The 135,796-nt window shown below is 49.5% G+C and overlaps 3 protein-coding genes across 7 annotated transcripts; 1 reads left to right on the top strand and 2 right to left on the bottom strand.

Annotated features, from left to right (window-relative positions):
- The first annotated feature begins 25,508 nt into the window (after nucleotides 1-25,508).
- LOC142833776 (small ribosomal subunit protein uS13-like) lies at nucleotides 25,509-26,019 on the top strand. Its single transcript, XM_075945509.1, has one exon. It carries the CDS (start codon nucleotides 25,526-25,528, stop codon nucleotides 25,982-25,984), a length of 459 nt encoding a protein of 152 aa, XP_075801624.1. The 5' UTR covers nucleotides 25,509-25,525; the 3' UTR covers nucleotides 25,985-26,019.
- A 24,057-nt stretch (nucleotides 26,020-50,076) lies between these two features.
- Smim12 (small integral membrane protein 12) lies at nucleotides 50,077-50,976 on the bottom strand. Its single transcript, XM_075947166.1, has one exon. It carries the CDS (start codon nucleotides 50,974-50,976, stop codon nucleotides 50,698-50,700), a length of 279 nt encoding a protein of 92 aa, XP_075803281.1. The 3' UTR covers nucleotides 50,077-50,697.
- On the bottom strand, nucleotides 50,077-126,531 carry Dlgap3 (DLG associated protein 3). Of its 5 annotated transcripts, XR_012907585.1 has the most exons (14): nucleotides 125,477-125,632; nucleotides 100,866-100,948; nucleotides 98,332-99,486; nucleotides 94,303-94,508; nucleotides 93,907-93,979; nucleotides 82,586-82,799; nucleotides 82,099-82,412; nucleotides 81,620-81,705; nucleotides 63,955-64,439; nucleotides 63,005-63,096; nucleotides 62,507-62,650; nucleotides 61,015-61,936; nucleotides 53,820-54,096; nucleotides 50,077-50,981 (listed from the first exon to the last, which is right to left on the bottom strand). XR_012907585.1 is itself a non-coding variant. In XM_075947161.1 (13 exons), exons 4-13 carry the CDS (start codon nucleotides 99,433-99,435, stop codon nucleotides 61,718-61,720), a joined length of 2,937 nt encoding a protein of 978 aa, XP_075803276.1. In that variant the 5' UTR covers nucleotides 99,436-99,486; nucleotides 100,866-100,948; nucleotides 123,067-123,155; nucleotides 123,607-123,681; the 3' UTR covers nucleotides 61,056-61,717. The 5 variants fall into 5 exon arrangements, 4 of the variants coding, with proteins under 4 accessions (XP_075803276.1, XP_075803280.1, XP_075803279.1 ...); XM_075947161.1 differs by lacking the exons at nucleotides 50,077-50,981; nucleotides 53,820-54,096; nucleotides 125,477-125,632 and adding exons at nucleotides 123,067-123,155; nucleotides 123,607-123,681 and having other exon boundaries at nucleotides 61,056-61,936; XM_075947165.1 differs by lacking the exons at nucleotides 50,077-50,981; nucleotides 53,820-54,096; nucleotides 125,477-125,632 and adding an exon at nucleotides 126,370-126,531 and having other exon boundaries at nucleotides 61,056-61,936.
- Between the last annotated feature and the right edge of the window lie 9,265 nt (nucleotides 126,532-135,796).

Raw genomic sequence — 135,796 nt, 5'->3', positions numbered from 1 at the left:
AAGGTAGCCAAGGATGACCTTGAACTTCTGATCCTACTGCCTCTACCTCAAAAGTGCTGGGGTGATAGGTATTGTTATCACGCCTGGTTTAACATGTATGATTTTTAGAAGCATTCAGGAGCTAGAAGGATAACTCAGTGGATAAGAGAGAACCCAAGTTTTATTACTAGCCTGCACATCGGAGAGCTCACAACTTTTTGTAGTTTTAACTTTAGTTCCATAGGATCTGAACTCCTCCTGGCCTCTTTGGGCACCTCACTCTTATGTATGCACACATGTACACACACACACACACTGCACTCATATGCATGTGCACATACACACACATGCACACATTAACACACTCCACTCATGTGCATGTGAGCATGTGCACATACACACAGTGCACTAACATGCATGTGCACATGTACAAACACATACACACATTAATACACTGCACTCATATGCATGTGCACATACACACAAGCACACATTAACACACTCCACTCATGTGCATGTGAGCATGTGCACATACACACAGTGCACTAACATGCATGTGCACATGTACAAACACATACACACATTAATACACTGCACTCATATGCATGTGCACATACACACACAAGCACACATTAACACACTCCACTCATGTGCATGTGAGCATGTGCACATACACACAGTGCACTAACATGCATGTGCACATGTACAAACACATACACACATTAATACACTGCACTCATGTGCATGTGCACATACACACATAAGCACACTACACTCATATTGCACATGTACATGTATACACACATAATTTTAAAATGAAATCAAATGCTTTAAAAAAAAAACCGTTCTGTGGGGTAAGAGACAGAGCTTAGTGATAGAGCTCTTGCCTAGCACGTGCAAGGCCTAGGTTTGTTCCCCACCACACACACCAGTAAGCATTGTAAACAAAGCTTTTTTTTTTTGCCATTCTACAGATTCATTACTATTTACTGTGCCACAAGCCTCAAACACTGCAAGCAACTCTGGTTTCTCAGCAGCTGAAAGTCTTTGAAAGAAGTCTGCAAACGGGACACCAATCCTGGTGTCGTAGGTGCTCAGGCCTTGTTCTCCACTCCAGGAATTCCCTGAAGACCCCACCACGAATCTCAAATGCCTAAAATCAATCCCTACAAAAGCAACATTTTCTGGACCAAGAACCTGGGTCCATTAAAGTGAGTGGAATTTAAGTGAACTGGGTCAGAGCTTCTGACAGAGCCCAGGGGAAATCCCTGCAAAAGAACGAAGCCTGTAGGCCTGGAGTTGCAGAACATAGAGAAGGAAAGGTCGAGAGAGCTATTCCATCTCCAACCAGTACGGACTAGAACTTCAAAGCATGGCAGGAAGCACAGACCAGGGACACCGAAAGAAAAATAGGATGGGTAGAGGCAGGAAGGGGTGACAGACAAGGAGCCATCCCATACAAGAGAATCATCTCTGGATTGGCAGATGTCACTAAGCCATCTGAGCCCCTTCCTGTTGGAGTGGTGGTCTTAAAATAAAGTCGGAGGCAGAGCAGACCCCCTACGACAAAAACCAAGGATGATACCTTTTTCCAGGAACCTAGCAACTAGATGTGACCATGACACCCGTTCGACCAATCAGCCCTACTATGTAGACTATCTGGGAAGGGCAAAGGCACAGAGTGGGGAGAGAGAGGTCGGGAATATGATGGTGGCTGTGCAGGGACTACAGACTCCAGGAACACAGCAGGACGGGAGCAGCCATAGCCATCTCTCCAGCCCCGAAAAGAACATTTCATAGAAGACAAAAACAGGGTTATCGGATGAAATGAAGACTGATATATAAGGAGTACTAAGGAAGGAAAAAGAGATCCAGAAAAAAAGGAGCAGAACAGAAGCTGGTGAGAGAATCCCCAAATCCTCCTTCTGTTAGTAAACCAGTGTAGACTAAGCTGACCTTGAACTCACAGAGATAGCCAGCCAGTACCTCCCACTGCCTTCCGAGGGCAGGGATAGAAGGCAAATGACACCACACCAGGTCCAAAATCCCCCTTCTACCAGAACTGTTGGGCATACATCTGCAAACAACTTTTCACTTGCGTAGCTGAACGTAAAAGAAAGCACGAAACTAAAGAGGGGACTCAGGCTGAGGAAATGGCTCAGGGCTGATGGCGCTTTTGTGAAACCCTGGGTCCCATCCTCAGCACCAGAAAACCAGGTATGGTGGTGCACGCCTGCAATCCCAGCCCTTGGGAGGTAGAAGCCAAGAATAAATAAGACAAAATAAGTAAAAAGCACTGCCGTATCTGAACAGATAAGTCACAAGAAGGAAACAGGAGAGCAAACTGGAATGTGCAAAGGGTATTTTTGCTTTTCTCTTTTAGTTGTTGTTTCTCAACAAGGTCTCGTGTAGCCAAGACTTACTGGGGGGAACTCTATAATGTGGGGGGGTGGCCTAGATTTCCTGATACTTCTGCCTCCACCTCCAAAGGACTAGGGTACCGACTGTGTACACCACTCTCTGTGCATCTGCTTAACTGTTCTGTCATGCTCTTTGTATGTGTGTGTGTGTGTGAGAGAGAGAGGGGGGGGGTCTCACTGTGTAACCCTGGATATCTCAGAACTCCCCGAGTAGCCCAGGTTTTCCTCAAATTCCCTCTGCCCCTGATCAGAGTGTTGGGATTAAAGTAGTGTGCCACCACACCTGGCCTGTTACACTCTTGAATTCTGATGCAGGAACACCAAGGCCAATGACATGGGGAGAGAGTGACCAAGAATCACACCTAGACTAAGCCGTAAGAAGCCTCAAGGGCAGTGGTTCTCACTCTTCCTAATGCTTAGACCCTTTAATACAGTTCTTCATGTTGTGGTGACCCCCAGCCATAAAATTAATCCATTGCTACTTTGTAACTGTATTTTTGCTACTGTTAGGAATCCGATTTGCAGTCTCTGTGGGGGGCTGAGACCCACAGGTTGAGAACTGCTGCTCTTGGTGAGCATGTAACACTCACCTGTAATCCCAGCACTGAGGAGGCTGACATGGTAATGTCATGAGGCTGTATATCAAGACACTGTTTCAAAAAAAAAAGGGGGAGGAGCCACCTCAGGTGCCTCAGTTTGTCCTTTTGTGCCCCTGCAATCCTGCAGACTCCTCCAGAAGCAGAGCTGCCACACTGACTGCAGCCCTGCAGGGAGACAGAGCCATGCTCACAGACACGGTGTTAGCAGCTGCTCCAGTCAATCCTCAGACCCAAAGAACAGCTGGTTCCTCTTCTAGGCCACTGGTTGTTTAGGGGGTGGGGCAGGGTGTCACACTGTTGCGAGAAAAGCCATAGCCATGAACAAACATGGTTAGGAGAATAAACTACAAAGGAGTGAAAACGGGGCTGGGGATACAGTTCAGTGGTAGAGCACCGACCTAGAAACTCCAAGGCCCTGGGTTCAAACCCCAGAACCACCCCTACCACCCCCCAAAAGAGGAAAAGTATACTGTTAAGAAAAAAAAGAATCATTCTTTTTACAGAGAGAACTAAATCGAATATAAAACTGATGGAGACTTGTGCTTTAACTCACAACAATGAACGACCGTGAAAAACGTCTCTCCAGATAAGATCTATAAAGTGTCTCCTTTCAGACACTGGACAGTGGGCAATGAGAGGCCTGGTCCTTGACATGCTCCCACCATCTTGCCATATGGAAATAGTCCCAGTCTGCAGAGCATGGCTCAGTGGTTAAGAGCACTGACTGCTCTTCCAGAGGTCCCAGGCTAAATTTAGCACCCATGTGGCAGATCAAAACTGACTGTAACCCCAGTTCCAGGGGATCCAGTGCCCTATGTTGACCTTTGTGGGCACCAGGCACACATAGGGTGCACAGATACACATGCAGGCAAAACACCTGTACACATGACAAAAAAAAAAAACTAAAAAAATTTTATGGCAGAAAAAAATTTTTAAAAAAAAGAGAGAAAGGAAGGAAGGAAGGAAGGAAGAAAGAAAGGAAGGGAGGGAGGGAGGAAGGAAGAAATGGCTAGATTTCATGGCACAGAAGATGGAGTTGCACACACATACAAATGCATGCACGCATGTGCACAGCTCCAGAGACAGTGGTGGCTAAATGGGGATGGCTCCCACTATGCTCATATGTTTTGGTACTTGGTCCCTAGCTGTAACTTTTTGGGAAGGATTAGGAGGTGTGGAGTTGTCACTGGGAGTGGGCTATGTCCAAAACCTATGACATTCCCAGTCCTCCCTCTCTCTCTCTCTCTCTCTCTCTCTCTCTCTCTCTCTCTCTCTCTCTCTCTCTCTCTCTCCATGCCTCATGGTTGTGAGCTAGGATATACGCTCTCAGCTACTGCTTCAGTGCCATGCCTTCTGCTGCCATGCTCTCCATCATGATGATCACAGACTCCAACCCTCTGGAACCATCAGTTGCCTTGGCCATTGTGTCTTATCACCAATAGAAAAGTAACTAAGATACCATTGTAAGGCTACCTGGGATCATGTAGCTAAATAATGATTATTACAAGTAGGGGATGAAACTCCATGAATAACTGGTAAAACTCACTAGGAAGATATAAACTGGACAAATTCTGGAACCCCAAGGGGTCAGACATAGTTCACATCCTCACCGTCCAGAATGGGAATCCCAATCATACCGGGGGCTTAGATGAATTCCCCATGAGAGCATCACATGGCCCCAAGCTGTTAGCCTTACTCCAAAGGATGCTCTAGACTCATGAAACAAAACCAAAATCAGCCACTAGTCAGGGATGGACTTCAGTTGGTAGAGTGGTCGCTGCGCAGGCAAGAGGCCTGAGGTCCAACCCCCAGCATGGTATAACGACCTTCGTGCCCCAGCACTCAGGAAATGGAGGCAAAAGAACAGAAGGTAAAGGTCATCCTCAGCTATATAGTGAGTTTGAAGTCAGCCTGTGTCCGGAGCACCCTTTGATGTGAGGCTAATAGCTCACGGTCCCAGGGGGCCTTCTAATAATATCTCAGCACATTTTTTACCCAGTCGAAGAGGAGGAGGGGGAGAGAGGAGAAGGAAGAGGAAGGTTTAGAAGACGCTGTCCAAAGTAAAAAATGATCCGGAAACAGGAAGGGAAGAGGATGCAGGAGGGATGGACTGTGGGAGAGGGTCCCCAAAGTCACAGTCTGTGTGAAAAGTGTTAAGGGAAGCCATGGAAAAATCAAAGTATGGTACAGGACTTAGTGATGTAACCACACAATACAGTGCCTCAGAAGCCTGATGACCTGAGTTCAATCCCCAGAACCCACATAAGAGGTGGAAAGAAAGACCCAGTTCCCCACAACTGTCCTCTGATCTCCACACTCACTGTGGTGCTTGAACACACACACACGAACACAGTAGTAATAGTGTTAATAATAATAATAACAATATATAAAGTTTTTAAATGCTATCAGAAACTATCTAAAATTAACTACACAAAGGCAAGCATTCAAAGAAATTGAGCATAGTGTCGGTGAGCTATGGGAACCATTGAGCTGTGCACACTGTGAGGGAGTGAATTGCGCGGTGCCTGGATTATACCTTAGACACTGTTATTTACACAGTGAGAAAACAACACAAAGCCATTTTCTTGCTTCCTTCCTTTCTTTTTAAATGGAGAATGAATCCAGGGCCTTACATAGTCAAACACTCTACCACTGAGCTATATTCCCAGCCCTCTTGTATTGTTTGCTTGTCTTATTTTAGTTTTTGTTTGTTTGAGACAGGGTCTCCGTGTGTAGCCCTGGCTGTCCAGAAACTCACTCTGTAGACCAGCATGGTACTAAACTCAAAGAGATCCTCTGCCTCTACCCCTGCCTCCTGAATACTTGGATTAAAAATGTGACCACCATGCCCAGCCCCCCTTTTTTTTTTTCAAATTAAGACAGTCTCACTAACTTTTGCAGGCTGGCTTTGAATACCATTCTGTATCCCAGACAGGCTCTGAACTTTTGATCCTTCTGCCTCAGCCTTCCAACAATTAAAGCTGGGTTTATAGTCCTGCCTTCCTGGGTACAGAAAAGCAAGGAAGGGTTGTTCTATTTTGTTTGCAGTACTGGGCTTCATGCATGCTGGACAAACACTCTAACGCTGAGTTATATTTAGCCCTAGTGCAAGATTGTAACTCACAAGGTCAGTGTCCACAAATTCTTACACAGAGCATAAACAATTGCAACTTAACATTTTTAAAACATAACTTGCAATAGCACTAAGGCTATTTTTTAAAAAGAAAACTAGGGATCCATTTAATAAAACGTATGCTATCTCTACTTGGAACTCTAAGCCATGGTAGAAAGAACATAAGTCCAGGCAGTGCTTGGGGATAACGGGATGCAACACAGTATGATATCGATTCCTCTGAAGTCAGTTTATAGATTAAAAGCATTTTCTTTGGGCTGCCAACAAGCTCCCAAATAAAGACATAAAGACTTATTATTAATTATGAATGCTCGGCCTTAGCTTAGGCTTGTCCCACCAGCTCTCTTAACTTAATTTAACCTGTTTCTATTCATCTACGTTTTGCCTCAGGGCTTGTTACCTTCCTCTCATTCTATACGTCCTGCTTTCCTGCTTCCTCTGTGGCTGACTGTCTGGCCAGCTCCTGACATCTCCCTGTTGTCTCCTTTTTCTTTCTTCCTCTCTTTCTCCCCTGAGCCTAAATTCCTCCTCCTACTTACAATCCCTGCACCCCAAGTTCCACTTTTACCTCCTCCCTTGCTATTGGTCATTCAGGTTTTTATTAGACCAATCAGGGGCCTTAGGCAGGCAAGGTAAAAATAACAACACATCGTTACATAATTAAACAAATGCAACACATCTTTCATAGTTAAACAAATATTCCACAACAACCTTGGGTTCAGAAAACACAAAAACATAAAGCATTAAATGGGGCTTAACAGAAGCAAATGGAAAGACATGACAAAATAGATGTTCTGTAATGCCAGCCATTGGAGAAATGCTAACTTTTTTTTTTTTTTTTTTTTTTTTTTTTTGGTTTTTCGAGACAGGGTTTCTCTGTAGCTTTGGAGCCTGCCCTGGAACTAGCTGTTATAGACCAGGCTGGCCTCGAACTCACAGAGATCCACCTGCCTCTGCCTCCCAAGTGCTGGGATTAAAGGCATGCGCCACCACCGCCTGGCGAGAAATGGTAACTTTACATTAGCATGAAGAAGGTTCTCCACGAAATCTTCTAGAGGTACCAAGAGGAGTCATCTTAGCAACTGCCAGCCTGCACCTCAAAGGCATGCAAAGTGGAAAAAGAGCCGGGCACAAAAGACTCTGTGATTACATTTCCGTAGGATTCTGAGAAGATAACACTTTAGTGAGAGGTGGAGGGGGCGCCACATCCCTGAGGACCAGTCTACCTCATGAGGTCGTTGCAGAACTAAGTGAGGGTTGAAGGGAATCACTTCCACGGAGCATGCTGTTTGCACATCTGAGCTCAGTAAGCACACGCTCTGTTCTTCAGTCACTGTTATGGTGGCAGAGTCTGGGAGGCCTCACTGATTTCATGCTGTTCCCATCCTCCTGGACACACAGTTGGGCCCGCTTCTATATGTCTTTCATCTAGTGTGACTGTAGAGTGAGCTCTCATAACGGGTGATAGGTGAGCATATGTGACCTCTGGAGAGGGCAGGTAAGTGAGTGTACTGACTTCTCCATGTTCTCTGTTTGCTGGAGGACGGAGAGGCCCTAGAAGATGATGGAGGAACCAGAGTCTCTGAATATCTGTGTGGAGCATGGATGTCACCATTGCCCTGCACAGAGAAATAAGGCATGCCGAACCTACATCATGTTAGGCCATGGGCATTTCAGAGGGCTTTTTAAGAATAATTTTTAAAAATTAATACAATTATATAATTTCCTCCCTCTAGCCCCTCCCATTGCTCTCTCAAATCTTTGGCCTCTTTTTCTTAAGCATTGAGCCATCTCTCCAGCCCAAGGCCTCTTTTCTCTTTCTCTCATCATTCTCTCTCTCTCTCTCTCTCTCTCTCTCTCTCTCTCACACACACACACACACACACACACACACACACACACACACACATAAATACAGCCTCAGTCCACATGAAACACGATGTCACTTGTATATATATGATTCCAGAGCTGGCCAATAGGGGCCTTCCGTAGGAAGACCCTCCCTCCTTTCAGCATTCCTTGCTTGCCTGTAGTTGTTAGTCTAAGGTTGAGGCCTTGCGAATTTTTCCCCTTCTATGTTAGCATGTCTGTTGGTATCATTCTTGTTCAGGTCTTGTTTAGGTAGAGGTATGAATGAGACATCGTGGGGATAGCTTCTCTGACATTTCTAGGAGACACAATCTCACAGCAAACTTCTTTCTGTCCCCTCTCCTCCATGATCCCTGAGCCTTCGGCACAAGAGTTGTGTGTAATGCTTCAGCTGGGACTGGGTAGCATGCAACCAGGTCTCTGTGTTTGAGCCGCTGTGCCAAGGGCTGAGGTTTGATTGCTGTTGCTGTTGCTGTTGTGTTGGTACAACTAGCCCAGTAGACCTAAGAGCATGCTCATCACACACAATACTGCTCTCTGTCTTTCTCCCTTCTTTGAGTACTATGCCCCAAAGCTCTAGTCCATGCTAGACCCATTTTCCAGCTCTTCTCTTTCCATTGTTGCCCTTGTGATTGGGCCTCCCTCTTTATTTTCTGCTACAATCTTGAGTTGAGACTCATCGATGGGACAAAAAGCCAAAGTTCAGTTCCCAATACCCTTGTCTGACAACTTAGAACAGACTAGAACTCCAACTCCAGGCAATCTGACACCCTCTTCTGGCCTCTGTGGGAATCCATATACTTGTGGCGTACGCACATGGAGACATGCTCACAGACATATAAATAAAAAAAATTAAAATTAATTTTAAAATAGAATAAAAGTCCCCAGGTCTTTCCCAGTGGTGGTGGCATGTGCCTATAATCCCAGCACTAAGGAGGTAGAGACAGGAGGATCTCTGTGAGTTCAAGGTCAGTCTGGTCTATGGAGTTAGTTCCAAGACAGCCAGGGCTATCCTGTCTTAAAACAAACAAACAAACAAGAAATATACTAGTTCTGTGGCATTGGCCATGTGACTCAGTCTCTTATAGTTCAATATCCTCACAGTATTCCTTGAAGACTGAGCGAGACAATAAGTATATAAGAGCACATATAGCCTCTGGGGCACACGAGTGTCTCAGCAGACCCCAAACTATCTTCTTATTCCCAAAGATTCGCAGAGCTGACAGCCACATGTCAGCTTGCTGTGCAGACGTGGGGATAAGCAGAAAGAGACACTTCCTAGCTGCAACACCACTGGCATCCACTCACCCTTCCTTCCTACACTCATAGATGTTAACTCTAGACCTCAAGAGGTAGAGGCAGGAGGATTAAAAAGTTCAAGGCCATCCTCCTCTCCACGTGAAGTTTGAGGCTAGCCTGGGCTACTTGAAACCCTGTCTCAAAGACAAGCAGCAACAGCAAATTTATAGAAAACTTTCTTGGAAATACTGTGGCCGCGTGATCCACAACATATATTGACAAGACATGAACATCAACAACCGTGTACTGACCCTAGTTTAAAACCTGTTGCGTTTATGGTGCCATCTGCTCCCCGAGACAAAGTCAAAATGTCCAATATCGCTTGCACAACAGGTTCTCTGAAGTGAAGTCTGTAGATGAGAAAGGTAAGGTTTAGACAGGTTAAGTGACCTGCTGAAAGTCACACAGTCGCCAGGCAGCAGAGCTGGGAGACGCACTTCTTAGGTCTGACCTATGTCTGATCCAGTGAACAGGTTGTTCCAGACACCTGTTCCAGGCTTGGCCCCATGCAAGGACTGAAGCCACAAAGACCCAGGGGGACAAAGTTCTCAAGGATTTCGAGGGGAAACAGATCACTGACTGCCGAACTACAGCCCTGTGCAGATTGGAGCCCCGCGGTAACAGGCCCTCTCTACTCCCCTCCCCCAGCTCTGCTACTGCTCAGGACGGCAGAACCCCAGACCAGACATGCTTCCTGAGGCCGCTATTTTCCTTGGCCCCCGAGATGGGAGACAGTGTGCCCAACGCGATAGAAAACAAGACATGGGATGGGGGAGGCAAGGGGAGAGCGCCCCCGCTCTCACCCCTACAACCTGTCTCTAGATGTGGAAACAGAGAGCAGAGGGGGCTAGCCTTCCATCCACCCATCGGTCCATCCAAGTCATTGTTCCCTTGTTGTGACAGAGGGTTTGTCTGAGGCCCCTGAACAGGACTGAGGGTTTCCTCCCCAGCTCTCCCTGCTTAGACAGCTGGAGGAAACAGGCGACCAGGGAGCCAGCTCTCCCATCCAACAATAACAGGCCGCCTGACCCACTGGTAGACCCACTGGGGGGGGGGTAGGTGCGAGCCTGGAGCCAAAGAGACCACCCCACTCCACCCTGCCACTGACAAAACATGTTTTGTTGTTTTCGGAGGGGGAGGAGGTGACTGGTACCCATCCTGAGCAAATATGGTGTTGATAAGCTCAAAGGACCAGGCTGGCAGGCTCGCAGCTAGGCCTGCATTCCTGGGCAGAGCCAGGTTGACCCTGGGGGTCACTCAAACCAGCCTGCCAGGTCTGGGAATCTGGGCAATGTAACAGAGAGTTCCTGACGTGAAACCCAAGTTCTTTTTCCCTGAAAAGAGAAGACCCAAAGCTTGATGAATAGAACCACAGACCTCAGCAACACAGGGAGCGTTAAGAACTGGGATCTCCACCGGCACCTGCTCCCCCACCCAGTTTCTGGGTCACCCCTCTGCCTCCAACTTACCGGCAACGCTACTCTCAATGCCCCTAGTGAACATGAGAAATAAAGATTGCTGCCCAGTGTCCCTGAAGACATGGGTCCAGAGAGTCACAGTCATGCAGCAATGAGACTATATATTCACTGTCCAGCATCCCTGTCAGTTCTGACCCTGTCCAGAAAGCACCCGTATCCTTTTGGTCCCCTCTGCCTTCCAACCCCATGCACAATTAGTTTTGTCTCCCTCTGGGAGGTGCTTTACTTATTTTTCTGAAACATGGTCTCATGTAGCCCAGGCTGGTCTCAAATTCCCTTTTCTGAGCTTACCTTGATCATTTGCAATCCTTCTGTCTCTACCTCCTCAGTGGTGGAATTGTAAGCATGCACCACTATGTTTAACAACGTATACAGTGAGCCGGGCGGTGGTGGCGCACGCCTTTAATCCCAGCACTCGGGAGGCAGAGGCAGGTGGATCTCTGTGAGTTCGAGACCAGCCTGGTCTACAAGAGCTAGTTCCAGGACAGGCCTCCAAAACCACAGAGAAACCCTGTCTCGAAAAACCAAAAAAAAAAAAAAAAAAAAACAACGTATACAGTGCTGGACCCAAGCCAAGGACCTCAGCATGTGAGGCAAGCACTGTACCAACTAAACTATGTCCCCAAGCCCCGAGGGACCGTCTTAATACAATGTCTAGAAGACAGGTATTCAGTGTGCAGGCCCCCTTTACCTTAGCTCCCTCTAAGTGGGGGACTGTGGGGTAAACCAGAGGCTGAGTGGCTGCCAGCTCAGTGCTTACCATGTCCCTGAATGCTGAGCATGCCCAAAGGAAGCCACTCCTGTGTCACCACACAGACTCAGGACAGCTCTAACAGCCAACTTCACAAATCAACTGTCCGTCGACTTCAAGTCTATGGGGACAAAGAGTACACATCCAGTCCCTGGGGGTTTCTAGCAGAAACTAGGCAGGGGCTCTGGTCTGACTGTGTCCCGCTTCTCACGGGTGTGCTGGAGAATAGAATATACTACAGTGAGCAGAGGAGTTGTGCAGCCCAGATGTGGGCAGTGGGGGGATGCAATGACGGGAAACCTTGGAAAGGATGAGAAGACCAGCTCGGTCTGCGTCTCACCACGTGCAAAGAGAACACCCGTGATGCAATGTGTGTCCCTAGTGGGCTGACCTACCCACCGTACCCCTCACTGAAGTCCTGCACCATCGTCCCACTCTCTAACTGCAGCAGGTATTAGGAACTCCCAAAGTGGGATTGTGCCTTCCACACGTTTTTCTAAGCACCCACATTCTGAGCTGGCATCAGAACCAATCCCCAGGGCTGACAAGATGGCTCAGTGGGTAAAGCACTGGCCACGCAAACCTGACGGCCTGAGTTTGATCCTCAGAACCCACCTAGAGAGAGGAGAGGACCTCACTTCACAAAGTTGTCCTCTGACTACCCGCCCCCAGCCATGCTGTGACACAAGCACACCTTCCCCCAACCCTTGACATCTTACACAAGAATACTAAACAAAATTAAATTGTAAAAGAAATTTGAGTAAAAAGAAAAAAAGCAACTTGAAAAGAACCGATTCTATGGCTGGGTCTGGCAGTGTAGGCCTGTGATTTCAGCTTCCTGGGAGGCTGAGACAGCAGGATTGTACGTTCAAGGCCTGACTGGGTTGTAGGCTAAGTTCAAGGCCAGTCTAGGAAACTTATGGGACCCTATTTCAAAGCAAAAAAAAAAAAAAAAAAAAAAAAAAAACCTGAGCTCGATCCTCAGTACTAAATACACACACACTAGTGATCCTAGAACCTAAGATACCAGGAACCACAAGCCTTATGCCATGGCCTGTTTGAGATCTATTCCATGGACCATTCTTTAGCTGGGCGTGTCTAGCCTGAACCCCATCCTTTCAAACTGAACGTACCTCCCACCCCAGCTCTCCGATTCCACGGCCCTCACTCATCTTCCCTCACTGTCCGAAGCTCTATTTTTGTTCGATCCTTATCCAACTACACACCTGCTTCCTGAATCCAGTCCAAAGAGGCCTGGCCTCCTACCAGTCTAGCTATGGGTTCATCTCTCTGTGTAGGCAGCCAACGCAGCCCCCAAGGGAGTCCTGGAAAGTGACTTCTCACCTGTGCTTCATGCCATCCAGCCAGCCTTGAACTTGTGAGGAAATCCCCAGCTAGGAGACCTGGCCTTTGGTGCTATAGCAATCTGAAGTTATTCCACGACCTGGCTTGTAGGTTTCGTGTCTGGCCCCTTCCGCTGGAAAGTCAATTTCAGATCAGCAGAAACCTGATCCAACTGACCCCTTCCCACACTGCCCTCCCCCTCCCCCTCCCTGGGACCCACAATAGAGTCTGGAGCCTGTGGCAGCTGACCCGTCCCCACCCTGCCATCCCCAGGACCCATAGCAGAGCTATAGCACGTGGGCCTTTGGAAGCTATCAGCTGGACAGAGAATAAATGAGCTTGGTCCCACAGGCACAGGCCCATGTGGGGCAGCTGTACAGAGATCCCAGAGGGAAACAAACAGAACTTGGGTCTGCACAGAGCTAAGCCTGAGAAAGGCTGTTCTAGTCACCATTCACCCCACATGGCAAGGACCCTAATTCCTTCCCCATCCGTGCACACTGCCTTTGTCAAGTGACTCTGGAGCTGCTCCCACTTACAAGGCGGCATCTCCACACCTTCCTCTTGCAGTCTGCTCATCACAGGACAGCAGAGATAACTAGGCACTAGCTCTGACTCAAGACCTTCAGAGGTCTCCATGCCTGTGTCTGCCCTGCTTCCCCTCCCACCATAGCCAAGACCACAAACTTGGGTCTGCCGGCAAGATGCAAGACAAATGGCCATACCATCATCCTGGCCAAAATAGTCTAGAGCAGTCAACTACCCAGAACCATCCAGACCTGTAAAAGTCCCCTCCAAAATCAACAGTGCAGTCTAGTCCATCTCAATTCACTCCAGGCCTGTGAGCCACACATCTTTTCTGATGTATACCACAGAGATTGTGTGCTTCTTACACAGCAGATGCTGACCCATACACTTTCCAGGCAACTCTTAAATTAATTCATTCTAGCCTCTTTTCTCAAAGCTGCCCAACACCTACTCATCCCACCTCCACCAACAGGAACCTTACTACCTCCACAGGCAGGTTAACTCTGTCCATATTTTGAGTTTAAAATCTTTGCCTGTGTCCTTCAATACCAGGGATGAACAGATTAGTCTGCCCAATCTGCCCAGGCCTGTCTTGGTGTTCATCTAAATTCTCACTGAGCCCTTCAGGTTAAAAAGTCCAGAAGAAAGAGCTGTTTCTCTCTTAGCCTGTACAAGACGAGAACCCCTTGGTTCTCTGCAGCCTCCCTCTCCCTTGGCCTCTATGCTAAAAAGCTGCCAAAAGGTGAAGACTGAATTTCCTCGGGGTCAGACCTCACTCTCTCCAGGACTGGCTCCACAGCTCTGGCGTGAATCCTTCTAACACCGGACTCCCGGCCAACAGTCACACCTCTCTATTCCTTCCTCCTCCACAGCTGCAGAACCGCATCCCGTTCAAAGTGGCACCTGACATATCCCCTGATCCAGGAAGCGGGTTGCGAAGGAGGACATAAAAGGCACGGTAGTCCCTGCTCTCCAGGAATTCAGCTAGCAAAGGGATTTTGAAGGGACTTTTGATGCTCTAGCCCAGGGAGCTCCCTCAGGACAACATGTCCTTCGTGGGATGCCTTGTACACAGCAGGGAGTTTATGTATATTTATCTGTTTAGCATGCGTGAAGAGGTCAAAACACAACTTGCAAAAGTCGATTGTCTCCTTCTACCTTGTGGATTCCGGGCAGGTTGGGACTTGGTGGTAAACAACTTTACCTGCTGAGCCCCCTCATCGGCCACACTAGCTCTTTATACAATTGCCTTAAATCCTTGAAACAAATTACTGGGTTTTATTATGCTCTCTTTGCTTCACTCCCCCCCCCCCCAGCGCACGTGTGTTGGGGGGGGGGGTGTAAGACTGATCAGGGCCTCTGTTCTACCACTGAGGCATGTTCTAGTCCTGTATCCATTTTTAAAGATGAAGAAATCAGGGCTCAGAAATTCACAGGACTCGCCCAAGCTGTAGCTTATACACAGCAACATCTGGATGTCAGTACAAAGCCCAGGGTCTCCCTATGCCCCGAACTGCCTTTGATCCTCCGCTATTCAAGATTTCTGTGACTCCCCACAGCAAATAGAATAAAAGTCATTCTCTTTGGCACAGCCTCTGGGGCTGCTCCAGTTACACTCACACCAAGCCAGCAGTATTCCCCGGCTCTCCTTTCCAGAGGCTGAGATAGCTGTCTATTCTAGGCTAGCTCACTCCATCCAGAGGCTGAGATAGCTGTCTATTCTAGGCTAGCTCACTCCATCCAGAGGCTGAGATAGCTGTCTATTCTAGGCTAGCTCACTCCATCCAGAGGCTGGGATAGCTGTCTATTCTAGGCTAGCTCACTCCATCCAGAGGCTGAGAGAGCTCTCTATTCTAGGCTAGCTCACTCCATCCAGAGGCTGGGATAGCTCTCTATTCTAGGCTAGCTCACTCCATTCAGACCTACTTCTTTCTAACTCGCAGCCCTGGATTCTTCTGCTGGGACTTGTCCTGTGTCCCGATAGTACTTTGACAGAACTTCCCCTGGCCCAGACCATTCTCTCCTACCAGACAAACAGGTGTGCCGAAACACAGATTGAGTTGGTACCCCGATGCACCCCACATGGGGCCAACATTCAGTTATCAGCAGAGTCAGACAACTCCAACACTACAACTCTAATACTGCTCCAATAGGGCAGTGGACACATTCTTGGTGCCAAAATTGGTTATTCAAACAGAAAAAAAAAAGAGAGAGAGGAGAGACAATTTCTTATAGCCCACGCTGATGCCAAACCTTGAACCTCTGTTGATATTTTTGTTTTGTTTTATTGTTCAAGACAGTTTCTCTGTAGGTTTGGAGCCTGTCTTGGAACTCATTCTGTAGACCAGGCTGGCCTCGAACTCGGAGATTCACCTGTCTGTGCCTCCTGAGTGCTGGCATTAAAGGTGCACACCACCACTACCTGGCTTGTTTTGTTTTTTCAGGACAAGATTTTTCTGTGTAACTTTGGCTATCCTGGAACTCACTGTTCAGAACAGACTGGTCTCAAACTCGTACAGAGATCTGCCTGTCTCTGCCTCCCAAGTGCTGGAACTAAAGGTATGTGCCACCGCCGCCACCACCTGGCTCAACCTTGCTCTTCTAATCCTCTTGTTCCCATCTCCTTAGTGCTAGGATTACAGGTGAGTACCACCAAGTCCAACTGCTTCAGTGCTGGGGGGAAAAAAAACAAAACAAAACAGGGCTTCATACTTGTGAGACAAGTACTCAACCAACTCAGCCACATCCCAGTACCATTCAATCAACATTTCTTGAGCACCTCTATCTGTCAGGATCCCCTTTATAAGCAATGGTAACAACTCAGCACAACCTGCATGGAAACCCCCTGAAGGGATGTGGCATATCCATGGGAAGAATCAAAGTGGTCTTAGAACACCCAGGTGCCCAGGAGCCCTCGGCAGCTAGAGCTGACACTGTAGGCAGGGAATCCACGGAGAATGTTATCACAGATGTCCATTCAAGCCTGTGAGCATGACTTCTCTAAATGACCCCTCTGCTGCCCCTGGAAGTCTGGCTGGGTCCACTTCTCTGGATTCAAAGTGCTAACCTAGGTCACGTGTCCTCAAGTAGCTCTCCAAGTAGGAGGAAGAAGAAACCTGCTTCCACCAACCTCTGAGGGAGTGGGAGACAGTTCTTCCCTCCAAGACTTGAAGGAGAGTCCATGGAAACGAGGAAGGAGCCTGGGTGCTGGGCAGCCAATATTACATGGCCAAGGTCAACAATAGTCTTCACTCTTACAGCTCACGTTTTTGCAGGGGGTGAGGAGCGACCTTAGCTAGAGATCACCTGTTAGAACAATTCCCAAACTGTAACCAGGGGAACGGTAAGGCAGCCGAGATAGGAGAAGGGTTTGGTGGTCAAAGGAGCCATTGCAGAAACACTGCCTTGAACGTTTTTCAAGACCCGCCAGAGTTTGTAGTGTACAATGTGCACTGTGGCCATCCAGGGATGGCTGACATTCTCGTCTCTCTTGGTCATGCAACTCTTTTCATGAAGAATGTTCTGTAGGACCTACATCCCGCAGGCCATGCTGAGGGAAACCCAAGTGACCAATCCTTCTCTTCATTAGACAGGGAAAGTGAGGGGCTTTCCTCCTCTCATGGCCTCTGACAGCAACCCAGGACTCGGGGAGAAGACCAGTTCCCAGCAGGAGGCAGCGCGATAGAGGTCAGGACCTGGGCCAAGAGAATGGATCAGACCCTCCCCAGCCTGGCGCCACTTTCCTATTTTGCCTGCTGACACAGGCACCCTCCAGGTGCAGTCGAACAATACACGCTCTGTGCCTGCGGGTCTCACTTCCATCCTCAGGGAAACCCCTACCAGGACAGAGGGACAACATCATGAGAAACCCTGGGAAAGTGGACCAGCTCCCCAGCTGCCCCAAGAGCCAGAAGGAAGGGGCAGGATGCCCAGCTGTCTGCAGGTGCTCAGTCCCCCAAATAAGGAGCTGATGCTGATGCCTGCCGTTAGATCTTCCACACATCTGCGTGGCCTTGGAAAAAGCTACGTTCTCTCAGCCTTGGTTTCTTCAGCTGGAAAAGAAATTAAAAGCTGTATCCTACCGGTTGATTCATTTCAAATAAATGTCCAATCAAGTATTAAGCATTCTTTAGATGTAAAGTGATGATTATATTGGACTTCAAATAAGAATCACCTCCTTTCCTACATAAAGCCTTGAAAGATTTTTCGTGGAGCTCACACACACCACACACCCACCACACACACACACACACACTCACACACGCGCGCGCGACATATTGTTCCTCCATCTCTAATCTCGCCCTGATGGTCCAGACTTCTTAGCATAGGCTTCCCTGTCTTTCCCTGGTGAATTTCTATTCCTTCTTCACAATCCCAAGAGCTGCCACCTCTTCAGAGAAGTCCCCCAGACTCCCCTCTCCCCAGGGTCAGTCAGGCACCTGCTTTGCACACTAGATCTTCATCATTGAGGTTTGATGTGGGAGTGTCATCTATCTGTTGCTTTCATTGGTTAATTAATAAAGAAACTACTTGGCCTTTGATAGGCCAGCCCTTAGGTGGATGGAGTAGACAGAACAGAATTCTGGGAAAGAAAGCCGAGTCAGTCAGTCGCCATAGCTCTCCTCTCCGAGATGGATGCAGGTTAAGAATATTCCCGGTGGCTGGGCGGTGGTGGTGCACGCCTTTAATCCCAGCACTCGGGAGGCAGAGGCAGGCGGATCTCTGTGAGTTCGAGGCCAGCCTGGTCTACAAGAGCTAGTTCCGGGACGGGCACCAAAGCTACAGAGAAACCCTGTCTCGAAAAATAAAAAAAAAAAAGAAAAGAAAAGAATATTCCCGGTAAGACACCACCTTGTGGTGCTACACTCATTAGAAATTAAGATGTAAGTTAGCCTGTAAGAGGCTAGAGCTAATGGGCCAAACAATGTTTAAAAGAATACAGTTTCCGTGTAATTATTTCGAGTAAAGCTAGCTGTGCAGGAGCCGGGTGTCGGGACGCAGCCCACCCACTCCATCAACAGAGGTTCCTAGGGCAAACATCTCTCTCTTGTTTGTACACTTATGACTTCCAACAGCCTGGGACTTAAGAGCTATCTATCACCTGTGAGCTGAGCCTGGCGTACACAATAGAGTGGATAGATAGAAAACGCAGTCCTCACCCCTCCCCGCTGAGGGCAATCTGGGGTTTTGTCTTCTGTCAACCTTAAAGCAAATGCCACAAATTCATCACATTTCCCCAAAAGTAAACACCACACACACAACATCTGAGCACTGAAGATTTTGTAAAGACAGAGGCAATGCCCACAGCAAGATTCCAAACACTCATGAGACATGTGTATTCGTTCTCACAACTAATCATCTTGAACTGAAAAACATGAGCTTTAGTAACTTTCTGCGGGGAGGCACATCATTAAGTTAGGGTAGCTAGCCAGGTGGTGGGGGCGCACACCTTTAATCCCGGAACTCGGGAAGCAGAGGCAGGTGGATCTCTATGAGTTCAAGACCAACCTGGTCTACAGGACAGCCAAGGTTTCAAGAGAAACCCTATCTAGAAAAACCAAGAAAAAAAAAGAGTTAGGGGAGCTGCCCTCAGCCTCACTGGGCAAGCAAGGCCACAGTTTACCCACAGCAGGGCAGTGCTCAGAGAAAGGAGTATGAAAAGGATAGGAAGGGTAGGAGAATGCTCGCTGAAGAGAAGACATTGCGCTGGACTTTGGAAGATATGGAGGCCACCATCGAAGGAATTGTCCTGATGCCTCAAAGAGACTTACAATGACAGGGGAGAAACACTGAGAGACCAAGTGACACCCACCACCAACTGTAGAGGCGACCATGTGAGGAGACAGAACAGCTGAGTATGTCAGTCCTGGCTGCTCCTGGCCCAACCTCCCGCCAGTCCCAGGACAGAAAATAGCCTGGCTGACCCAGAGCATACAAAGCATTTCCTGTGCAGCCCTGGGGACCCCTGAGCTGTACTTTCTCAGGGGTGGGGCTGCCTGAGTGTTGAGGGCAGAGGAGGAGGGGGATGAGCCATCTTGAACTCTCTCCAGCACCAAAGTGGCTAAAGACGGGAAGGAGCGGCATGCCTGTGCCTGGGGGGGGGGGGGGGGGGGTCACGTGTAGGTGTGTGTGCCCCTGCTTGTGCTGGGGTGGAGCAATCGTGCCTTTCTCTGTGGCTAATCTTGGATTCTACGTGCATTTTTCTGGGAGCTGAAGGCTGGACGGACACACAGCCCGGCGGGCTGGCCACATCCCTGTCTTAGGTCCTAGAGTACAGGGCAAGGAGTCTACTGCTGTCGCAAGCATCCATCCCTTGGAAGCCCTCCAGCCTTGGTGTTCCCGGAGCAACTTCCAATTGCTCTCCCATTGCCGTGCCTAGTTCCCCCAAAACACCACCCTGCGTGTCCCCTCAGGTGTCAGTAAATTGGTTCTGACTCTGCGGAAGACTGAAGGACCCGCCAGGACTTTCACTGGGGCCTTTCCCAGGAAACGGAGGAGGGTTCATGGACAGCTGGGTGTGACTTCTCCAGTCCAGAGTAGCTGAGTGAGAGGATGTCCCTTGGGAGGGTTCCAAACGTCCCCAAGTGATTTCTCCATGACGCAGCCAAGCCTTGCTCCCCTCCCCTTGTCCAGTCCTTGTCCTGTCTCCAAGGCTACCTGCTTAGAGAACTGGACTTTAAGCCTGGCCTCTCCATCTCATCACTAGACAGCTTGTGGTCCACCTCTGTCTCAGTTGTGGAGGGTCTCTTTTGTTATAGGCGTTTTTTTTATTTATTATTTTAATTTTATTTATATTTTATTTATTTAGGGGGGTTTCAAGACAGGATTTCTCTGCGTAACAGCTCTGGCTGTCCTGGAACTCTCTCTCTCTCTGTAGGCCAGGTTGGCTTCGAACTCACAGAGATGTACCTGCCTCTACCTCCCAAGTGCTGGGATCACAGGCTTGCGCCCACCACGCAGCTGTTTCTTTGTTTTTTTTTAATCAGCTCAAGCCGTACAGCACTATCCTCTGAGCAGAAGAGCTGCCAGCTGTAGCACCTTTCCAAAAACCATCACCCTGGGCTTGTTGCTGCTCCCTCATAGAAGAAGGGGCAGGAAGGGTCACTGGCTGTAGTAGCGATCCCACCTTGATTTGTCATTGGGACCTTAGAAGAAAGGGAAGATGTTACCTAGTTCTCCAACCCCCTGGGAAAATTTTCACATGATCCCAACATAGGGAGATGGACTTCCCTAGCTGACGGGCCTGATGGCAAGACGGATGGCAGCAACTGTAGCAGTGGCTGAGGGGTGCATCAGTCCTCTGAGAGGAAGCTGGGCTTTTGTGTTCATAGGGGTAGACACACACACACACACACACATACACACACACGTTGCTGTCAGAGTAAAACATTGCCTTTCAGGACACTCAAATTCATTAGCCTCAAATTTCTCTTCTAAGTCTGAGGTCTCAGCCAGGATGAACCTTCCTGACCCTGGTCTTCTGTCCACATGCAGGGTACCACCAGCCAGCACTTTTGACTCTGTAACCCTGGACCTGATGGAGCTTCCTGTCAAAGATTCAGAAAGGCTGATGGTCTCCACCTTCATACAGGTCACTAAGGAACTCGTGGTGGAGAAGGGGAATGCCTACCACATATCTCCTTTAGCCAACCCAGAAGCCTTCTCAGGGGAGCTGCAGTTCTGGTAAAGGGTTTTCTGGATGAAGCCACATCAGGATTCAGAGTGAGGCTGCATCAGATACGTTACTCCTCCCTGTGTCATGGGCAAGAGAAGGGCTTGAGGCAGCAGGAGTATGGATGAGAACAGGACCTTTCTCACTCCAGCTCCTGGGACTGGGTCAGAGCCTTTAGACAGGAAGGGAGGAGCTACTGGCAGGGTCCACGGGAGCAATCCTTCCTGAGGAATTTTTAGAGAGAAACTCATAAGTATGCTATTTTGAGGTTCAGGGACAAAGCATGACTTGGATTTGGTGAGCGGACTCAACACACACATTCACACACACACATACACACTCATGCACACACACTTCACGAAATTCCAAATGGCTTTGTAAGGACTAATGGAAACCTGGTGTAGCCGGCGTGGTAGCACATGTATTAATCCCAGCACTCAAAGCAGAGGCAAGCAGATCTTTGTGAGTTCAGCAGTCTGGTCTATATACTGAGTTCCAGGACAAACAGGGTTCTATAGAGAGACTTTGTCTCAAAAAAAAAAGCCAAAATAACAAAAGAAATAAAGAAATAATAAAAAAGAAAGCCATATATCAAAGCCGACCATCTGCTGTAATATCTAAGCCAGTGGTTCCCAACCTTCCTAATACTGTGACCTTTTAATACAGTTCCTCACACTGTGATGACCCCCAACCATAAAATTATTTTTGTTTCTACTTCATAACTGTAATTTTGCCAGTGTTATAAATCATAATGTGATTATCTGTGTTTCCCAATGGGTTTGGGGGTCGTGATCCACAGGTTGAAAACCACTGACTGAGCCATGAGTGCTACACGCTCATAAGTAGGTCTATGGTACGGGGCTGGTGGAAACATGGTGTCTTCTGGAACCCAGGCATGCTAATCAAGCTCAACAGGACAGCCTCTGGACACAAAATGAGGACTCTTCCAGGTGCCTGTAGCCCCTCTGTGGTTTACAGGGGAAGGTGGTGTTCGGTCACAAAATAGTAAGCGATGACCATGTGGGATATGACCGACCTCTGAGTGGACAAGAGTCAGGCGTCCATAGCTGTGCCTCTGAGACAGACACAGGGAACATTGGAGCCATGGAGACTTTGTTTGCAGCTGTAGGCTGGTATCTTTGGTGGGCATAAGAGGCAGAGAGAGAGGGTTGGTGGCTTACACGTTAGTCACAAGGGTAAGTTAGATTGTGGTCACTTGTGCATGCCCTTTCCGGTCCTCCCCAGAATAGGAAGGACAATGAACTACAGCGCCAGGGAAAAGAAAAGCACCCCCAGGGTGGGGGGAGCGCGGGTTCTCCCTTGGGCTTCTCTCAACAATGGCGTGGGTAGCAACATTGTTTGTTTCTGAAATTAAGACCCCTCCCTGGAAACCCCCACCCATCAGTGGCACAAGCAAGAATGGGTGGCAGGGGCAGTTGCTAGTGTATTGGGAAACCTCCTGGTGCCTGGGGTACCACCTCTGTGACCATGACTTTATATGGTCAGGAGTGGAAGAGGAAGTCAGAGAGGGATAGGAGAACGGACTGCTCTGTGTAAGAGAAGAGGCTTAGACGGAGAAAAGATGAACTGACTCTACTCAAGCCTCAGGATCACCTCTCAACTGCGAAACAAACAATAGGAGAAGATTCTCTGTGCCAGAGACCCAAGTTTGGAGAGAAGTCGGTCACACATCTGATTCCAGATCCCCTCCTAACCTTGACAACTGCCCAGTGCCCTTGAACTCAAATTACTGTGACTATATGTGGACCTGCCTGGGGCAGACGAGCCCACAAGGCCCTCCTAACCATGTCTAACACTAGAAACCTTAGTTCCAGGGGTGCTGGGACTTCACTGTGGGTGAAACACAAAGAGCTGGGACTTGGGCAGGAGAGTGAGCTAACTCCAAAGGTGGGGCTCAGCCCACCAGTGAGATCTTCAGGCTGGTTGATGTCACAATAGAGATCTGGGAGCTTCAGGAGATGTGAGCGATCAGAGCAGGAAGCCAGGCCACAGTTCAGGAACATGGAGGCCAAGCCCTGCTCCTTCAGGGAGACACAGAAATGGCTAAAGCAAGGCTAGTCATATGTCAGAAGTAATTCACACCCGGATGAGAGCCATGACACACAGGCAAACAACAGTTATCAGTAAGGAGGCGATCTATGTCAAAGCTTTCTTAGTCCAGCTACCGAGGACCTGACCGCCCCCAGACAAACCTCACCAATGGGGCAGGGTGCAGGGATGGAGACTACGAGCCCTAGAAACACTCAGAATGCACAGAGCGCAGTATGGCCCCAGCTCTCAGCTCCAAGTTCTCTGACCTAGCTAACATAGGTCTACTGCAATCAGGTACCACACACAGACCACCTGGTAGGATACGCCTCAGTTGTGGAATGTTCCATCTCTGCTGCCCACACTGCAGTCTCTAGGCCGTGTGGCAGTTGAGCCCTTAGAAAGTGACGAGCCACTCCTCATCTCGGTCACTGTTCTTTTAATGGTCACCAGTGGCTAGCGGCTTCAGTGCTGTGCACCCTGGTCCAGGCTTTTCTAAGTGGTGGGGCAGCAATGATGCCGCAACTCAGATGAAGCTGCTCTTAAACGGACTACAGCCCGGGGATGTCCCTCCCTGCTGCCCTTTCTGCAACCAACAAGGACCTCTGTTCTCTGCTGGTGAACATCTGTGGGACCCACCCATCTTCAGATCTGGCAAAATCCCATGCTAAGCCCCCAAGCTTGGCCCAGAACCAGCTCAGCTCAGAGAGTATCTGAGGATGCTCCATTTGATCTCTTGCCTGCAATATTTATCACAGCCCTAAGAAGAAGTCAAGAGGCCTGAGGAAGTCTGTCCCTCTTGCTCTTCCCTGCATCCTCGATTGGCCAGGCCTCATGGGTCCCTGGTCAGAGCTTCTCTCTTCTCTCAGGTGTCTTTTATATAATCTCAGAAACCTTTAGCCTCTAGAAGTCAGACCAAAACCTGATAGTTTCTGTCACAGAGCTGGCCACAGCGGCTCTCCGTGGCCTGAAAATGGTCCCTTTTTCACATCAAAATTTGTGTGGACTCAGAGAACTAGATCATCATAGCAGCAAATGGCCTGTTTCTATCTCATGCAGCCTGTTTTAAAAGCTTCAGCCCCGGGGCTGGAGAGATGGCTCAGAGGTTAAGAGCATTGCCTGCTCTTCCAAAGGTCCTGAGTTCAATTCCCAGCAACCACATGGTGGCTCACAACCATCTGTAATGGGGTCTGGTGCCCTCTTCTGGTCTGCAGGCATACACACACAGACAGAATATTGTATACATAATAAATAAATAAATAAATATTTTTTTTAAAAAAAGCTTCAGCCCCTCCTTTTAAAAGCATGCCTGTTTCCTTGGTCTCTGCCCAGCTCACTCACCCTCCTGTCTGCTGAGGCTGTGTGGTATGGTTTCCTCTTTAAAATGATTCTCTGAAAAATTTCACTGCCTCTCTGCTAGGGCACCTGCAAAGGCTGAGGGTCCCAAGAGGCAGCCTGGAGTTGTAAGTGCCCCTGTCCCCTCTGTCCTGCACCAGCCTGCCCTTAACTCCCAGCATACCCTTCTCCACAGGCGGCCTGTCTGGATCCCTGTGTCACACTCAGCCTCCATCTCACCCTCAGTCTTTCCGAGCTGGTAAGTTTTCACCCCACAAATCAGAGCAAAGCTCGTGTCCTCTTCCTCCTCCCCCTGCCCACAGCTCTCTCCTCTTCCTGCCCACAGCGCCTGCTTCCTGCAGCATTTGTAACCTGCCCTGTCAGTCACAGCTCAGTACCTAAAGAGTCCTCCAAAAATAAATAAATAAGCAAATAAATCAATAAAATGGGGTTTTAGTAAGCCAGCGCCCCCTAAAACAGTGGTTCTCAACCTGGGGATCGAGACCCCTTTAGGGTCACATATTGGATACCCTGAATATCAGATATTTACACTACAATTAATAACAGTAACAAAATTGCAGTTATGAAGCATCCACAAAGGTAATTTTATGGTTAGAGGGTCACCACAACACGAGGAACTGTAGTCAAGGCTCACAGCGTTAGGAAGGCTGAGAACCTCTACCCTACAACCTGGTCTGCTCAGACTGTATTCACAGGGGTGGAACTTCCGGCCACACTCACACCTCTCTCTTTGCTGCCACCCCCAGCAAGCCACTGCCACTCGATAAACTGCCTACCTCCCCCCCCCCCCACACACACACACACCCGCTTTGGCTAAAGGTCTGTCTCCGTGTTAACAGTTTCCAACCAGGTTCCACGAAACATTATGCTAAAGACTAAAAACACTTACGTGTTGCCGTGTGAATAACTTGGCTGTGTCAATTGTCTCCTGTTGGCCAGCGGTCGTCATGTCCGTCCAGACTTCTAGAGCACGTGTTAATTTTATCTTTAAAAGTTAATTTAGAGCTCTTCCACGGGAGGCCTAGACGCCGCCGATTGTGCCGCCGCCATGTCTCTCGTGATCCCTGAGAAGTTCCAGCACATCCTGCGAGTACTCTACACCAACATCGATGGGCGGCAGAAAATAGCCTTTGCCATCACTGCCATTAAGGGTGTGGGGCGGAGATACGCTCATGTGGTGTTGAGGAAAGCGGACATTGACCACACCAAGAGGGCTGGAGAGCTCACGGAGGACAAGGTGGAGCGTGTGATCACCATCATGCAGAATCCCCGGCAGTACAAGATCCCAAACTGGTTCTTGAACAGACAGAAGGATGTGAAGGACGGGAAGTACAGCCAGGTTCTGGCCAGCGGCCTGGACAACAAGCTGCGTGAGGACCTAGAGCGACTGAAGAAGATTCGGGCCCAGAGAGGGCTGCGCCACTTCTGGGGCCTTCGTGTCCAAGGCCAGCACACCAAGACCACTGGCCGCCGGGGCCGCACTGTGGGTGTATCCAAAAAGAAATGAGTCCCTGGGCCTTTGCTGTTAATAAATAGTTTATATGCCTGGGGGGAAAAAAGTTAATTTAGAAAACAAGGCCCATCACTCTTAAGCTCTTGAGACCTGCCTAAAATTAAGAGCAGCACATTTGGAGGCTGGAGAGACGGCTCAGCTGTTAAGAGCAGTAGCTGCTCTTGTGGAGAAACTGGGTTCAATTCCCAGCAATCACATGGTGGCTCACAGCTGTCTGTAACTCCAGTTCAAAGGGGATCCAACACCCCCTTCTGGCCTCTGCAAACACCAGACATGCAAGTGGTGCACAGACACACATGCGAGCTAAACACCCATACACATAAAATTAAATTAAAATCATAAAAAAGGTATACACATTTTTTTTGTTCAAACTAACTTCCTAAACTTTAATCTGACTTCTTAAGTTTTCACTTGCCTATTTTAAAATATATACATTTGGTATTTCAAAACTGATAAGTTTTTATTTTTTAAATCAAAAAGTTGTTTGAAAATTTTTTTTCTAACAATTACAAGGTTAACATACAAGGTTTTGTTTGGTTTCGGTTTTGGTTTTAGGGTTTTATTTTATTTTGTTTTGTTGCCTTTCTTGGTAACAAGGTAACCTACAGCTCTTGCTTCAGATACACTTTGGAATTTACTGTGTTACGTCTCATAAAATGCTGAAATGTTTTGAGAATTAGGAAATGCCTGACTGATTGTCGTCATGGCAACACTGTCTTGAGCTAAAATGACCAAGGCAGAGTTTAAAGACCTCAGCAGACTGTGAAGGTCCAGGTAACTTTCATGATGTAGAAAAGATAAAGCAATCCTAATATACGCTCAGGGGCTAGAGAGGTGACTTCACAGTTGAAAGTACCTGTTGCTCTTGCAAAGGACCCTGGTTCAATTCCCAGCATCCACATCACGACACACAACCGCCGGCAATTCCAGTTCGATAGGACCCAAAGCCTTCTCCTCATGCATATAACATAAAATAAGACTAAAAGTAATAATATTAACATATGTTCAATGATTAAGTTAATTATTTTTTGCTCATATAACTATTAGATTAGAACATAGGACCAATAGGACCCATTTCCCTGCTGTTTTCCAGAGTGCCTACAAGCTCCTACAGAGAGTATACCTGTAACCAGCTCCCTGGGGCCTCCTGGACTTCAGGAAATGCTAAATCCCCCAGGCACTGCAGCTTGCTATCTCTCGATCTTCCTCAGTAAGCTCTCATAACTGTTTCTGTGCTGACAGATTCTGCACAAAGAGTTGAATAGCCTGTCTGACTTCTGAATTCATAAAACAGCCTCTCTAAGCATCCAGGGAGAACGATGGGCCTCTAGGAAGTCAGAAACCTGGGTTAAAGTGCATCCATCCAATGCAAGCCCCTGAAATACCCCACAGTGCAAGACAAGCCCTCCCCTCCCCCCACCACACAATGGCCTTAAAACAGGCTCCCTTAGCCTTCCAGCCAGTCCGATATTCTCCCTCTCTCCTTCGGACCTGCCACATCTCTCTGGTGTTAGTTAGTCTTATGGACTCAAGGAACAACAATCTTTATTGTCTGGGCCTTCTACTGTATCAGAGACCAGGCAAGAACAAAAGCTGGCTTAAATGATTTTGTTGAAGATAATTACTTACTACACTGACAAACTAAGATTTAAACTATTTGGGGTTTTATCTGAGTGAACTATATCTGAATACACAAACATCACTGAATCTTGTAAGTATTAAAAGCAAGGCCCGATGACTGTTGGAGTTTCATCATATACATATTTATGACTGTAAGTATCAGTGGTTTTTGTTTTTTTGGTTTGGTTTGGTTTTTCAAGAAAGGGCTTCTTAGTGTAGCTCCAGCTGTCCTGGAACTCACTCTGTAGACCAGGCTGGCCTTGGACTCAGAGATCTGCCTGCCTCTGTCTCCTGAATGCTGGGATTAAAGGCGTGCACCACCACCACCCAGCTTATATATAATATTTTAAGGTAAGAAGGGTTTTTGCTCAAAGACATCTTCTGTTAGTTAATAAGGTTTAAATATAACTTCTTCCCCACTCCCTCTCTCTCCGAGATGGGATCCAACTGGGTCAACCAGATCTGCCTGCCTCCCTTCCGGCTAGAACCTCTGTTTTTACAAATGTGCTTTTGATAATAACTAATTTCCATAGTACAGGATGGTTTCCCGAGTTCTTACCCATTTATTAACGGACTTGAGAGTTACAGACATAAAGTGTAGATTTGGTAAAGGAGGTTTTTGTCAAAGACTTTTAGATAAGAAAAGATTTTGTGGGAAATTTATAAAGAATGGCTGGCTGTAGTGGCATTTCATTTGTATTTTAATAAATAAAGTTACCTGAAGATCAGAGAGTAAACCAGCCCTACTGGTCAGCCTTACAGACCAGGCAGTGGTGACACACATCTTTAATCCCAACAGCCCCACTAGTTGCCATAAAGACCGGGCAGTGCCTGCCTCTAATCCCAGTGGTGCACGCCTTTCATCCCAGAACTAGAGAGGATTATAAACCAGGAGAAGACAGCTCACAGACATAGTCTCATTCTGAGATTCCTGGAGGCATGATCACCATTTTGGACTAAGGTTGAGGTAAGAGCTAATGGCTGACTGCTTTGCTTTTTTGGTTTTCAGGTTGAATCCCAATATCTGTCTCTAAGTTTTTATTAATCATGCATCAGATGATTATAATATAGTCATCATTTAGTTATAATTCCCAAGGTCAAAATTCTGTTACACTTTGGTAGAATTAAAGTTCATTATCTGGCTTTTAAACGAAGATTTCTTTCTATTTTATGTGTATGAGTGGTTGCCTGCATGCATGTCTGCACCATGTGTGTGCCTGGTGCCTGCAAGCATCAGAAGAGGGTGTCAGATCCTCTGGAACTGGAGCTACAGATGGTTGTAAGCCTCCATGTGGGTCTGGGAACTGAATTCAGGTCTTCTGCATCATCAACAGGCGCTCTTAACCCACTGAGCCGTCTCTTCAGTCCCCTGGATACACTTTTATTTATTGAATGAAGCCTTAAATTGACTTAATTTACACCTTCCCAGAGGTAGGAACAATTCCATTAGAAAGAATTTTTCCTACTTGACATTCATACTAAATTATAGTCAACATCAGACTTACTTTGCTAAACCAACTGCTTAAACCTGTATAAATTTGATCTACTACGCCTATTCCGTGTCTGCATAAACCTGGCTATACAGCGTCTCGTTGTGCCCATGTCCTTTCATGCTTTGGGTTGACAATTAAGCACCTGCCATTAATTCTGAGTTCTCCACAGGAAACTCCTTAAGAGCAAAAACAGCCAGAGGATTTTATTAACCCAAAGACGAAGCCCTCGGAGCAGCTCAGGTAGTCCACAGCTGTGTCTTTCCCGGCTCTGTGCTCCCTTTCCTCTCAGAAGCATGACACGCTGGGTACTGCTACCTCCTCTTCGCTGGGCTTTTACTGTACTCCAGGCGCTGACCCCTCCTTTCGGAAGTCTGTCCTTCCCAGAATCTCCGCTCTTGCTTCCCTTCACCCTTCTGAGTTCTGTTCACTCTTCATTATGCCGATCTCTGAGTTCACCCATCTCCAAAAGGTAAACTGAGGCTCACAATGGGTGTCTGCCTGCCTTCTTCGGTTATACAGGAAAACAATTACATACATTATATTGGCCAGTTGTCGTGTGCTATTTAAGTTCACTCAGAGGTAGGTTTAACCCGCCTACTTCAGAGCCAAGTATATGTGTCTCAACGTGTCCTTCAAAACTCACCTGTCCTGGCTCAGTAACAGGAGAGAACTGGAGGGAGAGGACAGGAGGGAGAGGGCAGAGAGGGGGGAAAGGGACTGGAAGAGAGACTGGGAGGAGAGGGAACGGGACAGGGAGAGAAAGGAGAAGGGATGGACAGGGAGGAGAAGGAATAGGGAGAGGAAGAGAAGAGGGGGTGCTGGGAGAGGGACAGGGAGGAGAGGGAGAGGGACAGAGAGAGGGACAGGGGAAGGGAGAGAGAACGCGGGAACAGCACAGGGCAAAAACACTGTGCCTCAGAGAACAACTAAAAAGTGAATCACTTCCAGCGTCAGTTACTACTGCTCGTCCTGTGACATAAATGCCTTTCTGGGAACGACCAACAGGAAGTTCCCCCATGGAGAGGGCTCCCCGCCCCCAAAAACCCTCAGTCAGTGACTCCAGCATCAGAGTTTGAACAAGGCTCTTTTAGTTGACTTCTTCTATGCATGCGATGATGTTTTTCTAATTATCTGCTGTTTGTCTCAATTTACTCACTACCTACATTCGTGCAAATGTATAAAAGATACTGAAAATGAGGCTTGGCAACCCCTCGGTGACAGCAGTCACACCACAGACAAAGGTGGCATCGTGTATTTACTTTGACCAGCTTTTTAAAAAAGATTTTATTTTATTGATTTGTGTATGTGTGTCAGTATGTGGCTGCTGCACATGAGCAGAAGCGCCCGCAGATGCCAGAGGCACTGGATCCTGCAGAGCTGGAGTTACAGACGTGAACCACCTGATGCGGTGTTGGGAACTGAACCAGAGTCCTCTGGAAGCGCAGCTCCACACATACCTTTTGATGTAATTATTTCTCAGACACTCTACCTCTTTAAACCCAGTTTTCAAATGTTTTCACTAGATTAAGATTTAAATGCTTGGAGCTTGAAAGACGGTTCAACAGTTAAGAGCACTGGCTGTTCTTCCAGAGGACCTGAGTTCAATTCCCGGCAACCACATGACTCTGTAACTCCAGTTTCAGGGGATCTGACATATTGTTCTGACCCCCATGAGCACAAAGAACACACATGGTACATATTACACACATATAGAGAAAACACTCATACACGCACAATAAAATAATAAACCAGTAAATTAATGAATTGATTAAAATACATTCACTGCCATAAAAGTGAAATGCTTCACTGCCTTTGTGAAATAATTACGTCATTCAGTAAACTTTAAGGCTAAGTCTTTGAAATTTTTTCTATTTTTGCATATTACCTGGGTCCAACTGCCTAGATTGCTACTCTTTCTTAGACTAATAAAAAAAGAGAACTTGAAGATTCAAATCGCCTTCAGTTTAAAAAGCCTGCCTCCTTAACCTGCTATTCTTCCTCCTTTCAGAGTTGTGTTTTTAATTATTTAAACATTAACCATACTATTTCTGTTACATTTGTGTTATATCAACTATAGAGAACAAAAATAAGTACTTTAACCTGGAGTATAATATGACTGATAGATAATATAACCCCAAATCATTTCTTTTAAAAATATTTGTTTAACCAGGTGGTAGTGGCATTAATTCAGCACTTGGGAGGCAGAGACAGGTGGATCTCTTTGAGTTCAAGGCCAGCCTCATCTACAGAGCTAGTTCCAGGACAGCTAAGGCTGTTACAGAGAGGAAACCCTATCTCAAAACAAAACAAAAAAAAAAAAAAAAAACAGAAAGAGAGAGAGAGAGAGAGAGAGAGAGAGAGAGAGAGAGAGAGAGAGAAACTTTATGTGTGAGTGTTTTGCCTGTATATATGTCTGTGTACTAGGTGTGTGGTGCCTGGTAACTGTGGAGATCAACTGAGAACATCAGATTCCCTGAAGCTGAGATTGTGGATGCTTGTGAGCCACCATGCAGGTGCTGGGAACTGAGCCTGGATCCTCTACAAGTACAGCAAACGCTCTTACCTCATGAGCCATCTCTCCCAGCTCCCCAGAAATCTCTTTCTTGGTGACTTTCAGTAACCACTTCTGTCACTTGGGGATCCGCCTCCCTGGCATCCCAGACTGCTTGGATTCCAGAGTAAGTTCTGGGCTACACGGGGACATGAGAGGCCTTGTACCACAGATAGAACCTTCGGAAAAGAAGCCACAGCGCAGTCCTGCTGGACCTTCAACAAGCTGCACCTGTTTAGGATGCCGTGCGTCCAAAGCCAAAATGATATTGGGCTATGTCAGTCTTTTCAATATATGGCATGATATTTGGTAACTAATACTCAAAAACTTAATGGGATTAACTTTAAGGAGACCTAGAGCAACCCCCCAGAGACCCTGCCTTTTCTCTCGGCTTTCCCCACAACCTCTTCTGCTCCTTAAACTTCAGCTCTTTACAGCTCTCCCTCCTCTCACGCATGATCCATTATCAGTTCTTCACTCGGCCTCCACCCCTTTCTCTCAGGAATTCTTCATGGATTTCCTGATTCATGGTTGCAATTATTCCTCTGATGGCTGTCCTGACTCTTATGTCCAGAGGTAGGTCCCTCTTTTCTAAATTGATTTCTTTTGGATACATTAGTGTTTTGCCTGCATGTATTACATGCACGCAGTCTCTGCACGGGCCAGAAGAGAATATTGAGTCCTTGGCAGCTGGGGTGTTGACACTTGTGAACCACCATGTGGGTGCTAAAAACAGAACCCGGGTCCTCTGGAAGGACAGTCATGGCTCTTCAACACCGGGCCTTCTCTCCAGGTCAAGGTAGGCTGCTTGGACTCATTAGCGTTCTCACTCTGCCCTAGAGACCAACACTTGACTTCTTTCTCTACACGGGGAATCCCCACCCTCATCCCAGGACATCCAATCTCAGCCCAAAGGAAGTTAGATGATTCTGTCAGCTTCTGCCCCGTGGCTTTCCTCCTCTACCTGCCTGGCTTGTGAAATCTTCTATTTCTTTTTTTTATACACATAAGCAAAAGACTGGAATGTAAGGATATGATGCTAGAATCCAGCTCTGCACAGGCCTTCTCTCACAGACACTGACAGGTACCCTACTGAGACATTGTCTGTGAGCGCCCAGACTGGCTGGTGCCAAGTCATTTCACCTGGGAGTGCCGTATCCTGTTCTCCACCCCTTTCCTTGACTCTTGCCTGGGAATCAGAGAGCCTGACTGAACCTCTGGCTGTGAAACTGCCCAACCCCTTCCTCAAAAAAGTATAGAGACTCCAGGCCTTGCCTTGTAGGCTCTCATCCCCTCAGAGACTCCAGGCCTTGTCATGTAGGCTCTCATCCCCTCAGAGACTCCAGGCCTTGCCTTGTAGGCTCTCATCCCCTCAGAGACTCCAGGCCTTGCCTTGTAGGCTCTCATCCCCTCAGAGACTCCAGGCCTTGCCTTGTAGGCTCTCATCCCCTCAGAGACTCCAGGCCTTGCCTTGTAGGCTCTCATCCCCTCAGAGACTCCAGGCCTTGCCTTGTAGGCTCTCATCCCCTCAGAGACTCCAGGCCTTGCCTTGTAGGCTCTCATCCCCTCAGAGACTCCAGGCCTTGCCTTGTAGGCTCTCATCCCCTCAGAGACTCCTCCATGTAACTTGTTTCTGTTACTAGAGTCTGGTGTCTCCTTGAAGGCCCTGCCATGCTCTTTCCTCTGTTCATGGCATTAATGATTCTTCTAGTAATCTTCTAATAAACTCCTTAGTCTCTGGTAATTAATCTCAGTGTCCTCTTGAACCTCCATCCCATCCGTACAGGATCGCTTTATGTCAACTTGACAAAAGCTAAAGTCATCTGAGAGGAGGGAATCTCAATTGAGAAAACGCCTCTGTAATATTGGGCTGCAGGCAAGCCGATAAGGCATTTTCTTAATTAGTGGTTGATGGAAGAGGGCTCAGCCAATTGTGAGTGGTTCCATCCCCAGGTTGTGGTCCTGGGGTCTATAAGAAAGATGGCAAGCCAGTAAGCAGCACCCCTCCACGGCCCCTGCATCAGCTCCTGACTGCTTGAGTGCCTGTTCTGACTTCTCTCAATGACGGACTGCCGTGTGGAAGTCAAATAAGCCCTTTTCCTCCCCAGGCTGCTTTTGGTCGTGGTGTTTCATCATAGCAGTAGTAACCCTAACTAGGACACCATCCCAAACCTAGCAACATTCATCTGCTGGGACCACCAATTGCTCTCTACTCAGAGGAGGGCTGAGCGACAGGAATGAAGGAAGAGAAGGAAAACATAGCCAGGTGATGGGAGGCACGTTCTCCTATTTCAGCCTCACAGAAAGCCTGTGATGAAAATACCATTAATACTTAAAATACTGGATATGGTGGCTCACAACTGTAACCCCGACATGCAGCAGGAGGATTGCCACCAGTTCCAGGTCAGTACGGGTTTCATCATGAGTTCCAGGCTAGCACTGTCTACGCTATGAGAATCTGTCTCAAAACAACAAAATTTGGAGGTGCTGCCCTACTAGCAAAGGGACCAACAACGTGCCCCGTTAGCTACTCACACTGAAGCTAAGATTGGACCACAAGTGATTCCAAAGTACGCAGCCTTCTGCCTCGCAGAAGCTGAAACAGAAAGTGGCCTTTTCCCGACAGCTGACAGAGCTGAGGACGACAGAACCCCTGGCTGCCACCTAGCCCCCTAGGCTCATCCCCTCCTGGATGCATCTGTCCTGTTACAACTTCTAGAAACTGAACACACCCAGATTCACACATAAGACAAAAGGCACATGGCCAAAGACCAATTATCTGCTACTGCTCCCTCCACGCATTAGTGGATGATAACAGTTGATTTGATATTCTTGGCATGAAGGAAGGCAGAGAGATGCTTTGTTTGGGCCGACATGAAACCGCCAAACACGCCTGTCTGCACGCACTGGGGGACGGCTGGGGTCAGAAGTGAGCTGCGTGGGAAGATGCAGGTGGGGAAGGCACTGACATTTCTTAACTATCTAGTAAGTATCAGGAACCCAGGTGAAGTTCAACAGATTATCTTAAGTTATAGCTGCCCTGAAAGCCACCTATGACTCTCCTCATTTCACGAGACCCGACTGAATCCCAGAGGGTGAGGGGACTTGTCCAATGTTACAGTTAATAGCGATAGAAAATGGCCAGAAGACCCAGGTCTCCTGATGCCACAACTATTTTACATGGCCCGGGCCCCGGCAGAAGGCTAGGAAACCCACCAGCAGCAGCGAAAGTCTCCAGGACTAAGGAAGTCCTGGGGCACCTTTATCGCCGTCTGGTATGAAACTTGAGGTCTGATTCCTGTGCGGCCATTCCTTCTTCCTGAAGTTCAGGCTCCCACGAACAAGAAAGGACCCCAGCCCCCAGCCCCATTGTGCCACGGATGACAATGCAAGGCAGGCGTCCCCTTTGGTACCCACCACTTTCCTTCCCACCCTGTGTGGTGCTGCCAGTTCAGCACAATAGCACATTCTGTGTCCAGGGCCTCTGCTGGCGGCCCCCGGGCTTTTGCAGCCCTGTAGACAATGGTAGGGCCCGAAAAAGGCCTGATAGCCTGTGACAAATGTATGTGAATGAGCGGCTCACGGGAAGTGGCCTTCAATAGTCCGATAGCTTCCTGTATCCTGACATTGTGAAGGCCCACTTCCTGTTCTGTCTCCGAAAATACAGCCAGGCACCCGGGGTGGTGGGAGGGGGAGCAGGGGCAGAGGCTGAGCTCCCCATTATTCCTGGTCCAGGCTCCTACAGGTTTCTGAGGATCCAACCAGTGTCGCTTGCCTTGTGATTGAAGAGTGAATTCCTGCCGGCCTCCGACCAGTCAGCTCCTCCACCTTTGGCCAACCCCCTCCCAAGTCCAGTCAGAACAAAGCGACCTATTTTTAAAGATTTCACAAGCTCAGCTTTCCTCAGTTTCACCCGCCACACCCCATCTTTCCAGGATCTCAGGCCTTCTACTGCTGGGAAAGTCTTTCCCAGGTCTCCTCGAGCACGCCACGGCCCTCTAAACACATTTCCTGGTCAGAGCTGGTCACTCTACTCTGAATGATAACCTTCCTGGGCTCACAAAGGATTCACAATGCAACCTTATCTCCCCAGAGTGGATAATCGCCATTCTTTCAGCTTCCTCTAGATCCTGAAAAGCAAGGGCGAAGGCAAGGAAACCTAGCTAGGCAAGTGCAGGGTCTTCCTTTATCTCTGGCTCCAGATGGGCTGGGAAAAGGCTTCCCCAGGGCAGTTCAAGCCCATTGCACCTGAACCCCCAGCAGAGGCTACTCAAGAACCAACCAACAGAAAAAGGGCAAGAGGGCCATGGATGATGGGGGAAACCAGGGCGCCGCTCAGAGAGTTTTCCTCTCAATTAGTCGGTGAAGTAGCAAGAATGTGGTTCCTGCCTCTAATCCCAGAACTCAGAAGGCTGAAGCCAAAGGATGGCCAAGAGGCCAGTCATACAACCCACGACTCGCACCTCTACCCGGTGCAGGGATGCAGGTCTAGATACAGAGGATGGGGAAGCCACCACTTTGCTCCTCTTTTCACATCCACTCTTCGGACTACTACCCCATGTTCTAGACAGAAAGAAGGGCAGGTGACTACTCCCAACCTCCTGGCACCAATCTCTTTTCCACTTTCAACAAAGCAGGCCCTGAGTCAGCTGCGGGCCATTGTAGCTGCCAGGCTTGGGAGGATTGTTATGGGAAAGGGGACAGGTCAAAAGGTCACAACCCGTTCAATTCCTCTAGGCCACTGGAACCTGAGAACCCCTAGAGTCTAAGCAGGAATAGGTGGTGGGGGAACAAAGAGGTCTCTAGAGACAGGAAGGAGGCAGAGGAGAGCAGGCTGGCTCCAGCTTCTCACCCACCACCTTCTGCTGTCCGAGGGGAAGAGAAACAAAGGGCTCAGTGAAGTCGGAAGGGACAGGCAGCTTTGCCTGGGGACAATTCGTGCTATTTAGGCAGTCACTCGGCCTCTTAGGCTCAGTTTTCTTGGCAAGGCCAGGTAAGACCCTCCAGATATGAAGTGATGCTTGAAGAGCGTGGCCCGAAGAAGCTCAGTGAACAATTTCCCTGTTCCTCTTCTCTGGGATTCATCTGCCTCGACTTCCCGAGAAGGATAAGATCCATCACACAGAGTGACTGCCCTCTATCCCTTCTCAGAAAGCAAGAAACTGCTGGGATCTTGGGTTTCATGCACCGGGGAAGCAGAATCTTCAGGACCAGAAGTCACGAGAACCAGGGCTGCCGACCCCAGAGGGAGGAGGCATAGAGAGCCACCCCTGGAAGGACTTTGAGATTGCCTAGTAGGGCTGTATGAAAGGACCGTGGGGAACCCCAGTGAAGGAAGGCAAGGTGGTCATTGGTCACCCATGACTGACTTTGACCCTGGTATGCTTCTGCCTCACTTCCCCACCTGACCGCAGCTCTTACCAGAAAACACGTGAGCTGAGGCAACACATGTCTTTACTAGAATGCCAGCCTCAACCAACCCAGACCCGTCAGTTTGGAAAAAACAATAGAAGTGATGTTTGGATTCCTCAGCTGTTTCCACAGATCCTGTCCTACCTGGTAGAGTGCACAGAGAGTCACAGGGCTCGGCTACACAAAGATCAAAATTATTGAGTCTCTACTTGGGGAAGCCGGTGGTCCCTGCCTCAAAGCTAACGGAAGGGCGGCTAAGTTCTGATAAGGCCAGGGGAAGGACGAGCCAGTGGCCTGAAGCCTGTTGACTGTTCCTTCACCCCAGAGAACACAGGGATAACAAGTTCCAGAGCCTTCCGGCCCACCCGAAGGTCTCTTTTGGGCAGGAGGAGCCAGCGTAAGCAGACCTGCCCACAGAGGGCCAGCACCTTCCCAGGCAAGGCTCTCCTGTAGGGAGTATTCCCCAGACACTGCTATTTGTCCTTAAGACGTGGGCTCAATGAATCCCCCCAAAACTGCTGGACTCCAGGGCCTTCGGTGGTGACAACGGTGACAAGGCGGCTGCGGTGACAACCCGGCTGTTAACAGGGCCTAGTGTAATCTTCTGATGTCTTTTGTTGTTTTTATTGTTTGAAGAACAGGTGATTAAATCCTAAACCCTGATGTTTACTAGCGGAGTACTCTACCGCTGAGTTATAGTCCTTTGGTTTGTATTTTGCTTTGTTTATTTTGAGATGGAGTCTCACTCCATAGACTGAGCTAGCCTGGAAATCACTATGTAGAACAGGCTGATCTCCTACTCACAGTAATCCACCTGCCTCTGCCACTAGAGTGCTGGGACTAAAAGCATGTGTCACCACATCCAGCTCAATTTTTTAGTGGTGTGTGTGTGTGTGTGTGTGTGTGTGTGTGTGTGTGTGTGTGTGTAAAATGAGCATGGCAGTCAGAGGACAATTTGCTCAAGTCAGCTCTTTTTTCACCATGTTGAAAGATTTTTGGTGAAAGGTGTTAAAACTGGACACTGAGAGCCAGGCGGTGGTGGCGCACTCAGGAAGCAGAGGCAGGCAGATCTCTGTGAGTTCGAGGCCAGCCTGGTCTATAAGAACTAGTTCCAGGACAAGCCCTAAAGCTACAGAGAAACCCTGTCTCAAAAAACAAAAAAAAAAAAAAACAAAAGCAAACAAACAAACAAAAAAACTGGACACTGAGTGGGTTACCGGGGTGTATTAGAAACCACAGACAGCATGGCAGGGACTCTGGAGAGAGGAATCAGATGGGGAGCTCTCCTACCTTTCTGAAGATGGGGAAGGTTTCACATCAGAGCCTGCAGCCAGGCTCTCTGATCCCCAGGCAAGAAGGCAGGGAAAGGGGTGGGGAGCAGGATGTGTGACCATCAGAATACCTTTTGATGTAAACTCACTTCCCAGGTAGGAGAAGTCTGTTAGACTCACAGACAATGTGTCAGTAGGGTGCCAGGCAATTTGTCAAAGCCGACGGCTGCGAAGTTGCAAAGTCAGTGGCCTGACTCCATTCTTCCACACAGTCCTAAGGACTGAACCCAGACAGTCAGCTCCAGCTCAGGCCTTTGGACCTAATTAACCATCTCACCAGCCCCCCCATTAAACTTGTTTGTTTGTTGTTTGTTTTTGCTTTTGCTTTTCAAGACAAGGTTTCTCTGTGCACCTTTGGAGCCTGTCCTAGAACTCGCTTTGTAGACCAGGCTGGCCTCGAACCCACAGAGATCCGCCTGCCTCTGCCTCCCGAGTGCTAGGATTTAAGGCGCACACCACCACTGTAACTGGATTACAGACTTGTGCCAGTAGTTTCCTCCCTCTGTCTGTTGAATTTTTGCTTTGTTTTAACCAGGGCCTCTTGTTGCCCAGGAACCAACTATGCAGTAGACTCCCAGTCCTCCTACGGACACCTCCCAAGTGCTGGGATTACAGGCTTGTCCTCCCAAGCCCAGATCGTGACGTGATGTCTTCATATAAGGAATGTGAGCCAGGTTCGATGATTCATATCTATAACCCCAGCGTCTAGGAGGCCTCAAGTTAGGCGACACAGCGAGGTCTTGACTCAGAAACAAAACTAGGGGCTGAAGGGATTACTCAGGCATTAAGACCGCTTGCTGCTCTTGCAGAGGACCCAGGTTAGGGTCGCAGCACCCACGGGTGGTTCACAACCCGTTCCAGAGACTCCGATACCCTCTCCCACACACTCCTAAGTATATGATGCACATAAACCATGCAGATTCACACACATCCACATCAATAGAAAATAAATCAATCAGCAAATCCTTGAAACAAATAGCCCAGGAGGGGCTGATGCTGCCAGGATCTTGATCTTGGACTCCCAGGTCCCTGGAATGAGAAAAAAAATTCTGCTGTTTGGTCAACAACGTTTTGTTATGAAAGCCTAGCAAGCTAAGGAGCCTCTTCTGATTTGTCTGGGGCACCACAAGAAAGAGAGGTTGGAGCTTCCTGTGCGTGAACTCTCGGCTCAGCCCCACACTGGGTTACAGCTTCAGAGCCCCTTCAGTTCATCCTGTCCTACCTGCATCTTCCAGAAATCTCCCTATGTGCCAATGGGGAAGCCAGCTAGGGCGGGGCTGTGTGAGTACTGAGGCCTCAGCTGGAACTAGGAAGGGCTGGTGGCCTCTTACCACCCAAGGCAGAAGGGATGCAGGGGGAAGGGGCAGAGACACAAGTGTCCCACAGGCTTTAGGCTGAAAGTGGAGTCCTTGTCATTCCCCAGTCCACTCCCAGCAGTGCTGCTGGCTCTTTCCCTCTAGGCCTGGGCACCCCCTTTTAGAACTCAGGGGCAGACGAGGGTCTTGCAACGTGGCTAAATGCTGCTAAGTTCTGCAGATCACGCCGACCAATTTATCCTAACTGCAAACTATGAGTATGTGATCCAAAGGCCTTGGTGCATTTAGTTCTTTGATCTCTCCTCTGTGAGGTCAGCCCGGTATTTGCCCCCATTTAACGCAGAGGTTTAGATACTTAGACATGAAGTTGCTGGCCAAAGTGCACACTGCTCTAAGTGGTAGTTCTGGGCTTTGAGCAAAAGCTGTCTAACTCAGGAGTTGATTGATTGATGGATCGATTTTCTGGAAAGTTTAAGAGGAGGACTGGGAGTTGAGCCCCACCAAGGCCCCAGTATATGTCACACGGCATGAGAGGCAGCCAGGGCAGGGCTCTAGGGACAAGAACAAGCTGAAAAGTCAGCCCCCCATCATCGGTTGTCAAAATGATAAACACACAGGACTTCCATTTGTGGGAATGACCATAAGCCCCCTCCATCCAGCCTGCATGTGGAGAAACAGCTTGGAGAGCATCGAAGGGCCAGAGCTACCCCCAAGAGTTGATCTTTTGTGTGCAGACTGGGCAGGAAAGGCAGACAACACCCTACAGCGGGGGTAAGTCGGAGAGAGGCTGCCAGCCAAGGGGCCATGGCAGTGCCTGGCAGTTGGCAGGCACTCAGGGTGTCCCCTGGTCATGTCAAGCACTCTGCAGGCCAGAGCTGACCTTGGTTTGTGTGATGACAAGAGGCAAGCTGGGAAGGGGAGGGGGGTGAGACTTAAGGCCGGCTCTGCCAAGATTCCCGTGTTATCTTGGGTGAGCCGTTTCCTGTCCAGGCCTTGGTTCCTCTGTTAGCTTGAGGAGAACCAGTCGGTGCCCGCTGTTGTCTCTGCTCCTGGAATTCTTCAGGGACCAGGATGAATGGAAAGAGGGTTCTGGAGAAACACAACAATCATTACACCAGCTTGGCATGTTGAGCTGGGTTTTGTTGCTACTGCTGTGTGATTTCTTTTTGGGCCCGTGAATCAAGACCAGGACCTGGTGAGTGTTATCCACAGACACACTACTGTACCACTTGCCTGACGAAAAAGGAAGTTCCACGGCCTGGGCCACACTTGCTGAGTTGGAACCGCTAAGGGGGAAGCAGAAATCCCCCCTCCCCATTTTTTTCTGCCCATGCTGAGGATCTAACGTGGGACCTCATGCACGGGATGTGTTCTGTTTCCGTGCTACAGCCCAGGCTGGCTGAGAGCTCCTGATCTCCCTGCCTCCACTGCTAGAATTACAAGTATGTAGTCTTACCTCAGACTTAACTTTAGCTTACAGAAAACAGGAAAACCAAAGTCTACCCTTTTTGCTGAGAGTCCCCCTGCTTCCCAGCCTCACCTGCCAGCCTGCCCCTCCCCTGGGGGTCTCAGCTAGAGAAGGTACTAAAGGGGAGAGGAAAGAAAATCAAGGCCTTCCAGGCCAGCTCCCACAGGCTTTTCCAGATGACATTCCCATGCCTTTGCATCCTTAGCCTAGAGGCTGCTGGGAGCTGCTGAATCTGTGAGCTCCACCTGGCAAGAGCATTAGGTGGATCCCTGGGCTGCGACCCAGGTCCTTGCTGGATTCCTTGGAGTGTCCCCATCCACCCCGCGGAGCTGCTGGGGAGCTTTGATCACCACTACACCAAGGGCTTCCTGAATGCTTTCCTGAGGACATTGTTCCCCACTGCAGAGTCAGCAGGGTCAAATTCATCATTGGCCGGGCTGGGCTGGTCCAGGTTCTACCCAGTGGGGAAACACAGCCCTCTGCCCAAGCAGAACACTGCTTTTCCTGCCCTTGTGCCTCACTGGGGCCCCTCAGCACACAAACCACTGGCCCTGCTCCCTAGAGCTGTCTCTGCACTCAGGCCCAGTTCCTCTCCCTCCCAGAACTACTCAAGCCCCCCCCCCCACTTTCATTCAGCATTTATTGAGTGACAATATGTGAGATGTTCCTCCCGGGGCAGAGGGAAGCCTTGGTTCCTGCCCTCAAGGAACCTAAATTCCTTGGCAAATGCAGTGTCTGGTAATAAATACTGCCAGACAGTACGAACCACAGGGCCAGAGAGGCAGAGGGACCACAACCTCTATTTGGAGAAGTGCGGTTTGGGTCCACGTGCTAAGTCATGTATAACTAGAAGGAGTCCATCAGGCTGGCAAAGAGGAAAGCAAGAGCCAGGGAGGCCTGACTGAGAGCACAGTGCACACAAAGGTGCCCAGGTTCCAACAAGCGGAACACACACAGGAAATGCAAAAGCCAGGTTCCATGTCCAGGAGTGATAGATGCCAGGTGAAGGGTGTCAGGAGGTGGTGGTGCACGCCTTTAATCCCAGCACTTGGGAGGTAGTGGCAGGAGGAGCTCCGGGTGTTTGAGACCAGACTGGTTAGGCAGAATGTGATGAGGGCCTAAAGCAGGGTAGATGGGGTCCAGATGCAGACAGGGGTCACCAAAGGCTGGCAAGGGAATCCATGAAGGGGTCAGTGGGGGAAATGGCCTCAGATGTGAGCAAGGTGGGAACAAGGTGCCTGCCGTCCCAGTTGCCCAAGAAGCACAAATGAAGGTCTCTCTGGGCTATAGAATGTGGCTGAGGCCAGTCTAGGCAGCTTAGTGAGAACTTGTCTCCAAATAAAAGAATGGGTCATGGAGAAGAGCCTGTGGGTTAGGGTGTTTGCTGTGTACGCCTGGCAACCTGAGCTCAATTCCAGCTCACATAAGGATGGAAGGATTGAACTGGCTGCCAAAAGCTGGCCTCTGGCCACCACATGAGCAGTACGGCATGCGGTGCCCTCCCCACAAGAATCACAAGGGGGCGAGTTGTGTTGTACACTGGTAGGTTATGCTGAAGGGGAAGGAACAGGAGGATTACAAGTTTGAGACCAGCTTTTAATTCCAACACCGAAGAGGCAGAAGCCAGAAGATATCTGTGAATTTGAGGTCAGCCTAGTCTACATAGGGAGTCCCAGGCTAGCCAGGGCTGCATAGTGAGACCTTGTCTCGAAAAATCAAGACAAAATAAAATAATAATAAAACTAAAGCAATTTTTGATCAAAATAAAAAATATAGTGGTGGTGTGTTAGCCCAGCAGTTGAGGCCCTGGGTTCAAGTCTCAGTAGTGCAAGAAAGAGGGGGGAAGGAGAGAGAGAGAAAGAGAGAGAGAGAAGGAGGGAGGGACAGAGGGAGGGAAGGAAGGAAGGAAGGAAGGAAGGAAGGAAGGAAGGAAGGAAGGAAGGATGATAGTTCTCCAGTCCTGTGCTGGGAGTTTCTAAACATTATCTTGGGCTCACAGCTCTGGAGGTAACAATAATTAACTCCATTTACAGATGATGCTTTAAGAGCATAATCAGGCTACTAACTACTAACCTAGTTAGCTCTCACATCCAAATCAATGCATGTTTTCCTTTCCGTGACAGGGTCTCAAGTAGACTCAACTAGCCTCAAACTCACTATGCAGCCAAGGCTAACACTGAGATGACCCTCCTGCCTCCACCTCCTGAATGCTGGGATTATCGGTGTGCACCCCCACAAATGGTTCCATGCAGCGTCAAACCCCAGATCTGGGCAAGCGCTCTACCAAGTGAGCTCCAGCCCCAGCCTCAGAAGTCAACGCTCTTAACTGCCACACCAAACAGTAAGCCTAGCTTGAACAGTGCTCACGGGTGCCTTTCCATGGCTTGGCGGTTCTATTCAAAACTAGACATTCACATCCAGGGGTCATCAAGGGAGATGCTGGCGGTGGCTGAAACCACAGATAAGGCTAACACTGCTCAACGAGGAAGCTGAGGAAGAACATCCCCACCTTTGTGTGAGACAGGATCTGATGCTGTAGCCCAGGCTAGCCCAGGCTCCGTAAATTACTGCCCATCACAATTATCCAGCTTCAACTTCCAAAGGGCTGGGATTCCAGGCAGGAGCCACCATACCCAGCTCATTTAGCAGGACAGAAGGGTTCAGCGGCAGAGGAGAGCCAGAGCGGGACACGGAAGTGCCATCGACGTCAAAGGATAAGGCCACAGAGCCACTGCCACCCACCGAAAAGAGACGGAATATGACTGAGACGCAATTGAGGACACCAGGTGCGTCACTTCAAAAAGCTTTTAGCCCAAATAGCTTTAGGCCATGAAGTGTTCGAACAGCAAGCAAATGCTGTGAACAGGGAGGGACAGTGCTGGGGCCGTGAAGAGCCTTGTTTAAAGAGGCCCACCCCGCCTGCAAGTCTTTAGAGGATCTCACAGCTAGAAGGCACGGATGGACAGAGCTAGGCTAAAGGGCTCCAGCTGCACCTAGGCAGCTCAGGTTGAGAGGCAAATAGGAAGTGGGGAGGGGGGGTCTAGAGTTAGGCACAGGAGCAGTGGGGGAGGGGCACAAACACCTTTGGACTGCGCGCCCCCTGTGCCCTGAAAAAATTAGCTGCCCTTGCAGGGAAACTATGACCTTGTTTAAATCTCAGTAATTTGGAGGACCCAATTTGACTTTTTTTGAAAGCCATGGTTTACCTCTGTGTTCTATGAAAGGGATTTCAAAAACATATAAATAATGTTAGCAAGTGTAATTCATGATGAATAAACTCTTTCTAGGTAGACAGGAGCCACCGCTGGCACAGGATGAAAACCCACCTTCCAACAGCTAATTATTCTTCACTTTGTAGCTGATTTCCTCCAGCGACTGGTAGTTAGCAAACACTTTCAAAAGAGGCTGTGTGCGGCGAGGAATCAAAGACCACGTATTTATCTCGCATTGTTCAGACTGGCTGCCATCCCACTCAGACAGAAGGGGGGCTTTCCTGGGTCATTGCAACTAGCACTGGCTTGCGCATGCTCTGCCCCACCAGCAGGGGTCAAGTAACAGCACCCCGGGTGGGAGGAGGGGGGATGCAGGTAGGAAAAGCTTCCTGGTGTGCAGGTGGGGAAATGGAAAGCCGGGACACCGGAAGGCAAAACCAAGCCACCTAGTTCTCTTGCCTTCAAGTCTACGGCTGTCCTCCACCCATTCTCCAGATCTGTGAACTCTTGCTGGCGCCTCACTTCCCTAATCTGACTTTGCACCTTCTAGGTCTAAAGCCTGAGATCCCTGTCCCTCAGGCTAAGATGGAGTCAATAAAATAAGGTGTCCTTAGCCAAGAGGCCTGCTAGGGGCCTCTGTCGTCATCCAGCCAAGGCTGTTCTATCCTCTCCCCCCGCCCCCCAGGAAGCCGGTAGAGCAGTGGTTCTCAACCCGTGGGTCGAGACCCCTTTCACGGGGTCCTATGTCGGCGCATATCGGTGTCCTGCATATCAGATATTTACATTGATTCAAAACAGTAGCAAAATCACAGCTATGAAGTAGCAGTGAAATTAATTGTATGGTTGGGGTCGCCGCAGCATGAGGAACCGTATCAAAGGGTCGCAGCATGAGGAAGGTTGAGAACCACTGCCTCAGATGCTGACATTTTCATGTTATTTATCAAAACCTCTTAGCCCTTTTGTAGGCAAGACATCAGAGTTCAGAAATGCTCAATGACTTAGTCATTCGGGTAGATGCTCAGGGAGAAGATAAAACCCAAGTGTGTAGATGACTTTTGATCTTCCCTCTGCTACGCTGCCTAGATCAGCACTCCGGGAGCGCTAAAGGACCATGCCAGAATGAGAGAAACATCAAGACAGAGCCACTGGGGCCAAGGAGATGGAGCAGTCAAAGTAATTCCAGGGCTTGCTGGCCTGCCAGTCCAGCTCAACTGTCCAGCTCTGGGTTCCCTGTGAAACCTTGTCTTATAAAGTGGAGAGTGAACAAGGAAGGTACCCGATGCTGACCTCTGGCCTCCTCAAGTGAAAGCACGTGTTCATGCATCCATACACACATGTATACGCAGACACACAGCAAGCCTTTCCACCCTGACAGCCTGGTTCCCAAACCAGACGCTGTGGCGCTAATTCCTCCCTATCTCGGTCCCCGAACAGTCTCACCAACCCAGGGCCCCGAGAAGCTGACAAAAAGTCAGAGGACTCCCTGGCAGGCTTGTCCTGGCAGCTGCCCAGCCGACTTGTGCTAATGCAGCCAACAGACTCAGGAAGGGAGTCCAGAGAGTGGAAAAGCACCGGTGAGCCGCTCAGGGGACAGAAATCAGGCCCGCTATGCTCAGACAGGATAACCCTGCTCCAAAGTCACTGCATCACAAGGCTGGGGAAAGACCCAGGAGGGGTGGAGAACAAGCAAAGAGTTCCAAGAACATCCATTCAGTAAGGTCTCTCGGTGAACCTTGACTGTTGGGCCAATCGAAAGACACAATTCACATATCTCCAAGGTGAATCAGCAGCAAGCATGATTCACCAAGAAAACCAGCCCAAGTCTTGTTCGTCCCAGCAACCATGACAAAACAGCCACCTGCACAGGGCCTGGAGAGCAGGCACTGTCTTACCGCCATGACAGCAGCCACACACCTCAGCCGGTCCGTGGGAAAGGACAGTCTAGCTGAGAATATTAATAGACTCGCTGAAGGCAGAAGTTCAACAAGGACCTGCCCCAGGAAAGGAAATTATTTAAAAGGAGGCACAACCAAAGTTAGGCTGGGAGACAGGAGCAGTTGGATTTCCAAAGATAGGCCGTCCTCGGCCAGGCGTGGGCAGGAGGTGCACCCATGGGGGCAGGGTTATTCTAAAATATCTGAAAAATCCAGAACCGTCTATGGGAAAACCTTTTTGTTGTTTCGTGACTTTCTTTCCACCCTTCCATATTTAACCCAGGCTGTATTGAGCCTGCACACAGTCAGGCACTGGGACAGATACTCAATAAAAAAATTAAAAAAAAAAAAGTTGGGTTTTTTCCTTCCTTTTTCTTTGGGGGAGGGTGTTTTGCTTTGATTTTTGACACAGATCTCACATGTAGTCTGGCTAGACTCGAATTAGTTATGTGGCCACGGCTTTCCATCCGACCTCAGCTTCTCCACCACACCTGGCTCCAAACATGTTTTTGTAGAAATCCACTTCTGGGGAACAGTAAAAGTGCATCCTTGTGGTGTTAGCACTGGCATCTCCGGGACCACATGAACTATACCCTCATTTCACAAATTGGCAAGCTTTTTAAAGTATTTTAATTACATTTCTATTCACTGTGCATGAACACACACACACCCTTGCTACATTCTGCCCGTGGAAACCAGAGGACATGTAAAAGTCGATTCTTTCCTTCTACCTCATGGGTTTCAAGAATCAAACCCAGGTCATCAGGCCTGGTGGCAAGTGCCTTTTCCCACAGAACCATTTTACTGGCCCCTCACTTTTAATTTTTGGTTGTTTCTGTTGACGTAAGACAGTATCACATGTATTCCAGGTCTTGAACTTTACCATTTGTGTGAGGGTGTGTGTGTACGTGTGTGCACTGCATGTACGTGCCGCAGCACAACATAGGTGATAACTGGAGAACAACTCTGTAGGGCTGGTTCTTCCTGTTCACCGTTTTGGGTGTTCCTGGGATTGAATTCCGGCCACCGAACTGCACAGCAAGAGTCTTTACCCACAGTGTATCTCACTAACCTGACCCTGAACTTCTATCTGCCCCTACTTCCCAAGTGCTGGAATCACAGGCATGCCCCCCCCCAACCCCGTTTATATGGTGCTGAGGACAGAACCCAGGGCTTCATGCGTGGTCAAGCACTTTACCAACTGAACTAAATGCCCAGCCCCAGATTTTCTCTATTTGTAAAATAGGCTCTACAAACAGAAAGAATAAGGAAAACCTCATTCAGTTTCTAGCATCTTTGGAGGAGGATATATAGAAATTGGTGCCCCTGCGGGAGCAAATGGAAAGCTGGATCTTTACCGCCCCCTATTGACAGACCTGTGGTCTCCAGTTTTCAGCCTAGCCAGCCCCGTCACTCATTCGTCACCTGACTGCCCCCTGCAGGCGTGCATCAACATTGACTCAAGTTCTGCCTAGTGGGGCAGCCACAGGCCTGGTAATACTGAGAACAGCCACAGGGTGGCAGCACCGGGCTATTAGCGAGGCCCATCACTGGCCTAGCCAGGGCTGGCCAAAGCTCGGCTTAGCCGATGCCTTCAATATCAATCTTTTCATCCTTTCTTGGAGGGTACACAGTTGCTCCTAAAACTACCCATCAGACGTGTTCGAGCAACAACTCGAACAATCCCCTTAGGCACAGAGGGAGAGCTGCTGACTGCATTTGCTCTCCTCCAGGCCACCACTTGCCCCTCTTCCCAGAATGCCCACGCCATAGCTGGCTTCACCACCTGATGCCCTCCATCAGACCTCTGGGGACAAGCAGGGGAGGCACCTTCCTCATTAAGAGGCAGATTCATACTTTCTTTGCTCTCTTGGGCTAGTCATCTGCTTCTTCCAGCCCTCTGCTCTCACTCCCTTTTCAACCTCCCCAGCAACACCCCAGTGGTAACGCACACTACAGTCCCTTCGGAAGGACGTTTTGTATTATGCATGGAGACCCACTTCATCCAAGGTTGTTTGCTGGTGATCCAATGGGCATTTCCTACCACTGACTCCAAAATGGAAGGGAAACGTTACATTAGACGGTCACTGCAGAATTTAAACTCGTGAACAAGAACAATATCCACACTGAGCAATACGGAAACTTTACAGTCAGCTTTTGCAACAGCTTCCCTTGATGGGTACATAACTGCACAGCTACTAAAAACAGTAAAGGGGGCTGGAGAGATGGCTCAGGGCTTAAGAGCCGTATCTTCCAGAGAACCTGAGTTCAGTGCTCAGCACCAGAATCGGGTGGCTCACAAATCACATGTGACTCTAGCTCCAAACGGTCTGGTACCCTCTTTCGGCCTCAGTGGGCACCAGCACATTATACACATGCACGCCTGCGCAAACACACACACACAAATATTAAGACAAAGACAATGGTGAGGGCCTGGAAAATGGCACAGAATATAAAGGTACCCACTTGCCAACATTAATGACCTGCACTTAGTCCCTGGAACCGAAACGGTAGGAGAGAACCAAAAGTTGTCTTCTGACATGTGCACACACACACACGATCAATAATTTCCAGAATGTATTATTAACTCAGTGGTTAAGAACATCAGCCGCTCTCCCAGAGGACCTGGGTTTGAGTCTCAGCACCCACACGGTAGCTCACAACCATCCACAACTCCAGTTCCAAGGGATCTGACACCCTCTTCTGGCCTCGATGGGACACCAGGCAAGCCTAGTGCAGACTTACACAGTCAAAACACCCAAACACATAATGATAAAATAATTTGTTTTTTCAAAACAAGGTTTCTGTATAGCACTGGTTGTCCTGGAACTCAATCTACAGATCAGGGTGGCCTTGAACTCAGAGATCCACCTGCCTCTGCCTCCCGAGTGCTAGGATTAAAGGTGTGCGCCACCACTGCCTGGCAAAATAATTAAAAAAAAATATTTAAAAAAGCAAGCAAGCACTGATGAATCCATTTTAGCAGGGCAAGTCTATAATCCTAGGTACTCATGGGGACGAGGCAGGAGAGCCAAGAAGTCAAGAACTACATCCTGGCAACCTAATAGGACATCTCATAATAAATTGGAAAAAAAATAAAAATAAAAAAGAGGGCTGGGGATGTAACTTAGTGATTGTTTAGCACACGTGAGGCTCTGGGTTCCCATCTCAGCGATCTCTCCCCAAAACAATGCCGACCACCATATGGTAAAGATGAAAAATAATATAAAAGTATAGACATGAACTCTTTAAGGCTTATTCTAAAGCTAGGTGGGGAGGCACATGCCTTCCATCCTAGCTCTTAAGAGGCACAGGTAGGTAGATTTTTGTGAGTCTGAGGCTAGCCTGGTCTACATGAGTTCTAGGCAAGCCATGCTTACAAAGTGGTCCTGTTTCAAAACAAAGCAAAATTTACAAACCCACACAGACATTAGTGAAGACAACAAAATGTTGCCAGCATCTGCACTGGAGCACTGGGAGCGCGGGTGACCCCTTCTCATTCCTGCCCAATTTCTTTAATGTGTAAATATCTCTGAGTGTGTGCTTCCAATTTAGACTCTGGAGATGCTGCAGCCTCGTGCAGTCATGGTAAAAAGGACTCTTGGGAACTTGTGCCTCAGGGAGTCTCAGCTAGCACTTGGTGCAACAGAGCTTCCAGCTGTGTTCACAGTCTTGGGAAGTCTGCAGATACTACTGATACCCCCAAAGGCCTAGGAGAACCCAGACCCCATTCAGAAGACAGAATTCCATCAGTGTCTCAGGTACCACTTTAATTGAGGTTCTCCCTTCACCTTGAGGAAGGGTGGAAGACAGGGATTGTTTCCAGGCACACGCCCCTTCTGCCCCAAGGTAAACAGCCTGAGCTCCCCACAACAGAAGCATGCTCTCCTTCCCCTGAGAATCCACCCCTGAGCCGGTAAAGGGACAAATGTGTTGGGGCATGGGAAGAACTCCAAAGAGCCTGGGCGATTCTGAATTCTTTCCAGTGTAAAGACTAGAACTAGACATGGAGGTGTCCCTCCTTATGGCAACAACAAACCCCACCCATTCCCAGTTGAGGCCAAGCCCCTCCCCACGAAGCCTGAGAGCAGCGTTCATTCCCCAGGGTTCCTCCCTGCAGTGATCCCAGGGAAGACCAGAAGCCTGCACAGTCATAGAGACAGCCATTCAACAGACACGGTCTCCTCTTCGTGGGCCCCTACTGCTGCCGCTGTACAGCCATGAAGGACCAGCCAGTACGTGTGCAGCTGTGGGGTGCAGAAGGGGCCAGAGTGAGCAGCAAAGCAAATCAGATGTATGTTCTGAAGCTGGATCGACATGGTGGCAGGGCATGTCATAGCCCTGCGGACCACAGGGACCTGGGCCCTCCATTAATTCTTCTCCGGACGGTTTCTGTTCAGGACTGCTTTGGGGGCAAATTCCAGTTTGTCCTTAAGGCTCACCACCTGAGTGTGGTCCTTGCCTAGCAGCTCATCCAGCTTTCGGTCCTCTCGACGCTCCAAGATACTCTTCTCCTCTTCCACAGGCTGAGGGCCCTTTCCCCTGATGAACCATTCCAGGTGGTAGCCCACAGCCCCGACCACGAAGGCCACAGGAAAGGTGACATAGGGAGCGTAGGTGCGCACCACGGTCCAAAGCACAGGCCACATGACATCTGCAGAAGAACAGAGAGGTTACAGAGAAACAGGCACCCCCTCCCCCAGCAGATGTGGACAGCCCATGGGGCACTCTACTTACCAGGCGACCTGGCACTAATAACTGAACAGCCACCCCACAAACAGCAAGCGGCCACTGTGCTCTATGCAATGGCTGGGTCCCTGAAATACTCTAGGAAATTGTGCAAGATCTGACGGTTAAGGAAGGGGGTAAAATCTCCACAAACTCTGCTGTGCTCCTGTGTGCAGATGGTCCCCACAAGTGTGGGCTCACCTAACAGAATTTCAAACCTGGTGTGACCTCAGGTCCCCCCTCCAGCCTGTCAACATTTCTGGAAGGGAAAAAGAAGTCTTTTCTCTGCTCCGGGAAACTTCACACACACACAGCCCCATTCTGAATTTGGCTCTGATTATGAGAAGTAGTTCCTCTCCTTGGGTGAAGTACGAGGGGCTTATTTAACAGTCAAAAACTATGATCCATTACCTAACTACCCTGGATTGCAGATAGAGAAGGGTTTTAAGCCTATTCTGGACTTGGCTTTTCTAACAACGACAGCAACCTCTATTTAAAAAAACCTGGTCCAAAGCCGGGCGATGGTGGCGCACGCCTTTAATCCCAGCACTCGGGAGGCAGAGGCAGGCGGATCTCTGTGAGTTCGAGGCCAGCCTGGTCTACAAGAGCTAGTTCCAGGACAGGAACCAAAAAAGCTACGGAGAAATTCTGTCTCAAAAATCCAAAAAAAAAAAAATTAAAAATTAAAAAACCTGGTCCAAACACCCTCAAAATCTACTCCTGCCAACCATCCTCGCACGCACACAGTGAGCTCCTGAAGATCTCACAAATGAACACAGTACTCCAGATGCCCTAGAGCCCCAGTACTTCAAAGTCCCTGTGGAAATCGCTGTAAAATAAAGCTAACAAATATTGTGGAGCTGCCCCTAGGGCTTCTGCAACGAGATACCAAAGTAATACACAAACCCACTCACTCAAATGGCCCCTTAGTCACAAATGATCACCACTATTAAATTACTATTTATACCATTATTTAATTACTATCACACTCATAAAAGGCCATTGGTAATGAACTCATAATGCTAGCTGCCATCTACTGAGCCCTTATTCCAAGCTGGGCCCAGGGCTGAGCACCTCACACACACGCTGATCTCTGATCCTCCTACTCACGCCTTAACCGTCAGCATTTGTGGCTGAGGATCAGCACGTGTGTCGTCGACTTCCCCAACACTGCTGTCTCTCCGCCCCAGGGGGACATCCAAACCTCATGGAGGATTAGATGTCTCTCCCTTTCTCCCTCTGGTTCTCATTCTCTTTGGAAGGGCCTGAGACTACACGTGGACCACCAGGCCGAAGGACTGCAGCAGACTCACGCTTCTCTTCGTGGTCCTTTGACTTGACCCCAGGCCCTGTGCTCCCTGGTAGCTCCCTAGTCATCACCTGACCCTCACAATACCTCTGTGATGTAGGAATTACTCGCTCAGATTCCTGTCTAAGGCCACAGTGGGTCAAAGACACTATGCTAACAAAGTCACTCCAAGTGACCAGCCCACTGGTTTTGAGGCCAAGCCCGGGCTTTTTCTGGCAGAACACACTGCAGATGTGTGCACGGTGTCTGTTCAAACCGTAGACATGGGAAGGGCCTCCTGCGGCTCCTCATTAGCTCAGCTCTTCATCACACTTCCTTTCTCATGTGCTCTAGGGTGGCACCAAAAGATTCACAAAATCTTACAATGTACACATTAACAAAGAGGGATGTCCTGAAGAAGACCAAACCCAATACCTCTCCATCTTTTGAAGATTTTAAAATCTTTTTTAAATTTTCTGTCTTTTTAAGTTTTTGTTTATTCTTAAGACTGGTTCTCGAGTCGTCCGGCCTGGCCTGAAACCCTCAGTGTGGTTGAGGATGACTTTGAACTGCTGATCCTCCTGTTTCCACTTCTCAAGGGCTTACAATTACAGGTGCAAGTTCTTCATACTGTTGCTACATGGCGACTCTCCATTCGGTTTTCCGATGTGTCTTAAGTACCAGTCTACAACTATTATCCTCTTACATATAAAACACAAGTTCTGTATGGTCCTGCTCGTATTCCGGTCATCCACGTATGCAACACAGCCATTTTCTCTGTAACAGGTATTGTGTGGGTTTATCCTGTTTGTCTGCATCTCTCAAAACACCCTGAAGCTCCGTGAGGTTAAAGACCAAGGATGTCCGGATGGGACTATGCTGTACGCCTCTTACCCCCTGCTAACATCCCTCCCTGTTAAAGAGCTCCAAAAAAAGTTTGTTGAGCGAATGAATGACAAGCCGCATACTCAAGTGTCTAACGTGAGACTTAAGGCAGTCTCTCACCCACAATCACAAAGGGGCAGGAAGACGATCACAAGCAGCTAGCTTTCATGAAGTCGTCCCTAGGGGATCAAAACGTTAAGTAGCAGAAACGTCTCGCAAATACTGACGCCTATTCCCAGCCCAGCACGCCGGGGAGCCTGCCAAAGAGTCCAGGTACAGGTCAACTGGGCCGCCCGGAAACCTATCCTTGCGCCTGGTCCCACCGGAAGTTAACACTCCAAATTCGAGAACAGTCAGAAGAGGTCCGAGGAGGTGGAAGAAATCAGCCTTGACAGCTACCCCAGTCAAGTCTGGGGATGAGAGCGCCAGAGGTCAGGGTCATCAGCTCCCGGTCCCCTGTCCCGTTACACCAGAGGCGTGGCCTTGTCACCCTCTGGCGGACAAGTTCTGACTGCAGCCCACACTCGGCCACGGAGACCATCCCTCCCTCAACTAGGAGGGCACGGCCAGGAGCCGTCCCGCGGGACTCACCTGCGGCCCAGCCGGCACGCCCCGGACCGGCCCCGCGCTGCGCCCGCTAGCCCGGAGCCACACGCTCGGACGTCGCCTGTCCCAGTGGCCCGCGGGGCGTCGCCCGAGACCCGCCCACTGGCGTCCGGGCGCTCTCGGAGAGTAGCGATTGGCTGAGCTCGGGTCAAGCGACAAGAGGAAGGAAGCCAGGCATCCGCCTCTCTGGTGGGATGAACGGAGGTGGTATAGCGTCCCCTGGCGGCTAGGAGGCTCCCCAGCGATGTTGCTTCGAGCTTTTCTAGTGAAGGAAAGTGAAAAGTTACGCGTTCGTTGATCCATGTGATGTTAATTAGGCATCTTCTGAGACCTAGGTCGGGTGGTACCGAAACAGAAAACCCAACCCCTGATCTCCAGAAACTCCTATTAGCAAAGGAAAATCTACTGCTTTCAAACCTCTTTCAGGCTGTGTGTCTTTGGGAACGTTATTAATTAGTCTGTCTGAGCCTCATCTCTTCTGCATAGCGTTAACACCACCCGTTTTCGCTGGGATGCTGTGAAGGTTAGACAATATCACGCATGCCAAGTACTGTGCCACGCACACTGCAATCCGGGAACTAGATGGTAGCTATGGCGAGTCTACAAAGAGCTGAAAGAGAGTGGAGCTTTTGTACAAGACCCTCTGATACAAGCATCCACTCTCCTCCAGGCCTCCACTCTCCCTGAACAGACATATATGTATCCCATACAGAAAAAAGCCTCATTCCCAATGCCCCAACATGGTCCCGCCCTCCCGGCACTGAACTCAATCTGACAAGCCTCCCTATCATTAGTAACACATACTAAAAATCAACTTTCTGAGCCTGCGCCTTTTCATGTTCTTTCAGCCACCATTCCTTAACAAGTTAGCTGTGAGTTGTGTTTCAAGGTCATAGGTGCTTTTGCAGGAAGCTGCCAGACTGCATTGTCAAGTTAGACATTCTTCCCATTTTATATCAAAGAACCCATAGCTCGGCCTGAGAGTGGAGATGCGGAGAAAGAAGCTGCCAGAAATTAGCAACCATACTTAGCAGAACTTAATTAATTGTACACTAAAAATGTAGGGAAGAAGCAAGTTCAGAATTGTCTAGAAGACAGGCTGGTGTTTAGTCAGCCATTCTACACAAAGGCATTGGAAATACAAAATAGCCCTCAGGAGTTCTCTCGCTGAAGAAGAAACAGGTAGGCTCACGAGATGTTAGCGATCTAAGAGAGGACACCATCAGAAGAGTCGGTGGATCCTCCCTGGGAGGACAGATGCTCAAGCTGTCTGTATCTCAGCAATGACTAGACGCTCCCTCCAGCAGAACTGGAGTGAGTGCATTAGTCCCAACTTACGATGAAATCACTTGGGAGACCAGGACCCTCAAGACCAAGCTTGACTACATACCAAGATTCTCTATTAATGGGGGGGGGGGATCTTTAATCCTAGTACTCCAGAGGCAGAAGCAGGTGGATCTCTGTGAGTTTGAAGTCAGCCTGGTCTACTTAGTACTTCCAGATCCACCAGAACTTCATGCTGAGATCCTTTCTAAAAAATTAAAATTGGGGGGGGGGCTGGGGAGACGGCTCAGAGGTTAAGAGCACTGCCTGCTCTTCCAAAGGTCCTGAGTTCAATTCCCAGCAACCACATGGTGGCTCACAACCATCTGTAATGGGGTCTGGTGCCCTCTTCTGGCCTGAAGGCATAAACACAGACAGAATATTGTATACATAATAAATAAATATTTTTTAAAAATTAAAATTAAAAAAAAAACACACAGCAAACTTTGAACTTAGTCGTGGATTCAGATCCCAACTCTATGGCCTGCTAATCTGAACAAAGATATGTATAACCTTTACAAAAGGATTTTAATTAAGTATATGTGTACATGGGGGTGGGAAGAGTATGTGCACATGAACATGGGCAGCTGTGGAGGTCAGAAAAAGGTGCCAGATCCCCCTGGAGCTGAAGTTACCGCAGGTGGTTAGCTGTCAGATAGAGGTACCAGGAATCAAACTTGGAACAACTGCAAGAGCGGTATGTACTCTAACCACTGAACCATCTCTACAGACCTACATGTATTTTTAAAAAGGCCATAAGGGGGGGCTGGAGAGATGGCTCAGTGGTTAAGAGCATTGCCTGCTCTTCCAAAGGTCCTGAGTTCAATTCCCAGCAACCACATGGTGGCTCACAACCATCCGTAATGGGGTCTGGTGCCCTCTTCTGGCCTGCAGGCATACACACAGACAGAACACTGTATACATAATAAATAAATAAAATATTTAAAAAAAAAATAAAAAGACCATAAGAACATACCCTTGGGCTGGCCAGATGGCTCAGCAGGTAGAGGTATCTGCTACCAAGCTGATGGCCTGAGCTAATCCTCAGGATCCACGTGGTAGAAGGAGAAGATCAACTCCTGAAACGGGGGTTGTGGTGTGTGACCCCTTCACACACACAGACACATGTTAAAACATCCTCTAGGGTTGTTGTTTCAAACCATCTCCATGTGCAGAAAGTGCCATAGTTCTTGACATCTCCTCGACAAGTGTTGGTAGCGCCTCTTGACATGTTAAGTATTCCCCCGATACACGCTTCTTTCTGCGATGTTCATTCCGAGCAATCCTCGTTCATTAACAGAAAATCCTGTATAATATCTTCAGGTTTGCTCTTTTCATCACTCCGCGGATCCAGCCTGCAGCATTATGCTTCTTAACAAGCCCTCAGAATCAACACCATTCTCTCTTACCTGGACCGTATTAGTGGCTCCTCACCCTCCCACTGGCCCTCCACTCTGTGTCTATTCCTTTGGCCAAAGGACCATTCAAAGACTTAAATCAATGGAATCTCTGGGTTAGCCCACGGATCTCTTTCGGCCAAGACATCCAACCCTGTGCTGATTTGTCATCTTTCTGTAGCTCGCTTTTCCAATCATTCCCAACACAGCTGTCCTTCTGAGCCTCTGCCCACACCGGTCCCTTGGAAGTGTCCTCCTGTTCTGTTTCTCCTATGCAAACTTCCAATGCATCCCGTGAGACAGTTCCCAAGGCTTTCCCAAACTCCCTGTGCTTCCAAAAGATATTTGTTCCTGCTGAAAAATCACATTGAAATCTAATTATCATTGTTTGTGCCTGCTGAAAAAAATACATTGAAATCTAATTACCATTGTAACCAGGCAAAGAGGCTGGAGCATCTTTAAAAACCAATTAGGCCACAAGGACTCCAAATCTATGGGGAGATTGCAAAAGGGTGTTTGTCTACCTCACCCCTCTTCTTCCCCTTGCTTTCCAGCATGGGGAGCATTTCAGCAGGAAGACCTTTGCCACCATATGCAAGCGGGTTTGTTGTCTACTCTGTGACTAGGTGGGTCTCATACAAACCAGACTGGTCCTCCGCTCTCCAGCTGGGATGACAGGTGTGTGCTGGTATCTGTTTGTGTTTGCTGGGTCTTTTGAGGCAGTCAATTTATTTTGTTGTTCTTTTCAATTTAATTTTATTCAAAATTATGAATGTTTTGCCTATATGTACCTCAGTGTGCCACATGCATGCCTGGTGCTCAGGGAGGTCAGAAGAGGGTGTCAGGAGTCCCTGGACCTGGAGTTACAGTTATGAGCTGCTATGTGGGTTCTGGGAACCAAATCTGGCTCCTCTAGAAGAGCAGCCGGTGCTCTTAACAGCTGAACCATCTCTTTAGCCCTCTTTTGAGTCAGTCTTGCTTTGTGGCCTAAACTGTCCTTGAACTCCCTACAATCTTCTCGCCCCAGCCTGCAAAGTGCTGGAATCCCAAGTGTGCTGTGCCTCACCACATTCAGTTACCACCACCACCACCATCATCATCATCATCTTATTACCAGTAGTATTGTATTTGTGCTGGTAATTTTTTTTATATTATTTTATGTCTTTTGCCTGAATGTGCACATGTGCATGCCTGTGCCTAAGGAGGCCAGAAGAGGGAATCAGACCTTCTTGGAACAGGAGTTCAAGACAGCTGTGAGCTGCCATGTAGATGCTGGGAATCAAACTCCAGTTCTCTGCAAGAACAAGTACCCTGAACCACTGAACCAACTCTCCAGCCCAACCAGATATTTATTGTTGAGTTAGGATGGTGGCTCGGCTGGCCATGAACAAGGCTCAAATGATCCACCTGTCCAGACTCTCAAGTAGGTGGGGTTACAGGTACACAGTATTGTGCCCTGCTTTAGGAATTTTTTATTTTATTTTTAATTTTGCTTTGTTTAAGACAGTCTCACTGGGCAAGGTGGCAGGCACACCTTTAATCCCACCAGTTGGGGAGGCAGAGGCAGGTGGAACCACTCTGAGTTCACGGCCAGAATGTCTTTAAAAATGAGTTTCATCTATAGCTTCAAACTCACTGTGTGATCACAGATAACCTCAAACTTCTGCTCCTCCTACCTCCACTTTCCAAGCGCTGGGTTATAGGTATGCAATATCACACCTTTTTCCATCCAGAAATGAGACCTCCCAGCCTTCAGTATCCAGAACCAGCCTTCTGTTGTACCTGTATGTGGTAGGTACTGAGTTTCTCTGAGAGCAGGACCCTCTTCAGACTACAGTTTACAGCTCCTGTGCCTGGTTACAATCAGGCTGAGAGCCACTTGCTGCTGTAGAACATTAGTAAAAGATGTCTTTATGCTGTGTAACACTTGTTTAATGATGCAAAGGTGTGGTCATTCTTTTCTGTTGCATTTGTTTAACCCTGTGGAGCTGTGTTCCTTAGCCTGTCTAAAACACCTTATAGGTCTAACAAAGAACTGAATAGCCAATAGCAAGGCAGGAGAAAGGCAGAGAGCATAAATAGGAGAAATCTGGGAAAGGGGGATCAAGGCACAAGAAAAGGAGGAGAGGAGGACTCCTAGGGGCCAAGCCACTCAGCTACACAGCAAGTCACAAAGTAAGAAATAAAGGTGTACAAAAATAGAGAATGGTGAGAGCCCAGAGGCAAAAGGGAGACAGGCTACTTCAAGTTAAGAAAAGCTGCCTAGAAATAAGTCAAGCTAAGCTGGGCATTTACAAGATTTGTGATTTATTTGGGAACTGGGTAGTGGGCCCCCAAAGAGCAAAAAAAAAAAAAAAAAAAACAACCCTACAACTTGTACACAAGGACCACCTCTTTTTTGTACCTAGGCCATTGGACCAACACCAAGCAACTACCCCACATTCTTAGCTCCTAATGATTGATTGATTGATTTTGGTTTTGAGGCAAGGCCTTTCTATGTAGCTCTGTCTGACCTGGAGCCTGCTAAGTAGACCAGGATGGCCTCGAACTCATAGTGATCTGTCTGCCTCTGCCTCCCAAGTGCTGGGACTAAAGGAGTGCCACCACACTTGGCCCCTAGGGAAATTTTAAGCAAGATGGCCGGACCTATTGGTATTGCCATGTTTCCTGCATCTACTCCCTTCTACTACGACTTCAAGAGACCTAGCCCGCTTCTAAGTGAAAGCAAAGACCGCCCCCCTCCCCGAACACGGTGTAACCGAATCCCGTATGATGCGGCATCTGCATCTTCCTGGCCTTGGGATTAGGGGAGAGGAGTTTAAGTTTGTCTCCTTTTCTGAAAATCATAATACTTGCTACACCAGACTGTACTGATCAGTCAAAATTCACTCTTTCCAGATTAGAGAATAAACTAAAAAACACTCTCAAGAGCTGGAAGGTTAGCCCAGGCCTCGTCCGGAAAGCCTGAAGAAAACAGACAACCTCTAGTCCCAGTGTCCCCACATCTGGCTGTGTGTCAGAATCACCTGCAGCACTTGGTGAAGCCCAGTAGAGGGGGCTGGAGTGACAGTTCAGCAGGTCAGAGCACTGGCTGCTCTTCCAGAGGACCTGGGTTCAATTCCCAGCACCCACATGGCGGCTCACAACTGTCCAAACTGCACTTTCCAAGGGATTGGAACTATCTTCTGGACCCTGAGGCACACATATGACACACACACGTGCGTACAGGCAAACACTCATACACATAAAATTTTAATTTTAAAAAGACAGAAACTAAGGGTTGGGTAAAGTGGGTAAGGATAACAGATAAAGTGATTGACATGCAAGGATAGGGACCCATGTTTGGATCCCCAGAACTCACACGTAAAAAGTCTAGTGTAATCTCAGTACAGGGGTGCGAGTGGGGTGGGGTGGGTAAAGATAGAAGGGGTCCTGGGGGTTGGTAGCCCGCCATTAGAGCAGAATAAACTCCAGGTTCAGTAAGCCTGGATCTCAAAAAGATAAGGCAGAGAATGACTAGAGACACACATCATCAACTGCTAGCTTATGTGCGAGCACACACATACACACACACACACACATTTTAAAAAGACCTCAGGGCTACTCCATGGTGTCTGCCAATGGCAAACATTTGTTGAACAAACGAATAAGAATTGGCTGGTCCAGTGTGGCCCAAAGCAACAGCCCCAGGAGACTATAAAGGGGGCCTTTTTGTGGGGGCTGCTGTCAAGTTCCTTCTGAGTCGGGAATACTGTAGATCTATAAGTCTCATGAATTGGTATTAGACCTGGCCGTGCCCACTACTTCTACTTTTGTGGAGAGCCCAGTTTAGCCTCCCTGGGCGTCAGTCCCTCCCTGTGGAGCACGCATTCCTTGGCCGACCCTCCGGAGGCATTCAGTAGATCCTCTCCACGCCTCCTAACTTAACTTAGTTTCTCGGTGAAGTTTCGTCCTTTATAACCCCCTCTGCAAAGAGTCCCATCTACAGGAGTCATCCGAGAAAATGGCAGCGTGAAAATGGTGTTCGTTGCAGCTGACTGGGATGGGACTGGGGCAAGAAAGAGTACTTGTTCTCCACGGAAAGCTTACGTCCATTCATTGATTTCTAACAATAACCCCCACTCCCAACCCCCCCCCACAAGATCCCTCCTCCCCCATTGCACATGTGCTGTATGCCAAGTACTGAATCCGGGGCTTCCCTTTCTGGAGGGTCTAGGAGGCCCTGGCTTGACGGAGAGGGGCGACGCGTTCCTTGATTTACGGAGGAGGGGCGAATGGGTTCCTTCCCTTCCCTTCACGCCCCAGCAGGATCCCTCCAGGAAGTCACAGGTCCATAGGGTGACTACCAGAATCCCTGTCTCCCAACTAAGAAAGGGCTTAGATAACCCCTGCGGTCCCCCACAAAAAGAATGCTCAAGTTCCTGGCTCCTTCTCCTCCTCTTCCCCACCCCCCACCTTACCCAAGCCCCCACAGAGGTGGTCTCTTCTGGAGAGAGCTGGCTCCGGTGCAGTTCTGCGGTTTTATTTTTCCTGGGATAGTCAAAGGGATGTGGGAACAGCCACAGGTGTGGTGAGGGAAAGCCCCTGTCTCCCCTCCCCAGATGAGGGAAAGAGGAGAGGCCCAGGCGCCCTGGTCCTGGGTTGGTCCAGCCACTGTGGTCCCTGGGCCCTGTGGGCGGAGGGCTAAGGATGGGAGCCCTGGGAAGGTGGGGCGGGCTCCTAGGCGGGGTTCGGGATTCTTCATAAAAAGCCACGAAGCTTGATCCCCACGAAGCCCAGCCCCGCGGGGTGTGGGAGAGACGCAGAGCCCAGATGGGGGACCCGGCCCGGCCTGGCCCGTAGGGGTGTGAGGGGTGTAAAATAATGGCAGAGATGGTGCCCTTGGAGGGGAAAAGGTGAGGACAAAGCGTCGGACCAGGAAGATGGGAGTTCCTAGTGAGGGGCGCTGGGCGGAGAGGCACGGCCCCCAGCCTAGCCCGGGCGCCTTTGCGTGGGATCAGGAAGGTAAAAAACCCACGAAAGTGCGGCGGGCAGGAGCCGGGGCGTGCAGTGCCGGCAGGGCGGGCGCACGGAGCTGCCCGCGTTCACAGTGACCTCGACGCTGGGTGTACAGTACGGGTAGAAAACTGCGGGCCCGGGGCCGGGTTGGACGCCCCGGGCGGGTCACAGCCTGGTCTGGGCCTCGGGGATGTAGATCTCGATGCTGTCCGCGCTCTCGGTAGCCGAACTGTGGCGGAACGAGGCGGCGCGCTTGGCCGCCAGGAGCCGCTTGCGCGCTTCCTGCCGCTGCCGGTCCACGGAGTCCAGGGAGCGCTCCTTCACCGGCACGCCCCGCCCCCGCGAGGGCTTCTTTGGTATGGGCGGAGGGACCTTCTTCTCCTCCTGTCGGGAGAAGGCGCGCGCGGCTGAGCTGGGCGGCAGGAGACCACTGCAGCATCCTGATTCTCGCCCCACACTCCCAACCCCGCTCCCCGAGGGATAGCATTCGCGTGGATCGCTCCGGGAATTGGCCCCGGGACCCGACGCTGCAGGTGCGCGTGTTTCAACAAGGTCAAAGCCGGTCAAAGCCCCTTTACAGGTCTCCAATGTGACGGGGCTGGGCGCCCCCTGGTGGAGCCGCTCTCAACAGCTAGCACCTACATGCTGGCTGAGAAGTGAGAGGAGCGTTGCTAGGGCTCCAGGGGCCTCCCCAGTCTCAACCATCTCAGACATAAATCTATCAATAAGAGGGCTGAAACTGCCTTAAAAATCTGCCTCCACTCTCCACACTGCCGCTGATCGGAGGTGGCGAAAGCAGCAGCGGTGTGAACATCTGGGCTAAGCACAGGGCAATGGCTGTTTTATCTAAAGTCTGTCCCCCTGTGACTCCCAAATCCATACATCCACACACTCCTTTCTGAGAAGGGCATTCCGGAGTGTGGCTTCTTGGCCCGAAAGGACCCACAAACACACCTTAGGCTCCAGGAGTTTCCAGCTGTTGGCCTTGAGTTGTTGTAGCTCCAGGAACTTGAGGGTCACATCTTCAATGGAGAGCTGCAGGAGGTCCCAGAAACCAGCCAGGTCCTGGAAGGTGGGCACAGGGAACGCAGTGGGGTCCTGCCGTGGTGAGACACACAAGGGAGGAAGCCCGTCAGGGAGGTCTGACCCTCAGGCAGGCTCAGAGAAAGCCATGCTCAGCCTCACTGTTAGGAAGCTCAACCTAGGGGAATGGGCTGAGGGATGGGCGGCAGGGACAAGAAAAGGCCCAGGTGTCTCCTACCTGGGTGGAAAACACTGGGCTCGACCTCAAGGAACAATACTCCAAACAAGACATGTCTGACCTTTTGGCTTCTCTGGGCCCCACGGGATTAACTGTCTTGAGCCACACACAATCCACCCCTCCAAATACACAGACCTGGTCCCACTTCTCAGTCACTCTGGGTCACCTGCAGATCCCGTACAGACACCTACCAAGCTTTGCTGACACAGCCTGAAGAACTGCTGGACCTTCTGAGACAGGAGAAGCTGTGTACTGCCCACGGCACTGCGAATCTTCTCCAGGACTACAGAACAGAAGGAGGCTTGAGGTGGGGGAGGGAAATCCCTCTTCCCCCAGGGACCCAAAGTTTACCTTTTGAGATGCTCGCCTCTTGGTTACTGTACTATCTATCTATCCATCTTTCTCTTCCAGCCCCTTCCTCAGCCAACCACACGAAGACTTCATCCTCCTCAATGAAGTTCCTTCCTTCACACAGCCGTAATTTACCAAGTGCTGGTCCTTCCTCCCACCAGTGCCTCCCCCCTCCAATCTAGCTTTCCAGCCTTGGCCAGAGCAATAGCGCTCACTGACCAGATTCTGTTACTTATCAGTAACATCCTTGGCTTGTTAAAAATTGTTAATTCATCTCTGGAACTTGACACTGGCTCCCCTCAGATTGGATTCGTGGGGACCGGGCATTCGCTCTGTCGCACGGCTGGCTGCCATGCTGACCTTCCCTCTCTTCCTCAAACTTGTTCTCACTTGAGCTGCCTCCTCCAATGATGTTAAAAGCCTCCATCTTTCATTGAGGAATCCCAGCATCCTCTGGGAAAGCTATTCTCAAATCAGAATGGTAATGTAGTCCCCCGGTCTTACCACCAAGCTCATACTGGAACGGTATACTTGTCCAGATCTGAACAGATTGTACCTCATGGAGTTAGTGACTTAGACTGGTAGCTACCTCCTTTTGCCTGGTCATGATCCACCCCCCTCCCGCCTCCAGTCCTAGCCCTAGCCTCTAAAACTGTCCCTTTCCAGGCACTCCTAGCATGCCCTATTGCCAGTGGGAACCTCACATTCCAGTATGGAGGACCAAAGAGGAGGCAAGCCTGAGGGGAGGGGCCATCGCCCCTCTCCCCTTCGTGGGTGGCAGGGGACTCACTCTCCTCCGGAAGCTCATAGTCCTCCGCCTCACGCTCCATCTGCTGGCACCAATGTTCCAGTTTCTCCACCTCTGCCCGCAGCATCTTGATGAACCACTCGCCGTCCCGTGGGCAGGGGGACGTGCGGCCTGAGTCGGGGAGGCTACGTGAACCGCGCTCCATCCAAGAATCTCGGCGGCCGGACCCGGGACCAGGGGCGGGGATAGGGGTAGGGCCAGGCGACCCATCAGTGGCTGGCGGCTCGTACGGCAGTGGGTAGCCCTCGCGGTAGGCCCACTGGCCCTGCGTGTGGACCGTGCGGAAGACTGAGTAGGTGGGGGCCCGGGGTCCGGGCTGGGGCTCAGAGGCGTGCCTCTGGAAGGAACGTCCGAACTGCAGGGCCTTGTCTTCTGTGGCCACAGTGGCCAGGCCAGCCAAGCCCTCCAGCTCCAGGTCTGCCTGCACACCGGCGGTCACGCTGTTGGAGCGCTTGAACCTTGCCCGCCTGTGGAGGAAGATGCCTGTGCTTTCTGCTCCTGCTCAGGTCACCCCAGGTCCTCCCTCATCCCAATTCCAAGCAAAAGCCTACAAAACAATGACCACTACACACACTTGGCTCTTGCAGCGAATATACCGACCTATTGTACTTCCACGAAACAGCAATGACAGTCAAAGTATTTATTTAACAACCTGTACCTACAACCAGAAGAGATGCTTGGACACACCAAGCAAAGTAGAGCAAGCTGTGGGGCTCCTGGCCCCAGTAGCTCTTGAGCAAGGAATGCAGAAGCATTTTATTATTTTTTCTTTGGGGTTTGTTGTTTTGAGACAAGGTCTCACTCTGTACCCAGGTAGACCTGGAACTCACAATGAATCCCCAGGCTGCACTCACAAGGTGAGCGAGCCTCCTGCCTCAGCTTCCGGAGTACTAGTATCATAAGTGCTGAGTCACCATACCCAGCTTGCAATTCAGTATTCTAGAAAAGATATGCCTCTGCTGGTGTACAGTGGCCGTACAGTGTGTCCTAGGTCCACAGAGACATTGGCAAATGGGACCCAAAGAGGTCCTAGGTCATCCAGCTTCAGAGTGGCAGAGCCAAGCTATAAACCCAGGGCTGCAATCTGGGAGGCACCAGCTAAAGGAAGAACTGCCTGGGAGCAGCTTGGGATGGAGTGGGTATACAGCAGAGAGGACTTCACCCCTGGGGACCCTGATGGCTCAGCCCAGAGCCTGGCCAGACAGTCTGCCAGAGCCAGTGGAGCTGAATTAAGTTGTTGGCAGGAATGACACAGGGCCTGGAAATTTCTTGTCTGTGAGTTAATTATATGCAAAACTTATGCAAAACAGAAAGTCAATTGGCCTTGTTCATTTTTCCCACTCTGAGTTCAGAGTAGGGGCTCTTTTCTGTGAGAAGTCAGTGAGCACTGTGACGCATGAGGTCGGGGCCAGACAAGACTTTCGGAAGTAGGAGTTGGGTTGGGGGTGTGTGTCAAAGATGAACAGAAGTTGAAGTAGTCTGGGAATTCAAGAACCTCAAAGGAGAGGGCCGTGGGTCCCCATCTACCTCCACAGTCACACGTTTAAAAGGGAAGACGGTGTCGTGAGACATCTCCACGGGCCCATCCAGCCCTTTCCGGTCTTCCCAGGAGACTCTCCTAACTGCACCCTCCCTCCACAATCCCCGAAATTCCAACCTTCCTCCTGTGGCCCAGGCCTTCTCTCCAAGCCTGCCTGCCTGCTTCCTTCCAGCTGGCAGGCTGCCTGCTGGGAGCCTGTTGCCATAGAAACCAGGCCCAGAAGGATGCTGCAGGACTCAGGAAAGGGAGATGCACTCATGTGCAGTCTCCGACGAACCCCATGTCCCTGCCCCCACCCAGAGAATGGAGAAAGAACACACTACTTTCCCTGCCTCCCACACGGCTTTCACCTTGGCGTCTGCCCTGGGCGCTATCCACCTTGACTACTGGCCACCTTGGCGTCTGCCCTGGGCGCCATCCACCCAGACTACTGGCCACCTTGGCGTCTGCCCTGGGAGCCATCCACCCTGACTACTGGCCACCTTGGCATCTGCCCTGGGCGCCATCCACCCTGACTACTGGCCACCTTGGCGTCTGCCCTGGGCGCCATCCACCCTATTGGCCTGGCCTCCTTTTCAGATACCTCTGCATCCACTCAGTACAGTGAAGAGGAAGGAAAGCCCTGGACCAGGAAGCACCCCTGAGTCCTAATGCTACATATGTCACTGTGTGCCTTAGGGAAGGAAGTTCTCCATCCAAGCCATCTAAGATGTATGAGGATGAATGTAAAATACAGTCAAAAGTCCCTGTGTGGTCGTGCACACCTTTAATCCGAGCACTCAGGAAGCAGAAGCAGGAAGATCTCTGTGAGTTCCAGGCCAGTCAGGGCTACAGAGAGAGACCCTATCTAAAATAACAACAAATAGTCTAATTAAATATGCATTATATAAAAATATACACATGTAATAAATATACATATGCACATATATAAAACCGTAAGAATGGGACAATAATTTCCAAGGTATTTATTTCCTTTGTCAAAAATTATATCTCGTATATGTTAAGGTCTGGAACCCAGCAATTTCTGCCCAGTCTATCCCAAGATTGGAGTAGTCTTCCAAAGATAGGTTCTTCTAAGTCACTCCCCTGCTCAAATTCCCATGACTCCCCAGGGCCAGCAAGAGAAAGCTCAAACTTCTGTGCCAGCCCTGCCCTGAATCCCCTATCGTCTGGATGCTCCCACATCCTCAGCCTCCTCCTCGATCCCTAAGTAGATGACATTCTGACTCCAGACCTCTGAGCATGCTGTTCCCCTGCCTGAGATGGCTGTTTTCACGCTCGCTCCCTGGCTATTCTCTTCGTCTGTGAGTCCCCTGGCTGCCCCCAAGATCACGCCTCAGCTCTATGTCCCCCAACAGTCTTCCCGCATTGAAAGCAACTCCACTGATTTGATTAATTAGTCTCTCTGGTGACTAAGTAGAGTGACTAAGTAGACTCTAACTAGAGTGACTAACTAGACTCTAACTAACTAGAGTGACTAACTATACTCTCAGGACATTCCTTGGTTTCCTATGAATATTTGTGCCTTCCAGCTACACTTGGCCGGAGGCTCGTTCCAAGCTCCAGAAACTGCAAACACCAGAGGTCGCGGTCAGGATAGGTTTCCCCAGCAACTACATTTCTGAAGAGGTACCATCCCAACCCGGTTCTCTGTTGTAAGAGTTTGGAGTCTTAGCCGGGCGGTGGTGGCGCATGCCTTTAATCCGAACACTCGAACACTCGGGAGGCAGAGGCAGGCGGATCTCTGTGAGTTCAAGGCCAGCCTGGTCTACAAGAGCTAGTTCCAGGACAGGAACCAAAAAGCTACGGAGAAACCCTATCTCGAAAAATACAAACAAACAAACAAACAAAAAAAAGAGTTTGGAGTCTTAAATGACCCCACAAGCTTATGTTTGAACAACTGGTCCCCATCTGTTGACAAGGTTTGGGAGGTTGTGGAACCTCTGAAACCTGTGAGCTAACTAGCCACACTGGGTCACTGCAGGGTGGGCCTTGAGGACTGTTCTATCTCTGATACAGGCCTGGGCTCTCTGCTTTTCTGTCTGCCAACAAAGGAACAGGCCACAAGCTCACACCAACATGAACAGCCCCCCCCCCCACACACACACATGACAGCTGCACTCTTCAAAACTGTGACCCAAAGTAAAGGTTTCCTCCTTGAGCTCTCTAAGGTCGCTCCCCACTAAACACACTCTGCTCCACAGGCCTGCTGCCTTCATCTGACCTCGGGGAAGTCCTGAGGAGGATTCCACACTATCTCTGGCAGAAGCAGGAAAGTGCCCCAGGCTTCATGGTTCTAAGTCCCTTCCGCAGTGAAGTGAACTGAGCAGTTGGGCTCAGTGAAGCGAGGTCCTCACTACCCCTCCCAGCCAACAGTCATGTTTGCACAGGAGGGGCAGCAGTCAGCCATCCCTGTGAGCTAGCCATCAGTGCGGGACAAGATCACAGTAAGAAAGATCACTGGATTAAAGATCTAAAACCCCGGGGCAAGCTGAACATTCCACAGGGAGGTGGAGACAGCTTAACGCGCAGAGAGGATGAAACCAGAGGGGACAGAGGGAGGAGGGGGACATGCCAGGAGGAAGAGAAACTGAGATGCTCAGTAGGTAAAAGCCCTTGTTGCCAAGCACTGTAACCTGAGTTCAAGCCCTAGGACCCACACAGTGCCAGGAAAGAACCAACTCCTTCGACTGTCCTCTGACAGTCACACATATGCCTTGGAGCACACAGGTACACATGCATGTGCATATGTGCACACACACAAATACACACAGATAAATGTAACTCTTTGTTTGTTTGGGTTTCTTCAAAACAGGGTTTGTTTGGGTTTCTCTGTGTAGCCCTCGGTGTCCTGGAACTGGCTCTATAGACCAGGCTGGCCTCAAACTCATAAAGATCCATCTGCCTCTGCTGCCTGAGTGCTGGGATTAAAGTGTGCGTCACCACCGCTTAGTAGACATGAATGTAGTTTAAAGATAGATAGATAGATGGATGGATGGATGGATGGATGGATGGATAGATAGATAGATAGATAGATAGACAGACAGACAGACCATCAAGCCAGGAGGAATATGTAAAGACAGACAGAGGAGAGGACGGCCTCCAGGAGGCCCAAACAGCCAACATAAGTAGGCAGCTTGGTTGAGAATGAAAAGCTGGCCAAGGCTCTGCTCCTGCTGACCACAGCAAGAGCAGGTGTAGACAGCATGGGCTGTCAGGAAGTGGGGGAAACCAGTTATAACAACCTCATCAAAGAAGGCGTCTGAAGCCGGGTGGTGGTGGTGCTCACCTTTAATGCCTGCACTCGGAGGCAAAGGCAGGTGGAACTCTGTGAGTTCGAGGCCAGCCTGGTCTACAGAGAAAGTTCCAGGACAGCCAGGGCTACACGGAGAAACCCTGTCTCGAAAAACAAAACAAAAGATGGTGTCTGAGAAGCAAGCAGGAGTAAGGGGAATGCCCACCGGAGGAAGAGCATTTTGGGGTAGCTCTCGGTAGTCATATCCTAGGGGAAGGGGGGAACCTGAGCGGGATATGTGAGATAATCGTGCCCAAAGAGGTTTCTTTCTTGATCCCTGGAACCTGGAGGTATGCCTCCTCCTATGGCAAAGGGGACTTTGTGGACTTGGCCAAGTTCAGGATCCTAAGATGAGATGAATAGCTTGGGTTATTCAGATTTGAAGGTTCATCTTACTAGTCAAGCTGGCTGGGGTTCAGAACTGCTAGGGGAGCACACCTCTGGGTGTGTCGGGGAGGCCATTCCTGGAGATGCTTCACTGAGGGGAACAGACTCGCCCTAAGCAGTCCGGGCAGGAGCAGAAAGCCTGCTGAGTATCTTCTCATGCTGGACACTCAGCTCTCAGTTTCCTGACCTGGGATGCAATACCTCATGCTCAGACTGCCATAAAGGACCCGCCCCGCCCCCCTCAGGTTTTTCGAGACAGGGTTTCTCTGTGGCTTTAGAGCCTGTCCTGGAACTAGCTCTGTAGACCAGGCTGGTCTCGAACTCACAGAGATCCACCTGCCTCTGCCTCCCGAGTGCTGAGATTAAAGGCGTGCGCCACCATCGCCCGGCTCAGTCTTCCTTTCTTAAGTTGCTTCTGTTACTTTGTAACAGTAATGAGAGAACAGTAACACACCAGATGTGTGCAACTTAATCACGTGGGTCCTTATGGACAAGGGAGGGAGCCCAGAAAGGAGATAGAGAACGAAAAATCTGGGAAAGAAATAAATGGAGGGTCTGGAGAGATGGCTCAGCAGTTAAGAGCATTGCCTGCTCTTCCAAAGGTCCTGAGTTCAATTCCCGGCAACCACATGGTGGCTCACAACAATCTGTAATGAGGTCTGGTGCCCTCTTCTGGCCTGCAGGAATACACGCAGACAGAATATTGTATACATAACAAATAAATAAATAAACAAACAAACAAATAAAATAAATGAGGGCTGGGTGTGTGGTTCAGTGGAAGACGACTTGCCTAACATGCACAAGGCCCTGGGTTTAATTCCTGGCATCACAGAAATAAAAAGGAGAATACATTTAAAAAAAAAAGGTAACAAAATGAATTCTTCCTCGAACCTCCAGAAGGGACATAGTTTTACCAACACTTTGATGTTAGCCCAGGTAAATGTAGGAACAACTTCTCAGCCCCAGAAATGTAAGATAATAAATATATATTTACATCACCTGTCATGGCAGGGATTCGGGAAACAAACATGTGTAGAGAGAAATTGACTGAAGACAGAGAAGAGCCACAGCAAGTGGGGGTGGGATAACCGTTAACACTTTCTGAGCACTTAGTAAATGCTAACTAATCACCTAATATGACTTAATGTCCCTAGCATCGCCCCTACTCGCCGATGAGAAAAGATGGCCTTTACAGGTGATGTGACTTCCTGAGACAGCACAATCCAGGCAAAGGCCACCTCAAGTCACTGCATCCCACCCCAGGCCTCCCCATAAGCAGGGAGAGCACAGCAATCGGTTGTCTGACCACTGAGGCAGGGCTGATGGCTAAGGAGAGGGAAGAGGTACAAGCAAGCTAGGAGCTGGTGTGGAAATGGATCAGGTCCCAGACGATAGCCTCAGTCATCACAAGGAAGCTACCTGTTGGAGATTTGTGGGGGCCAGGAGAGGAAGGAGAATGGGCTGTTTGGGGGGTATCAGTAGAGTACTGATACTGGGTTCTCTCTAGAGCCAGGCTGCCTGGTTCCAAAGCCAGCTGGATGGCTCGTGCCTGGTTCTGTCATCTTCTAAAGTGAGGATGACGACCGTACCAGCTCCAGAGCTGGGAGATAATGTATGGGAAGAAGGGCCAGCACCTGGCCTGCCATTGTGTGAGCTATTGTGGAGAAGTAGGAAAGTTTGTGGCTCTCGCTGCCACGGAGAAAAGGAGCCCCGGGGAACACAATAGCCCAGCATAGCTGCGGCCCCAGCTCGGCCATTGTAGTCATTAATTATTCTGATTGCTGTCGATCGTTCCCATCTGTTCTCCCGCAGCACTCGGAACAAAACCTCCTTTATCCTCCCCGTCACGTGGTACTGGCGTCCGTTATTTGCATATCCGTCTCTCTCACTAAATAGAGCAGTTCCTCAAACATCAATGTTGGCGGGCTAGCTGATTGGCTGGTTGGCTGCAAGGGTGAGGGGTAGTAATTATCCCCAACATCTATTCTTCCTTTCTTCCTCAGTAACAGAGTCCCGCGATTTTAAGTTGGACAGGTGGCCGCTCTGGATAATAATTCATTTCCCAACCTCTCTTAGAACTAGGTAGAGCTAGGCGGCAAGGTTCTAGCCCATGGGATGCGAGCAGAACTGTTATTTACAACTTCTAGAAAGTGCTCTTTGAAAGGAAGTGTTGGGCTGGGCATGTAGTTCAGTGGGAGAGAACTTGCCTGCCACGCACAAGGCCACAGTAACCAAAGTGTTATTCAAAATAGGGGACAGGCCAGCAGGACTGTTCAGCAAGGGCATCTGCACCAAGCCTAACCACAGGCAGGAGCTTGAGCTCAATGGAAGGAAAGAGACCACTCCTACAAGTTGTCCTCTTTAACCCACGCATATTCTCTCTCTCTCTCTCTCTCTCTCTCTCTCTCTCTCTCTCTCTCTCTCTCTCTCTCTCTCTCCCACACACACACACACACACACACACACACACACACACACAATGTTAAAAAAAAAAAGGAAGGCTGTATCCTTTACTTGTCCTTTCTGCTCCCTATGACTACAATGCAGACTTGATGACTAGACCTCAACTATTTTGGAACTCGAGATATCGTGTGGAGAATGTCACCTGGGTTCTGAGCCTGTGGAACATCAACCAGTCCTGTGACCACCTAAGCAGGCAAGAAAGCAACTCCTGGCGTATTTCAGTCCCTGTCCGGCATGGGTTTTCTGTAACTCACGCCTAAACCTAATCCTAAAATGACACGAATGTTCAACCTCTTGAAGTCCAGAACTTATGTCCCTATTTGGCTTGGGACTTGACAGTCACTGCTGTGGTCTTCAGCAGCTGTAAGCTGCCAGGTAGGACGTGGCTTCCTTTGTGGTCTACCAGTCATGGGAAACAATGTGTCACATTGTCTCTGGGGCCTTTTAACCGGGCTGTGGAGGCCTCCCCCTCCAGTTCTTTCTGGTGACAATGATTGAGCTCCTGGTAATCCTGGAAGTCATTATCCTGCCTACTTCAGGGAGTTGTCCCTCTTGTGGCTCTCTGGGCAGAAATTGGATTACCCCAAGGGATAGAGTATCCAAGGAACAGTCAGTACCCACAAACTGGCAAGGGTTTTGCAGGGAGAGTTTGGCAGCAGGATGGTGGGGGCGGGAGATGAGGGGGCAGGGGGAGGGGAAGGGACATATCAGTGCACCAGTCTCTGGAGAAGCTCCTCTCTGAGAGAGAAGCCAAGACTTTAAGCAAGGGTCCAGCAAGGCAGACTCAGAGGTCACAAGGGTGAGTTAAAAACCTCTCCAGGCAGCCATGAAGAAGGTGAAATTATGGCATTTAAAGAAAGTGGACACCATTGTGTAAGCAAAAAAAGTCAGACTCAAAAAAACAGCCCGTTTTTCTCAGGTGCAAAATCTAGATGTGTGTGTGTGTGTGTGTGTGTGTGTGTGTGTGTGTGTGTGTGAGAGAGAGAGAGAGAGAGAGAGAGAGAGAGAGAGAGAGAGAGAGAGAGAGAGAAGCCAGACTATGTAGGGAGGAAGGGGTTTAAAGGGGGAAAAGACAAGGGAACAGAGATAAAAGATAAATATCCCGAGTTCTCTCACATATGGAATGTGATTTAAATATACATGTGTACATAGTTATATATGCATATGGACAAATATGATATTAAATCAGAATGGGGACAGCTTGGAGGAGGAGAGGCACCGTTGGGGGAAGAACAAGGGAGTGCAACGGGGGTGAGTGTGGTTAATATCAGCAAGGTGCAATGAAACACCAGACTTGAATTAGAAGAGATCCACCTGCCTCTGCCTCCCCAGGGCTGGGATACAGAATTTTGAGGTCAGCCTAAGCTACATGAGACCCTATTTCAAAATAATATCAGCAACACGATCACCTTTTCTTTAGCCCCCCTAAGTCTCGGGAACGGCTTCTCTGCATATGCTGTGCTCTGACTGTGGTCCAGGGGTCTGGGTCAGACGACAATTGCAGTAGGAACTTCTAGCTTTGTTTCTGTGACAGTCTCAATGACCCTGAGGCTAAGCTTCCAAGGGCAGGGGTTCATCTGATTCAGGTCATCCTGGTAGCCTGGTACCCAAAAAGTATTTGACAAGCATAACAGGGATCCAGAAACCCGGTAAGCAAATGGAGAGGGTCAGAGGAGATGGAACCAGAGTCAGTCCCCCCCCAACGATGGGTAACAGGAGGCATCCACAGACAAGCTTCAGAAAGAAGAGGCAATACACCCGAACTCCACCCAAGAAGCCATCAGGGAACATGTCAACGGGTGGTGGTGTTTTTACATTTATTTGCTTATTTATTTACTTAGTATATGCGTGTGTGCCGTGGTGCAAACATGGAGGTCACAGGACAGTTGGCAGGAGTTGGCTTTCTCCTCCCATCATGGCTTCCAGGGATTGGACTCAGGTTGTGAGATTTGATAGCAAGCGGCCATCTCACTGGCGCTGCCCAGCAAAGTACAGACTAGGAAGCAAGAAAGGTGAGAGATCCAGAAAAGTGGGTGGCAGCGGGTAGAGGGAGGCCTGGCAGTTTGCCGAGCACGGCTACTGGGCTCCATGGCTCACAGCTAGGTAGCAGTTGGGGCATGGCGTGTGGTGGGTCAGAAATAAAGTGCCAGGGACAGAAGGGTTGGCACGAGCTGTGCAGGTGTATAACAAAGGATGCCTTCGGCAGACAAGCAAGGACGGCTAGCCAGAGAGATGGGCCAGATCTGCACTGTCCCCACCTGTCACTCCCTCTCAATTCCCAGTGTGAGCACCTGTTCCAGAGACTCAGTTCCTCACCATCTCTCCCCTAACGAGCTCACCACCAAGACCTCGCGGCTCACACCATGCTCCCTGTCAGTCTGCCTTCACGCAGACTCCGTTTGATCCTCTTCTCCTGGCGTTGGCTACTATCGGTCTCGTGGAAATGACTGAAGGGTACAGAAGAAGGAAGGTAGGAAGCGCCCGCCCCCACCCAAACACCTAGAAGAGCTGGAGAAAATAAAATCAGAAAGGTGTTTCTGCTCCAATGCCAGGCTTGGAAACAGAAGACGGCTTCAGGTTCCAGAAACAAAACGCAGTCTTAAAACTTGAATAGTGAGAGGATTTCTAAGCCAAGAAAGCCTCAGGGGGATCGGCCCGATGTATGCGGAAGGCTAGAAGGAAACGCTAAGGGGGGAAGGGAGGAGACACCCCAAACCTATGCACCAGGGGGAGATGGAGGGAGGTTTCCCACACAAAGCCAACAGCCAAAGAGGTCAACTTTGTTTATAAACGTAGACTGTAAAAAAAAAAAAAAAAATCTCACGCTGGTGTTTCGGGAATGCAGCCCGGAAGGAGGATGCTGGGAAATCAGGACATGAAAGCTGTTTTGTATAGGGATATGGGATTCCAGTGTGTTCTACCAGGGAAACACAGAAACTTCAAGCTGAGATATTAATTTCCAGAGGGATCTGAAGCTCAAGTGGTACCCCAGCGAGGAGGTAATGGAGCACCCGAGGAAGGAGTGGGCAGGAGCAGACTGCACACATTCATGCATGTTTGTAAATCTACACGATTGGGCCACAAAGAACACAGTGGCTGGTCTGGCGCAGTCCTTTGAAGAGGTATAATCAAAACACTGCAGAAGCACACAGGCAGGTTAGGAAGAGGGAATTAACATGGCGTGGTAAGCACACCTTTCATCCCAGCAGATGGGAGACCGAGGCAGGAGGATCACCGTGTGTTTGTGGCTAACCGTGTCTTGGAGTGGCCACCCTCCTAAAAAGCTCCATGAAATAAAGCTTTCCAAGGCTCTTGTTTATGTGTATGAGGAACTATTGACTAACTGTGTTCCTAGAAAAAAAAAATAAAGCAATGTGCTATCAATTCTGTGTTGAGACAATGTCTCACTGTGAAGCCCTGGATGACCTGGAACTTGTTATGAAGACAAGGCTGGCCTCAAACTCACAGAAATCCACCTGCCTCTGCCTTTATGACCCTTCCTTTTTAAATACAGGGTCTCACTGTTTTCCAGGCTGGCTTCAAATTCCTGAAGTACTTCTATGAATCTGTTTTTCTTTCTTTCTTTTTGAGACAGGGTCACAGCCCTGGTTGGCCTAGGTCTGGCTATGTAAACCAAGCTGGCCTCTGACTCACAGAGATCCATGTGGCCTTGCTTCCTCATTGCTACCATACTCAACCTGTGTGAGGTACTTTTATGCACCTCTCCGCCTGAACTGTGAATTAAACATATGAAGAAAGTAAAATATAAACATCTGAGAGTCACAATTTATAGTCAATCACATATGAGATACATCACACACACACACATACACACACACACATATATATATATTATATGTATGTATGTATGTATGCATGATGGAGAAGTCTCAATAATCTAAGAAATTGGACTAGAGATATGGCTCAGTGTTAAAGGGCACTGGCTGGGTCCAGAGGACCCAGATTCAATTCCCAACACCCAAGGGCCGGTTAGTTCACAAACATCTGTAACTCCAGCCCCATGGGTTCCAATGCGCCCGCCCGCCCGCCTGTCTGTCTTTGGATCAAGATGCAAAGGTTCAGTACTGCTCCAGTACCAGGCAGGCTGGTTAGCCTGTGTGCCTCCACGCTCCCTGCTGTGATGTTCATAGACTAACCCTCCTCTGAAACTAAGAAAGGCCACAATTAAATACCTTCCTTTATAAATTGCCTTGGTCATGCAATATAACAGTGACCAAGACAACATAGTATTAGGAATGCAAAATAAATAAATGAATAAAAACCACATAGAGGAAGAATGAACATTTACCGCGTTATCATAGCAAGAGGAAGGATATTTTGTGCCACACACTTTGCAAGTTGTCCGTTTTTATACAATGGTTTAAAAATACTGACTCAAGAAGAAAAAATAAAGCCAAAATAGATTAATAACCAATAAATAAACTAAAGATAATTTTAAAACTTCTCCACTCCCCAAAAGGCACTAGACTAGAAAGTTGTATAGGCAACCTTTGCTAAGTCTTGGGGAAAATATCATTCTGCTTTATAAAACTGTTTCTAAGAACACACACAGAGAACGCTATCAAACTCATGTTAGAAGTCTAGCATGAGGGCTGGAGAGACGGCTCAGAGGTTAAGAGCACTGGCTGCTCTTCCAGAGGACCCGAATACAATTCCCAGCACTTATATGGTAGCTTACACCTGTCTGTAACTCCAGTTCCAGGGCTTCTGACAGCCTCTCACAGACATACATGGAGGCCAAACGCACATAAAATAAAATTAAAAAAAAATAAGTCTAGCATGAGCATAATATCTAAACTGAACAATAACTGAAACAAAATTATGGCAGAAGCCTAGTGGCACACACCTGTAATCCTAGCACTTGAGAGATAGAGGCAAGAAGATCAGAGTTTAGGCCAACCTGGGCTACAAGAGATCGTCTCTAAAAAACTTATGGGCCAATATTAAAAAATAATATAACAAGACTGATTTTTAAAACCACTTTCTAAGACAACCAGGCATGGTGGTGCAGGCTTTTAATTCCAGTACTCAGGAAGGCAGATGCAGGCAGGTATCTCTGAGTTGGAGGCCAGTCTGGTCTACAGAGTAAGTTCCAGGACAGCCAGGACTACACAAAGAAACCTTGTATCAAAAAAGAAAGAAAGAAAGAAAGAAAGAAAGAAAGAAAGAAAGAAAGAAAGAAAGAAAGAAAGGGAAAGGAAAAAGAAAAAAAGAAAAGGAAGAAAGGAAGGAAGAAGAAATACTGCTAAGGCTCCATATATTCACTTTTGGTTTAGTCTTTAGCAAAAAAAAAAGCCCTGATTGTGAGCTGTTTCCTGGGTTACAGACGGTACTTCACAGCCTCCCTTGCAGCTAGGTGGCTCCAAGTGATGCAGTTACAACAATGTCAGTGAAAATGGTACAATTTTCAGGAAGTCTCTTATAAAAGAAAACAGCATCATTCTTCTCCCACCCTCCTTCCAACTGCTAAGAAAATATAATTTCTGAACTCCAAATTTTTTGTATATGAAGCAATACACAAAGGTGGAAGAGCAACAAATGAGAAGACGCCTAGGGTCCTGACACTATATTACCTATGTCAAGGACAGCTTTCTTTAGTGATTAAATACACTTGGTAATGACACTATTGAAGCCCCGTTAAAGCCAAATATAACCTAAGCACACAATAAAATCAAGCAGAGGTTATCCCCAAGTCTGAAAGACTAGGCCAACGTGGAAAATTTATTCATTATATCACATTCCACATGGAGAAGGGAAGTCTAAGATCATTTCAGCAGACTCCCAGCATTCAATCAAATTCAACTCGGACATTATATTTTAAAAAATATAGATAAGGATGTAGCACAGTAGTAGAGCTCTTGCTTAGCTTGTACAAAGGCCTCAGGCTTGCGTACCAGCACCAGAAAAAAAAAGGAGGTGGGGGAGAGAGGGTTTTCTCCCCCCACCTACCTCCCCACCAAGACAGGGATTTTTCTGTGTAGCCTTGGCGGTCCCAGAACTCACTCTGTAGGCCAGACTGGCCTCAAACTCAGAGATCTGCCTGCCTCTGCCTCCCGAGTGCTGGGATTAAAGGCGTGCACCACCACCAAATGACTTTCTTTCCTTCTTTCAATAATTTTTTACCTTATTTCATGTTTATGAGGTTTACTTGAATGTGCCAGGGTCAGAAGAGGGCATTGAAACTGGAGCTATAGACAGTTGACAACTGTCACATAAGTTCAGGGAATAGAACTTTGGTCCTCTGCAAAAACATCTTAACATCTGAGCCATCTTTCCAGCCCAAAGGTTTTCATTTAAAAAACAACAACAACAACAAAAAAAACCTTAATAGAGTAGGAACAGAAGAGAATTCCTAAAGGGAAAAAAATGGTACCCATCAAAAATTGTTACAAATGTCATCTTTCATGCTACCTTGGGGTCTGGAGAGATGGCTCAGTGATTAAGAGTCTGGCTGTTCTTCCAGAGGACCCAGGTTCGATTCTCATCACCCACATGGAAGCCTACAACTATTTATAATTACAGCTCTAGAGATCCGACACCCCCTTCTGGGTTCTAGGGGGTCCCACATGCATGTGGTATGCAGATACACACAAGCAGGCAAAACACTCAGACACATAAAATAAAAATAAATAAAGTGTATCTCAGGCCCAGTGAGATGGTCCAGCAGGTAAAAGGCGCTTCCTGTTGAGCCTGACATCTGATCTCTGGGACTCACAACGTGGAGGAAGAGAACCAACTCTTGGAAGCTGTCCTCTGATTGCCACACAGACACTGTGTAGCGTGAGTGTACACATGCACGCACGCGCACAGACATACACACACACACACACACACAAGTCAGGAATTTGGTGAGTCTACTACCACTCAACAGGGTGTATAATTTGATACATTATTATAAGAAAAAAAATTAAAGCAACATCTTACTATGTACCTGCCTGATCTGGAACTCACTATGTAGGTTAGGGTGGCCTTGAACTCACAAAGGTAGAATCTGCTTGCCTCTGCCTCCTAAGTTCTGGAATTAAAGACATTTATCATCCCATCCAGCAAAGAAAAAATAACATTTAAAATACAGATTTGAAAGAAAATATCTTCACTTGAAGAAATTAATTAACTATATAGAAAATCCATCACGATTATCAGATAACCTGAGACTTGATAAGGGCCCAGCAAGATTGCTGAATACGAAATCAATATCCAGAGCTTAAGAGTTCACATGCATGAGCTTCAGCCAATTATAAATGCATTGGAGAGAAGCCTGCTGTAAGAGCCGGCAGAGTTCAAAACATCACCCACCACCGGGAATCACCCTGGTTCGCTTCGTTTCTACTATCTCGTCCCCTCAAACTCACTCTCCGTCTACTGCCAGGCATGGCGTGGCGGCACACGCGTGTAATTCCAGCGTTTGGGAATTGGAGGCAGGAAGATCAGGAGCTCGGAGTCAGCCTCAGCTATGTTAAGTGAGCTCTAGGCCAGTTAGGGATATGTGTGACCCGATCTTTAAAAAAAAAAGAAACGAAAATCTCCATTCAGTACTTAATACTCTTTTGTAAACATAAATTAAAGCGAGTCACACTGTTCCTTTAACCTTTTAATAGCTACTCATTACGTATAATTAGAGCCCAGGTCTTTTAGCCTGTGCTCTGCACAACCTGGCCCCAGCATTCTCCAGCTCTCAGCACTGCCCACTCCCCCCACACTGGCCATACGACCCTCCCCCCAGTTCCCAACACACACCCAAGTCTTTCCACCTCCCCACACGCTATCCCCTCTCCCCCAAATGCTTGTCTCCAATATCACCTCCATGTGCCCCTCATCTACCTACTCTAAGTCCACTTCTTCCCCTCTTTATGTATTATACTGCTACACAGAACACTGTTCTTAATCATGAATTATTTATACAGTCTTGATTTCCCTCTAGCCCATAACTTCTATGAGGTAAAAAGTCTTATCTTTGACAGTTCCCAGAGCATTTGATACACAGCCCAGGAACTGTCTCATACCAAATGCTCAGTAATTATCGGTTGACTGACATCATCACTGAATGGCTGGGTGGTGGTGTGCTCATCAAAGGCCCACAGCAACACATTTGCAGGTCTCTGGCTTGAAGGAACAGAGGACCGCCCAGCAGCAGCGGCCTATCCACATGAGGAGTCCAAAAAGCCTTCCCAGGGAACCAATGAAGATTTGGGGGCTGGTTTGGGGAAAGCTGGAAGGAGGCTGGGAGCACCGAGCTGTAGCACCCATGACCCTTACTCCTTCTCTAATTCAAACCATGGTTTTCAAAGGAACTCTGCCACGCAGGACACTGTTATGTAGTTTTCATGGCCTCTTAAGGGTTTGGAGGACAGCAGCTGCAAGATAGGTCAGGTAACTGGGCAGCTTGGTCTCCTAGCATCTAAGGAGTACGGTGCTTCACGGAATGGACAGAGACAGTGACTCCCCCAGGAGCCCCAAGACTTGACCGCCTAGGCACTCAAACAAGGCTACTCCAGAGGTTCCCAGAGACGGCAATAACCCTGGGAGGATTGGAAGGCTCGGCACGGGTGCCCGGGGACAGCTATAAGGGGATGCCACACAGGCTCTCGCGTCACCCCTGCCACGGCTACAGCTACAGCCTTAATGTCTTCAATTGCCATGAAAGCCCTAGCAGCCCTTGCCAAGAAGGTTCCCTGCCATCACACTCCAAACCACCAGTCTGGTGTCACTGAAGCCTAGAGGGCACACAGGGCCACCGCGGCACTACCACCTGGTCATTAGTGAAAGTGTCTCCCTCCAGGCTTCCCAAAGCAGAGAGGACTCTTTCCAGGCCTCCCTCCGGGGCTCACAATGTTAATTCTTCAGCTGGAAATTAAGGAAGCAATGTTTCTGAGGCCACCTAATGCCAAAATAGTGGCTGCTGGCAATTCTAGTATCTCTGATTCACCCCTGATTCAGGCACATAATAGGTACCCCCTACTGGTTAAATGCTTGTGCGAGCCAAGTGAGGAGGAGTGTTATAACTGCCAGGGACCCACGAGAGGCAATCTTCCTGTTTGTTTCTTTTGAGCTCATACACTTGTACACCGCAGGATGTAACAAGGGACTGGCAGAATCCTGTTATCCCCTGCTAAAGAACAATTGCTGGAGGCCTGCTCAGCACCTACCGATAACACCACCACCACCACCATCACCACCACCACCCCTTTCCTTCCCCTGACCACTGCACCTCTCCTGCAGCCCCTGATCACCCGGACTGGCGGGAGTTCAAGCACTTGGTGCAGAGTTATCGGCTATTGCGGCAACACCATCATGAACAACTGACTCCCCAATAGAAGGACCTGGGGAGAGAGCTTGGTGGGCAAGCTTAGACAAGCATTAGGACCTCAGCTTTATCCCCAGACACCCCTGTGAAAAAGTCAGGTATGGAGGCATGCACTTGTAATCCCAGCACTGGGAAAGCAGAGGCAGGAGGATCCCTGGGACTTGGCAGCCAGCCAGTCAAATCTAATTGGTGTGTACTAGGCCCTTAGGAAACCTTGTCTCAAGAAAACACGGGGGGATGTCTCAGTGGACAAAAGTTCTTGCCACAAAAGCTTCACAATCTTAGTTTAATTCCCATAAATCATGGTGGAAGGTTAAAATCTTCAACACTGGCACCACCACTTCCCCAGCCCCCAACACACTTTTTTTTCTTTAATTAAAAAAAAAAAGGAGAAAAACTAAAATCGACCTCTGGCCTCCAAAAGAAGCACACACACACACACACACACACACACACACACACACACACACGCACGCACGCACGCACGCGCGCACATATCCACAAAGGTGTGGTCCCCTCCCGGAAGGCAGCATATGCAAGGATAGTAGACTAGCAAAGACGTTGCCCTTTACACAGGCCTGGCTCCCCTTCATCTCCAAACCCCAAGGACACCTGAGAGACCCACACTGTGACCTACCTTTTGTCCTCTTCCACCTGAACGCCAATGGAGTGGAACTCTCTTCGGCTCCTGTTCTCGGTGTCCGAGTCTGAGATTGTCTCCACCTGGAGGCAGGATGGAGGCGTCATTGGCTGTGGCTAGCCAAGGAAACACTGGGCTCCCAGAGGACTAGAACGGCCAGGAGTGGCTATGCGCCAAGCTGACTGGTAAGTCCCAAATGAAAGAGAGTACAAGTATCAAGATGGAAGGCACTGAGTGCCGCTCAGTGCGCAACACTCACCAAGAACACGGTACCAGGGAAACGGAGATGGGCTGTTTGGAGGCAAGCTCATTCATCAATGACCAAGATGGGTCTACTTGCAGCTCAGGGCAAGTTGTTGGTTTGTTGGTTTGTTTGTTTAAAGGTCTGTATATGCAGAAATCTCTTTCGATCTCCGTTCACTTGTTCCCAACTACATAGGGTCAGAGCCTTGGATAGTTATTACTGCCAACCATACCTGCACCCCAATGGACGGCCGCCACTTCCGCTGCCGCGCCAGGCTCCTCAGCTCCTCCCGGCCGGGGATAGTCTTGATGATGAGTGTGGGGGGTTTGGGGCTGGCCCGGGGTGGCACCGGCGCCAACTCGAGGGTGCGTGCGCCCATGGCCGGGCCGTCCAGCCCGTCCGCGGAGCTACAGCGCCGGGCTGGGCCCTCTGCTGCAGTGAAGCTCTCATGGGCAGAGTCAGTGCTGCTCTGGGCGGTGATGGAGATGCGGGGTGGGGCCTGGCTTCCCGTCGGGATGGGGGGCGGGGCCTTTCTGAAGTTGAAGGCTGCAAACAGGAACGCAGGATGCAGGATAGAGATGGTGGCCCAGCATCCCCAGACAGCCGCACCCACGTGGTACAGAGGACCTTACAGCCAACGACCACTTCCGGCCTAATCCTACCCAGAGAGAAGCGATCTACGCAATTGGCGTCCAGGGACAGACAGAGAGCATACTTACAGGAGCCGGGCCTCCCTGAGACAGAGGCAGGGGCAGCAAGGAGGGGTAGGCAGTCGTCGTCTTGAGAGCAGCCGGCCTGGATGGCCCGGAGGTAGCTGTGGCTCCGCATGCGGAAACAGCCGGGCAGGTCCAGGGCGTCCACGGCCTGGGACTCAAGCTCCCCAAACACGGACCCGCACACGGCCTCCAGCTGCTGGTTGAACTCCTCGCTGAGCTGGTAGAGGACCAGGGGGACCTTTATTGAGATGCTGGGCTACAGTGGTATCAACTAGGAGCTTTGTTTTGGAGAACACTTAGGTCACAGAGGACGTGGCTCTGTGCGACTCTCTTCCATTAGGGGGCAGAAGGTTTCCCAAGTCTACCTTGGGGCCACCCTGGTCCATTCTTCCTCTGAACCCACAAACTCTGACCTACGCCTCCCTTCAGGAATGCTGCACAGGCCTCCACATTTGCCCCTCCACCTAGTCCCATCCCTCACCTTTCCCTCACTTGACCCAGTCAGAGTGAACCAGGAACTAATATTCGCCCTCCTGGACAGCTTCTGGGAACAGAGCAGTCTTCTGGAGAAAACATGTTTTATTATGGTTTTGTTTTAGCTTAGTTTGTTTGTTGCTCAAGCTCAAGCTCACGGTCACCCAGGCTGGCATCAGAACTCAGAGCAATCCTCTTGCTTTAGTCTCCCCAGTGTTGGGATCATATGTATTCATCACCATTCTTGGCTATGAACTGATTAAAAGCAACAGTGGAGACCTTTGCCAAAAGGCAGGTTGGGACCTGATGGGTAACGGAGCAAAGTTACCAACCTACAAGTGTCCCAAGCCTCTCCCGGCTGTACACAGCTACTAACTAGGACTCTCGTTGAACCCTCTGGCCACTGCCCTGTCCTCACTTTCATGGTTACGTCTATAGTACAGCACAGATACAAAGCCAAGCACCACTCTGCATGGATATGAACTTGACTGTGGGCTTCCACTCAGCCAAAGCATGAAGATTCCTGCATGGGCCACGGTGTGGATTCAAGATCTGCCACTTCCTAGAAGTGTGGCCTGGACATATGAAAATCTGGGGGCTTCAGTTTGCTCCTCTATCGAATGGGAGTGCTAATGGCACTGGCTGAGGGCTACAGAGAGAGCTGACATAGACACATGTCTTATGTCTTATCTGGAGCAGGTACTGGCACAGAGTGAGCCCTCGGTGGCATGCAGATACGCCAGGACTACCCGGTCAGCACAGGCCAGCTGCTCCGAAGAACTACAACGCTGCCATTACCGAGTCCAAGAGCAAAGCCCCTGCTGATGTTGTACAGAGGCCACTGGACGGATGAGGTTCTCAAAAACATCCCAGGGGGACTGTAACAGCAAGTGCATTTTGTGACATCTCCCTGGAAAGATTCAGGTCACCACAGTGATCTGCAGTCACAAACCTGAAAGAGTAGCACGGTCCCTGGGTAAAAGTACAGCTCAGTATTTCCCTAACCTGGCCTCCTCAGTGACGGGAGATTTCCCTAGACACTCTGCCCTGACTACAGCAGGCCTCTCCAGCACCATCTACCAACAGGCAGATGAAGGCTCATCTGGCCCAAGGATGCCAATCTGGCAAGTAGTAAAACTGAACTACAACCTTACTTCTTGGGTTCTCTGCAAAGCTGGTTGGTCATCAGAATCTCCTGGATTGTGGAACCTGCCCTCAAGCTAGAGATGCCACTCTCTACTTCTGCTGCCTGGATATTTAAAACCAAACCTGCTGGTTTAGAACTACACTCGGTGGCACTCGTGTAGACCCAAGGAATGACACAGAACTATTTGGACTTCTTCCTGTGACCTTCCCAAAGCAACTTCATTACCAGCATGCAGAAGTCCAAACACTACAGGTTCTAGATCCTGTAGCAACTGTGCAGGTTCTAGATCCTGTAGCAGGTACGTTCTCAGCAGCGGCTCTCCCATGATTCCTGTACCTGGCTCAGTCCTCCTTTCGAAAGCATCAAGGGCAGCTGGTGCCAGAGTCCCTCCGGAAACACAGGAGCTACACTAATTGCCATTCCTGGGCTTGAGGCACTGCCCACTGAAACTATTCAGCCCCAAGAGTTCTGCCTAGAGCACAGGGGAGCTGAGTTAACCCTGGCATTCTGGGTACTCTGGGCTCGAGTTGTTGGGGCCTCCAAGATGGAAGGAATCTCTGAAACTCCAATGCCCTGCATTTACCTCCAATCCTCTTCTGTGTAAAGCACCAGGCACACAATAGATGCTCAGTAAACACTGGCTACTATTATGAGCAGCAGCAAGAGTGTCTTGGGTCATATTGATAAGGCCACTCAGAATGAGAGGCCTCTCGGTCTCAGGGGTTGCAAGGCCCTTCAAATCCCACCCACTGATAAATATACTCTGAGTGAACTCCACCCAAAACAGACAGAGGGAACAGATAGAGGAAGAACAAGCAGTTCCCATCTTCCAATAGGACTGGCCAAGAGGTGACTCGGTCCCAACAAAGACAAGGGAACCACAGGCACATATAGACTCCGAGGAACGCAGTACATGAGCTGACCTATACCATTTATGATTATGAAATGATAACATTCTCTGTGAATACTGCTGTTACCCCTACATGGACTTGCACCCGACTTCTCCCAGAACCCACTTGCAGGAGAGTTAAAGGAGTCCTCTTGGGAAATGAGATCCTGAGTCTGACTTCAGCCTGAGTCAGCCTCACCAGCTGTTTCTAAGCATGCGAGACACAGAGAAGAAAATACTCGGGCTGGATCTAATTGGAAATTGAGCATGCTGGAGTTGGTGGGTCCAGCTGGGGGCCAGGCAATATCCTGGACACCTGAAGGAGGTTACTCGCTTCGGCTCACCTTGGGAAAGGCCTCCACTTCAAAGCGGTTCGCGACACTGGGTGAAACATAGTGTTGTTTTATATGCATAGCTGAGCTCACAAGAAAGCGAGATCAGTCCCCAGGGGATGAATGCAAAGAGGAGCCTGGAAAATCAGAATATGAACTGTGTGTGCCAATGCTGCAAACAGCCTGGTGGAGGCGGAAGGTTGGGGGCAGGGGCTACCGGTCTCAGCACAGAGGTCTAAGTTTTAACACCCACTCTGGTGCCGGAGTGAGACTTGGGGCCCGTGTGAAGCCCAAATGAGAAGCAGAAATGAGAACCTTCATAAACCTTTGATGATAATGTAGACGAGGGGAAAACATGCTATCAATCATCACCAGTGCCCGCGACAGGGAAGCCAGTCTGCAGCTGAGACACCAGGGAAGGGAAAGGAGGCAAATCCTCTAAGAAGCTGTGCACACAAACCGGTCTTCCCATAGACTCAGGACCGCGTGTGCACGGGCTTGCATGGCCCAGATTAAAAATGAACACCGAGCGCTCTTAGATCAGGACTATTCCAACAGAAACAGCCACAGAATGTATCCCAGGAGATCAGGCCTCACAGAAGCTGCTCTGGCCTTACCAAGAAGAGGCCACAGTGAAGACGAGGTATCTTTGTCTACATGTGCGATATCTCTGATAGAACCCTTCAGGGCACACACTGTACCCAGTATTAAATTATATTTAAAGGTTTCTAATTTAAATGATAAAACTGGATATGCATGGTGGTGAATGCTTATAGTCCCAACAGCTCAGAGGTGGAGGCCAGAGGATCAAGAGTTCAAGGTCATCCTCCACTACACTTCCTTTCTATACCAGCCTGAGTTAGGTGAGACCCTGTCACATAAAAAACAAATAAACAATAACAAAACCCCTGCAAAGTTAAAAATATAAGCAAGAACAAAACACTGGGGGAGTTCATAATAAAGATTTGAAAAGAACTCCAAGAAATTTCTTTAAAAAAAAAATACAACTCAGTGAGCCAGGTGGTGGTAGCACACACCTTTAATCCCAGCACTCGGGAGGCAGAGGCAGGCGGATCTCTGTGAGTTCCAGGCCAGCCTGGTCTACAAGAGCTAGTTCCTGAACAGACTCCAAAGCTACAGAGAAACCCTGTCTTGAAAAAAAAAAACCAAAACAAAACAATCTCAGTGAAATTTAACAATAGTTAACAATAGAGGACATTTTAATAAAGAGATAATACCAAGCAGAGGGAGGGAACATGAATGAAAGGTTGAGACACATGGAGGGAACGCCCCGGACACAACTAACCGGAGCTCCATATGGAGACACTGGGACGGGTGGGGAAGGCAATGTTTTAAGAGACGACGCTGACTAGGAATTCCCTAGACTTCCTCATGACTTCAGACAAAAAAGAATGAGAACAACAAATCCTACTCCCCAGACAGCTCTAAAGATGGACAGAGCTGTCAGAAACAACTATTTTGTCACTCTGAGGACAGACCAAAGGCACACAAGAGGGTATGTATGTGTCGTGAAAATCACCAAGCTTTGGGTGAGAAGGCAGGACTCCGGTCCTGTGCCCATGCCCCAAGGCCCCAGCTCTCAGGGACGCTGCACTCCAGACACTGTGCTACAGGCAATCAAAACAGCTGATGTGTTCTCACGGCCAGAGGCCCCTGAACTGAGCACTATCAGGAACAGTGTGTAGAGCAGAAAGGCCAGCAGCAATGCCAGGCTCTGGGGCTAGCAACAGGTTGAACGGCTAGACGGCTATGTTTAAATTTTTTCTATTGGTGTTGTATGTACATAATGTGTATGCACATTTGTGCTGTGGCACGGGTGTGGGGATCAAAGGACAACCGTGCCCTCGTCTCTAAGCTTGCACTTCAAGCACCGTTTGAGGCATCTCACTGGTCCTGGTCTGATCTCTTAAAGAGAATTCTGGGAATTCAGCAGAGAATGGTCTGAGAACCTGTACACCGTCCCCGCCATGTCCCTCAGCAGTGGAACGTGTGCACACGTGCAGGAAACACAAGAGCCCCTGGTGATGAATGAAAGCCAGAAAAGGCTTAAAAACAAACACAGGCTGAAAGAGGAAACCGCACTGGCTCAAGGGTTTTGAGGACAACTTCTACCCAATGTTTGGCCAAAACGAGGCTATGCAGCAGACACTGGAGCCATCTCTAGGAAACAAGACTTAAAAAGCAAAAGCAAAAAAAAAAAAAAAAAAAAAAGCAAAGACATCAGAGGCTGCGTGCTGCAGGAGAAGCAGACTTCACAGGTTTACTCCAGGAATTAACACAAATAAACAAAGCAGCAGCAATCTTTGGGAAGCAAAAATAAGAGCCCAGAATTGTCACACCATATTACCTAAAACGCTCGGTATTCAACAAAATATTATGTCACGCAAATAAAGAAAGCATAAATGGTCTCAAAATGTTGGGCTTATCGCACCCAAACTACAAAGAATTTATTATAATCATATTCTAAGAGCTAGAGGAAGCCATGTTTAAAGACTGAGAGGCGAGCATGGCAACAATGATTTCATGGCTAGAAGTCACAATAAACAAATGGGAAGGAGGAGGAGGAGTTTAGTCAGGGTCTCCTGGGAGTACCCAGGCTAGCCTTAAACTCACTATGTAGCCCAGGTTGACGCTGAAGGCAACATTATCCTGTATCGGCTTTCCAGAACTGTAGACATGCATCACTATATCCAATCCAGATTTTTTAAATTATTATGATGATTATTTTTAAATTATGCGTATATGTGCATTCAGGTGTCGTCAGAGGCCAGCAGAAAGCACTGGATTCCCTGGGGCACTGTAATCACAGCACGATGAGAGATCGAAGAACCAAACTTGGGTCCTCTGCAGGAGCAATATGCTCCATTAAGTGCCGCGCCATCTCTCTGGGCCCTTGTTATTATTAATTTGTTTTTTTTTCTTTTTTTGGTTTTTCGAGACAGCGTTTCTCTGTAGCTTTGGAGCCTGTCCTGGGACTCCCTTTCTAGACCAGGCTGGTCTTGAACTCACAGAGATCCACCTGCCTCTGCCTCCCGAGTGCTGGGATTACAGGCGTGCGCCACCACCGCCCGGCTATTAATTTGTTTTAAAAGAAGAAACAAATGGGGGAGCCGGTGAGACGGCTCAGGTGAAGGCGCTTGTCAGGCAAGCCTGTCTGCTACCTACCTTCCAACCCTGGAACCCACATCAAGGTGAAAGGAGAGACCCAACTCCATAAAGCTTCCCTCTGACCTGCACATGTGCACTGTGACATGTGTGTACACCAAAGTACACACCATACATACACATATACATCACACACACACACATTAAAAAATTAAAATCGCTCACACAAATTAAGGAAAGAAAAAAATATGCATTCAAGAGCTGAAAAGTTCAATAACTGAAATGAAGAATTCCATTGAGAGGTTTAATATAGGACACGGTCAGCAAACCTGAAGACAAAACAACATAGATTGTCCAATCCAAAGAGTAGAGAGGAAGACACTACGGAATAGAATGAGCAAAGCCTCAGAGACGCACGGGGCAACAGTAAGCATGGATGCCCCTAATAAGCTAAATTACATCAACCAGCCAGAGCTTTCTAAAAACAGTCCCTGGAGTAACTAAAGAACACACTTTAGGAGGAAGGAATTCATCTAGGAAGCGAGAATGGCACGGAAAAGGGCAGGCGACAGGAGCTTACACACCTTAGGAGTAATAGTGTAAAAACGACCAAGGCCCAGGAGTCCGCTCAGTCGGCAGAGTGCCTTCCTAACACGCATGAAACCCAGGGCTCGATCCACAGGACTGCATAAAACCAGCCCTACAGATCTGTCACCCCAGCGCTCAAGAGGCAGAAGCAGGAGGATCAGAAGTTCAAGATCATCCTCAGCTACATACTGAATTTGAAACCAGCCTGAGCTACGTGAGACCCTCATATGGCTCCTCGCAAGATGAAAATCAAATGTCACATGCCCTCCCCCAATAAACACCCTCAAAATGGACCATATACCTACAGTAAAATGCAGGAGACATTAATTTTGCTGTGATCTTGGATTAAACAAAGTTTCCATTTAATATTAAAACAAATTTTCTGGAAAAAAAATTTCGTAAAATATACCTCCATTAAATTTAACGTGATTTATCAGGGCCTGGTGGTGCAGGACTGTCATACCAACTGCTCAAGAGGCTGAGGGAGGAGGATAGTAACTTCAAGACCTACTTAGAAAGACAGGAGGCAGAGGCAGGCAGATTTCTGTGAGTGCAAAGCCAGCATGGTCTATAAAGCTAGTTCTAGGACATCCAGGATTTCACAGAGAAACCCTGTCTCAAAAAACCAAGCAACAACAATGACAAAAAAAAACCATTTATTAAAAAAAAGTTAAAAGAGTTCTGGGGGGCTGGCAATGGCTCAGCAGGTGAAGGACTTGAGTTCAGTCTCTGGAAAGAACTGACTCCCGTAAATTGTCCTCTGTCCTCCACATGCACACACGGAAAGACAGGGACACACACACATCACACTAAAATAAAAATATAATCCAAAAAGTAAAAACAAAAGAATTCTGGGGCTATAACGCAACAGTACAGCACGCTCCAGCACGTGTAAGGCCCTGGTACTGAAAGGAGAGAGAGAGACTGAGCGTGCACACTGTGAGGTGGCCCAGCGGGTAAAGGTGATAGCCACCACTAAGTCTGATGACCTCAGCACCCACATAGTGGAAAGAGCGAACAGACTCTCCCAAGCTGTCCTCCGTAGCGCACACGCAGGTAAAGACACACAACAAACAGATAATAAGTGAATACACGTAAAAAGAACGACAACACTAAAATGCCTTTTCTTTAACCAAGATGAAAACCCAAGTCCCTCAACAGAGGAAAGCACCGCAGCTGACCTATTAACACTACGCTTTCAGCATCTAGAATTTCAGGAAAATAATGTTTTCATGTGGGCATTGGGGAGAGAACCCTGGGCCTCATTTATGCTGGGCCGGTATTCCGTCGCCAAGCTTGAACCACTCTCCTGTCCCCAAATGAATTTCTATTGCTTAAAAAAGAAAAGGACGAGGTCATCAAAATTAAAGTCCCCTCAGGACTCTGCATTATTCAGAGAGAGAGAGTAGCAAACCTTGTCGGCTTCAGACTAAGTCAAGTCTGCACATTAAAATTACAGGAGTAACCATAAAGAATAAAATGGAATATGTAACTGTCAAACCAGCGTGGGATTTGGCAGAGAGAAGAATAAAGCAAACTCAATCAATCCAAAGACAGCAGCAAAGGAACAGAAAAGCGCCAACTCTTCTAGGTGTGCTGACATAAACCTGTCATCAGTGCTCAGGAGGCTGAGGCAGGAGGATGGTCACAAGTTCAAAGCCAGCCTGGGCTACACAGCAGTGATAAGCCAGCCTGTGTTACACAGTGAGAACCTATCATAACACAAATGAAAGACAGACCAACAGACAGACATAAGGGAAAGAAGAAAAGCATCATATAAAGCTGGAGAGAACGAGACAAGATGGCTCAGCTGGTGACGGTGCTTGCTACAACCAAGCCTGACAACCGAAGTTTAATCTCTGGGATCCACATGGTGAAAGCAGAGAACCAGTTCTTCCTCCATGTCGTCACCTGACCTCCACACATGCGCCCCAGCATGCACTCCCATACCGCAGCAGAATAAATGGAAAGCTCGCAAAGTAAGATGATAGAAATAAATGCAAGCCTATCAGCAATCACAATAAATATAAATGTACAAAAAACTCTCAGGCAATTACCGAATGGATGTAAGAGCAAATCTATTTAAAAAGACCTACCTGAAACATATGGGAGAAAACGCTTTAAAGCCAAAGACGGAAAGGGATGTTCAAGGCAAATACTAAAGAGAAAAAGCCACCCAGGAGGAAAAGCATCATTAGAGATAAGAGGGCAGCATCTCTGGTGCTTTAAGCCTCTCCCTCCTCTTCTGTAAAGCAAAGGCTCTAAGTCACACCTCCAGGAGAAACATGCCAAGTATATACACTGTTAGATAATGTAAAGTGGGAGGAAGAGAGAGGGGAGGAGGAAGGCGAGGAATAGGAAATGTTTGGAAGGTTTAGATTCAAATTTCAGAACAGTTGGAGGAGATCTGAATAAAAGAAAGTGAAGAGAGGTTTCCTGGGATCGTCTGGGAAGGAGACATCTAGGCAGGAACAAAAGCTAAAGTCCCAAGGCTGGAGTCGAGCTCCCGTATCTGGGGAGCAGGTGTGGTGGAGGAAGGGAAGGGAACGTGCTGGAAGATGGACAGGAGTTAACACCAGCCAGCTCATACAGGGCTCTGTAAGCCCCGGGCAGCTCCTCTGAGCAAGGCGAGGGCTCTGAGCAGGAAGGTAAATAGCTGTCGTGATATTTTTAAATAATTGTTCTGGCTACACTGACAGAGAATGAGCTGCAGTCAGGACAAACACAAGAGACCAACAAGAAGGCAGTGCGACAGCCCTGACCAAGACAGGGGGGCACTTGCAGTGAAGTTGGTGAAGGGTGGATGGGGCCAGAAATACCGTGAACAGGATTGGCTGAGGGACCAAAGGAGACAGCATATGTAACAGACAGAACAGTCTGACTTCATGGATTGCGGGTATAACTCTGTGATGGCTTGTGTGCTCAACAAGAGAAAGGCTCTGAGTTCAATCACAGCTCTGGAAGGAAGGAATAGAGGGAAGGAGGGAGAGAAGGAGGGAAGGAAGAAAGAAGGGAAGGAGGGAGGGAGGGAGGGAGGAAAGAAAGACCAAAAAAGACTGACTTCAGACTTTTGGACCATAAAGTCCTAGAAAAACAAACCTGCCATTATCTGAAAAGGCGATGGCAGTGGATGGAGCATAGCTCTGAGGAGGAGGAGAACTGGGGGTGTCTGTAGCAGCCATCCAAGTGTGTTCCAGTACACGGTTCCATGCACACGCCTGGTCTCTCAGGGAGGCTTCTGGAACTATGCATCTGGGAGTCAACAGGCTCTCAGTAATACTCAAAGCTACAAGCCTGGATGAGGTCACCTACGGACTGGGTGCTGAAAACCGAGCAGGGACAGAGCCCCAGAAAACTCAGGTGATATCCTGAGACGCAGATTGAGAATTAGCCTTCGTCAGGGGAAGGGGAAGGGGGCGTGACACCCAAAAAGCCACTAGAGAAAAGTGTCCCAGGAAGAAGGGTCATCGACTATGTTAGATGTCACTGATCGTCAAGGAACACGAAGACTGGGTATTAACTAGTGCACTGGGGGCAGAGGCTGGCTTGATGCAGAGAGACAGCTGTGCCAAATCGGAATTCAACTGAGGAAACGGAACAAAGAAAGGGGTTCTGAGAGGCTGCCGAGGCTCACAATAGGAGCCGATGGACGGTCTTCTGCGTGGCTTTTTGCATTTCTCTCTCCACACCCCCCCCCAGCAAACAGTAAAAATAGCTAACCTTTACTGAGCACTGGCTATGTGCCAAGAGTGCTATTATGATGCTTATTTTTAAAGAGGGAAGGAAGGGGCTCAAAAGTCATGTAACTTGCCCCAGGTCACTTGGCTGGTAAGTAGTTCAGCCTCTATTCAACCCTATCTTCTACACTCAAATATCAACTACCATGGCCTCCATTTCATGAAAAAGAAGGCCCACACTTTATAGAAACCACTTTATTCTTTTTGAGAGAGAGTTTCCTGGACCCCAGAATGGCCTCCAACTCGCTGGGTAACTGAGGATGACCTTAAACTATCGATCTGTCTCCTGAGACAGGCATGGGCCACCACACGCAGTTTTATGCAGTACGGGGATCGAACCCAGGACTTGGTGCATGCTAGGCAAGCCCTTTGATAACTGAGCTACATCGCCAGCCTGGGAACTCAATTTTATAAAACATCAGTTTGGAGCCAGTACCTCACATTTGAATGATGTTTTCTGCTGAATTTCCACAAATCCCCTGAGAGTTATCTTACACTAATACCGTCCTTGGGTTTTGTTTGAGATTAGAGTCTTACTAGTAACCAGGGTTGGCCTTGAACTCACGATCCAAGATTACAAGAGTGCTGGGATTACAAGCGTGTGCCAGCATTTCTAGTTAGCTCTTATCATCCCAAAGACGAGAGGAAACAGAGGCGTTGAAAGGGAAGGTAGTCCAAGGGAATGGAGGTCGTGGCAGCAGAACTCAGACCCAGACAGCCTAGGAGACCAGCTCTGCCCCTGTCTTGTCTGTACCTTTCACTTATGAGTCTGGTGCAGTGAAGCCTGGAGAGGGCCCGAGAGCCACAGAGAAAGGATGCTGTCCTTCCCAGCACACTCACCACTTTAACCACACTTGGTGGGTTCTTGGGGATCTCCAAGAAGCTCTGGAAGTCATAGGCAGCTTTCAAGGTTTCCCTAGAACCAGGCTTGCTTTCCCTCCAAGGACAGACTGACATCGCAGTGTAGACAGAACACAGAGCTGACTTCCCTTTCTTACCCTTCCCTCCGAATAGACAGGGCCACCCCCTACCTGTCCAGTGGTGAGGGAACGGCTGTAGCCAGGGATGGAACTCCGGGGATGGATCCGGGGTGGGACACAGCAGCTGCAAAGAGCAGATGCCAGAGTCAGAACGCGAGTGTGCTGGGGAGAGGGGCGTGATAATATCAGAGCCTCTGACTAGGTTCTGATCCTCTTAACAACCCCCCACACACACACACAACAAAAAGACTCCCCAGGAGACTTAGGGTAAAAGGTCTCTTCCCCCCACAACAGAAACACTAAGACAGAGACGGACTCCACCCCATATGGAGCAGAGCAAGCTGGTCTGTTGAAGCCTAAGCAGGGCTACCCATGCAAAACCCACAACATACAGTTCCCGCAGGAACTCAGAATCATCTCCAACACCCCCGCCCCCACCGTCCTTACTTGATCCTGGCTGTGTCCACGCTGGAAGAGCGGCGGGAGGCAAAGCGTCGGGCGAGTGCTTTGGGAGATGTCTTGGGGCTACCGTCTGAGTCTCCACTCTCCTCATCCCCCATGGCTTTGATATAGCTGCCGCTCCGCATCCTGCGACAGGGGATCTCCCCATCCTTGCCACCCGTGGGGTAACCCCCCCAGTCATCTTGCGGCACCTGAAAGGACAAGGGCCTCTACCTCTCAGACAAGACATCCTCCAGCTCAGAGGAGAGGGTGTTCTTCCTCCCACCGCCAGCAGGAGGCGCTCCGTCCTGCTGGGGGAACAAGTTACACTGAAGAGATCACAAAGCACCTAGATGGGATGTCTTAGGGTGTTCCTCTCCCTTGTAGGAGTTGTCACATCATCCTCCAGAGACCTTTAGCCACTCAGCAGAAGGTCAGCTAAAGAGCCTAGAGTGACAGATCGGATGCCAAGACATCGAAGCCCGGAGGCCTGAGTGGCCTGTCAATCATCTCCCCCTATGTCCAGCATCACCTGACCTAGGTCACCTTTCACCTCTCCTCTTCATCCTGTTAACATGTTTCCGCTCCCTATCCTCTGGCTCTCTCCTGGTTCTCAGGGAACTACAGAGGCACTTTCCACGGTCTAGACCGAGGCTACATGGTCAGGAGATCAGGGCCCAGGCAGAAGCTCAAGTGGCAGGAGGGAAGCTAATTAGGCGGCTGAGGCTGTTATGCAGGCAAGGGATGATGCGGCCTAAATGAAGACAATGAGAATAAGGGGGAGAGGAGGAGAGGAGGACGCTGTAGAGAGGTGGTGAGGAGCATCAGTGAGCCTGATTAGCGGGGGAAGGAAGAGGAGCTGAGAGGAGCCCATGATGACTGAGAAGAGTGATGGCTAAGGACCCGGGAGTGGGAGTACTGTCCTTCTCTGAGCCGCAGAACTCATTTGGGACAAAGGGGTGACGGGTTCAGTGTTGAGTACCCTGAGTCTGGCCTAGAACTGAGGTGTTTGTTATGCTTAGTCTTGGGCTTTGCTGGGGGAGGTGGGCTAGAGGCAGACATGCAGAGAGCAAGGGTGGCAGCCAGATGCCCAGGAGTAAAGGAGACCCTCCCTGGAGGGGGGGGAGAAGAGGTAAGGGGCTGCGGATAGACCCACTGGCATTTTAAAAAGGACTGCAAAGAAAGGAAAGGGGGACCGTGACATCACCTGAGAAGGAGTGGGCAGAGGGGTAGGAGGGAGTCGGGAGAATGCCATGTCACAGAAACGAGACATTTCGGGAAGAAAAGGAGTCAATTATGTCAAATGCCACAGTGCTCTCCGAGGTGAGTAACTTGTGCTCTGGAGTTAGGAGACCCGGTGCAAAGGCTTGCCCTGGCGCTTGCTAGCTAGGTGAACTTGAGCTAAGCTAATTATAAGCGCCAAGTATCAGTTTCCCGGTCGGTAAATTGGTAAAAGTAATTATACCTACATCAGAACGGTTGGTGGGAAGGATAAACAAGCAACACAGAACGCCTAGCGCACGGGAACCACTCAGTAAATGGTGGCTACTATTATAGGCATTGAAGGCACTGTTGGGCGCTGCGGTCCAAAGACCACTGGTGACCGCGACCTAGAGCACTTTCGAGGCAGGGTGTGGAAATCTGACTGCGCTGGAAACTGAAGGGAAGCGAGGAGAGAAATCTACACTCCACGGACTGTAGACAGGGATGACAGGACGTGGTAGGGGGCGAGGGTCTGGAGAAATGTCTCAGGATCAAAGCAGCTGTGCCAGTCAAGAACGTCTCTAACAACAGGGGCAGCAGAGGGATGAAGGGGCTGAGGAGCCCTGGTGGAGGAGGGAGGGACCAACCCGGCAGGGGTTGGAGTCCATGATGGTCACCTAGGCTGTGAAGATGGGATATAAGGAGAGAAGGCTGGGGAGGCAGCAGGGATGTAAAGCATACAGTAGACGGAAGTGGTTAACAACAGGGCGGGTCTGGAGGCTCCAAGAGGAGCAAGGCTGAGAGAGGGGGGACTCACGGGAAGGCTGAAGGTGCAGGGCAATACTCTCATAAGGGAGCGGGCTCACTGAGCGGCCAGAGCTCCATCAGAAGGAAGATGGGAGCAGAAAAGAAATGAATGAAGCTGAGGGGGAAGCGGGGATCCAGAAAAGACTCAGAGTATCCAGTGAGAGAAACCGGGCTTTTGTTAAAGGGGCAGGAAGCTGGGTGTGGCAATGTATTACTGCTCGCTGTAGGTGGAGGCAGATGGAGACAACTCGGGCTAGACAGTCAGTTGGAGGCCACCCTGGGATACATGAGACCCTATCTTAAAAAGAAAAAGAAAAAAAGAGGAGGTAATATCCTAATGAAGACACCAGGTCAGGTCACACAGTCAGAGTGAGCCACCTCCCCCATCCCCCACTTCTGTGCCAGGAAAGTATAGGCTGTTTTGGAAAGGTCCACGCAGCCTTCAGTTCACCCACAAATGGGCTCAAGCCCCATCCTGTTAGGATGCTCTGGAACCCCAGGCTCTGCGTGCCATCCCCGCCCCCATCCTCTAGAGAGGAGTGGCGGGAGGCCAGCGAATGGGACAGCCAGGGCGCGCACTGCCACACTGCAGCGCTCCCACTCCACGGCCACTGCGGAGCTCCTTGCTCCTCCGCAGGACACTGTGAGGAGCATGTTAAAAAGAAAGCCCCCAGGGAGGTCAGGCCAACCCTGGAGCAGCAGCAGGGAGCAGCAAAACGGTAGCCAGGTCTTGTGCCGGGGGAGGAGGGGCCCCTGCCACCCAGGAAGCTGACCCACACAGCTCAGATCCCAGATGTCTAGTCCTGTTTTTCCTATGGTCCAATCTGCTCTCTTGGGCTTCCATGAGATTCCCCCAGGAGGGTACTAACGTGAGTACAACTGACAGGCAAGGCCAACGTCACCCCAAAGGCTCACGCAAGCTCACCTCTCCATGCCTTCCGACACGCTGTAGGATCTTTCTGGAACACCTTCGATCTGCATTTGACTAACTCCAGCTCCTCACAGAGATTCAGCTCTGGAGCCATTCTGCACAGAAGCTTCCCCCAGCCAGCCCTAGCCACCACCCACAGGTGAGCAAGGAGCCTCCTCTGTGTTCCCACAAGACTCGGGATTCTCTTCTGTCACACAGCTTACCATCTGCTCCCTGGGCTACTGTGAGCTCTCGGGCAGCAGGGACCCTGATCACTGTATCATGAACGAATGTGGATTAACAACCTAGGAGAAATGCGGACTTTGGAGATACCCTTAAGTCTGCCAGATCGCCAAAACTTGTACCGATTTTTCCTCCAAAAGTGAAAGGAACAATAACAAAATCAGTATGGCTTGGCTGAAGCTAAAACAAAAGCCCCAGAAAAGGGGTCAGAGCTCCTAGCCTTGGCAAAGGGACCACAAGGTTGTATGGGAGAACTCCTCAGCCATCACTGTGCCCTGCCTGTAGGGACAACAGGATTCACTCCTTTGTGTCACCAGCCTTGGAAAACCCCCAACATGCATGCCTCCAGGCTCCCCCGTCATTTCCTGGACTGTCCCACCACACCATAGCCCAGAATGACAGCTCCCAGGAGAGGCGTGTTCTGGAATCTCATCTTCACATTCCAATAACTGGACCAACTGGATTTGAGTATAAAAGGTCTAGGGAAGGGCTCGGGGCAGGATGAACTTCTCTCCGGCTGCCAGGCTCCAAGGCAGTACTCTAGGTCATGCCACTCTGCCCCATCCGCTGCCTTAACCTCATGTTGCCTTCAACAACAGAAGACAGAGGTCAGCGCATCTTGTCCTAATCAGAAGGTCAAGACGTCTTCCTGCTCTTGGCATTCACGCTCAAATTAGAGCAGTCCCGTCATTGTACAAATGAATAAAGTAAAGCCCCAAAGGGGACCCAAGGCATGGCAGAGGCAGAGCCTCCTGCCTTCAAGACCTCCAAGTACAGGGACAGCTGGATTCCACCCAGCCACGTCCACTGTTCCCCAGTGGACCAGACTGGTGAGGACTCAGAACATGGTTTCCCGCCCCACCAAGCCTCACCTGCAGATAGTGATAAGTCCTGGCTTTGGCCTTGGTCTCTGGACCCAGGAGCCCCTTGCCTGGCCCGGCCCCTGGGTATCCGTCCCGGCCCTGGTTGACCATCATGGTATGCCAGGCACTTCGCTTGACCGACTGTCCATCCAGTGACATGGACATGCCAGTGCATGCAAGGCAGCGGCCTTCTGACCCGCCCGAACGGCCCTTGAAGCTCAAGTCCCGGTAGGACCCGTCTGGAGCGTCCAGGCAGAAGGGACCCCCAGGCTCTCCAGGGGGCCTCCCACCCGCCAGAAAGCCACTGTCACTGTCCAAATTGTCATCAGAGCTCCACCAGCCTGTGGCCTTGGTCTGGTGGCGCCCATCCCCCTTGCGGTCCTTGCTCTTGCTCCGTTTGCCGTGCCGGGACTGGTGGTGGTGGTGATGGTGGTGGTGATGGTGGTGGTGAGAGGTGTGAGGGCCTCCAGAGCCTGGGCCAGGGTAGCTGTCTCCCCCAGAGCCACCTCTTCCCTCGGCCTTGGGCCCATTATAGTCTCGCTTCCCGGGTGCCTCCAGAGAGTGGGACTTGGCAAAGAGCTTCTGCACAGAGTGAACCAGGTGCCGGATGCGGCTAGGACTCTCGCTGCGAGCCTCAGGGGTAGGGCCAGATCCAGGTCCAGGCCCAGGCCCTGCTGGACCTCGCTGGTATGGGAGTGTGTGGAAGCCATCTTGTTGAACTGGTAACTGCTTTTCAAACTGATCCAGGAGTGTGGGAGGCAGGCGGGTGGCACCCTTGCCCTGTGGGTGGCCTACACAGTCTTCACAGGTGTCGAAGGGGCCCTGGCCGGGGTACATCCTGGGGAAGGTACTGCTGCCTCCCCCGGGCCCCACCCCCCCTGGGCCTCCCTCAGGGCCTACGGATGATGGGCCCTCACTCAGGCTCAGGGGCCCTTCTGGAGAAAGGTGTCCCAGGCCAGCTCTTGGAGCACAGAAGCGGGGCTCGGTGGAGAAGGCCTCCCTGGAGCCCAGCAGGTACGGGGCCCTGGCAGCTGGGCCCACGTCCATATGCTGCTGGTCAGCAAAGCGGGCTGGGCGGGGATGGCTGCCTCGGTCGCCATGGTAACCCCTCATGGCCTCAGCAAAGGCTCTTCATATTGTTGGGGGCCAGGCCCCAGGAACCTCCTGAGAAAATAGGGAGAAAAAGGATTTGGACTGAACAACAGGCCACTTCACCTAAAATCATCTTTCACTAGGCACCGTGGCATCCCTGGTGGTAGTGCATACCAATTTATTGTGATTAATTATACTATCTCTCCACACAGGGACTGAAAAGTCCTTAAAACAGTCATAACAGACAAAGAGACAAGGGCGCAAAATAATTCCATCATTCATCAGTGCGGCAAATTTGATAAATACTTATTCACGAGAGGGAATGCTTTCAGCCAAATGGGCTTTTAAATATCCTTAGATTATCAAAAACAAAAGGAGACCCAAGCAGACATACAACAGAGTCAAAGAAACCCATCATTAGGTGAACTGGCTTTTAACACGCTAAGCTGTAGCAAATTGATCCACAGCCATCCCTCTGCCCCAACGCTATCCCACAACCCTCTGCTGCTGATGTCAGGCCTTGGAGACAGAGCACCCAAGCGCCATGATGGAAGACGACACTAACTTCAAGTCACATCTCCATGCCACTCCCTAACACCCCTCCCCTCCACCTTGAGAATTCCATCGGCAGGAAAACCTGAGTTGATTCCGTCTACCTTTGCTGGCTTCCAGACACTCCCCACAGCCCACCCCTTGCCATCACCCTTTGCCACACTCCCTCTCCATGGAGGGCACTGCAGAGGCAGGAAAGACTCCAGAGAAGGAACGCTGGTTAGACCAGACATCACGTGACCACTAGACTGAGACTGGAACCCAGGAGTTCTTACTCCCAGGAACAGTGGGTGAGTGAGGCCAGGAGCCAGTGGAGAAGCCACTGTGAACCAATATTTCTGGCCCCCATCCCAGGCTTGCCAAGGCTACAGGACAGGAGAGGTCAGCTCTCAGCAAGAATTGCCTCCCATCAGGACTCCAGGAGCTGCCAGGACAGGAGCTACGGGCAGGAGGAGGTGACAGCAGGAGGGACAGGGACAGAGGATCTGGCAGACGGAGCCCTCCCCCATCCCAGACCAGCTCCTGGGCCATCTGCTGACTAGGAGAGGACAGCCTCAAAGACTCCAGACAGCAGCACCTCCTAAAACTCCAGCTCCCTTCCTCCCCACACCGACACCCCCCCCTCACCCATCCTGCTCTGGCTTCTTCCAGACCCTGCCCGCAGCTCGGCTCCTCCTAGTTCCCTAACACTAGTGATGCACGGGGCACTGTGCACACCTCACTGTCTCTAAGCCGACAGAAAATCCTGTCATGTAGACATTATCCACACTTACCATGAGAAAATGGAGCTCAACATGGGGAGATGGAAAAGCCAATAAATGGGCTGAGTCACTTCGAATCAAATATTTGGGTTTGAGACTCTGAATAAATCTCCATCTCCCAAATTCCCTAATACTCACCATCCGGGGTGTCCCATCCTTGACGTCAGGATCCCCACCACGAGGTAGAATCCTAACTTCAGCAGGCGCAGGACCACTGGCTCCTGACAGACAAGAAAGAAGGCAGCAGTCACACTAGAGGAGGAATGAGGTTTCTCCTGGAGTCCTCAGGACAGGTCTCTGGCCTGACAATTTTCTTTCCCAACCCCCCAAACCAGGACTGGTTGGATACCCCATGATGCAGAGGCTTCAGACCCTCAGGGAAATGAAGTTGGCTTCATTATGCAAATGTATGCAAATGCACTCACAGGTTGGACTACCTCCAATTGCAGGTGTCGGTGTGATCTGTCTATGGTGTTGAGCTAGAGCATTTTCATTGCCCTTAAAGATGGCTGCATTCCACAGACATCTGTAGAGCGCCTACTGCAAGACAGACTAAATGAGAAGTGTACTGAGGTCATTTAAGAGTGGCCCCGTCCTTAAAGGGTCTGAAGCCTCAAAGGACAGAATTATTGGGTTCCTATATTCTGGCACAAGCTGTTCCTTCCTCTTTGAATCGCCTCTCATCTTCCCACAAGCTCTCCTCCCGGCTAACACTTACTCATATGAAGCCTCACCTTCCCATGGAGACTTGCTGTACTCTTTATTCTGGGTTATGCCTCTCATTTGGGCTTTTATGACACTCTGGGTACCCCCAAGGAAGCAGCGAACATGCTCCATTGAAATTGTTTGCTTCAGTCTCCATCTCCCCCAACTGCCACGGTCTCCAGCAAGGCAAAAAAATAGGCCCCGGCCATCTCTGACTCGAGCCAATGCTAAGTGGGTGTTTGTCTGAGTAGATGAGGAAATGTCTGTGCCCGAGAGAGAGGACAAAATGCTAGGCTAGCTTGAACTAACAGCTAGACCAGATTCAGAAGATAACAGTCAAGGAAGGCTTCCTGGAGAAAGATGTATTTGAAGTATATTATGGGTTAGAGAAAGGTGGGTGTGGGATGATTCCCAGAAAACAGTGGGTACAAGGTAGACAAAGAATGCAAATACCAAATTCTGAGGGGTGGTCTGGGAAAGTTCCAGAAGGTGGTTAGGGTTTGGCAAATACTGGGAGAGAGGAAGAGGGGGAGAGAGAGAGAGGGAGAGAAAGAAAGAGGGAGAGAGAGAGAGAGAGAGAGAGAGAGAGAGAGAGAGAGAGAGAGAGAGAGAGAGAGAGAACGACTCTGGAATATGCGGCAGCCTTGACTGGGAGGACTAATGAAGCCATTATTAGACACAGAGATGTCAGAAGGAAAAGCTAGCTCTGTAGGCATGATTAATAACAGTGAAAGAGGCACACTCAGACATCAGGACGAACTTCCTGGCCCCGAGGACTGTGACACAATAAAGAAGATTGTGGAAGTTGGTGGAATCTTCTAGAGAGTAAAGGTTCAGACGTGTGCAGCTCCCAGCTCCGGGGCCTGGACCAAAGGAGCTATTGGCTATCTTGCCTAGAGGAGCACGGGAGTAACCTTATTGATACCAAGAGCCTGACTCTATGGCAATTCTTCTTCATTGTCCTTTTGCTAGGATAACAGAGGGGAGTTCAGACCAAGATGGTTTAAGCTCTCATAGAAAACCATTTGAGAACCAATTCCCCCCTGGGGTGGAGCTTCGACTAGCCTGGACCTTTGTCCGTGGCATATTCCTTTTGCTGCCCCAAGAAGGACATAGATGCAAGACTCACACCACAAAGGCCACTTTGGCTGAACCTCGTGCCATCCCGTTTACCTTGCCTATATTCATACCAAACTGGAACCTCACACTGAACTCCCGGATGCTGGGTGTTTGCAGATGGCCCTCCCACGACCTTCCCACACCTGCTGCCACCAAGTTGCTGGGCTGCCATCAAACTGCTTTGTTTTGCTTTGGTTTTGTTTTCTTCTTCTTAAGATTTATTTTATGTGCACGAGTGTTTTGCCATCATGCATGTCTGTGCATCACCCATGTGCCTGGTGCCTGCCAAGGTCAGAAGATGCCGAATCCCCTGGAACTGGAATTGCAAATCACTGTGCGCTACCGTGTGGGTGTGGGAAACAAACCCAGAGCCTAGCAAACAGTCTTAACCACTGAGCCAACTCTCCAGCCCTAGGACTCTTTCTATAGCCAAAGATGACCTTGAACTTCGATCTGGCTGCAACCACCCACTAAGTGCTGAGATTAGAGGTGTGAGCCACCCCATCCAGCTAGCCATCAAGTTCTTCACAAACTTGATTCTCAGTCTCACCAATCCACGTTCCTTTAGCTCTAGTCTCGGACAATGACTCCTCTCCAGACAGACACCTCGCACCCATGCCCTACAACAGGAAAGAACTGTCTAGCAATAAAACACAGCCCCAGGACCAGGTCTATGGTATCAGACAAATGGTATGGTCTTCTAAATTTAATAACACCTGCTCACACATCACGCAGGACTTCGGCGAACATCAAATGACACAGTGCACATGGAACCATTTTAAAACCCTGGAAGACTGGGGCCAGTGAGATGGCTCAGTGTGTAGAAAAGCACTGGTGGCCAAGCCTGACAACCTGAGTGGGGCCCACAAAGAGACCACAAAGGGAAGGAGAAACAGATTCCCAACAGTTGACCTCTGACCTCCACATGTGGCTCATGGCATTTGTGCATGCCCCCATGAACACATACACACACACTAAATGAGTAAATAACAAAATTAAAATTTAAACCCCCAAAGATTGCACAGTGTAATCGCTAACATAACACCTTTATTTGTTCATTGTTTTCCATTTTCAAAGATGTGTTATTTTCAATTATGTGTATGTTGTATGTCTGTGTAGGGTATTCACATGTGAGTACTGATGGTCACAGAGGCCAGATGTCGCTCAGCCCCCTAGGGCCGGAGTTACCGGTGGTTGTGAGCCACCCACATGGTGCTAGGAATTGAACGTGGGTCCCCTGCCAGTGCACTATGGCTCTTAACACTGAACCGTCTCCCCAGGCCATGCTTTTTTCTTTTCCTTTTTTTATTGAGACAGGATTTCGCTTCATATCCCAAGCATGGAGGCCCTCTTTCCTCAGCCTCTTGAGTGTTGAGATTATGCATGTGTTCAAGAAAACCCACCAGGAGCCTTTATCTGGGGGTATAGACCCTTCGGCTAAATACAAGTTACTGAAGAGGATATTCCATTCCTGTATTTCTTAAAGGAAAAAAGAAAATTTCATCTCCTGTAGCCCAAGTCAGCTCTAAATTCCTTACACAGCCAGAAACGACCTTGACTTTTTGATCCTCCTGCCTCCACCTCTAGAGTGCTGGGATTTTACGCAATGGGCCACCACACCCAGTTTTAAAGGGAAGACTGAATTATGAACTGGCTTCCTCCTGTGCATTATGTATGCTTCAGATCCCATGTCTCCCCCTCAGCCCCTACCTCATTACTAAAGACAATGAATGGGAAGGACTAGCAAGTGAGGAGAGGCCTCATCGTCCAATCCATCACCACTTCCTATGGATTCTGTTTCCTAAAAATAGCCAAGCCCCTTAGTTCCAGACCCACCAATCACTGTTGGCTGTGTGGCAAAGACAGATTCCCAAACTCCTTTCCCTTCCCAGGCTCCCTTGTGATGACGCCAGGCCATTCCATTGTGGTTAATGATTGATACACAATAATATGAGGTTCCTGGGGGAAAGTCTGCCTTTGTGACAAGGGGTGGGGCTTGCTGGTGCTATCCTTCCTCCCTTGCTTTCTGGCTGGAATAAGACAGCAATGGCCAGATCTAGGGTATCTAGCTCAGCATGAGAGAAAGGCTTAGATCATCGCAGAGATGTTAGTCCTGACACCATCGCGCCATGGAACCAACACAAGCGATTGCCTTTCTCCAGGCCTATATATGATAAGGAACACACTATTTTAAACCACCGTTAGCCAGATTTTCTGTATTTGTGGCAGAAAGTAGCGCTACCAAATCCAGCTGCACCTCAAGCATCACCTTCTGCTGGGACATATGCAGGAGGCTCCTAACTGATCTCGCTGTTCCGGTAACCCAAATTATCACTCGGAGATGCAGATGTGACCATGTCACGTCTCGGCTCCCTACTCTTCACCAGTGTCCCTGGGTTATCATCTTAACTTGGCCAACTGAGCCTGCACGCCTTCCTGCTTTCCCAGCATCCTCTCCTCACACGCTCCCCCTCTCCCGCACACTCTGCTTCAGCCAAGCCAGCCTTTTCTCTATCCCATGATCCCTCACACCATGGGACCTACTCCGCGTCCAGAAAGCTCTTCCCCACCCACCTCTGCCTGGCTGACTTCTGTGCGCCCTTCAGATCTCAGCCCAGTTGTTGCTTCTTCAGGGAAAGCTTTTCTCTGGCCTCCCTGACTAGGTCAGATCCCCCTGCTGCTCGCTCTCAAGGCATCGTGTACCCTGCTCTTATCCAGTTGCCATTTTAAATCTGTGTGATTCCATGACTGCCCGTCCCTCCCAACAGAATGTGAATTCCACGCAGGAATTCTGACCACCCTCAGTGCATCCCCGCCCCCACCCCGCCCCTGGGCCCCTAGGCACAGTGCTTGGCATGTAGGAGGCATTTGCAGCATGAAGGTGGCCTGAAAAGACAAGGTCCTTTCACTTAAGGCATCCTTGTATTTAACTCCCAAGACTAGACTATCATTCCTCCACACGCTTCCATCTAAAGAAAAAGAAACTGAGGCTTGGCCCTACCCAAGATCACACTGAGAGCTGATATTGCAAAGCCCACATTGCCCAACTCCACACAGTCTGATGGCTTGGCTACTGCCCGTGCTATTAGCCCAGAGAAGTTGAGCTTACGAAATGTCATTCAAAAGTAGCAGGTATTAAACAACCAAACAAAGACTTCACACATCCCACAGAGCTAATGAGAGCCTCGTTTACCATTTTCCCCTATGTGGGGACTCTAAGTTTATACTAAGTCCAAGGTCAAATAAAGAGAATAAAGGAAACCTCCTGAAGTTGGTTCCCTCTCTCTCTCTCTCTCTCTCTCTCTCTCTCTCTCTCTCTCTCTCTCTCTCTCTCTCTCTCGTCTCTAACTCACATGTATCAACCTTGAATCTGTGGTCACCTTGCCTCTACCTCTGAGTCCTGGGCTTAGAGGCAGGCCTGAGCTCAGGTCTATGCGGTGCTGGGGACCAAACCACGGGGCTTTGGCTAGGCAAACCCCTCTACCAATTGAGCCACATCCCTAGCCCTGTTTTCTCCATTTTACCATATCAAGCCACCTTTCCCATTCCATGACCCCGACAGCTGCCCTGTGGGCCATGTGAACCTGTGGGTAGCGGAGGCAGCCGCTTCCACAATTACCTATGGCTGGCTGGGAAGTGGAAAGAGAGGGAGCCTGGGCAGGTGCCGTGTGCGACAGGTTCTTCTTTCTGTAACAGACCTCAAATCTATCTGGGAATGGAAGAAGTGGCACAGATGCCGTCACCAAGAAATTACCCAATTTAGCACCGACTCCACAATCCAGCAATTAGTTTCTTAAACCGGAACTTGCTGGGGGCTGCCAGGCTGGAGAGGTTGTTGTTACAAATCTCACTGGGAAGCCAGCTGTGTAATTCGCCAGGAGGCTGTCACTGCCCTAAGCAATTACCTTCCAGAAAAAGAATGGAAATGCCGAAGAAGTCAGGGTACTTCCTCCTTTGCCCCAGGGCCCTGCCTGCTCCAGACCTTGGTGACTCCCAGAGCCAACACCACTCCCATCCCAAGATCAAAACAGTCCTGGGTGCAGGCCTGCATCTTACTCTCTAGGTTCAAAGCCCTTTCTTTTTACATACTAGCTGTGTGTACAGGGACCAGGGATGGATGGCTCGTACACCATTTTCTCACCTATAAAATGGGCACATCAGAGTCATCATGAATGTGCTAATGACGTGGTTAATGGTAAATCGCATCCACTCCTTAGCACTGGAAATAGCACAGTAAATACTCCAGACGAGCGGCAATCGCTAGGTGCAGTTTTATTTTTCTTCCTTGCTTCACTGGTTTACGGCGTGACCTTGAGCAGGTCATTTAGCAGGTTGTCTCGGAGACAACCATCTAAGGACAGTGGTACTCTGCTGGGGAAGAGAGGGGTTGTTCTTGACAGTCCCTATCTGGGGACCAGAGATCCAGATGTGCACAAGAAAATCCAGTGTCTTGGAGACGGCCACAAAGGATGCCTTAGGTGAAGATGAAGATCTCACAAATTAAATATTAGCTGATTCATTGCTTCCTCAGGAAGCTGCTGGGAGAACTACAGCTAGACAGAATGGTCCAGATAGCAGCAAAAAGATGTTGGAGCTCTTTAACAGGGGCCCAGCGTTATCCATTGCCATGGAGGCCCATGAGGTCATCTCCCTGCAGGTTTCAACATAACAGATTTCCCAGCAGGTGAGGCCTAGGGTTTGTTTTGTTGCTGGGAGCCTGGGTTCTTCCATGCCTGTAATTGGACTATGTGCGCTGTTGAGACCTCTACCTTCAGGTTTTGCCTAACTGTCCCCCTTCCCTGTGTTAACTATACCCACTTCCCTGTTTAGCCCTCCACCACCCCTGGACCTGAAAGCAGCTCAGATGGCTGGGGCTGCATGCCTACTGGGAATGGAGGAGCCACCAAACCACACAGAACCCCTGGTCCACAACTCAGATTCCACAATTATTTCTCTTTGCCCATGGACTCCTCCCACCCCCTCACCTTCTCTTGCATCCACTTTCATCTGAGCCCCATTGACCAATCTGACTTTAGTTGGGCTCTGATGCCTTTGTCAACAACTCTGCTGCAAGGTGGGCACCCTGGTCCCTGGCTTCCCTCAATCCAGCCCTGTGGCCCAACCCCAGCAGTCCTCAAGACTCCAAGGAAAATGCTTCTCCTAGAGGAGGATTCGCAGACTGGAAGGAGGGTTGCTTACAGACACACTCCCTTCCCTTTATCTGTTTATTTAATCAACTCTTCCTTGGGAGCTCGGGCCAAGAAGGCTGCAGAAAATGGGCTTACTCTTCCAGAACACTCAAGGCATGTCAGCAGGGCCGAGTCTAAATGCATCTTCCTGACCCATCAGACAGGGCCCATGCAAGCCTGTGACTAACCCATACCACCTATAATCTCTTTGAAAATCCCACCTCAGGGGGCTCTGCACTTGATGTTCTTGCTGCCAGAACACTCTGCCCCAGATATTCCCATGGCTTCCTCTGTCTCATATTCCGGGGCTCAGTTCAGAAGGGCCTTCCCTGACCACTCACTCTAACTGAAGCCGAGCCTTATCCTCCCGGGTTCGTTCTACTCCAACCTGTCCTGCTGCCCCACAGCATTTACGGGCATTTGAAATGACTTTCTTCATCCATTACATTTTTACAGTATGTCTTCTGGTGGCAGAGCATCCCCTCCAGAGGGGCCGTGACTAGGCCTCTCTCGTTGCTGCAGTAATCTGTGATCTAGAATGCCTGCTATTAGCAGACAGGAACGAATGGTTTCCCTGCTGCCTTTGCCCACTATCCTGTGCATAGAAGTCTGCAAAAAGGACCTCCACACCTTCCCCTCCAGAGGCTTTGGAGAACTCAGAGAGATCAGTATTCAGAATCCCGTCCCTACACACCTCTGCTCTTCCCTTTTGCCTGTAGCAGCCAGATGTGCTCTTTTGCACAGGGAAGGGAGTGGTGGAGGAGAAAGGAGGAAAAGGGGTGGCCTTTGCAATGCTACGGAGACAGAGGAGTCAGTGAGGAGGTTCAGGGTCCACTGCCAGTCCTGAGGAGGTCTTGTCACTCAGACTTACTGGATCCCAGCTCCCTCACCAGCTGGGGCCATGGAGCCAAGAAACCCCACAAATGAAGTGTGAGTTTCCTCTTCCTTCTCTAGGACTTCCAAAAGCCCTCTGTGGTTGTACTGACCAGTCTTACTCCTCCTAGCCAACTACTTCCAGTCCGTCCACTCAGTCATGTCCATCCCACCCCACCCCACCCCCACTCCTCCAGGAGTCTCTAGTTTGGGAGTCTGCTCCTGCTGTGAGGAGTAATCCCAACACCAGAACTCCTCTGAGGCTCTGTCCAGGAGTGGCTGGTGACAGAGTGTCTTTTCTTTCTTTTTTTTTTTTTTTTTTTTTTTTTTTTTTTTTTTTTTGGATTTTCAAGACAGGGTTTCTCTGTAGCTTTTGGTTCCTGTCCTGGAACTAGCTCTTGTAGACCAGGCTGGCCTCGAACTCCCAGAGATCCGCCTGCCTCTGCCTCCCGAGTGCTGGGATTAAAGGTGTGCGCCACCACCGCCCTGCTCAGAGTGTCTTTTCTAAGTTTTAAGCTAAACCATCCGGGCTCATAGTCCAGGTCCACCAGTCAAGTAAACATGGGTTTTAAGGGGTGGCCTTCCTCTCAAAAGTTCCTCTTTCTTCAAATGGGGCAAAGCAGTCTCTCCCTCAGGTCTGCGATGTCACAGGATTAAAGTAATGCAGGTAAGATACTCAGGACAGTGCCAAGGGCTGGCTAGAGATGAAGGAAAAGTCATTTAAATGCGTGAGAACTAAACGCGGGGCCTCTCAGAGAGGATTTCTCAGGCTGTCTTGAACAGAGACTGCAGCCATGCCTGGTGGATCAGAAATGGGCCCCATGGAAACTCTTTCATGTTGTGTATCCAGGAATTTTCTTGCCTAGGAAGCGTTTGAAGACCTCCCATATCTCGAGCATGCAGAACACAGCAGCCCTGGTGTCCCAAACTGGAGCTCTCTGGCTCACAGACCTCCAGAGTCCTCTGTACCCAGAAATGGCAGCTTCTCTTCCCACTCCAGAGATTGAGAAGAACAAGCTCAGCGACCTCAAACTGGGAACTGGAAAGACAATGACAACTACCTATCTGCACCTACGCTACCTTCGCCGAACCATAAACAGTTTGTTTTCTCTGCCTGGGTCTCAACGTTCTCATCTGTAAAATGGAGACAATGGCATCTGCCCCCTTATGTTATACAACAAGTAACTTATTGTCCAACCCAAGACAAGGCACACCAGTCTCTGTTCTCACATCTATCCTAACATGAACACGGTAGCACCTTCTTTCCTTCGTGTGTGACTTGCACTGGCCTCTGAGGTGTTGCCAGACTTGAGTAAGCCAAGGCCACCAGAGAATGAGAGGCAGGAGCCAAGTCCCAACAGGGGTCCTATGGATATGTGATTCTATTCCAGGCCAAGTCCACAGCCGTTCCTACATTCAACCTAGCCAACCAGTCATGTGTCCCTGCCATGTCATCTACAGCTTGGGGTTGGCATACCGTTCCCCAAAGCCCTCTATATAACTGGCACAGGGATGTCTAGCACAAAGGCCATCTTCTCCTCCCGGGTCAGTGTCATAGGAAAATCAAGCACAAGGCTAGACCCTTTGAATGTCCTTTTGTTGGCTGACTTCTGGGTGGACTCGCCTACCCTTCAGCTCCGCCTGAAGTCTGCGGACCGCATCCCAGCTGCAGGAATTACCTAAGCCCAATTCTCCTCTGAGCCCCTGGACTTAGAGGATCTGACGACAGAATGCAGCAGGCAAGTGTACACACAGGTCAAGAAGCAAAACAGTAACAGCCATTCACCTGTGCTGTCCATTGCACCGCTGATGCGTATATTTTGCTGCTGTTGGTTCTGAGACAGGCTCATGAGTAGCCCAGGCTAGCCTCAGACTCACTATGTAACAGAGGATGACTATGAACACCTGACCATCCTGCTCTACCGGCCGAGAACTGGGATTCTGGGTCTGAGTCATCACACCCAGTTTGTGCAGTGCTCAGGCGACAGCTCAGGGCTCTGTACAGGCGAGGCAAGCACCCCATCAGCTACCCAATATGAAGTATTTACTAAGAGCGATCACTCCCAAGACAGCCGTTGCCACCCCCTCTTCTGTCCCTCTACCCCTTATTCTGCACAGCAGGATAAATGTGTGGTGCAAGCTTGGAATTCCTTAGAGGCTAGGAGCAGAGATCTATTTCTACATGGCCAAGCAAAGCATACAGTAGATTCTCAAGGAGTTAAGCTTCAGTGACCGAGTCATCAACAAGTAGCAACCAACAGCTGGTGCACTGAGAGACGGGAGAAATGACCCTGCAACCAGGCCAGATCACGATAGCAGGCAGAGTTTGCGTCCCACCCAGGGAGGCTTGCAGGCAGAGTCCGGTACTGAGCAGAAAATCTCAGGTGCCTATCAGCTCAGAAGTCTATGGTTTGTGGCGCAAGCTAGCCTTGAACTTGCTTTGTAGCTGAGAATGGTTTTATAATTATTAGTCGTCATCATCACCATAGTAACAGCAGTGGTAGCAATCTTCTTTTTGTTTTTCTTTTTGTCTCACTTCGTAGCTCTGGCTAGTCTGGAACTCACTCTGTAGACCAGACTGAGCTGGTCTTGAACTCAAAGAGATCCACCTGCCTCTGTCTCTTGAGTTCTGGGGTTAAAGGTGTGCCAAGCTCTGGCTAAGGATGATTTTACACTTCTAATTCTCCTGACTGCTGGGATTACAGGTGTATTTTACATGGCGGTGGAAATGGAACCCAGGTTCATGAATGCCAGGTAAGCACTCAGCAAATCTTAAGATGGGTTCCCTCTATGTATCCTTGGCTGTCCTGAAATTCTCTATGTAGACCAGGCTGGCCTTGAACTCACAGAGATAGATGCGCCTTTGCCACCCGAGTGTTGGGATTAAAGGTGTTTGCCACCATACCCAGGTTTTGCTGTTGTTTTTAATTTTAAAAGGAAGAGTCTCAGCAGGGCGATGGTGGCGCACGCCTTTAATCCCAGCACTCGGGAGGCAGAGGCAGGAGGATCTCTGGGAGTTCGAGGCCAGCCTGGTCTACAAGAGCTAGTTCCAGGACAGGCTCCAAAGCCACAGAAAAACCCTGTCTCGAAAAGCCAAAAAAAAAAAAAGAAAAAAAGAAACAAAAGACAAGAGTCTCACTGTGTATCCCTGGTTAGTCTGGAACTTAGGTAGACCAGGCTGACCTCAAAAAATCAAAAATCACAACAAGCTAGGCTGGGTGGTAGGGCAGTGGTAAACACTCGTCTAGGATCCACACGGCTCAGGTTCGATCCCCAGCACCATCACACACACATCCCAACAATCTGCCTACCTCTGCTTCTCCAAAGCTGTGCACCTCTGTGCCCAGCTATTTTAAAAACTACTCATTCATTCATTCATTATCTTTACCTATGTGAATGTGTGTAAAACTGTCAGCATGTGCACCACATATGTGCAATGCTCACAGAGGACAAAAGAAGACATTGGAGTTACAATCAGTTATGAGCCATCTGGTGTGCGTGTTGGGAATCCAATCCCGGTCTTCTACAGGAGCAGTGAGTGCTCTTAACCATGGGGCCATCTCTACAGCCCCCAGATTTGTTTTCTGAGACATCTAACTATATATAGCTTAGGGTGGCCTGAAACTCAATGTATAGCCCAGGCGGGGCTCCAACTCATCAGTTTATAATCCCTCTGCCTCAGCATCCCAAGTACTGGGAATACAGAAGTGCGCCACCACTCATGTTCAGTTCAACTCTCTGAATGCTGTAACCACACAGGCACGGTGGTAAATAGTATAGAGAAAAAGCATCATCTCAGTTATCACAGCCGCCCATGGTAGACACCGTCATCTCTCCCATCTCACACTCATCACAGCCGCCTATGGTAGACACCCTCATCTCTCATCTCACACTCATCACAGCCGCCCATGGTAGACACCGTCATCTCCCATCTCACACTCATCACAGCCGCCCATGGTAGACACCGTCATCTCCCATCTCACACTCATCACAGCCGCCCATGGTAGACACCGTCATCTCCCATCTCACACTCATCACAGCCGCCCATGGTAGACACCGTCATCTCCCATCTCACAGGTCATCACAGCCGCCCATGGTAGACACCGTCATCTCCCATCTCACACTCATCACAGCCGCCCATGGTAGACACCGTCATCTCCCATCTCACACTCATCACAGCCGCCCATGGTAGACACCGTCATCTCTCCCATCTCACACTCATCACAGCCGCCCATGGTAGACACCGTCATCTCCCATCTCACACTCATCAGAGCCACCCATGGTAGACACCGTCATCTCCCATCTCACAGGTCATCACAGCCGCCCATGGTAGACACCGTCATCTCCCATCTCACATGGTCATCACAGCCGCCCATGGTAGACACCGTCATCTCCCATCTCACACTCATCACAGCCGCCCATGGTAGACACCGTCATCTCCCATCTCACACCCATCACAGCCGCCCATGGTAGACACCGTCATCTCCCATCTCACACTCATCACAGCCGCCCATGGTAGACACCGTCATCTCCCATCTCACAGGTCATCACAGCCGCCCATGGTAGACACCGTCATCTCCCATCTCACAGGTCATCACAGCCGCCCATGGTAGACACCGTCATCTCCCATCTCACAGGTCATCACAGCCGCCCATGGTAGACACCGTCATCTCCCATCTCACACTCATCACAGCCGCCCATGGTAGACACCGTCATCTCCATCTCACACTCATCACAGCCGCCCATGGTAGACACCGTCATCTCCCATCTCACACCCATCACAGCCGCCCATGGTAGACACCGTCATCTCTCCCATCTCACACGGTCATCACAGCTGCCCATGGTAGGCGCCATCACCTCTCCCATCTTACAGATGAGGAAACTGAGGCTTGGGATGTAAAGAAAACTGCTTGAGGTGACACCATGGTAGACTATAGGGCCGACCCTCTCAACCTCTAGGAGACTGAATGCAGACTGAAAAGGTACGTATCAAAAATATCTTTCTGAGGGCTGGAGAGATGGCTCAGTGGTTAAGAGCATTGCCTGCTCTTCCAAAGGTCCTGAGTTCAATTCCCAGCAACCACATGGTGGCTCACAACCATCTGTAATGAGGTCTGGTTCCCTCTTCTGGCCTGCAGACATACACTCAGACAGATGATTGTATACATAATAAATAAATAAATAAATAATATCTTTCTGAGTCAAGTCCTCTGATGACATCAGCAGATAGACCCCTCTTTGTAGGTCTGGCTCAGCTCTTACCTAGGAAAGCTCCACCCCTTCCATTTCTCCCTCACACATGATCACACAGGAACCTGTGTCCACTCACCTTTAACCTCATGTTCATCCAGATGTTAAGGGCCACAGCCAGCACTTGTGCTCACACAGAATCCTGGACACTTAGTGTCCAAAGACACTGTTCCCACATGGGTACATCCATGGCTGCATTATCCCCCAAAAGACACGGATGTCTGGGTGCCTCCAAGCTGCAGAGATGCAAGCATGACACATATGTCCACACGCTTATCTCCCTAGGACAGCTCTATGTGTCGACATCTCATAGGCACCCACATCTGATCAATGCCATACATCAAATCCTCCCCCAACAAGAACTTTATCCATTGTTCCCAGATCCAATACTAGGCCCAGGTGAGCAATGATCTTCCGTTCCTCTGGGGTTGGCCAGGCAGTCCAAAGAGGGAGAGAAGGCTCGGCCTGCCTGTGATGGATGGAATTAATCTACTGAGCTGGAGAAACTAAATAATTAAATCCCTAATCACCCCCCAAGCCAGCCCAGGCCAATATAGTTGAGGGAGGGAGGAAAGGGGCTCTGAGGCCCAGACCAATATCATAGAGGGGGAGGGGCTTAGAAGCAAGGCCCAGGCAGAACCCTTCTTGAGGGGCCTCTTGGAAGAAGTGCGGCAGGCACACAAGTAGACAGTCAGAAAGGCTTTCCCTTCCCGTTTGGAAATGAGCAGCTAAAGGAGCCAGGCTACCACCAACCACTAAAAACAAACCGGGTGAGGGCACAGCCCCACCACCATCTGCGGAATCCTTCCTGCCACTCTGTGGCATGGGAGGTGCAGCCTGGCACTGTCAGGGGCTAGGAGCAGGAACGCTCAGAATGCCAAGGGCTGTGGCAGTCAAGAGCGTCTGCCCAGAGTGGCTGATTCCTCTCAGACCAGCTTTGGCCCACCCTCCACCCCCAATGGGAACAAGATCTTCCCTATGCCTGGTGCAGATGGCAATGAAGAACCCCTCCACATAGGTGCACCTGCTTTCCCTAGAAGCGGGTACAGCACGTGGCAAAGAGGCTGAGGAATGGGGCAGAGGCCTGGGCAGGGGGGCTCCGGAAATCAGCCTGGGAACAGGCCCCAGTCCGATTGGTTGAAAAGTGGGTCATTTTCCTTTTGAAAAATAGTGAGAAAATGGAGAAGTAGGTCGGGCTCTCATCCCCTCAGCCCCAGGCACCACCCCCCAACTTGGATGGGGAGACATGGAGAAGCGTGCATGTGCAAAAACTCCTTGTCCCCCCAGAACCCCAGCCAAGGTCCACACAGAAGAGGCCAAGGTCATCATTACTCAGGCCACTCAAGGACAAGCATATTCTGTAGCCAGGACTGAAACACAGCCACACCCTCCCCTGGGGTCTCTAGGGAGAAGGGAGTTAGGGTTGGTCCAAGCTGAGGAGTGGGGATCCTAGCCTAAGGGACCCTGAGAAGCCCCCTCCCATCTTCACGTTGTCGGTCGCGACTCCTCTCCTCTTTCTCCTCCCTTTCCTCTTCGTCCACGTGGGCAGAGTCGTTGCCATGACACCGCGGGCAGGTGGGCGGCTCTGGCGGCTGTTTCGGCCCAACCCCCAAGCTCACAGCCCAGGTGGGAAGGGAGAGGCTGCAGCAACCGGGTCCCTAACCCCAAAAACGGAGGGAAGCAATAGAGGTCCCCTCCACCCCACAACCTAGAATGGGTTCTGGTCCCAGCATGTCTGTTCCAAAGCAGCTCCACCCTAGGTGTAGAGGTTTGGGGAAGGTACACTCAAAAAAGATCTTTAGCCTTGAATGCTCCCTTTCCCCAGGGACCCACCACCCCCTTTTCTTTCTCTGGTCTCATCAGCATGGATCACAGACTGTGTCTTGGTCCTGTCTTGCTAGCAGCCCATTGGTCCTGCCTGAGGTCTGACCTTAGATCCCCATTCTACATTACAAGCTCAAAGCCCCTGGCTCTCTTGTGAGAAGGGGACTGATCTGTCAAGACACAAAGAAATTCCTCCCATACTGCCAAGCCCCAGACCGTCCTATAGAACTGGGCCTGACTTCACATCACAGCCCCAGGGGCCAACAGCTCCTAAGCATCTTTGGTTAAGGTACCCATCCTGCCAGGAGAGGAGGGTGGACTGGACAGGGAGGATACCACATCTGACTGCAGGAAGTCCGAGATCTGCCTAAGCTCTCTGACCCACAGCTCCTACCACCCTTCTCTCTGTCTTCAAAGCTATGTCTGTGGCTCTGATTTGCTAAAGTCTTTCCTGTTGTTCAGGGTCCCACTTACAATCTAGCCTGCTCCCTAAGGCAGGAGCTTTGCGTCACCGGTGCAGTGGGACCGCAGAGACCCCACTTAGCAGCCCTCTGCAGCCTGGCTGGCAGAAGTAGGCGTGTGTGGGTTGGTAGTGCCACGATCCAAAAGGAAGGGAGAATGGCAGCCAGGGTTAACTGGAGGGTGTCCAGCTTCTCATGGGGTATTATTAGTCATGACATACACACAGCACACAACACACACACGTCTACTTCCCTCCTTAGTCTTCCCCAAAGGGAGCAAGTATGACTGACTAAAATACATGTGTGCACATGGATGTGTATGTGGGTATGTACATACGTGTGTATACTATGTCTCTTTTCCTCCTCCTCCTCCATGGTTAGCGCTCTACATCAGTCCGCCCTCATTCTAATGTCTCACCAAGGCTATCACAACAGCACCCCAACTGGTCCCCCTGCCTCACACCTTGATCTATGGGCATCCTATGGGCATCAAATGTGATCCCTTTATAATTCGTCACAAATAAACTGCGAGTGCCCACCTCGGAACCAGAGACAGTTACCCACACAGGCAGTAACACAGTGAGCCACGCAGATGACGCTCCCATCCACAGGAAAGTTATGGTCTGGGGAAGAGAGTGAGATCGGAAGCCAACATGTGAGGTAGCTGGTGGTGGTTGAGTGAAAATTTAAAATATAGATGAACTGGGGTGAGGGGGTAGAGTGGCAAGGGCTATTTAAGTTAGACTGCTGGGGAGGGAGGCCTCGCAGAGAAGACACTTCTGAGCCAAGATTTGAAGACAGTGAGGGAGGAAGTGGCATGAATGTCTAAAAAGAGCATCTCAGGCTGACAGGAAGGAGAGCATCAAGCCTCAAGGTGGGATTTTCCAGCTTCTTTGTGGGATGCAAAGGAAGCCCTTTGGGACCAGGGAGGTGATGGGCGATGATCTGACACACGACAATCGGGCCTTGACCACTAGGCACTCTGGATGTCACTCCCAGAGAGGGAAAACATGGCCATGGCTGGAGAAGCCACTCAGCTGGTGGAGTGCCTGCCTCGCATGCACAAAGCCTTGCACTGAACCCCCAGCACTACAGAAAATCTATCATGGTGCTGAGTCCCTGTAATCCCAGCATTCAGGAGGTAGAGGTTGGCTGGGGGAATCGCAAGTTCAAGGTCATCCTCTGCTACTTAGCAAGTCTGAGGCCAGCTTGATTGAGACCTGTCTCAAAAAGGGGTGGGAGAAGCAGGAAGAAAGAGAGGAAGGGAGGGAAGGAGGGAGGGAGGGAGGGAGGAAGCAAAGAAAGTATGGCTTTACCTTATTCCAGCTCCTGAATCCATGGAGCAAGGGTAGAGGTAGGAGACCAGTTGGGGCATTTCTTTTTGATAATTATGTTTATGCTTATTTCTTATGTACTTATTTATTCGCTTATGTGCACAGTGCGCATGCGGAGGACAGAGGACCTAAGAGAGGCACTTCTTTCCTTCCACCATGTAGGTCCTGGAGACTGGACCCACTTAGTGCCTCTACCCACTGAGCCATCTCGCCGGCCAGATTCTTGCTCTGTAAATGACTTTTCCCTCAGCTGCTCACCTGCCAAATGCTTTTGCCCCTTTTAAGCTTTAGCTTCTTTGGGTCCTTGCCAAACTCTTCCCTCCCACTCCAGAGCTGACCTAACCTCCTCCTGGTGTTCGCGGCGCCCATTGTGCTCACGGGCCTCCACTCCTCCTCCTTAGATTGTAAGTCACTTGAAGTTGAGGATCTTCTTGAGTGTCAAGTACAGCCTGTGGAAAATTGTCGGCGTAAAGCAGACACCGGCTGAGCAAATGCGTGCCCTGAGTGAGGCACATGTGACGGAAAAAGGCTGCGGATGAGCTAACGCCAGCCTTGGAGGAGCTGGGAATGGTGGCTCACACCTGTAATCTCAACACTCAGGAGACTGAGACAGGAAGACTGCCACGGCTCTGCAGCCATCGTGGGCTACATACCGCGTTCTGTGTCATCCTGAACTACAGAGTGAGACTCTCTCTCAAAACAAAACAAACAAAACCAAACAAAAAAACCACGAGTGTGTGAGACACAGAGGCTTATGGGTGCCAGTTGCCATCAGGACACTGTTACCGTATACTGGGATATTTTATACACTCTGCTCACATATGTGTGTATGCTAACATTTATGGGCATTGTCTGTCTGTGGACTCCTACAGATTTGTTGTCATATGCATATTAGAAATCACACTTACGTTAAATGTGCATATAGTACCACAGATAAGTAATGCCACAGGACCCATATGGGCACCAGGATGTATACACATATAGACACATAAACTGGGCCTCCTAAATATCCCCTGCCCTCTTCCTCTGTCACATCCAACTTGTTCCTAATTCATGAAACCTCTGAGTGGTGTTGATGTTTCTCCTCTCACACTTTCCCACATACACCCTAAACATCACAGCATCTGGACAACATCAGGACCAGACCTCTTTCACAGCTGTCTTCACGATTTCCCTCTGCAAACTGCCTTCATATGAATGGTGATAGGAACTAGATGGCATGAAATTTGAAAGACCTGCTTTCTGGAGAAGAGCCGTAGGCATCAGAGTGGACCAAGTTCAAGCTAGGGGGAAATAACTTTTGAACGGAGCCAATGTTGAGTCAAATTTAATATCTGTCTTCTCTATGAATCAACTTTATGCACATTTATTCATATGTTCCTAAATTTTTTTTTTTTTTTGGTTTTTCGAGACAGGGTTTCTCTGTAGCTTTGGAGTCTGTCCTGGAAGTAGCTCTTGTAGACCAGGCTGGCCTGGAACTCACAGAAATTCGCCTGTCTCTGCCTCCTGAGTGTTGGGATTAAAGGCGCCACCATGCCACCGCCCGACATGTTTCTAAATAATTAAGTACACACATACACATACTTATATTTAAGGATCTATGCAGCCTTCCATCCATGTTCACAGACACATGGCCACATATCTGTATCCCTGGATGAGCGTATCACACACCCACCTGCTAGCTTAGCTGCCTTCATAGCCACATATGTACCACGTATGTAAATGGATGCATACGAAGTCATACATACACCCAGGTATTGAGTGCCCACATGGATAGACACAAATGTGTATCGACGCCATCACAGACCCACTCACAGATCCTCCACAGGCTTCCACCTTACCCACAGAGAAACCCACCATCCTGTTTCCCAGTAACTTCACAAGCTTTACACTCACAACTTGCAAGCCCCCTACCTCTCCATTTGCAAAGATGTTCCTGTTAGCTACAAGGTACATATACCCAACTCCTGGTCACATCCCATTCCCTCTTCACTCAGGGAAAGGCATTTTAGAGAAAGCCTCTGAAATTCCCTTGTTCTATGCCTAGGGGAAAAAAAGAGTATCTGCTTAGACAACTTGGGTGAGGATAACAATAAAGTTGGTATAACTCCTCCAATTCAAGAGGCAGCCCACCACCACACACACAGCCCCTTAACTGCACATCCCTCTTAGCACTTCTGGAGATGTTTCTCCACTCCCAAACATAGTGAAGATATTGAAAGCAGGAGACGAACAATCAATGAGCTAGTTTGTGTCCTGAAGCCTCCTGGGACAGCCCTCTTCTTCCCTACAGGACAGTTCCATGGTGTCGAGTTTCCCAAGGCAGTCTGAGGGCCTTAACCAGGAAACTAGCTCAGAACTGTAAAGGGGATGACCCAGGCTCAAAATAATAAAAGCAAGTATTTCACAACAGGAGCCACTCAGGGACAGGAAGGCAAGCTGCGGACACCTCCTGGCAGAGAAGCAACTGTTAGAACACTGGATCATGAATAGCAGGGACTCTCTAAGGGGCCAGGGAGAAGGGGGTGGACACCGAGCAGTCCGTGAGGGGGTGGAGGGGTGACTGCTTCAGGCAGCGGCAGCAGCTCCAAAGTAAAGTCTTATCAAAGCTGTTATGTAACCAAGGGAGCCGAGTGGAGCACAAACACCTCCCCTCCCCAAACAGGCACCCACACCCACACCCACCACCTCCCAGCACCCACAAGCATACGAAAACTCAGCTTCTCTGAAGCAGCTCAAGAAGGAGGAATCATCTTGATGGGTTACATCAAAAACATGACGGGTGACGGGGCCCCTAGTTAACCAGGAGTCCTGTCCGGGAGAAGACTGGTTTTGTGCGAGACCTCAGGAAATCTCTCCCTCGTCCTGAACTTCCTGCCACACCCAATGTCTGCCCAGAGGCATCTGGAAACCTTTCCCTGCCCCTCCTCCTCAGAAGGATTCCATTTGAATATTTGATTGTGCTCTTGGGGATGGGAGGTGAGCTGCCATCCAACCCCTCCTGCCTGTTGTTCCCCCACAGCCTCATCTGCATGTCCTGACATTTGGCTCTCATCCCCCAGGGATGACAAAAAGAGGGACCTGGAGAAATAACACCTTGCTCTATTCCCTTGAACCCAGATACTGCACATGACCCTGACTGCAGGTCAGTAGGGGAAAAGCTATTGAGAGAAGACGAGTATTGAAACCCAGACCTCGTCCTTCCATTTGAACATTCTTTACTCCCCCAGATCTTCCCTTTTCCCTGCTGCCCTGTCTCCAGTAGCCTCCTCCTTCTCTTCTCCATGGCACTGAACAACCCCACCCACTCCTCGAATCCTTTGCTGAGAAATCTTCCTCCCCAACAAAAGTCTCTCCCAAATGATGCTTCGAGCTAGGACTGGGGATGGGCAGTGCACAAGCAGGCTTGCAGAATATTTTAGGGTTCCTGCTCTCAAGTCTAAAGTTATGGTTAGCAGGTTGGCACCAAGTGGCCTATCCATTATCCTGACTATATCCTGAGGTCTACCTGGCCAGACTCAAACTCTGACTGACTTGAGTCTGAACTTCTGGGGCTCAAAAGGAAAAAGGCTTGGGCAGAGTGAATAAGCTTGCTGTACTATGATGATCTCAGAGAAAGCTCGCAGCCACACAATTGCATTGCCCCTTCCCAGTCCCACACTAAGAGTCCGATGGCTTTAGAAAGAGGAAGGTGAACTCAGATACGGAAAAGAAAGTCCTTCTACCAAATGCCACTAAAAACTATGAGACCTAAATTCCTAAAAATGACCTCAGAATATATATATTTCTATCCAGGGCTCTGCCCTTGGAAAATGGGTCACCTGGGAGACTTTTTCTAGTGAACCCTCAGGACTGTCCAGGCACCTCTCCATCATCAGCCCACCCAACCTTTTTCAGCACCCGGGACAGCTCCAGAGGAGCGCGTCTCGGGAGTCTCGTTCAGCACTGAGGACAGCTCCTGCAGTCACTCTGGCTGGGTTTTCGGAAACCCAGAAATCAAAAGAGAAGCTTCATCCACCGAAACCCCTCTCCCACCCTTGTTCCAGTGCACCTACACACCTGAACACACTCCCTCCCCTGAAAGTCTCAAGAGAGAAAAGGAATCCAGACCTGGAGCTTCCCTAAAGAAGCCTAGAGAGAGGACCCCACCCACCTCCTTTCAGGCCTGAGCCACTCAGCACCACTCACAGCTGGCTCCAGAAGGCTCTTTCCTTCTTAACCACCACCCCAAAACAAAATAAATACTCACGTGGGGGCTCTCAGCCCTGTAGGCAGATGTGCTGGGAGGAGGCCTTGAGAGGTAGCTCCCCACACCCTGTTCTGAACCCCCTTTCTGCAGGAGCCAGCTCCCATCTGGACTGGGGGGAGGAGAGGCATGTGGAACCACTGAGTGAGGGGAAGAGAGAGGGGAAGAAACTGGAGCAGGGGACTGTGGAGCGGGGGTGTTGGGATGGGGGCGAGGGAATCCTTTTTAATTTCATGCTCTCCCCATGTCTACATCAGCCCTGCGGGCTCAGCTCTTTAATATTTACACACAGGAAGAGGAGAGGATGAGAAAGAACAGAGAGTGGGGGGCAGCAGGGGCTACCTGAGCTCAAAGGGCACAGAGGCAGAAGCCTTCTAAAGCCGAGGGCTTGGGTCCCGTCTACCATCCCAGCCCACTCCCTTCTGAGCTCTGGACTGGAAGGAAGAAGAAGAACCCTGGGACCATCCTGTCCCTTTGTTAGCAAGATACTTTGAAGCTGCATCAGGAAAAGATCAGATCCCCACCCACATACCTGGACACCCCCACAAACCCAGATTTCTTGGGTGCCTTATGTGCAGATGGGAGAAGCAGTATTCATACACTAGTGTGCACTGATGCTTGGAACATGCTTGCCTGTGGGCTGTCGTCTAATATGCACAGGAACATATCAGCTAGCATGTACAAGTTTATGCAAGCACAGGTCTATTAACACCCCAAGAAATCAAACCATGAGCAATCACCTTTGGAACTCAGCTCCCAAGCAACCTCACCTCTTTGCCCATGGCTCTCCAGATAGAGACCGAAGGAAAAGGCCACCCAACGGTCTCAGACTCTCCTCTTCCCAGATCCCTCCTGCATAAGCCTCACTTTTTCTGTCTGTAACATGGGAAGAAGCACTAGTGGGAAGCGCTGAGCCCAGGGGCCCGACAAGTTATTAGCAACGATGAGCTGGCAGCTTGTTACCATAACGATGGTGCCACTGCCTCACCCCAGCTCAAACCCAGACTCCCTAGACGGCAGGAGGCCCCGCTGAGCCAGCAGCCTTCAGACTGAAGGGGGTGGAAAAAGAGGGAATTCAGACACGATGCTTGCAGAGTGGAGGGTACACAGCTGTTCTTCCAACCCCCCACAGAGAAACAAGGCTTGGACTCCCCCAAGGGGGATGGAAATCAGAATCTGGGAAGGCCTCTTGACCACCGGGATAGGAAGACCCTGGGAAAGTCTTTGGAAGCGTGTCTTAAGAAAAGCTTCGTGATTATAGCCTCCCCCCCCCCCTTCATTTCAGACACCTCAAACAGAAAGCCCCTCAGCAGTGACAACAAGGACAATTGTGCTTACCATTTGCTCCACACTCCTGGAAGCCTCGGTCAGAAAGGGTTCAGGTAGCTGCATGTCCTTTCTAAATCAGACAAAGCTCAGAAGTTTCTCTACCCATCAGAAGCCCAGGAAGGTTTTAAAAACAAACAACAAAAAAAAAAAACTATCAGCCCAACTAGAGGCAAAATGGATCAGAAACTGTGTGGGGTGAAGAAAAATGAGCCCGGCCCCCTGAAGCGCCAACATCAGCTGGAAGAGATGCTACATGCCAGGCAGATGCTGAAGCAGGCACTGAAAGAAAGAAGTCTGAAGTTGGGCCTAGAGCAGCGGCAGCCCCTAGCCAGCTGGAACTAAGACAAGGCCACCGCCTTCCTCTATGGTGGGTCTGCCAGGCATCCCCATTCCCAGGAATACCTGTAGGCTCCTCTGTTCTGAGAAGAGTCCCAGGTTGACAGATTGACAGCCTTAGACATACTGAGTCTTCATCCTCTACCCACATCCACACTCAGCTCTTAAGGGGGTGAGGAGTTCCAGGGGAGAATGTGAAGGTTAGGAAATTACCTGGGGAAACACTAGCCTAGGAATCCACAGGTTCATTGTGTGACCTTGAATAGGTCTCTTCTCTTTCAGATTCCCCAATCTGTAATTAAGAGATTGGACCAACTCAACTGCACGGCTCTTCCTCTGGCTATCATTCTACAGTTTCATGCAAGCTCATTCCTTGGATGTGAGCCCCCTGGCACAAAATGCAGTGGGCACTGCCTGCCAGATCAGTGGGGCAGTGGGGGGGTGTGGGGGCTGCATCTGAGGCTGTTCATCCTATGTTCACGTTCCTTTTAGAAACACCTGCCACCCTAGCCCTCCCAGATCTCTTTTTAGACCCTGATTCACTGCCAACTCACGAAGCTCTCCCTCCCCTCCCTCTTCGCTTCTCCCGCATCTCTCTCTTTTAGGCACTGACAGCTGGGTACAGAAGTAGACCCCGCACTCAGGGGATAGTGTAGAGAAGTGGAGGGCAGTGATCCAGTGTCCGAGAAAACACACTAGAAAGTACTAGTTTCTAAACCTGGGCCTAGCTGGGTTCCTCGGGTCAATGGAAGACCTCGGTGAGGATTTTTCTCTACCGCTGCCTAGCAATGTGTGATCGGGAGAAATGAAACCCATCCCCCTAACCTCAACATTCTCTTCTGTAAATTGGCATCATATTAGTTTGAACCATGTGGAATGGTTGTTTTTGCAGGTTAAAAAAAAAGAAAGAAACAGCTGAATACTGTCAATTTCATATGGCTAACCTGACAGCCCAACCTGCTTCCAAGGCAGTTGGAGAAAGAAGAGATGAAAGAGGAGCATTTTCAAAAGTCCTAGACTGATGCTTGTATTACTACTTCAAGAAGGTAAGTACAGACCCACCTGGAACCGTGAGCTAAGCCAATGACCCAGAACTCGGAAATTTGGGGCTTGGAACTCTAGGAGAAAGCCAACTGCTCCAGTGTTAACAAGGTAGATCTTCCTCCTGGCTTCCTCAGTGTCTGACTCTAAGGGGTCTTTACTGAAATGACACCAGCTTCTAGCAACTCCCCCCCCCCCAAAAAAAAAACCATTCCCACACACCGGTACCACCAGCAGGGACCCAGCATGCGGAAAAGACACCAGCGGCATCGCAGAAGGTGCCCCAGGAGGTCTAAGAAGACCGTGGAGGGAGGGGGCGATCTGACCTCGGAAAAGTATGATCTTTCCATGCTAGTCCCACCAGGAATGGGGGCGAGGCAAAGCCCAGGTGTGGGTGAACCCTGCTTGGATATATTCCCACAGTCACACAGTACAACATACCCAGACCCATTCACAGAGGTAGTCGCACATGCACGTCCATTCATACACACTCAGACACCTACATCCACAGCCACACTGTGACAGCACACACTCATCCACACATATGTCGACAGATTCATGGACGGTAACACCCTGCACGCTCACTGCATTACACTCACCCACAGACCCACACGGCGACACCCTCATCACAGACACACGCACGCTCGCTCACACACCTGCAGAGGAAACTTCTCTCTGGATCTCCCCAACACCACGACTTCCCCCCACAGCCAATCTCCCTCCCAGATCCAAGCTTCCGTTCCAGCCGGGCAAGGGCTGGGCGGGCACTGGCTGGCCTCCCGCGGCCCCGGCCGGGACAGCACGTCTGCGGAGCGCGTGGTCCCCAACCCGTCCCTGGGGTCAGGCACGCCGGCCTCCAGGCCCAGGGTGAGGTCGGGGGCGGTCGCTGAGGCCCAACCCCTCCCCCCATCGCGGGGCCCTAGCCCAAGCCGCCAGAGCCCCGGGCGTGGGCGGCGCCGGGGCTGCAACCCGGCCGAGCCTGGGGGGCGCTGCAGAGGGCGCGGCAAGCGCGGCCCGGTTCCCACCCCTCCCAGCCGCTTACCTGGCCCGGTCGGGCTCCGGCCGGGGTTACATGGTGCCGGCGGCCCGGGCCGGGGGAGCTACGACTGCGGGCGCGAGTGCGGCTCCGGGACCCGGCACTGCGGAGCCCCCAGCTAAGGGGCCGCGCGGGCTGCGGAGCCCCGAGCGAGCGCTGAGCGGCCGCGGGAGCGGGAGCCGGAGGCGGCCAAGCCACGGAGGCTGGATTTCCCGGGGACCAGGACGGGGAGGCGGGGGGATCCCGCCCGCGCGCTCCGCCCCCGCCCCCGCCCCCGCGCAGGGCGGCCGAGCCAGGAGCCCGCGACAGGGAGGGGGCCTGCGCTCCCCGCCCCCGCAGCGGCCCCGCGAGGACCGAGGTCGCAGCCGGCGGGCGACCGCCGCGGTCCTGAAGGAGCGCCCGCGTCGCTGAGCGACAGCGCCGGGGAGGCCCAGCTCCGGGGTGCCAATGAGGTCTCCCGGGTCGGTGTGCACTGAGGACCCAGGAACCAGCACATTCGGTGTCACAACCGCGCACAGCAGACCTAGGCACGGGTACCCAAGCCCAGAGCGCGGGTGGCTAAGGAGACACACAGCCTCACCGAGGCAGTCACACCCTGAATGTCACACACAGCCTCCCCCTCCCAGGCACGTCCTCTTAGGCTACTGTCCTTAGTTTCCCGGGTATGCTCCCTGACTTCGGCTCTTGGCCTGGGCTCTAGGAGTCCCCCCCCACACCGCACCCTAGCCCTTTTGCCCCACCTCTGCCAGGGCGGGGCGCTGTGCCCGGCCTCCGAGTCACTGACAGGCGTCCCTCACCCACAGTCCGCCGGTGGAGGCAATCCCCAGTGTGCCGGGAGAACCCCGCTATACCTGCCGTCCTAGCTGGGGGCCCCACCCGTACCCACTGTGCCCGCCCACCTCTGGGCCCCGAGCCAGGGGCTGTGCCATAGCGGGGGTGGGGTAGAGGAGGGAAAGGGGACTGTCCGAAGCACAGCGCGAAGCTGCAGAACCAAGACACAGGCTGCAGAAGTGCGGAGAGCTGACTGCAGCAGTCCCTGGCTGGAATCCGTCTTGGCGCCCAGAGCGATGCTGTAATGGGGGGGAGGGGGCCGCGTGGGGAAGCCGCAGGAGGAGGGGCTGAGGAGATGGGGGAAGGGCGGGCTCTGGATTCTGACTTTCCCGGAGGGTGCGAGGGCACGCTGCCTCAGGAGCTCTAAGTTGGGGTAGAGGGCGATCTACATCCTCACCTTGCCTGGTTCTGAAAACTTAAGGTGTGGGCTTCGAGGCTTGAAAGACAGTCCACCACCCTAGAGACAGACCTTGGGAGTGGTTCTGAGTTAACGTCCCTCAGCAACTGTGTGTCTCTTTGGGGTCACTGGCTTTCCTCTGTGTATCTCTCTGTGTGTCTCTTTGGGGTCACTGGCTTTCCTCCCTGAGTAACCAGACAAACTGAGGCACAAAAGGTAGAAATCGCCGGTCCTAACAAGCAAGAATCTGGTACGAAGCCCACGCCCATTCCCCAGGGAGATGTTTTAAGGTGACACACTACATAAATGACATAAAGGGGCCTGGAGAGCCCTTCTCCCATGGGAAACCGAGTAGTCTAGTGGAAGATGAACAAACTGGCCAACTATCTTGCCGCCTATGAGACCACTCCATTGTCCCTTCAGTCATGAGCCGAGGTTGCAGACAATTCATGCCCAGCGCTCATTCAGCCAAGAGCAGATGTCAGAGAAAGTAAGATAGAAAGTTGGTCCAGGAACACTTAGTAGAACCGAGAGAAATGTCTCATTTCCCATGGAGCGTAAGCACAGCCATCATGTAGGATGCTAAAAGGTACCTCCATGCCCTGTCAGTTCTAAGATGAATTTTGTAAACCGGAAGGCATCTTAGAATGAGCAGGGACATTTAGTATATAGTTCTTCTTATCTGTCAAGGCAGTTGCCAAAGAGCTGTGCTTTAAAATTGAGAGTCTAGGGGTGAGACGGCTCAGCAGGTATAGGTGCCCGCGGCCAAGCCTGATGACTGAGTTGGTGAGTTGGATCCCCAAGACCCACGTGGTAGGAGAGACTGACTTTCCCAAGCTGCCCCTGACCTCCACACGAGCATTGAGGCACCTGGGTGCACTATCCCCCACTCTCACACACACTAAATACATCTTTAAAGTTTAAATTGTTAAGAACAGAAATAAAATAGATGAAGAGCATGGTGGAGTTTTCATTTGTCCATCCAATAGCTGTCTACTGACGACCCCTGGCACCTTGCTGCTCCCCTGGGACTTACTGGTCAATCACATAGGTTTGCTTCCGACAGAGAACACCCATCTCCAGGATCAGTAAGGACAATGGCTGTCTAAGCAAACACTAACGGCTCTCCAAACCAGCTTCCTGGAAGTTTGACCTGTGTAGCCGTTCAGAGCTCACTCTGGCTCTGCTGTCACCGTCTTTGAGGTGGGTGTGTGAGAACATGTGTTTGGGCGTGCTCCTCACATGTGTGCGCACACATGTGGAGGTCAGGGGACAATCTCTGGTGTTCTCCTCCAGACACTAGCCACTATTTTTGAGGGAGAAGTGTCTGTCACTGGCCTGGAGTTCAACAAGTAGGTTTGGCTGGCTGGCCAGTGAACCCCAGCGACCCATCTGTTTCTGCCACCTCAGCACTGGGGTTTCAAGCACTCCTCACCATGACTAGTTTTGTTATTAACTTTTTGGTTGACTTTGTTTTGTTTTTAAACATGGGTTCTGGGGACCATGAAAAGCAAGAGTTTTACCGACTGTGCTGTCTTCCCAGATCATCTTTCACAAGGGGCTTTATACTCTGTAACTTGTGACTCCATGCCTAACAGAGGTGGATACAAAAGTATTTTTAAAGTCTAGAAGCAGGGCCTGAAGAGATGGCTTTGCAGTTATGAGTGTTGGGTACTCTTCCAGATGACCTAGATTCAATTCCCAGCACCCACATAGTGGCATACAGCCATCAGAAAATACAGTACCAAAGGATCTGCTACCCTCTTCTGGCTTCTGAGGGTACTGCACACATGTAGTGCCCATAAAATAATGAAAATTTAAAGTCTATATGCAATAGCCAGCTCTGTGGAGGTGAAGAAAGGCAGATGAGAATGCATAAAGAAAGCATTTGAGTAGAACCATTGGAGGGTTTCAGGTAGACCCGTGTGAACAGATGTCAGTCAAGCAGGGCATGTTGCCACATGTCTGTTCTCTCAGCCCTCCAAACTGTAGAAGGAGGTTCATTCCTTCTTTTTTATTTCATTTTGTTTGCTTTTTGTTTGTTTGTTTATTTGTTTGTTTGTTTTTTTATTTTCAAGACTGGGTTTCTCTGTAGCTTTTTGGTTCCTGTCCTGGAACTAGCTCTTGTAGACCAGGCTGGCCTCGAACTCACAGAGATCCTCCTGCCTCTGCCTCCCGAGTGCTGGGATTAAAGGCATGCGCCACCACCGCCAGGCTTTGTTTGTTTTTTGAAACAGGGTTTCTCTGTGTAGCTCTGACTGTGCTAGAACTCACTCTGTAGACCAGGCTGGCCTCAAACTCAGAGAGCTCCACCTATACCTCTGCCTCCCAAGTTCTAGGATTTAAGGCTTGTACCACCACCACCTAGTTTAGGTTCATTATTCCAAAGCCATCCTGGTATACACACTGTGTCAAAACAGCTAAAGAAAAAAGGTCTATCAAGCAGGAGAGCAGATGAGGTACCTTAATTCCTTGGTTGATCCTTTCACTGAAAATATGATAAGGGAGCCAGGCAATGGTGGTGCACACCTTTGATCCCAGCAACACTTGGAAGGCAGAGGCAGGCAGATCTCTATGAGTTCAAGGCCAGTCCAGTCTACAAAGTGAATTCCAGAATGACCAAGGCTATGTAGAGAAACCCTGTCTTAAAACTTTAAAAAATATGATAAATGATTTAAAATAGATATATGACTAGAAAGATGGCTCAGGACTAAAGTTCTGTTCCCAGAATCCACATTGGGGGGCTCAGCTCCAGGGATTCACGCTGTCTTCTGTCGTCCCTGGGCACCCATGGGCACATAGGTATACACACACTGACACTCATACATATACATAAATAAATAAAAATAAAATCGATCTTGGGGGCTAGAGATATGGCTACTAAGAGCATTTGCTGCTCTTGCCGAGGACCAGGATTCGGTTCCCAGCATCCACATGATGGCTCTCAACCACCTGTAATACCAGTTTCTAGGGATCTGATGCTGTCTTCTGGCCTCTGGGGGCTCTACACATATTTACATGCAGGCAAATACTCATATATGTAAAATAAAAGCAAATAAATTCTTGAGTATCGTCGGTAGAGGCTGATTGTGTGACGCTGCCTTAGCATGCACAAGGCTCTGAATTTGATCTTTAAAGGCAACACCTAAAACTCGGTGTGGTGGTGCACACTTGCAATCACCAAACCTAGGGAGTAGAGGCAAGAAGATCAGACGTTCAAGGTTATCCTTAGCTATATAGTGAGTTTGGGGCCATTCTGGGGTACATGAGATTGTCTTATAAGAAAAAGAATATATACATGAAAACAAGTCAAATGATAAGTAAGTTGTTTTAAATATTCTTTTTTTTCCCCTTTAGTTTTTTGAGACAGGGTTTCTCTGTGTAACAGCCCTGACTGTCCTAGAACTTGCTCTGTAGATCAGACTGGCCACAAACTCACAGAGATCTTTCTGCCACTGCTTCCTGAATATTGGGATTAAAGGTGTGTGCCACCATGCCTGGCTATTAAAAATATTCTTAAATATATCCATGTGCTAGCAAGAAAACTAAGCCCCAGATATAAAAGAAGGTAGAACAGCCAGGCGGTGGTGGCGCACGCCTGTAATCCCAGCACTCGGAAGGCAGAGGCAGGCGGATCTCTGTGAGTTCGAGACCAGCCTGGTCTACAAGAGCTAGTTCCAGGACAGGCTCCAAAACCACAGAGAAACCCTGTCTCGAAAAAACAAAAAACAAAAAACAAAAAGAAAGAAAAAAGAAAAGGTAGAACCAAAACAAAAAAGAATAGAGCACAAAGCTAACTTTAGCACTAAGGTCTAAGTAGGTCTGTTGCAAAAAGGACATCATTTGAATCTGACCAAGCTGGGTACCCAAGAGTTTGCTTTCTGTGGAGCAGGCACTTCTTGGCACAGTAGCTGACCTGATCATGGTCTTCTTTGGTGACTCTGACTCCAACCCTTCCTGTGCAATTGGGCATTCCACAACATCCCGAAATATTTTGGGCATTGCGATGCTCTTGATAGGGAGATAAGGAAACACTTGAATAACGAGTCAATGGAGAGGGATGAGGGGCAAGCAGCACAGCAGCAAGATGCAAAGGACATGCCCATCTTCCGGAGGGATCTGAGAAATGGGGCGTACTTTCCACTGGATATCTTGGTTGGCAGGAAACCTTGAGGACTGTGGATTGGTAGACTTCTGGCCTCCAGATCTTTTCAATGGAAAGTAGCCCATAAAGGACAGAAAAATAAGAAAGCCTGGATTCTGGGTATTTGTTGAACCTAGCACTGCCAACTCTGCCAACAAACCTTCCTTCCTGTATCTCCCTCGGTGAAATAATTCAAGTTGATAAAAAGAGGATGACCAATTCTTCAACTGTCTCTGAATGGCATTTTTTCCCATGTGACTTTGCTACTCTCTGATCAAGACACAGACTTCTTCTTTCTCATTCCTTCAGTTCGGGTGAATCTGGGACTTTTAATTAGCCTCGGCAGTCTGCAATGTGGAAGTCTACTCTTTCTCTCGGTCTTCAGCCTCCACAAGCCTGAGAATTCATTCTCCACACTGGAGAATGAATAGCAAGAGGGTAGCCATGCTATCCCAGCTCTATCGGCCATGTACGAGTGGCAAGAGGGTAGCCACGCCATCCCAGCTCTATCGGCCGTGTTTCTGTCGCTGTGATCTAAAGCAACTTACAGAGGAAAGCGTTTATCTTGGATAACGCTCGAGGTGGGGAGTCCATGGAAGAGGCGTGGCAACAGGTGGCTGGAGCAAGAAGCTGAGAGATTAGATCTTCAGCTGCCAACATGAAGGAGAGATGCAACTGGAAATGGGACAAAGCTGCAAACCCTCGGAACCCTCCCACAACGCTGTGCCTACCAAGCACAAGGTCCTGGGTTTGGTCCTCAGCAGGAGGCGGGAGGGGAACGACATGGCACAGGATAAAAAAAGAGTCTGCCCAAAGTAGCCAAATACTCATACAAACAAACGTAAGCATGCCGAGGGCTATGGTTTGAATGGACAGAAATTGAAGAAACTCATTTCATCATCACACGAAGGACTTCAAGAAAAATGTTTGTCTTAAGCTTGGCAGCGAGAGTGAGAGAAATAATCACTTCCTGAGAACCGTAACATCACCCATCTAGCTCAGTCTTACCTAGAGGAACTAGAAGAACTCAACGCGGACATTAGCATAAAATGGTTCCAGGGTGGTGGTGCTCCAGGTGCCCGGCAAAGAAAATATTGATTTTTGTTAAACAACTCCACTTAGGAGGCTAGGGGATCCCAGTCCTTCAGTGAGGCTCTGTCACTACAGCGCTTGCCTTGTAGGTGTGAAAGTCCGGTGCAGATCCCCAGCACCCACACACAGCTCTGGTCAGGGTGGCGTTCATCTGCAAATCTAGAGTTGAGGACATGGAGACAGATTGGTAGGGCTTGATAGCCAACCAGTGTTACTGGATTCGCAAGCCCAGTTTCCGTGAAATACCCCGCTGTAGAAAAAGAAGGTCTCAAAAGAAGACACCCTATGCCAACCTCTGGCTGTCACACACATGTGCACCTACACAGAAACACACACACACACCTCTCTCTTTAGCAGACCATGGTACTCAGTACTCAGGAGGATGTGGCAGGAGGATCATCATGAGTTCAAGGCCAGCCTGAGCTACATAGGGAGTTAAAGGCCAACCTGGGCTGTATAAGGAGACCTTGTGCCCTCAAAAGTAAACTTTTTTTTTCCTAAGACTACAAATTATTTCCACTAATAAAGTTCCAAAGAAAATGGACAGTTCAACCAAATATCACCGAAATACACAGGGAAATATGACATCATGCATAAGAACTCCAGTGAGGGCTAATTTCATGTGTCAACTTGACCAAATTAAAGGATACACAGCCAACTGGCAAACAGCAATAATAAAACACCTAAATATTATTTCTGAGGTCTATAAGTTTAATTCCAAAAGAGATTAGCAGGCTGGTAAAGATCTACTCTTACCTATGTCGGCAGGCACGATCCAGCTCATTGAGAGTTCAGTAGGAGCAAAAAGATGGGAGGAACACTATCTTTTTCTTGACCTGAGACATCCATCTTCTATTGCCTTTGGATACTGGCGCTCAGACTGAGGTTTGCTCCAGTAGTTCTGATTTACACTGCCAGCTTTCCTTGCTTTCCAGCCTCAGAGAGCATGTCGGGAAATCCCGACGTGTCCACAGCTGTGGAAGCGCATCCTTCTGATAGACCTAGTCCTGCATATCTGTCTACACAGTTCTGCTTATGGGGAGAGCTCTAATACCACCAAGAAAATCAGCAAGTCAGCCTGGGGGTGTAGCTAGCTGCGAGAGTGTTTGCCTAGCAAGCATGATGTCTTGGGTTCAGTCCCCGGCACCAAATAAACTGGTTCAGTGGCCCACATCTGTGATGTCAGTACTTGGAAGATGGGAGGAGGAGGACTGGAAGTTCAAAGTCTTCTGTGAGGTTCCTAGTGAATTCAAGGCCAGCATGACACGCCTGAGACTTCTCCAGACTGCACAGGTGAGAGACTGGCCTAACTGGGAGGGGATGAAGAAATGAAGAAACAACAGACACAAACACAGAAAAGCTAGGATTGGATGGGCTAAGGTCTGTGATGGATTAATTATATACAGCCCCAACAAGGAGGCAGGTTAGCTAATCTGATAGTTCTCTATTGGGGAGAAGTCTCAGGTTGCGGTCAACTGGGAGAAAGAAGTGGTGGTGCATATCTTCAATCCCAGCACCTGGGAGGCAGAGGCAGGTGGATCTCTGTGACTTTAAGGCCAGCGTGGTCCTCCTCATAACAGGCACTCACAAACACACACATGCATATAAAAAATAATATTTAAACTGGCCAGTGGTTGTGCATAACTTTAGTCTCAGCATTTAGAATACAGAGTCAGGCAGAGCTCCAAGTTCGAAGCCAGCCTGGTCTACATAGCGAGTTACAGGACAACCAGGGATATACAGAGAAGCTCTGTCTTGAAAAACCAAAATGGTAATAATAATGATGATGATGTTTAAAAGAAATCCAGGCCGGGTGGTGGTGGCACACGCCTTTAATCCTAGCACTTGGGAGGCAGAGGCAGGCGGATCTCTGTGAGTTTGAGGCCAGCCTGGTCTACAAGAGCTAGTTCCAGGACAGGCTCAAAGCTACAGAGAAACCCTGTCTCAAAAAACCAAAAAAAGAAAAAGAAAAAAAAAGAAAGAAAGAAAAGAGAAAAAAATCCAAGCAGATAAAAGGGAAGCTAAAGTCCCAGCTACTTAGAAGGCTACCATAGGAGGATGCATTGAGTCCAGGAGATGTTAACTAGCCGGAGCAATATAAGTAAACCTAATTTCCAAAAGTAACAACACAAACAAGATGAAACATTTAACATATATTTTGTTACCTATCTCTTTTTATCTTAAAAAATAAAATACCAGCTAGGGTGGTGGTGCACATCTTTAATCTCAGCACTCGGAAGGAAGAGGCAGGTGGATCTCTGAGTTTAAGGCCAGCTTGGTCTACATAGCAAGTTTTAGAATAGCCAGGGCTACACAGAGAAATCCTGTTTCGAAAGATGAAAAAAAAAAGTATCTTGGTTCTCTAGGGTCTACCAAAGGCGACTGATAAAGTTACTTAGTATTATAATAAATATATTTGGCATGTTTTATTTTATCTTATTGTTTCTAAAGGCTTGCTTTTATTTTAATTAATATGTTTTTGTTGTGTCTGTGTGGGTGTATGCTAGAAGCCCTAAGAGGGCATGGGATCTCCTAGAGCTGGGGTGTGCTTATACATCAGAATGCTTGATCCCCAGTTGGTAGAACTTTCTGGGAGGAATTAGGAGGCGTGACCTTGTTGGAGGAAGTGTATCATTTGAGATAGACATCCTGTCTGCCTGTCAGCTGCCATGTTCTCTGCCATGATGGTCATGAACTCCAATCTTTTGGAACACTCTTTCTCCCATAAGCTGCCTTGGTTGTGGTCTAAGAGAGACCACAATACTAGGAAAGGAACCAAGATATGGACTTGCAGACAACGGTGAGTCACCCGACATAGGTGCCGGGACACAATTTCCAGTCCCTTGCAAAAGCAGTATGTGTTCTTGACCATGGAGCCATCGCTCCAGTGCCCTCCATCTTGAAGAAAAAAAAAGATGTATTTTCTTTTTCTTTATATTCGTTTTATTTTTATTATGTGTGGGTGTGTGACTGTGGGCCCCTCCAGCCAAGAACCTCCTGCTGATTGCCAAACTTACAGTAGAAAGAGAAGCATCTTTGGTCTCACCTTCAATACCGCCTGTGTGCTCTTTTTCTGAAGGGGCCAAAGGTGCCTCCCCACACTTTGGTTTAGTTTTATAAGACAGGGTTTCTCTGTGTAACAAAGCCCTGGCTATCCTGGAACTTACTTTGTAGATGTGGCTGGAATTCACAGAGATCTGCCTGCCTTGACCTCCCAAGTACTGGTATGAAAGGTGTGTCCCACCATGTCTGGCTGTTTTGTTTGTTTGTAAAGGTGGCCTCTTGAAGTTGCTTTCTGGGTCCTTCACAAATGTCAGGGTATTTGGAACTTTCCTTACCTTATAAGAAATGAGAGTAATATAAATTCACAATACACAGAAGAATTATTCCACAGCATTTCCTCCTTTTTGTGTAATTAAAAAGGAAGTTTTTAACCTTCACATAGTAAAACTATATATGACAAAACAGTTATTATGTAAGAATTACAGTTATAATATCCAGCCTGTTTGTATTTGGCAAATTTAGAGAAAAAAACTCTATTATTTATTTTATTTTATGACTCTAAAGTTTTATACCAAATTCACCTTTTATCATAACTAAGGAGAACTTTAACTATGATTATTTAGTCTTCAATTCCATCAAAACCCCAAGAAGGGTGAGATATTACCTAATGATAGAGATATCTGGCTGTCTGTACTGTCACCTGTCTTTCTGTGATGTTGGGGCATCCATCTCTGGCCCACAGGCCTCATATATCTCACAGATGTTTCTGAGCAGGGAAGTTTGAAGGACGATCCTACCTCATCTTGGTAAAGTTTAGCAGTTGCCTTTTTGCACTAAATACTAACCTATATTTCTTAAT

Source organism: Microtus pennsylvanicus, chromosome 13 (assembly GCF_037038515.1).
Source record: "Microtus pennsylvanicus isolate mMicPen1 chromosome 13, mMicPen1.hap1, whole genome shotgun sequence".
Taxonomy (NCBI): domain Eukaryota; kingdom Metazoa; phylum Chordata; class Mammalia; order Rodentia; family Cricetidae; genus Microtus; species Microtus pennsylvanicus.
This window is presented reverse-complemented; position numbering and strand designations above follow the sequence as displayed.

Coding starts and splice junctions, on each gene's coding strand:
- LOC142833776 (XM_075945509.1), top strand. CDS start 25,526: ATGTCTCTCGTGATCCCTGAGAAGTTCCAGCACATCCTGCGAGTACTC.
- Smim12 (XM_075947166.1), bottom strand. CDS start 50,976: ATGTGGCCTGTGCTTTGGACCGTGGTGCGCACCTACGCTCCCTATGTC.
- Dlgap3 (XM_075947165.1), bottom strand. CDS start 99,435: ATGAGGGGTTACCATGGCGACCGAGGCAGCCATCCCCGCCCAGCCCGC. Junction 63,097..63,954: donor CTATGAGCTTCCGGAGGAGA/GTGAGTCCCCTG, acceptor TCTGTTCTGTAG/TCCTGGAGAAGATTCGCAGT. Junction 61,937..62,506: donor GGAAACTCCTGGAGCCTAAG/GTGTGTTTGTGG, acceptor TTCTCCCGACAG/GAGGAGAAGAAGGTCCCTCC.